The 140,611-nt window shown below is 35.5% G+C and overlaps 16 protein-coding genes and 2 pseudogenes across 18 annotated transcripts; 7 read left to right on the top strand and 11 right to left on the bottom strand.

Moving 5' to 3' along the window:
• Positions 1-3,000: 3,000 nt before the first annotated feature.
• On the bottom strand, positions 3,001-3,783 carry BDCG_16863 (uncharacterized protein; the record flags this gene model as incomplete). Its single annotated transcript, XM_045426049.1, has 2 exons — positions 3,001-3,053; positions 3,639-3,783. 2 exons carry the CDS (start codon positions 3,781-3,783, stop codon positions 3,001-3,003), a joined length of 198 nt encoding a protein of 65 aa, XP_045280755.1.
• A 10,040-nt stretch (positions 3,784-13,823) lies between these two features.
• Positions 13,824-13,912, bottom strand: BDCG_16862 (annotated as a pseudogene). The gene has a single exon. The product of its transcript is annotated as a tRNA-OTHER (tRNA).
• A 5,659-nt stretch (positions 13,913-19,571) lies between these two features.
• Positions 19,572-21,888, bottom strand: BDCG_04131 (AMP-binding enzyme; the record flags this gene model as incomplete). Its single annotated transcript, XM_045419797.1, has 6 exons — positions 19,572-20,003; positions 20,094-21,140; positions 21,214-21,249; positions 21,322-21,469; positions 21,531-21,601; positions 21,754-21,888. 6 exons carry the CDS (start codon positions 21,886-21,888, stop codon positions 19,572-19,574), a joined length of 1,869 nt encoding a protein of 622 aa, XP_045276026.1.
• A 975-nt stretch (positions 21,889-22,863) lies between these two features.
• On the bottom strand, positions 22,864-24,433 carry BDCG_04130 (SET domain-containing protein; the record flags this gene model as incomplete). Its single annotated transcript, XM_045419796.1, has 1 exon — positions 22,864-24,433. The coding sequence occupies exon 1, from the start codon at positions 24,235-24,237 to the stop codon at positions 22,864-22,866; it is 1,374 nt and encodes a 457-aa protein (XP_045276025.1). The 5' UTR covers positions 24,238-24,433.
• Positions 24,434-25,460: 1,027 nt separating this feature from the next.
• Positions 25,461-31,320, top strand: BDCG_16861 (uncharacterized protein; the record flags this gene model as incomplete). The annotated part of the gene is made up of 11 exons (XM_045426048.1): positions 25,461-25,553; positions 25,713-25,781; positions 25,860-25,932; positions 26,023-26,166; positions 26,229-27,506; positions 27,566-28,074; positions 28,179-28,837; positions 29,299-29,452; positions 29,713-29,939; positions 30,120-30,415; positions 30,773-31,320. The coding sequence occupies 11 exons, from the start codon at positions 25,461-25,463 to the stop codon at positions 31,318-31,320; spliced, it is 4,050 nt and encodes a 1,349-aa protein (XP_045280754.1).
• A 10-nt stretch (positions 31,321-31,330) lies between these two features.
• Positions 31,331-35,716, bottom strand: BDCG_04127 (minichromosome maintenance protein 6). The gene is made up of 4 exons (XM_045419795.1): positions 33,814-35,716; positions 33,625-33,760; positions 32,540-33,553; positions 31,331-32,438 (listed from the first exon to the last, which is right to left on the bottom strand). Exons 1-4 carry the CDS (start codon positions 35,436-35,438, stop codon positions 32,316-32,318), a joined length of 2,898 nt encoding a protein of 965 aa, XP_045276024.1. The 5' UTR covers positions 35,439-35,716; the 3' UTR covers positions 31,331-32,315.
• An 18,072-nt stretch (positions 35,717-53,788) lies between these two features.
• Positions 53,789-53,878, top strand: BDCG_16860 (annotated as a pseudogene). Its single transcript has one exon. The product of its transcript is annotated as a tRNA-OTHER (tRNA).
• A 14,593-nt stretch (positions 53,879-68,471) lies between these two features.
• Positions 68,472-68,684, bottom strand: BDCG_16859 (uncharacterized protein; the record flags this gene model as incomplete). The annotated part of the gene is made up of 1 exon (XM_045426047.1): positions 68,472-68,684. The coding sequence occupies one exon, from the start codon at positions 68,682-68,684 to the stop codon at positions 68,472-68,474; it is 213 nt and encodes a 70-aa protein (XP_045280753.1).
• Positions 68,685-74,145: 5,461 nt separating this feature from the next.
• On the top strand, positions 74,146-78,798 carry BDCG_04126 (uncharacterized protein). The gene is made up of 6 exons (XM_045419794.1): positions 74,146-75,023; positions 75,138-75,597; positions 75,688-76,305; positions 76,378-76,704; positions 76,776-77,174; positions 77,240-78,798. Exons 1-6 carry the CDS (start codon positions 75,021-75,023, stop codon positions 78,058-78,060), a joined length of 2,628 nt encoding a protein of 875 aa, XP_045276023.1. The 5' UTR covers positions 74,146-75,020; the 3' UTR covers positions 78,061-78,798.
• Positions 78,799-79,838: 1,040 nt separating this feature from the next.
• Positions 79,839-81,322, bottom strand: BDCG_04125 (uncharacterized protein; the record flags this gene model as incomplete). Its single annotated transcript, XM_045419793.1, has 4 exons — positions 79,839-80,753; positions 80,863-80,931; positions 81,016-81,096; positions 81,209-81,322. The coding sequence occupies 4 exons, from the start codon at positions 81,320-81,322 to the stop codon at positions 79,839-79,841; spliced, it is 1,179 nt and encodes a 392-aa protein (XP_045276022.1).
• A 921-nt stretch (positions 81,323-82,243) lies between these two features.
• BDCG_16858 (uncharacterized protein) lies at positions 82,244-83,452 on the top strand. The gene has a single exon (XM_045426046.1). It carries the CDS (start codon positions 82,970-82,972, stop codon positions 83,285-83,287), a length of 318 nt encoding a protein of 105 aa, XP_045280752.1. The 5' UTR covers positions 82,244-82,969; the 3' UTR covers positions 83,288-83,452.
• A 251-nt stretch (positions 83,453-83,703) lies between these two features.
• BDCG_04124 (uncharacterized protein) lies at positions 83,704-85,167 on the top strand. The gene is made up of 3 exons (XM_045419792.1): positions 83,704-84,056; positions 84,119-84,511; positions 84,597-85,167. The coding sequence occupies exon 2, from the start codon at positions 84,123-84,125 to the stop codon at positions 84,504-84,506; it is 384 nt and encodes a 127-aa protein (XP_045276021.1). The 5' UTR covers positions 83,704-84,056; positions 84,119-84,122; the 3' UTR covers positions 84,507-84,511; positions 84,597-85,167.
• Positions 85,168-87,382: 2,215 nt separating this feature from the next.
• On the bottom strand, positions 87,383-88,656 carry BDCG_04122 (uncharacterized protein). The gene is made up of 2 exons (XM_045419791.1): positions 88,398-88,656; positions 87,383-88,373 (listed from the first exon to the last, which is right to left on the bottom strand). The coding sequence occupies exons 1-2, from the start codon at positions 88,606-88,608 to the stop codon at positions 87,460-87,462; spliced, it is 1,125 nt and encodes a 374-aa protein (XP_045276020.1). The 5' UTR covers positions 88,609-88,656; the 3' UTR covers positions 87,383-87,459.
• Positions 88,657-89,206: 550 nt separating this feature from the next.
• On the bottom strand, positions 89,207-90,439 carry BDCG_04121 (uncharacterized protein; the record flags this gene model as incomplete). Its single annotated transcript, XM_045419790.1, has 4 exons — positions 89,207-89,539; positions 89,685-89,998; positions 90,092-90,126; positions 90,174-90,439. 4 exons carry the CDS (start codon positions 90,437-90,439, stop codon positions 89,207-89,209), a joined length of 948 nt encoding a protein of 315 aa, XP_045276019.1.
• A 1,694-nt stretch (positions 90,440-92,133) lies between these two features.
• Positions 92,134-92,827, bottom strand: BDCG_16857 (uncharacterized protein). The gene is made up of 2 exons (XM_045426045.1): positions 92,309-92,827; positions 92,134-92,155 (listed from the first exon to the last, which is right to left on the bottom strand). The coding sequence occupies exon 1, from the start codon at positions 92,637-92,639 to the stop codon at positions 92,322-92,324; it is 318 nt and encodes a 105-aa protein (XP_045280751.1). The 5' UTR covers positions 92,640-92,827; the 3' UTR covers positions 92,134-92,155; positions 92,309-92,321.
• Positions 92,828-95,253: 2,426 nt separating this feature from the next.
• On the bottom strand, positions 95,254-98,869 carry BDCG_04120 (uncharacterized protein). Its single transcript, XM_045419789.1, has one exon. The coding sequence runs from the start codon at positions 98,186-98,188 to the stop codon at positions 97,094-97,096; it is 1,095 nt and encodes a 364-aa protein (XP_045276018.1). The 5' UTR covers positions 98,189-98,869; the 3' UTR covers positions 95,254-97,093.
• Positions 98,870-99,195: 326 nt separating this feature from the next.
• BDCG_04119 (uncharacterized protein) lies at positions 99,196-100,640 on the top strand. Its single transcript, XM_045419788.1, has 3 exons — positions 99,196-99,653; positions 99,727-100,339; positions 100,451-100,640. The coding sequence occupies exons 1-2, from the start codon at positions 99,389-99,391 to the stop codon at positions 100,257-100,259; spliced, it is 798 nt and encodes a 265-aa protein (XP_045276017.1). The 5' UTR covers positions 99,196-99,388; the 3' UTR covers positions 100,260-100,339; positions 100,451-100,640.
• Positions 100,641-101,666: 1,026 nt separating this feature from the next.
• BDCG_16856 (uncharacterized protein) lies at positions 101,667-102,239 on the top strand (the record flags this gene model as incomplete). The annotated part of the gene is made up of 2 exons (XM_045426044.1): positions 101,667-101,891; positions 102,027-102,239. The coding sequence occupies 2 exons, from the start codon at positions 101,667-101,669 to the stop codon at positions 102,237-102,239; spliced, it is 438 nt and encodes a 145-aa protein (XP_045280750.1).
• Positions 102,240-140,611: the final 38,372 nt, after the last annotated feature.

Raw genomic sequence — 140,611 nt, 5'->3', positions numbered from 1 at the left:
GGAATTCCAGTTCTATTCAGTTCATTCAGTGATTGCTTATATAATCAGAATTTGATAACAATTATTGATAACACTTATGAAACAACTAAATACATTCTTGTACAAGTTTATTCTTCACTTTCTCATGAAAACTACACTTCTCTGATATACTGTGATCAGAGATATTAAACTGTCTGATAATTTCATGTTTTATAATCATGAGTTTCTTGATTGTTTCTTCTTGTAATTGTCTCTGATGATAGTGATAAATATCTCAACTTGAGTTGAACTTTCACTTCATTCTCACCTCTGTTAATGAAATTGTCAGAATATCATGTGTTATCAGTACAACAGTTAAATATGTACTCTCAACAATTTTTCATAACTCTAGAATTGATTTAGCATGTAAATTTATCAGATCATCTTGAAGATAGCAGTCAAATTCAGTTTTACAAGCATGTAGTTTTGCCTGATTTTCAGTTGCAATCAATGTATGTAAGTTCTGTTTCAAAGTTAGTATTATAGTTCTATATAATATGAAGTGTTATCAAAGATTGTTACTTACTAGAGAATTGTATTTCACTGTCTTCACATCTTAAATATCTGCTTATTTAAATCTCTGATAGTTGGCATTGTAGTAGTCTTGAACTAATTTGACATATGAGTCTTATTCCTTCTCTGTTCAATCTTCAGAAGTGTAGATATTAACTCAACAGAAGAGATCTAGTAGAGCTGCTACAGTATAGTACTCTGTAAAAGATTGTTTCATTTTACTGTAGTAATATGCCAGTTTATCTCTTACAGTAACAATAGTCTGCACTATAGCATCATCTCAGACTGAATTTCTTTTTGAGTGATTCAACTGCTTCTTAAGATAAGTAAATAAACTGTTATACACTTATCAGGCTGACTGTAGCATTGATGTACAAGTGATTGAAACTGTCTTTGTTATCTTATAAAACTGAAACAGTAAATTAATCACATATTTCAACTGAGTTCACTTCATATCAGAAAGTTTTAATATCTGAATCTTTTCTCAATCAGAGTGTTGTACTCAATGATTAATTATCTGACACAATTGAAGAGTCTGAACAGTTATCTTATATATTGAACTTCACTGTATTCTAACATTCTGTATCATATTCAGTGATGTGACTGATTTGTTTGTTTATTAAATATCATGAAATCATTGTTATTGTTTAGAAGAGATACAAATTGCATTAACAATGTTTCAAATCTATGATATTTAAATTATTAGTCAATCTATTCAAAATTAACAGTAGCATTATCAAAAAGTGTTATCAAAAAGCAATATCAAAAAGTGTTGTCAAAAAACATTATCTTTTGTAAAGTGAATATAAAAGTTACTTGAGTAATTACTTTCATCTCATTCTCATCTCAAGAATCAGTCATCTCATTATTCTTCATCTCAATGTTAAGATTCTTTATCAGTGTTTGTATCACAAGTTGAATCACATGAGCAATGCAGAGAATATGACCTTGTTTATCATTTCAGAAATGCAAAGTCAATTTTTGCTTCAAGCTCTTCATCATAGTGTAGTTATTCACAGCATTGTCAGTTGTAATTATAAGAAGACTGGGACTAATATTTCAATAGTCATTTTTAATCATAGTCATTAATACCTCTGTCATATAATTCTCAGTATGACTACTGATCAATGATTCAAATTCAATTAATGTCTCTTAATAAGTTCAGTTCTCATCAATGTAATAACATGTAACTCTTATAAATATAAGATTGTTTGTACTAGTTCATGCATTCACTGTAAGAGACACTCTTTGATGATTCTTCAACTCTGATTCTAGATGTTGTATATTGACTTTGTAGTGTGTCTCAAGGTTGAACTGAAGACAGAATCAATGTGAAATATGAAGATTTGAATTAAGTATTTGAAGAAGTGTTCAGAATTCAGGGTTTTCAATTAATTGAAGAGAAAGATTCAGAGATATACACATGCAAAGTAATTATTCACAGAAGTTATCAGATAAGAGTTGTGAAATCAGAGTACTGATACAGAGTCATTTTCACATGATTTTCTTCAAATTAGAAAGTTAGCATTATCAAAAATTGTTATCTGATAGAGTAACTTATCAGCTCAGTAGTAATTTTCTGATTATTTTCCTTTTATTATCTGCATTCTGATGACTTCAGATATTGAGAAATTTCTTCAGAGTCATGATCAGTTTATGATGAATGTTTCTGAATGAAGTTACAGTAATTGTAGTAAAAAGATGACTCTTCAGTAATCTACAATACAACCTGTTGATAATTATTCTATAGTTCATCTCAATATTTGTGTTGAGTTTTTTATAAATTTCATGACCTGAAATCAGATGTGAAGAATGAAGTAATTATTCATCATGATTGAAAGAGAGTATTCTGTATTGAATTGTAAACAATGTAGACTTTGTGATTTACAGTGATTTCTTAAAGAGTTTGTGAATCTTCAATAGAAGTAAAAGAAGTGAAAGAAGTAGATTCAGAAGACATGATAATAATTTGAGAAAGATGATAATTTATTTTCAATAACTGATCACTGATGTGTGTAAGAAGAATTAATATAAGAGAAAATAATCTTGTTTCTTAGCTTAGTTATAATTTTAGTACTAACTCAGATTGAATATCATTGATGTATAAAAGTAAATAAACAATCTTGATTAATCTCTATCATATTTCTTGAAATATATTAATATTGTGAAAAAGAGCATTATCAAATTATGTTATCAGATGATATCATTAAAAATATATTAATATTATAAATATCAATATTGAAAAAATGTTGATACTTATATATTATAGTGATTTGTGAATCATGATAGTTAAATATATATATATATATATATCATTCCTGACTTGATTACAACTTGTACAATAATTTTTGAAAACTCAAAATCAATTTTAATTATTAATAATTAAAAACTTAAACTTACAACTAAGTAATATAAAAAGAAAAAAATCTACTTCTTCTCTTTCTCATTCTTCTTATCATTCTTCATAATTCACTTCTCATTCTTCTTCTTCTTCTTCTTCTTCTTCTTCTTCTTCTTCTCATCTGAGATGATAATCATCTCAAAATCTCTCTCTGCTGCCTTCTCAGGAAAGAGTTCTCACTGCTTCTCTTCAGTCAGATCAACCTGCACTTCAAAATCCCACATTTCCTGGTCTGCTGTCTCAGGTTTCACCTCAGCAGTAAGCAGATTGACATGCTCAGAGAGCAGAACTGTCTTCTCAATATTCTGAATCATGAAGTGTATTCAAGACCAGAACAAGGCCTCAATTCTCTTCTTCTCTGTCAGCTTCTGCTAATCAATTAGAGAATAGAAGCATTATCAAAAATCATTACCTCTCAATAAAAAACTTATCAGTTTTGACTTCTTTGTCTCTCACTTCAATATCTTCTCAATCTTCTTCTATCACTACTTATTTACAGTAACACTCTTCTTCTTTCTCTCTCTCTTCATCTTGATTTTAAATTATTCTCAGAACTTCTCCTGATCTCATCACTACTGTATAAGACTCTTCACTGTCTTCTTTTTCAATCTCTCATAAGTGACACCATTCACATTATTTCTATACTTAGTTCAGTCTAAATCTATCAGAAGTGTTACTTAAAATCATTATCATTCTACTCTCTTACAGAGCCTCTTCAAGGCATCATAACATGTCTTATAATCTGTCTTCTCATACTTAAACATCTTCTTCTTCTCTCTCTTCAATCTGTGACAGCGCTCACGCGTCTTAATAATCCACAGAACTGCAGAATATTTGAAGAGAAATGACATGATTAGTTTTAATAAGTGTTGAGAGAGAGTGAAGACAGGCAATGATATAATGATAATGATGATGATGATGATGATGATGATGATAGTGATAATAATAATAATAATGATGATGATGATGATGATAATGATGATGATAATGATCATAATAATAATGATGATGATGATGATGATGATGATGAAAGAAGAAGTGCATTGAAATATATTATTAACTTATCAAATATAAAGAGATAAAGAAACTATTAACAGCTTTCAGAGATGTACAGAAATAGCTACAGTATTGCATAGCAATATTATCTTCATTCAATGCATGCACTATTGATATTCTTTGTATGCATTTATCATATAATCTATATCAGGGATACATGCAGAAAACAGATCTTTGTTGCTAGAGAGAATGATTGCAGCAATTCTCTGTTTTCATATTATTGTGATTCAAAGGTTGCTTAAGCCAGCGTATGATTACAGGCGTACGCCGGCTTCTTATATTGTAATCTTGTACACTAAATTAATTAGCATACGCTATGGCTCCTTTACACTTGTACATGTATGCTAGTAGTTCAGAAGCGGCCATGTGATTATTCAATGATTGTATGTTCTTTCAAATCACATTCTTTCTCATTAGATTCAGTCATGCTCATGTGACCATGTCATACACCCTAGCTTCATGCAGATTAGCTTGCTACTAGTGTTTCATGATTATGTAACCTATCTCTGATTTGACTAGTATTCTGTGTACACTCTCACAAAGAAACTTCTACTATATTATATCACTCATTCACTAACTTTTCTCATTCTTCAATCATCTTCTTCATTATTATTATTATTGAATGTTATCATCTCATTCAAGATTTCTATCTCTTCTTCTATTCAACTCTTTCAATCTGTTCATCTATTACCTTGTACATGTTTCTGACAATGACTCTCTGTTTCTATAACAAGTGCCATTGTAGTGCCTATACTGAGCAGTTCATTAGCAGTAAGTGTAATGTGTTGTAAAATGTGGTCAGAACTTGTTTATCTTCTAATGATTGTCAGAATGACATATTATTATGAATGATGACACATCTTCTCTACCTTCTTGTACATCTCTGACTGTTTCTCTTCTCAGCGGGTTTCTGATTGTGTTTTCTGGCATGATTTTGCATGGATGCAGATGCTGATATGTTTGTTTTTATTTGTATAGAATTATCATGTGTTGACAGATCTGTATCTGCTGATGATAGTGAACTCAGTGTTGAATCATTGATTGAGAACTTGAAGAATGTGATAATAAAGGAATTGTCTGTGTCATGTGTGACTGAGTCTTCAGTGTTCTTTCCTGTCTCTTCTGTCACTTCTTTCTCTGCTGCTCTTTCTCAATCTTCTACACTTGTCTCTGTGTCTGATTCTCCTGCTCCCGCTATCCCTGTTCCCGCGACCTCTACTTCTGCTACTTCTGGTTTTACTGTCTCTGCCTTTCTTACTAGCTCTCCCTGTTTCAAGGAGATGTTGTGTAGGCTCAGTGAATCATGTTTCTCAGTGTGTACACTTCTGTCTTTCTTATCAATCTCTAGAATGATTTATTGTATGAAGGCAGTGTATAATATGACTATCTGAAGTTCAGTTATGAATGCTGATTATTACATTTGTTTTAAATATTTATGATGAGATAATCATCTATTCATTTCAGAGAATCATTTCTCTCTTCAATAATGTTGAGATTGTAAGTCTTTTTCTTTTTTCATCTTTTTCTTTCTAATGCTGATTTTTCTGTTCTTAGAGAAAATTGTTATGAATTTTACTGTGTACAAAGTCATGATATTCACAGACATTAAGAAACTTTTTATGATTGTAAAGTTCAATATTACAGAGACATCTGCTCTGATGAATTTCTTCAGAATGATAGATCTGTATTGACCTATTCTCTGATGTCTGTTGTCTGACTTCATAATGCAGGCAAAAGATATCTGTGTTTTCAGAAACAGAAATGCAAATGTCATACTCTTTTACATCTGCAGGTGTGAGGCTTGTATGCCTTGTCTGAGATGTTGTCATGAGAATGAGCTGTTCACATGCTGTGTTCTGCTTTCTGCATTTCCCTGTATCCCTCTCTCTCTTTCTGAGAAGCCTTGTGTGTGTTGTAATTGTGTGTACAATTCTAAGGCCAGTGAGTGTTCATTCAGTAATTGTTATCTCTGTTTTTGTGATTTTATATGCTAATAATAGTTCTTAGTTACTCTGATGTCAGAGGTCATTTTAATTGAAGATGATAACACTGCTGAGACTATCTTCTCTCACTCTCAAGCTTCTCTCATCACTTCTTCTTTCTTCTCTGCAGAGAAGGTTGTGTGCATACTGAGTTGTAAGTGTTCAGCCTCAGATGACTCTTGTCATTCATTCAGTTCTGCATCTCTCTCTTCTGTTTCTTCTGTCTTTATCTTCTCTGTCCTGGCTTCTGATCTTGTGGGTCCCGTGCTCTCCTTCAATTTCTCTATGTATATATGTATGCATTTCTATATTAGCATTCCAGTCAATCTTGTGATAAATGACATTAATGTTGTATGCAGAGCAGTAGAGGAATTGAAGACATGCACAGTGTTATTGTGAGAGTGACTTATAACTCTTGAATCTCTTGCAGATCTTGAGTTTTGAGATTTTCTTTGTTTTTGATGTTTTTCAAGTAATATGGCATTGGAAATAGATTAAATATATGATGTATAAAAATGAATGAAGTGTGTATGATAACATTTATCTTTTACAGCTGACTCTTACAGTTGATAATCAATTCATTATCTCTTTTCTTACACTTTTTCTCTATCTGCTAATCACTACTCTTACATGATCTCTATATGATACAGTGTTCAGTGACTAGGTTCAGCAGCTTTCAACTTTTTATGATTCTGTCTTGTGTATTATACTGTCTCTCTTTGCCTGCTCAGATTACTACAGTGAACAGCTCATTGAAACTAATCTCATCTGATCTCTGAGTGTCTTCAGAGATTGAGATGACTTGGTCTCATGTGTCTGTGAATGTTTCAGATAGTTTGTCCTCTGTGATCTTCATGATTGAACTAGTGTAAACAGTTAAATTCAACTCTGAATTCCTTTTTCTTCTGTGATCTGATCCACATGCAAGTCTGCTGCTTTGAGACTGCTCTTTATCATATTATGCCTGCTGTCTGCAGTGTATTATTGTATGACTGACTACAGTCTCATCACTTATTGAAGTGTGATGTTTATCTGATTTCTTCATTTCTTTCTATTCTTTTCTTGTAATTGTGAAAAGATTGGAATAAGTGAGATCATCTGATTTGTAAGTGTCTATGATTTCTCTTACTTCATGAGGCTTTTCAATTATAAGTCTCTTCTTTTTCAATGCTGATGATAGTGCTGTAGATGATTATAATTCACTCAGATCTTACATCTTTACTTTCATAAGTTATGAATTATTGATTAAGTTGTATAAGACTCATCTCTCTGATTCTTTCAATGTGTATGTTCTCAGAGAATGTGATTTGAGTATCTTATATGATTCAAACCACCTAGATTGAAACTTCTCAGAACTCTCATTGTGTATGAGAACTCATGTTCTTATCTTGAGACTTAATTTCTTAACAAGTGAGTCTTGTATTCTTTTTGATTGAATTGCTCAGTTCAGGAGTAACTTGTTAGCTTTTGTGTGTGTGTGACTGATCTCTTTCAATCTTGATTCTATGTTCACAACTGTTGCATCTGCAACTGCTGTTTCTGCTGCATCTGCAACTGTTGTTTCTGCTGCATCTGCAACTGCTTTCTTCCTCACCTTTTCTGAAGCATTCTCCGGGATGTGTGGATGCAATTCATACAACAGGTAGAATGATGAATACTTGAAGACTGCATGCTGTCAAATTCATGTGATCAACAGCACCTGCCTGAGATATTCATTTCATAGTCTTGTAGGCTTGCTCACTAGATATTTTGTCAGCATGTTGCTCAAGATTTCATTCAAGTGTTTCATCTTTCCATTCATCTGTGAATGATATGGCATTGTTCTATAATGTCTTGTCTGTAACTGACCCATGAAATGTCTCACTGCTTCTCTCACAAGGTTTGCACTGTTATCAGTTAGAATCTCACACAGCATTTCATAGTTGACATAGATCTCATTATATAGAAACTTCACTATCACCTTCTCTGTTATCTCTGAAACTGCTTTCATGACTGACCAGTCAGTAGTGTAATCAATAGCAGTGATTATTCATCAATTTTCATTTGACATTCGCAGCAATATGTCTATGAGGTTCACCTCTCATTATTTGAATAATTGTATTGTACATTTCATCTGATATTGCACTTCCTTGCATTTCAACCCTTTCTTAGATCCTTTCGCGACCTGGCAATTCGGGCACTTGTGAGTGTATGCCTGAATGTCCTCAGCCATGCTTGATCAGTATGCTCTTAATTTGAGTACACTCATAAGTTCAGAGCTTTCTAAGTGGCTGAATTCCTTGTGTATATGAGCCACTAAGTTGTGTCTAAATGAAGATTCTAGATAGAGAGCTTCTGCATATTCTAGATTGTGATAAAGCACAATGTCATTTTTCAATTTCTTCAGCTTGAAGTTCAGAAGCATCTCTTCTACTATTTTTATAAGATACTTGTCATCTGACATCTTATCATTCTTCAAGTGAGAGATTATGATATTCACTCATTCTGATTTCTTGCATTCTCTCAGTGTGTTTAATGTGAACATTTCTTGTGTCTGATTCACAGAACTCTCACTCATGAAATCAGGTCTGCAACTGATTGTGTTCAGTATCACTGCATTTGATTTCTTTCAGTATTTGATATGAAGATTGTACACTTGAAACTCTGAGATTCAACATGCTAAATATTTGAAAGATTTTATTATTAATTATAGATAGATGAGGCTTTTGTGATTCATGATCACTGTTGTTGTATGTCTGTTATTGATATATCTATCTCATAATATCAGTGTGTGCTTGATTGCTAGCAATTCCTTTTCATGCACTGAGTAATTGAGCTCAGTGCCTGATAGTTTCCTACCATTGTATATCACTGAGTGCAGCTTGCTGTCCTTACTCATCTGTAGAAGAGCATCTTCAATAGCTCATTCAGATGTGTCTGTCTCAATGTAGAAAGGTTTATCACAATCTGGTTGAATAAGCACTGAGAATGTTGTTACATATTCTCTCAGTGTGAGAAAAGCCTCTTTGCATGTGATATTTCAGATGATTGAATGAAACTTCTTCTTTCACAGATTTGCATCTATTTCTCTTAAGAGATCTGAGAGTGATGCAGATATTTGTGTGAAATTCTTGATGAACCTGCGGTAGTATGAGACTAACTCAAGAAACTGTTGTACATGGTGTACATTTCTTGACTGCAGTCAATTTGCTATGACATTCAATTTCTTCAGAATGAAGTGTATACAGTCATCACTCACTACATGTCTCATGAACTTCAACTCTTTCATTTCAAACACACACTTGATTGATTTGATGTAGAGCTTATACTCTGTTAGAGTTGTAAGTACTTCATTGAGATGCTTCAGATGTTTGTTATATGAGTTTGAAAAGACTAGAATGTCATTGAGATATACAAGATATGAGGTTTCATTCTGTTTATGAAGAATTGTATTCATCATCATTTGAAAGATGATGAGTACATTTGTCAGACTGAATGACATTGCTAGGAATTCAAACTTTTCTCATTGTATATTAAATATGATTTGTGAGACTGACAGTTCATCTACATAAATCTGTCAGTATTCTGAGAGAAGATTGATCTTCAATAGATATCAGATGTTTCTGACTGTATTCAACTGTTATTGAATTCATGACAGTGAATATTCATTCTTGATTGTTAGCTTATTGAGTGCTTGATAATTAATACACATCTGTCACTCTTCACCTGTCTTTTTTATGAATAGAACTGAAAAGCCCCACACACTTGATGAGAGTTGTATGAGACCATGTTCTAGAAGGTCTGTGATCTGACACTTCTGTTCTTTGAGATGTGTTTGTGATAGAGGGTATGCATTCTGATTGACTGGTTTTGCATCCTCTGTGTCAATCTCATATATGAATTCTCATTCTGGTGACAATTCTGATGAAAGATCTGTTCAGAAGACCTTCTCATGCTTCTTCAGAAGCTTCTTCATACACTTATTCTTCTGCATATCTTTTATCTTGGTTTTCTCTGCTTTCAGGTCCTGTATAACATACAGAATGCTTTCAGATGAGATCTTGTGAATTATTCTCTTTACTTGTTGATGTATAAGCAGATTTAACCCTTCTATATCAGGGGTGTGAAATGTCCTTCTCATATCAGTTGATAGAATTGTATGAATCATTTTCTTTCTATCAGTCAACTGTATATAGCATGTACATCATTGAATCTGTGAATTGAATCTTTGAAATCAATTGAGTCTGAGAATAAGATTGTATTCTATGTTCTGCAGCTCTCATGCTTAAATATAGCAAGATCATTCTCTGAAGTGCAAGAGAACTCTTACTTTTACAGATGATATTAAATATCAGTTATCAGATAATCTTATGTGTCAGAGATTCTTCACTTGATGAACCTCTTTCAATCTTTGAATTATATGATTATTAATATATTGCATCAAAGCTTCTGTGTCTGCTAACACTTTTGCAGCCATCTCTTAATTCTTACTCAAGTGCCTCTTATACATTAATATTTCAGACCTTAAGGCATTGAGGTAAGTGTTCACTTCATCCTCACTCACATTTCAGTCAGAAGTCTGCTTCTTCTTTACATTTGCAGAATTCAGAGAGTCATCTAATGCAGGTATCTCTTTCACTTTGAAGACTTTTCATAGAATATCAGTGAGTGTCTCTGAGCTCACTGATTCTGCTAGTTTTTTGACTGTGCATGCTGAGTGTAATCTTTTGCATCATGATTTTAACATCTATAGTTAAAACAAGCTCAATGCTTATAATATCAAGATTTCCACTCAGAGAATTCCTTTTTTGAGGAATTCAGTGCTTTAGTGATGGCATTCAGATCTAAATTCATTATATCTGAGTGTGTAGCTTGTGTTGTAGAAGTCTGATTATCTGTTCTCTACTGAGATATACTTGATTACAGTATTTTCTGTCACAATTGACTTACTTGTTTCTGTATGATGAGAATGTTGTATGCTTTCTTCACTGTGTCTGACTGTGAGATTAAGCATTTTCATTCTACTCTCAACTCAGATGTAAGATCATGAATGAAGATCTATAAACAGAAAGATGTTGAAAGCTCTTTATTCAATATGAGATAGTGTAAGCTAAAGTGTGTGAAGTATGATGTAAGATTGCTCACTTGTCTACACTCAGTGAAGTGTTCATAACACTTGTCTCATATGTTCACTTTCTCAAAGTTGTGCAAGATTCACTTGAAAAACTCATTTCATATTTATGAGAATGAATATCACTCTGAGTCTGTGAGATTTATCTTTTCATCAGTCATTTATAATGACTTCACTTTTCTGTGTAGAAACACAGCAGATCTTAAGACTTGTTAAAATTCTGTTAACTGTCTGTCTGTGAGTTCATATTTGATCTGATAATATGATTGCATCTGACTTAGCCAGCTAATTACAGTATTATTTTTTCAGTTGTTATTGAAGCTTAGTGGCTTCAGCAGATCTTCTGACTTGATATATTTCATGCTCAGATTCTCATTCCGCACAGCAGTCTCTGATGATGTGTATACTTCTGAAGAGATTGTGAATAATCATAGTGAGATCTTCAGGTTCAGTGTAGTTACCTATCTGTGTAAATATTCAATCTTCTGCTGCAGACCTAAGATCTGGTTTTCTCTATTCTTATTGATAATGATAATTGTATCAGTGAAGCTCTTCATAGTGAATGCTTGATCTGCAGTGAATGTCAATTGTTGTTTGATCTCTGTCTCAGTCTGTCACTGCATATACAAGGCCTTGATCTTGTTTAGAATTCTTATATATGTATGAAGCTTCAATTTCAGTTCAGTGATCTCAACTGCTTTTCTTACTGCTTTAAGTAATTTCTCTGAGAGATTCTGCATATCTTCTGATTCAGATAGCAGAGAAGAGTATTATTTGTATTAACTAGAGAAGATATTCATTTCAGTGATTTCTTATTGATTATATAATGTCTATCATTATCACTGTATTATTATATTGCTATATCACTGTATTGTTATATTGCTATATTGTTATATTACTATATTACTCTGTTATTATTGTATAACTCTGATAATGATCACCTTCTCTTTTATTCTTCTTTTGAGTAGAGAGTGAACTTCTTTGAATCTGATTCACTGCTCTCATTCTCTTTCTCACATCTCATCTGTTCATGTCTCATACATGGTATTTGTCTGGGTGTGGAGTTTTCCCTCAACAAGTGAAGCAGTATCAATCAGATGCTCTTTCACTCACTGTTTTTCATACACTATCTTTTGAGATGTTCTAGGATCACACTGGCATGATAACTACAAATTACTTTGTAGATGGAATTATCACACTCTGGAGAAGCCTGTGCTTCTCACTGGTTTTTAGACATGCTATCAGATGTGATTCAAAGGTTGCTTAAGCCAGCATATGATTACAGATGTACGCCGGCTTCTTATATTGTAATCTTGTACACTAAATTAATTAGCATACACTATGGCCCCTTTACACTTGTACGCGTACGCTAGTAGTTCGGAAGCGGCCGCGTGATTATCCGACGGTCGTACGTTCTTCCGAACCACATTATAAAGATAAGTTATTTTCATTTCTTTCTTCTCTCTTTTCTCTTCTTCTTCAATTCATCACTAAGTTCAAGCTGGTATGAAAACTATTAAAACACTCATAGAAATCCTCAAATTGAAGAGTATAAACTAATCAAATTTTAAATGCAGATGAATTAAATTAATTCAATAATACTAATTATTCATTTCTCTCTTAATAAAATAATAGTCATGTCTTCCCTTCTTCTCTCTTAAACAAATCATGACTTATGAAAAGTAAGTATCATGCCAGGCCATAATGATCAACACAGTCTCAGTATACAGAGCTGTATATACATAGCATGTACTGAACTGAGAGGCTGTATGAATTGCAAACTGATAGCAGTATCTCAGAGAGAGCTGTGCAGTGTGAGAAAGCTGCAACTCTCAGTTATATATACAGAGAATGAATTGCTGCAGTAAGTGTATATACATTGTATAGAAGTAATGCTTTTTAATAACACTCAGTCTCTGATATTATGAAAATAGAGTCTCTCTGTGAGATTCATTTTTATCAGAAGTCAGGGAATTTTATATTTCTCAAGATCATCTTCATGTGCCTTGTTCATGAAATTGATGAGAGAAATCATTGATTTCAGCATTCTATTCTTGATATTATTCAAGTGACAGCAGAGTTCACCCTGATCACACTTTTTAAGTGTATGTTTTCTAATTATTCACATTTATACAGATATATACTGATTATTTATTAGATAATATTAAGACAATGACTCATCACAGCTGTGTTATTCTCACTATAAGAAATACACAGTTGATAATAAATATTGTAAAGACTCTGAGAAGTAAGTATTTTAAGAGTGCTGCAGCTCTGTGATCTTGATTTTTTTTATTTTTATTTTTTATTTTTTTCTTTTTCTTTTCTTTTTTTTTTTTTTTTAATGTGATTTTTTCTTGTGTTTGTTTTGTTTTTTGTTTTTTATTTTTTTTTGTATTTTATGTTTTTTTCATAATTAAAATTATATGAATTATGATCTGTGTTCAGAAAAGTAATGATTATTATTATTATTATTATTCTTTCATTATACTCATATGCAAGCGGAGCTTATGATGAGTCCTTGCGTGATGTTAAATACAGGCCAAGTGTTGATTATACAGGAGGAAATACAGGTGTTGAGACCACGCCAAGATAACAAGAACATAGAAAATACAAAGGAGTGACAATTAGATACATGCGATAATAACTTCCCAGCCCAGGAACATAGAGCGATTTTATTGGAGCGATTTGTACACCTCTGTATTTATTAGGAACCTGAGGTGCTTGGGTTCCGGATTTAATGTATCCCCTGCGGGTTTCGAACCCACACGCCTTGGTTTCCCACGCCAAGGCGCTACCGGGTGGCCGCATTAACCATTCAGCCACCGGGGCAGAAAAGTAATGATATTTGATAACACTCTCTATTGAATTTTCAACAAATGAGCACTATGTTATGATATTATGTAAGTGAGAAGTGATTTCATAGTCTCATTTGATGCCATTCTCAATAATGAAATCAGAATGAAAATGTGACTAAGAATTCAAACATATTCTTTATTCAGAACTAGATTTTTATTTGAAAAGTGAATCTGAAATCTTTAATATTTGAAATAACATGATTTGAAATCAATGTGATGAACACAAACTATGATCAGAAGTAATGCTTTTAGACAATGTGATAACTGTAAAGTTTGATTCTGATCTCAGACACAGTCACACAGTCAGTCTATGTCATCAGCTGTCAGTTCTATGAGATCTTGAAAAATCTTCATCTTAATCAGTTAACTCTGAATAATTAAGAGTTTCTTTCAAAGCATTTGTAGACTCTTATCTCTCATGAAGCCCTGGTCTTTAAGAATGCAATTCACATTTATACAAAGAAGTGCCATGTTCATGTCTATAATAATGATGCTATTTGAAGCTGTAAACAACCTATTATTAATATTCAGGTCATAAATGTTAATATAGACACTTCTCAGTTAGATTCTGATAAGACTGATAATCTTCATCAGAATCTTTCTCTCTTTATCAGCTGCTGAATTATACTTCTACAGAATATTTGAACAGACTGTAGTCTTATTAACAGTACTCTTGAAATTCTTTATAATATTGTATGAAGTTCAGATATGAAGAATCTCTGTCAAGATTCTTCATTTATACTGTTAATTAATTTTGATAAATATGACAGCTCTGCTTATTTGAAATGAGAGAGTTATAAACTTGTGTCTATCTTTCACAGCTGTCATAACTTTTCTTATGTTAATCAAGTCTGCAGCTGTACACAGTTTTCTATTACAGTTGTATATATTATTACTGTTTATAAATCTCAAGAATTATCACTTGATCAGACTGTTCTTGATATTTCTGAGACTGAATTCCAGACTGGTCTCACATATGTTGCAGTTTTATAAGTTAAAATATATCAAGATCTTCTGTTTAAACAACTCTTTGATTATTTCAGATTTTATCAGTCTGATGATGAAGTAAGCAGAAGCATGTAGATGTATGAGATTAATTATATAAAATATCAAAATTAATAGATAACTAAGTTATATCTCTTTTCTTTTTAGAGATCTCTGCTAATCTATATTCTATATAGCTTTATTCACTCTTTATTTCATCTTTTTCATGATTTACATTTGATCTGCTTATTCACTTATTCTTTATTACTACAAGTTCTTCACTCTCTATTCTATTATTCTCTCTATCTGTTCTACTCATAGATTTACTGAATTCAATCATTGAATTTAATAAATCTATTACAGCTGATTCTATTATAATCACTGAATCTGAGAATAAGCAGTTAGCAGTCTATAGAAGATATTGAAATAATTCAGATATTAATCTATACAGCTCAGATTTAATATAATAATATCTTTGATCTGAGAGATTGAGAATCTTCTGAGGCCTGTGTTATTAAAGTCTGTGTTACATTATTATATAATAAGAGATATTGAATTCTTGCAGTTATCAACACATATATAAGAGAAAGTGAATAAATCTCAGAGTATTTTCTTTCTCTTTAAAGAATTTATCTTATCTCTCATCTTTCATCTCTGTCAGCTGTTTTTTTTTTTTTTTCAGAAATTATATCATTTATCTCTATTAATTCATCAGAAGTTCAAAAAATCATTAATACTGTTATTATAACTGAAAACAATATCTTGAAATATATTCATTATAAGTAAGATTCTTAAAATGATGAAAATTATAATTCTAACAGTCAGTATAGTTTTTAATAATCTTATTCAGTTTACTAAGCTGTTAATTATTAATCTTATTCTCAGTTCTATGTCTATATCTGTATCTGTCTCTGCTTCATCTATCAGTTCTAGATTATTAAGTCAACTATTGACTTATTTAACTGAAAGAATATTTGAGAAGCTGTCAAAGAAGCTACAGACTCTTATTAAATTATTCTATACTTATGAGTCAGTCTTACAGAAGAGTTATCAGATCAATATAAAAACTAATATAAATTATAAAACTCTTCTTCTATAATTCTGTAATACTGTTTTTACAGTTCTCTGCAGTTACTATATTAGAGAAGAAGACTCTTTTATCATCTATATCAGCACTCTGAATCAGTGTTATAAAGCTTGTATCAGTTATTATTATAATAGTACTGAAAGTTACTACTCTTATCATAGAAGTGAGTCACTTTTTAATATGAAATATATCAATTTCAATACAATTAATTAATAGTTATATATAGTCAATATCAGTAAGAAGAATAATAAAGTGAAAGAAAAGAAATAGAAGAATGAAAAGAGAAAGAAAGTTAAGAAGAAGAGTTTATTCAAGAAGTATTCTATGACTGAGAATACAGAAACTAGAGTCTTAAAAAAACAGACAGCAAGTGTTAAGTCAGTTGATGATTATGATATTAAGATTTTAACTCTTCATATTGAAAATGAGACTCTGTGCAAGAAGAATACAGCTCTGAAGATCAAATTCAGAACTATTACAAGTCTTCTTCAAATTATTCAAACTGTTCTTGAGAATGATATATGAGTCAGTGAGACAGAGCAGAGTGTTTTTTATTTTTTTTCTTGCTTAGTTAGCTGATACTTTTGCACTGAAAAATGAATCTCTATATGTTTTTACAGTTCTATCTCTTCTATTATTATTAATAATAAGCTGTAAAATCAATCTTGCAGGGCCTTCTGTTTTGAGCTTAGCTCTGCAATGTCTTTGCACACAGAGGCTCGTGTGCATTAAGATATTTTAGTTAATCGATTAGTCGATTAGATTAGCAGAGAAGATGGAGCTTTTTTTTTCCCCCTTCATCTTCCCAAAATCAATTCTTTTTCATTCTTCCGACGCCGGGAATCTTCCTATCTGCCCCCCCGTGTTTCTCTCTCTCTCTCTCGGAAAAGAAAATATCCTTGGCTGACAAGGGCCAAGGAATGCGAAATGCTTGTTTCCCGCCCTATGTCGTGGTTCCTCGTGCATTTGGGGAAAAAAAAAAGAAAAAGAAAAGAAAACATAGCCATGTCTGTGCTTGCTGCGGGCTCCTATGTTTTTGTTCCGTGGTTTTCCCTTTTTTTTTTTTTATTTCCCTTCTCATTTTTATTTTATATTTTATTGTGCGGGTCGTCTTTCCAAGCAGAGTCAAAGGTGGAAAAAGAAAAGAAGGAATTCTCATATTCCGACCGGCTCTCTATGGACTTCCTTCCCAATCTCGTCGACGGACGGACGGACAGACTACTTTCTTTTGATTCTAGGATTCATATATATATATATATATATCATGGTCGGCATGCTTGTGCTCTGTGGACGCTGAAGCAAAAGTCTCAGCAAAAGAACAGCGGGGTATATTCAAATGACACCATGCAAGTTGCAACACGCAACACGCAACACGCATCACGCATCACACAGCTGCGGTTTCGTCTGCTCTTCTGTTCTGTATTCTTTATTGCTTGCTGTCACGCCCGCAATCCCCAACCCCCTCCCCAACCCCCCAAAACTCTTGTCTCCATTTCTGCAGAATCTCCAACAGGTACCCGATGGGAAGCAAGGAGCCAGCTCTACGCCCTTCCACACCCACGGTGGGTGCTCCAGCTCCCTTCTTTTGTTCATTTTCATTTGAAACGAAAAGTTTTCATGCTGTCCCGAGCTACTTTCCGCTACTTCTCCTCTCTTATATATGTTTATGATCCCATGTGGTTTGCATGTGTTCTACTACTTAATACTACTTACTCTCTGTGTGACCTCGGATGTATGTATGTCCGTTTACCTAACTATCTTATCTGTGTATAACTTTTTTGAGTATGCACGAGCACGGTTTATAAGAAATATAAGAATGCCTATGAAATCCAAGTTAATTGACGATGGTTAGGATAGGGTAGCGTGGCTAAAATTGCTAAGAGTCTTAAGAACATGATGAAGATATATATTCACGCGAATATTCACAAAAATGGTAGCAAATCCTCTACGAAAAATATAATTATGCAACTACCCAACGACAAAGACAAGAAAAGCGTCGTTGCCCATCGAAGGTCCAACCCACTCATCGATGCCTTAGTTCGTATTCGCTTCGTTCGTCTTGCGGTGTAGGCATCCGCGGAAGAAAGAAACCCAAGCTTATCTCCGAGATCAATTGAATTGACGAATCGTAGCAAAAATCACTCCTCACAAAAAATTTCACCCCATGATCGCATCGGATCATCATTCTGTGCCCTGCAGCAGGGAAATGGCCTGCTCACGAAGCTTGAATTTCTGAATCTTGCCGGTTGCCGTCTTGGGAAACTCGGTTGCGTCGTTCAGGAGGAAAACGTGTTTTGGTACTGTATGTGCACAAAGAATGAGGGGGGGGAGGTTTGGGTTAGTTGATATTCTTTCTGATTTTTCACAGGATACTAGCACGTCTTGTCCCTCCATTTGGGAGGGGTGGTGGGTTATCGGTGCTGGCTTGCTGCTTCGTTGCCAGAGGTTCTGCCTGGAACCAGGCTGAGGGAAACAGTTCCGTTGCAAGGGGAAAAAAAAAAAAAGCTGCTCTGGGGGGATAGTAATGGAATGCAGTAATGCAATTGAGAATGGCAGGAGAAATTGAGCGGTAAGTCACGTAAGTGGATGCAAGGAGGGGGAAAGCGATGGGAAAGTGCGGTGAGAGGAGTGCAATAATGGGCCTGGCTGACTGGAACCGACTGGCTGGAGTTGAAGATGTAGAAAGGCATCGCAGGGGCGCCAAAGCGTGGGGGAGGGAGAGAGGGGACCCGGCATTTCTGCTACAAATTCCACAACAATCTGGACACGCTGTAACTGCCAACCAACGCCTGAAGATATTATGATGTTGGGAATGGGAAGGATGTGGGATATGTGGTTTTCTTTTTGGACGAGAACGAACTGACATATCCGCTGCCATAGGAAGGGAAGAGGAGAAGGAATCGAGAGCCCCTGATACGGCCGGCTTTAAAATGCTCAAAACAAGTAAGGAGCGTAAAAAGAGGGAGTCAGGCGACATCAACCGACGCCAGGTTCTCGTGATTGAAGGTGGGAGGGATAGGGAACATGGCCACTAAGCGGGCCAGAAGGAAAGAGAAGTGCAGTCAATGCATATGGGATAATTCTGGGGCGAATAGTGGCGGGGAAGCCTGTTGGTCAACAGTCAAACACAAGCTGCAGCTGATGTTATCTTGTATTGAAAATTTCGGTCTGAAAAAGTGCCGCGAAACACGAAAACCTTTTGTTAAACATACGAAAGGCGTAGCGGAGCTGGGGGACTGCAACTGAAGATGCGAGGGAGGCTTTTGTAGTGTGGAAAGCCCCAGGGCTCATGATGATAACGATTGGGTCTGAAATGGAGCTATGACCCCCTCGCTGTGGGGGAGCACCATTCTTGAAGAAGACGGTGCCGAAAAACAAGCACCACAAGCAACGGATGATCTGAAAATTGACAATCTTGGCGCATTTGGGCAGCCGGTAAAAAGACAGCAAACTGCGGGAGCAGGCCATGATATCGCACCTCATGGGTCAATTCCAGTCATTGGCAACGAAGTGGCGTGGAACGTGGAACAGAGTCATATTGTTGAAAGAGTCGTGGCCGGATTCAAGACAGCCACGGTTCATAATGGAATTGAGCCTCTAAACGAGAGTAGCAGCAGTTTCGGGACGTTATACGGGGGAGGTAGGGAAAACAAATAGAAAGAGGGGGGGTTTTCTTTTTCTTTGAAAAAAAGAATAAAAAAACAGAAAACTGACCCAGATGATGGCTTAGCTTCTTTCGAACCCAGTCTTTGACTTCATCCACTGTAATCTTCGCCTCTGCTTCTTCTCGTTGAACCACAAACGCAGCCACCACCTCTCCGTAACGGTCATCTGGAACTCCAACTACGGAAACGCTTGATATGCTGGGATGGGCAAAGAGACAGTTTTCAATTTCTAAGGGATGGATATTTTCGCCACCACGAATGATCAAGTCTTTTATCCGGCCAGTGATTGAGATGTATCCGTCCGGTGACATTGAGGCTTCGTCACCAGTCTAGATTCAGGAAGGCATTAGTTGAACGTTAAATAGCTGTGATGAAGATATCCCCATGATAATGTTAGTATTATTACGCAAAAGTCTTACATGCATCCAGACTTTCCCTTCCTCATCTTTCACCATCACCTCCGCTGTACGCTCTGGAGCACCCCAGTATTCCTTCATGACGAGATAGCCGCTTACGACAAGCTCGCCTTTGGTATCGACTGGGAGCGTTATCGTTCTATCATGAGGGTCCACCACTTTCGCTTCGACATGGGGCATGAGGCGCCCAACACTGGAGATTCTCTTTTCAATGGGATCATCCGTTGTCGTCATGGCGGAAACGGGGCTGGTTTCCGTCATGCCGTAGCAGATAGTTAGTTCCGTTAGATTAAGTGTCTTGTGGAGCTTTTTCATTAACTCTGCTGGGATACTGCTGCCAGCTGCAATTCCTGTTCGTAGGTGTTGGAATCTTTCATATGGCACCTTTCCCTCGTCCAAGAGATCCAGCTCTTCAACGAACATCGTAGGAACCCCATAGAGAGCGGTACATTTCTCTTCTTGGACTGCTTTGAGAGTAGCAATGGCATTGAAGGATTCGGCAGGAAACACGATGGCTGAGCCGTGGGTCGCTGTCGCCATGTATCCTAAAATACTTCCAAAACAATGGAATAAGGGTGGTGGGCAGCAGATGATGTCATTCGGAGTGAGCAGCATACGATCACCGATTTGGACGCCATTATTTAGAATCGATCGGTGAGTTAGGCAGGCGGCCTTTGGCATTGAAGTGGTGCCTGATGTAAATTGAATGTTCACGACGTCATGTGGAGAAAGCCCTTGCTGTGCTATGGGAAGCATATCTTGCGCGAGATCTGAAGATAGAGCAGAAAATGGAGTTGTGCATTTAAAAGATGTGGTGTCTACGCGTCCATCGTCATTGTTGACAAGAATGACCTTCTTTAGAGAAGGGATGGCTTGAGACTCGAGTTTTGAGGCAAGGAGGTTAGGAACTATTTGTTGAAGAAGGGGCAAAGTAGAGCGCGGTTCTCGTCGTGGTAGGTTTACCTCTGTGCTCATAATCAAGTGAGAGGCTTCTAGATGGCTAAGGGCAGCGACTACCTGGTCTACGTTGAACGATGGATTCAACGGAACCTAAGAGCAATTTCGAATCGTGTTAACGCGCAAAAAGGAACTGTTTGTCTTGTCGGGGTAAGATTCCTCTTACCAGCACAGCTCCAAGCTTGAACAACGCATATATAACCTATCGTGTTAAACGCAGTAAGCATTTTGACCTGTAGTCCATATACTAGGAGCTTTGACATCCGTATCATACAATTCCATATTCAGTACTATTTCCCAACGAAACAGCTACTCGATCACCCTTCAAAAGCCCACCTGCGGCCAACCCGCGGGCCAGCGCATTGCTCTTGCGGTCCAGCTCTTCATATGTTAGCCGTTGCGCCTGATGCCTCGATATGACGCTAAATAGGACCAATCAGTATAGGATGATGCGTGCCAGGGGGTCGTAGAGGGATAACGAACGCGATCCTGTCCCCGTATTTGGATACAACGTTTGCGAAATGTTCTCCAACGGTTTGCTCAAACAATGGGGGCTAATCACGAATAGAAAGGCATGCCAGAAAAACAGCCAGTGATGATGTTAGTACTGATGCTGAAAAACAATATCAAAATTAACCATAGACAAAGAGGACCAGATAGAAAGCAATGAAGCCAAATGCTAGAGCAGCTAAGCAGGCTTACTAACCTCTGAAGGTCCCCTGGCATGGCTCGTCGTCAGGAGAGATCGCCTTTGCACTTGGAGACAAGAACCTCCAACTCTAAACCCGGCTATTCTCCCCCTTGCCTTGCAAGGAAGACGCCAAACCAAGGACCCGCGCATTGTTTTTACGGATGTGAACTGCCTGTATATGCTGAACCAGATACTTGTGAATGAAATGCTATCATATCATACACCGACGTGGGAGTTCAGGGTATGTGTACGCTCCGGCGGCAGCCAAAATATGCGGGGAAAGGCAACGCGCTCGGGAAGGGAGGTTGTGGTAGTATGTTGTTGTGCAGCTCCGTTAGGCGTACTCAAGAGACCCCAGTACGAACGATCTCTGTGACAAAAGGCAGTCGTAGCGAAGGAGTATTGTTCTTGGGATATATATGCACCTTTGCTGGCGGCGCGCGGCTCGGCTCTCACGCAAGTTTGTGTGGCATGGCTGTCGCCGACCTTCATTCATGCCTCCGGTGCTCCGGCGACCCCTTGTTCTTCTGTGGACAGTGGCTCTGGTCTTTCCCCGCAGTCCAGAGCACAGCTTGGGTTATGATTAGGGGGGCATTGGTGAACGAAATGGGGGGATTGTGGAGACGCGAAGAAGACACAACCAGCGAGATAATAATATCACCGCCTGCCGCCTCGATCTCTTTTCTAAGCTTCGGTAAGTTATCTCCTACAGTATCATTTCTAGTTACGTTTTAATAGCAACAACGGGAATAAAACGCAGCACAGACAAGCTCATTAAGCTCATTATTTAACCAACACCCCGTTTATTGGTTAAAGCAGAAACACCGTATCCCGAGCCCCTTCGCCGCCATACAGTATTGCCGGCATCCAAAGAGTGTTTGCCGAGAAACCTCAAAACCTCCATTCTTCCATCCATCCATCTACATAAGTTAGTTATTTATCTATCCATCCACTTGTCTAACTTATCTAGACAAACTTTGCTCCACACACAGGACCACAACAACCAGCAAGGAAAGGGCCTTGCCTCCCTGGGAGCCCACAGCTAACTACGCTTTCTCCAATCAAAACGCCTCTCATAAATTCATAATAATAATAGTACCTAGTCATCATAAATATTTATCCCGATCAGCAGTTTTCCGTCCGATACAGTCTTTCCCACTCCGCCCACCCGTGCTCGCTCCTGAGTTCCCAATTCCGATAAGGGTTATTCGGTGGCATGGTTGGTATCGGATGCGGTTCGCCCTGAGGTATCGGTTTTTTTTTGTCTTTGCACGCCCGTGACCTGCATAGACACTGCTTTTCTCTCCAGTACCGTTTGCCGTAGTGGACCGTAATCTCCTCGAACGCTTCGATGTCTCTCAGTGCCACCATCATCATGTATATTTGTTTTCCAATCGTGCGGGAGCGGAATTCTACAGATGGTTCACAGGAGTGGTTTACGAATCGAGCCCAATTGCCGTACCATTTGGGACAGATAACTGCCCTCGCGGTATTGGAAGTCTTGGCCGCGAGCTTCAAGCAATAAACTGGATCATACTGCAACCCTTCATTCTCGGATAAAATTTCTCCAATAAAGGCACCTAACATAGTATCCTTGGTGAACTTAGCTAGGGTTCGCACTCCAACCCCCCGACCATCTGCAGTTTCAATCAGCTCGAGAAATAAGGCGGGATATCGCGGATATGTGCAGTCACAGAGTGTGTCCGATGAACAAACGTCGCACTCTCCATCGGATGGCCGGCGTAACGTTGGATCATCTTGACATGTCGGATGAATTTTGTAATTCCCGATGTTCTCTTGATAGTTGTTTTCGAAACGACGTCGTTCCAAATGTTGGCGCTCGAGGTTGACCACAATCTCGTGCGGATGCAGCGTCTCTACATCCCTCCCTCCCGTCTTTATAGGGCCTGGAATCGGGCCATCGTAGGGGAGCAAGGCTTTGGTGTCTTTGGTGTCTAGGCGCCTCGTCTGCGCAAACGCCAGGATACTGACAAAATTCTCTTCCAGAAGCTTCTCGAAGGCCTCCCACACAAGATCTGTTTCCTTCAAAGCGGCACCCCTGAACACAATTGTACGTGCACATATTGAGAACACCTCTGGATCCTTACTGAAGCTCTTCCAAACATTAACCAGGCGTTTTTGGAGTCTCATGAGTCTCTCCGGTGTGTTCGACTTCTTGCGTCTCCTGAGCCGGCGAGAAAACGCCTCTCTCTCGAAGGTTGGTGGCTCTCTTCCGCCTTTATTGAAGTTCATGATCATATCTAGAGCCTTCGCAGCATGGTTCTGATTACGCTTGGCTTTGTATATCCTTTGGTCAGTCAGTACTCTCCGACTCGAACGAGTAGACGGGCAGTTCAGCCATTGGACATTGGCACACAGATTAATCTGGCGGTATAGGGCTTGAAGCAAGATTTTTGCCCTGCTTTCCGCTTGGAATCTTTGCCGTCCATCCTCAGTGGTGGTATTGCCTATTATCCGGGGCGGGTTGTCGTTTGCCATTGATGTTGATGTGGCTGTCTTTGACTCGATATGGGTAATTCTACCCGTTGAGATTTTCCGATTTGTTGATACGATAGGCGGAATCCTTTCCAAGGTGCGGGTTTGATACTATATGATGTTGGATGGTATTGTTTATTTGGTAATGCCTCTGACGCTTCGAACTTGGGCGGTTTCGTACAAGGACTATGATGTTTTGTCGGGGTATTTTTTCTCTCTCTCCGGGGACCTTATCTTTCTTATGTATTGTTTCTCATCCATTTGCTACGACATGGGAAATCAGGTTTGATGAAACGAGAGAAACCAAGGACGGCTTTGTCAAAGCCGTCGGGGACGTGCAAAACAATCGTCAGGGGTTGGAAGGTATCAATTGCTGAAGGCGATTATCGACATAAAGGAAGATCCAAAAGAGCCCCTGGCGGCACTTGTTTGAAACAGGACCGCCCGAATTGTTATAACTGAGTTAAACTACTCCGTAGATATCTCCATATTGATACTTAATATCTACAAATTTAGCAGAAGTACCCGAAAAAGTAATGATTATTAACACCAGGATCTGTTATTGATGAAATTTCCCTGAAAGATGGAAATATAATAACGCATGCGGCCTTATCAATGCTTCTTCTTAGATGCAACATTCAAGAGAACCATCCCCTCCCTATATGAACCTTTGCCTTCAATTTACTGGTTTATAAATATTTAGATAAAGTTAGATAGTCTGAAACATGCCAAAGGCACCTTGCAAGCTGCCTGCTCATGGCTATGGGGAATATTGTTTGGTTTTGCTCTTTATTTACCGCATATCGGCTGTTTCTTGGCAGAGCTCCCCTTCCTTCCTGCAGCAAAGTCCGGACGGAGCTCATCATCACCACCTCAAACCAACATCACCACCATCAACCGTGTGCAAACAATCACCCAAACCAGTCAAGCCCAGCGCGCACTGTACAGCAAACCGACAATACTCCATGAGGAAAATAAAGCGCATGTCTGTTAGTCTTTACTAAGTTTTCTCAAACCACTGACTGCCCCGCGGCTAGCACCTAAGGGTTTGGCCTGAATGTTGGCTTTGCTTTGAACCTCTCCGCATACTTAGGCCGCCGCCGCAACAAGAACAGCAGCCCCAGCTATCTCCCCACCAAGAGCAAGCTCCAGTTCCGCCTAGTTAACCCGCAGACTGCTCCGAAAGCACCACCCTCTCAGTTACTGCGCGGAAGCCAGTGGCCGAGATGATGACCTCTGTCGATTTGCCTGAAGATGCGATCGAGAACTTTATATCTTTCACCAATGCGTCCCGCGAGAAGGCAGTAGCTTTCCTCGAGGTATGTAAAATAGGATCCCAGGATTGCCATGCCTTCTCTTCTTCGGACTTTCGTTGCCATCTTTCGTTTACGTTACACTTGCCCCAACCGTGAATTATGTTTTTCGTGGGACATCATCGCTAACGTTGTATGGTCTTTGGCGCTATATGATATGTCTAGGCAAATAACCGCGATTCCAATAGAGCTATCAATGCCTACTTCGAAAACCCTGATAGTATTCAGCCTGAAGTGAGCATCCTTCGTATACTCTGCAAGCTTCGCAGCTTGTTGGTTTAGAGATAGTTGTTGACTGATGTTTATATCAAGCCAACGGTAGCTTGGCCTATGCCACCTTCCAGCCAACAGGAGGGATATGGGTATCAGAATCAAAATATCCATTGTGAGTTCATATGGCTACGTTCCGCAAGCGATGGGATATCGTATTCCTGGCTAGGCGATCTACCAAGCGCATACTGATATATGTTACTAGCATTTAGAATCGACTCCGATCCGGTTCATCCCGTTGGATATGGAACGGCTCCTTCACGACCCCCATCCAGAATAGGCTCTCGCGAACGCACTGATGAAGCCAAGGTAGGCCAACCGATCGAAGGCCTGCCGAATAAACCTGCTGGTAAGTTGTCGAAAAGTTCGTTGTCCGTAGAATGTTGGTCAAGGTTCTGACTAGTGTTATAGCGGGGACGGGTCCAAGTCAGCATATGTCTCTTGCGGAGCAGGAGGAGCACGAACTCCAAAGGGCGGTGGCTCTGTCGCTGAATGCAGAACTCGGTGGTAATGGTGATATTTCCATCGATGGCGGCGGTCAGGAGACCGGTGTTATCAACACTAATCAAACCAAGCTAGCGCCGGCAACCCAGAATCATTATGAAGAAACTGCTTGGGCTTTGACACTTCTAGAGCCCGCTGCTCGAGAAGTGTGTATGCATCCAGATCCGGAGGAGCGGATGAGGGTCAGTAATGAACCTGTGTTCCTTCGCCCTTCAGACGAGGCAGATTACCTAGCGGGCTTCCTTACGATTCTCCATTCAATTCCGCTAGCGAGGGAAGCTCTGCTGCTTCGGGATAAGGTCATCGATGACTATGGTAGTGACCCGCAGTGGTGGAATGGACAACCTATTAATCTTCCTAGCTTGGTGACTCTCGCCGACGATGGTTATATGGATGAAAGTGGGCACGATGACGTTTTACTCGAAGTGCAGAGACTCATGACGTTTTTGGATTCTACACATCGCGCATTTGGAAGCATCGATGCCCTTGCCAATCTTAAATCTATCCAGAGCTGGAATACTGAATACAATGTTGGTCAATTTTTGGAGTCGTGGCAACGGGCTGCCGTCGCAGCAACGCCGAATAACCAGCTAGCTACAATTTTTTCATCATTGGCCTATAAACGGCCGCTTTCTGTGGATGAAGAACCGATTGATAAAGAATTCTTGGCGTTGGAACTTCCCGTTCATTCAGACCTCGTGGAAACGCTGTACGATGCTATCGATATTTCAATGTGGCAAGATTCGGCAGACTCAGAACTTGATGATATATGGCTAGATCGTATTGGGGAAGTGTTTACTCTGCAGTTGAACTCTACGGACACGCAGAAATCCGTCGATGTTAAGATCCCTGCTGTGTGGTACCCGGACAGATATATGGAAGCGTGTAGGGACATCTCGCGCGAGATTCGCAAGCGCAGAATTGAGACCAGTGTGGAGATCGATAAACTGCAGCATCTGATGCGACTATTCTCGGCATCAACGATTGACCATTCAACATCCCAGACCAGAAATACTTTTGATTTAGCCGTGAGTGCACTGCAAGTCGCGTCGCGGAACAACCTCGTAAATGGGTCTGTTGGGGATCCAGAGATGCAGGAACAAACCGTCGTGTCCCATGAGGCTGCTATGAATCTCACTAAAGAACTGAAGGCTCTCACGGAAAAGATTGATCAGAAACTACGATGTATGGAACATTTTTCACCCTTCCAAAAATGTTAACCATTTTACTAATACTAGCTACAGCGTTAGAGGAGAGGAGAGTGCAGGCCCTCGAGGAATTAAGGCGGTATTCGAAAGAGCTTACCACCGCGTCTAACGACCCAGCAAAACCACCACATAACAAATACACATTGCGGGGCGTTTGTACCCATCCTCATGTTACGTACGTATTAAGACGGCGTGAGATGAGCATTGAAGGAACCGACGAGCGCAGTTCTACGAACTCAGCGCCCGATGAGTGGCAGTGGTGGCGAATCAGTTTTTCCGTTGATGATGCCACAGCTCGGCACGCAGAATCTACGCAGACTCCTGTGGTGCCTTCGTTGCATCAATGTTCGGCTATCCCCCAGGAACTAAGGAAACCAAGGGTTCCTTTGCCTTCCAATATGGATGTGGCCGGGTATACGGTGCGGCCTGTCCGAGAAATAGAGGTGCTTCGCGCTGCGAAAGAAGAGGCTCGTTCTGTGTTGCTTGTATACGCGAACGAAAATGCGGTCAACTTTAAGGAGGGGCCTCTTCCGCCACAACTACAAGTGAGTTATCCTCTTTATTTATTTGTTATTATTTTTTTATTATTATTTTCTTTTTCATACGTAAGTGTTTATTAAAGTCTAACGCTGAACCCCAAATGATATAGGCATTTGTCGACGCGGACAATAAAGTCTTCGAAAGCGAACGAGAGGAATTTGCTCAAAAGCTCCAACAACAAGCTGAAGAAGAACTCGCAAAAGGTAGCGACAATTCGTGGCCTGACCTCGAACCCCTGGGCGGAGAGTTTGATGAGACCTCAAGTGCCCAAAAACAAACATCTGGGAAAGCTTCAGGCCTGGAACACGCACCCGCACCTTCTTCATCATCGGTGTCAGGAGAAGAGCCTACTGGAACCAGACAAGCAGGTCGCAATGCGGCTGGAAACAGCAATCACAAGAAGCACTATTCGTGGGATGACCGGATCCCCGCTAGCCTCCTCCCGGAAAGTTCTGCGTTCGACAGCAATACGATAAATGTGTTCGACTATCAAGTCTCATCATTCCCTGACACGCCACCCAGTGAGCCGGAGGACAAGGAGCCGGAGATGCAAGAAAGAGGAGTTGGTGGTGGGGGAATGGCGATTCTAAGGCAGGCTGGTAGTAGTGGAAGTGGTTCGGTGAAGCGCTCAGTCCAGCCTGCTGTTTCTATGGGGCGGATCCAGGAGGAGATTGATGATGATGGTGAAGATGACAGTAGCGGCAATAGCCGCGGCCCCGGAGATATGCGGGTGGATTACGATAACCCGGCTAGCCGTACGGCGGGGGGGTGAGTCTGTATCATGTATGAGAGCAGTGGAGATCGGATGATCCTCTATATTGCGTAGATGATGATGATGATGTTTTTATTAGGCTGAGGCCCTACGTTCGTAAAGGTTTTGAAGGGAGCCCAGGATGCCTCACGAATTTTCTTCCGCTTCATTATTTCCCTTTTCTCTATTTATTGATTATTCACATATGATGACGTATGATCAGAACAGGGAGGGGGGTTCTCACTTATATTTTCGGATTTTGTTTTTCTAAGTCTTTCTTCCCCAATCGGGTTTAACAGGGGGTAGGTATTTTTACATTCATGACATCTAGTTACTCATATTCATAGACCTACTTTAGCATAGTCATTATCAGGAGACCCTTACTTGGATTTTCTCCAGGTACCAGTAGGAGGTGACTTCTCAACACTTCGCGAGGGAGTGCCTCAAGGTACGATTGTTCGCAGAGCCTTCATCTAAGACATTCTAACGAGGCCTACTTCCAGTACCATGGCACCGAAGTCCCGTGGATTAACCAGCTGCTGCGCAAGTGCATGCTGAATCGTGGTCATGATGAAACGTTGTTCGGACATCCTATCCTCAAACTTCCAGGTGTAGAGGGCAGAGACTTGGTGGTTAATTTCACTACAACCGAACGGGAGCTCTGCTAGAGGGTTATTGTGATGTTCCTGGAAACAAATCACGGTAGTCCCTCCATCTTATTGAATGTCAACAAGCCGATATATGCTTACAAAAGACAGTGTTCTCGAAGCCCGTTAAAAACTACAGAATGGAGTGTCAAAATAAACTTACCCTATTTCCCCGGCTGCGGATGTTTACTTGCCATCTACTTTTAGCACAGATGGTGCTCAAAGACTTTCTAACCATTGATTAGGTACAGTCACTTCAATTAAGCATCCGCGAATGTTCAGAACCGGAGGATGAGCAGATGTGCAATTTGATCGAAGATCTTATTAGAGAGCAAAACTTGCTAGAAAATGAGCAAGAACAATCATCATCAGTCGATAAAGCTCAACTCTCAATACTCCGAGTTCCAGTGTCGCAAAAACTGGTCAACGATTTTGTTGATACTCTCAAGCTCCCCGGCAAAGAGCAGGATAAGTCAAAAGAATGCATCAGATGCCACTGCCCACCAATCTCAGCCCATCTCACATCGTGCCTACATATTTACTGTCAAGACTGTGCTGAGGAGACAATGATTTAGGAAGGGTATGTTTGTGATTGTGGTGCTCCTGTCGGCCAAACGATGTTCTGTGGGTCTTTGGAATCGCTCATTGCTAGGGCCACGCCCCAATCTGAAGGAAACCAAATTGTGCCGTTAAACCCTCGCAAAAGGTCAAGAGGGAAACCCAATACAAAGGGTTCTGGAAGCAGAGACCCTGAGGAAACGGTTATGGACTGGGTGGACCGTGCAGGCCATAAAATGCCAGGAACAAAATTAACAGCAATCAGCTCCTGCCTGGCGGATTGGTTCAGGAGATTCAGCCGAACAAAAGTGGTGATATTCACCCAATTTCTGGGAATGGCTTCTATTCTGAGTTCAATGTGTCAGAAAAATGGCTGGGGACAATCTGTTGGTAAGCCTATCTAAGCCCTAGTTTCTTCTGATCCTAGTAATATTTTTCTCCCAACTCACTCACTGGATCCACGAGCACGAGACAAACATATTAGGACATTTTCTAAAGATCCGGCAGCCCGCATTTTGATATGCTCTCTCAGAACAGCAGGTATTGGGGTTGACCTTACAGCTACAAATAAATGCATCTTGGTTGATCTCTGGTGGAACGAAGCCATGGAGCAACAGGCATGTACATGTACATTTCCCATTAATTACTGTACCAGTCATCTATCTTTATTCCTAACCGCATGCTAGGCATTTTCTCGGATTTTCCGCATTAGACAACAGAGGAACGTCGAGTTTGTCAGGATTGTAGTACAAAATAGCATCGATGACCGAATTCAGCTCATACAAAACGAAAAAACGGATGGAATTGAACAGGTGATTGGTTCTGAGGTCCTTACGTCACGGGATACACTCGCGAACCTTTGTACTGTTCTTGGAATTGAACAGGATGACAGTATGGAAAGAGGGTATAGATTTATTTCGGACAAGGAAGCCGAACGGAGGCATGAAGCAGCGCCAGTTACTGTGTTTGATGGCGAGACTGGCAAGGCACCCGGACAAGCTGAGGCTGATACCTGTGCCAGCGCGGCTAGCAACATTAATGGCCTCGCAGATTCCCGTAGCAATCCCCCCGGTGTTGGGAACGTTAAGGATACGGAGAGTACTGAGAGCTCTGCAGATAAGGTTGGGGATGTTGGAACCATTAATGATGGCGAAACCTGTGAGATTGCTAGCATTGGGGGTGGTACCCTTGCTAAAGGCACCAAAAGTGTTATTGCAAATGGCACTGGTGAGCCTGTCGGGCCTAGCCAAGCTACCCCCCGTGAGGTGGGTTCTGATGTGTCCAGGGACCTCTAAAGATGCTAAGTTTGCGGTAGCCAACGAGGGCAGTGACATTTTCGGCATTTAGGGGCCGTTGAATCTGGTCAGTCTGGAGCTACCTGGGTAGGGTTAGCTCTGGGATTCAATCCCGAAAGCCCTGAGGCTACCGGAGACTCCTGAAAAGCTGAATCGCAATTAGGTGAACTGACTGCCTGTGCACATGAGGCTCTAGTATTTTCATTGTGGATCGATCCCTGTTCTTTTTTCCTATTGTCTTTTCTAGTTTTGTTCTACAAGCTCAGAAATGGACGGGGCTAAGACTCTTGTTCGCTCACCAACTATTCATTCCTCTTTAAGTTGATGCTCACGCATGAAAAAGCCAATATAGTTTATGGACTCATCCGAGTCCTACTTTCTTTTTGTTCAGTTTTCTTTCTGCTTCCCTGCTGGCGATGCTGGAAGCTTTCTGTGTTTCTCTTCAAGTTGGGAAGACACTTTGTGTTCTCCTCTCGGGAGCAACATGCGCTCATTCCCTTTTGTTTGCCGATACTGCATAGTACTGGACCCCCTAGATTCTCTTCAACATTGAACTATTCCGGGACACAGTACAGACGGCAGGCGATGATTTGTTTTTAACCAACTTTGCAAGTTTTGTCTTGGTTCACGAATTTTTAGTGGAGGCGCAAGGCCCGAGTTCGCATTCGGGTTTTAATGAGCCGCAGAGAAGCGACTCCTGAATACAATTGAGCTTCGTGAAATCTTATATTATGAATTACACAATATCCGCGAAAAGCGGAGGAAAATGAATCATCAACGTTATAAGGTATGTCTGTATGCAAGCAGTAAATAATGATACTGAAAACGCGCCTCTGGTCAAATAATTCAAATCCCAGCCCTGACCGACTAACAATCCTACACCAAGCATGATCTCGTATATCAATCACAACTATCGAGGAAAGGGAAATATCGCGTGTGGTGCGTTTCGGGATTTTGATAACCGAGCATCGTTAGAAGCAATGTGACGAATAATCTTATATCTCCTCGATCGCACAGTTAGGATGCAAGACGTACACAGCTCTTTGCTCCTGTTGCAGTTGCTGTGAGTTGTCGGACTCGACCAGGCCTTCACCGCGGATGAGCATGAGGATATTGTCCTGTTGAATTGCATTGCCAAGTTAGATGTCTAGGTTCCAAATGCTTATCAACGGGGCAGAAGGCTGGATAATGCCAAACAAGACAAGTAGAAGCAGCTAACCTTAACCATCCTCTTGAGTACTTTAACGGCCAGTGACCGCTCAGCTTCCATCTCCTCCTCACTGTTCAACTCCGATTCAATCTGTTCAAGATACCAAACTATCAAATCCTCCTGCTCCACCCCTTCCCCTGCATTGGCCTCATCATCGTTAACGCGCCGGACAAGAATGTTAAGAATTCGCATATATTTGTCGTATGTAATCTTCGTTTTCTGTGTTTGAGGCTGCTGTGTTGTAGCACCAGGTCCATTCACATGATCGTCATCATCACCTGTGCGCATCGGGCTATCTCTATCCCTATCCCAGCGAGGAGTGCCATCGCGAATCTCAGAGGAGTTATTGGCAGGTTGGTCACCAGCTTCATCATCAACCTCCACGTCATCTTTTTCAACGGTAACAATGCTCTGCCTGAGAAGATCGAACGCTTCGCGGACGAAACTAGGAACGATCTCTTCAACACAGTTGGCCTTTGCAACTGCTTCAGATAATCGGATCAAACTTTCTAGCTGTCTGACTGTAATGCGATAGCTACTTCTTCCGAGTCCACCTTGAGCGTCGTTGGCACGGAGTTCCTTGTATTTCTCCACGAGCAACGCCTTGGCTTCTTCGGTGAAAACAGGTCGAAAGGTTCGGGCAAACCTGATATACCTTTGCAGCTGCTCGGTGGTGAGGTCCGGTTCGACAGCATCGTCGCGGTTCATATGGACATTGACGATGTGTTCAGCGAGGTTTCTATCCACGGCCTCATTGGGGTCATCACGGATAACAAAGAAAAGATCAAAGCGACTCATAATAGGGGCGCTGAAATTGAGATTTGCCCGAAGGGTGGCTTTGGGGTTGTATCTCCCACCGATTGGGTTTGCAGCGGCAAGAATACTTGCGCGTGCATTAAGGGTAGTGTGAATGCCGGCTTTAGCAATGGAGATAGTTTGTTGTTCCATTGCTTCGTGGATAGCGACTTGGTCGCTAATGTCCATCTTGTCAAATTCGTCGATGGCGCAAATGCCGCCTCCGTTCTAGATACTAAGTGTCAGGATCATCACACCAAACAGGCAGAGGTTGTAAAAAACAGTAGTCAGAAACTCACCGCAAGCATCAAAGCTCCAGCTTCTATGGTAAATTCGCCAGTCTCCGGGTCTTTGACGACTGAAGCAGTTAACCCAGCGGCTGAAGATGCTTTTCCACTAGTGTATACAGCTCGAGGGTTCAGTGAACAGATGTACCTTTCATAATGTTAGTCGAGTTCGGTTTATAAGGGAATTTTCAGATGCCTCACTTCAAAAATTGACTTTTACTCGTGGAAGGGTCTCCAACTATGCATATGTTAATGTCTCCACGGATTTGCATGTTTTCCTGTTGCGTGGTTTTGGATACTCCGCCAATTAATTGCAATAGTAAGCCCTTTTTAATAGCTCGGTGTCCATAAATCATGGGAGCAATCGAGTCCACTAATCGCGAATAGATGTAGTCCGAATGAACTAATTTTTTAAGATCCTGTACTTCGTAAGGCGTAAGTGTTTCGAGTAGTCGGTCCTGCGCCTCATCCTCGTAGGTTTCTAGCTGGTCGGTTTGATTCAAGGAAGCAAGGATGTTTTGTGATTGGCCATTCAGTTGCTGGGAAGTTGGGCGGCCAGGAGTGGTGAGATCAGGAGTTACCATACAGGCAAGGAACGCGAGACGATATGTGAGGTCGCGAACGCCCAGTGATTTCAAGCCGCTCACTCCACTTCCACCGACGTCACTGCCGCGAAAGTTCCCATTGTCTCTAGTAGCTTCTGGTCGGACACCAGGGAGACCTAGCTGGCTAACGTCCGGGACAACAATAAGTGTGCCAGTGAAAATACACCTCTCTCCGGCTTTGGCTCGATCGACCATCTCTCCTCGTAAAATAATGTCCATCGTGCGTGGCATGCTACCTGTTGGTATTTCATGCGACGATTCCTGCAACTTTACTTTCTGCCAGTCGACAAACGTGCTCTGACGGATATCTAGTCGCCAGCCGACACGATTCCCACATGTCAGATTTGGGCATTGTGTGGGTTCAGTATATTTGAATGTCTGTTCCACTTCTTCAACAACTGCGTTACAGCCCTCGCAAATGAAAGTGCCTAACGCAAGTTCTGGGCGAACTTCAGAAGTTCTTGTCACAGTCCCAGATATTGAAAGCAGCTTCCCTATCTGAGCAGTTCGGAGTTGTCGCAGTCTCGAGACAAGCGGCAGGTTGTAGAAAGCCAATGAAAACACCTTGTCTGTTTGCTGGTGCCTTGTCTTTCCTGCTAACGAGTCAGGCTCCGTGCTGTCGACTGCTACGGCTGACGTGGCGGCCTGGGATGACGTGCTGTTTATCTGTCTATGCTCTCTGAAGTACTGGGGTTCGTATTTGGCAATAAGATTGTGGAGAGCTTTGGTCAGGTAAGGTTGGAATCGGTAATATTGATTAGCAATAGCATCAGCCAGAATTTGGTTTGAAAGGGAGGTTAGGTGTGTAAAGTCGACGTAGAGGGTGGAAAGCTGGTATCGTTGTAAACCATGAATTTGCGCAATGTAGTATTTGTTGCTGGGTATTTCGGACGACGGAGGAACGCCTGAGGATGAGGGCTCTTCAACATGTGTCTCCAATAATTCTTCGAACGCTTGTTGCACTTTTTCGCCTGCAACATCCTGGACAGGTGGAGGTCCTCTCCCGTAGAGGGGATGTCTTGGGTGTCTAGCGAGGGAACCGCCCGGGCCAACAACTTGATCATCTGCGAATCCCTCCGCCTCACTCATTTGGCCATTGCTTTCTGATGGAGCATGATGTCGGGAGCTGGGTGGTTGATCTGAGGACGGAAACGGTCTTTCCCTGCTTCCTGGGTTAGAGCCCAGTTCGGACTGTAGAATGGCGTCAAACAGACTAGACATGGTGTGGTGGCTATCAACTCTAATATCAGGGCACTCCGTTAAGAGGTGCAAGAACAGTTCGTTAAGTGCAAATTGTCCCTCTTAAAGAAGTTCCTGGAGCTCGATCAGGAGCATAACGAAGGGCGATTGGGACAATTGGGCTCTTGCAAATGAAGCTCAAAGTAAAAGTCCAAGTGGGAGCGAAACGCGTCGGAGTCGCGAGCGCGTACAGGAATTACAACGGGCCGGACGATCACGCGTAAAGTGGTTTGTGTTGGTGATTACTAACGTAATCAACCACCTAACGCTCGTTTTCACCCCAGGAAGCAGAAAACTTGACCTCGCTAAGTGCGCCACTTGTCACCCAGGAAGCAGAAAACTTGACCTCGCTAAGTACGCCACTTGACCTCGTTATGTAAGCTGACCTTGCAAATGTGGCCCGTGCCACTACCTGACCTCGCACAATACATCTTTTCTTGTAATTTGAAATCACTTAATTATTTACCATCAATTCTACAATCAATTCAAAATCAATTTAAAATCAATTTAAAACTGAAATTATTCTTGAATTTAATAATAAAGTAAGTATTTATATAATTTACACTGAATTGATTATTAATTGATTTTCAATCAATTGTTAATTACTTAAATATATAGATTGAATTTATTTTATTACTATAATTAATTAATAATTAATTCAGAATCAATTCAAAATTAATTCAAAATCAATTTAATACTGAAATTATTCTTGAATTTAATAAATAATACTGAATTAATTATCAACTGATTTTCAATCAATTATTAATTACTTAAATATATAGATTAAATCTATTTTTATTACTATAATCAATTCAGAATCAATTCAGAATCAATTTAAAATCAATTTAAAATCAATTATTAAATATTTTTATCTTAATATATTTTAAAATTCTGTAAAATATCTCTTTATATTCTATATGAATTTATCTATTTATTTAATTGATTATGAATCAGCTATACATACTTTGATTAATTAATAAGCTAAGTGAATAAATAAATTGAAAGATTGAAAGTCAATTATTAACTGATTATTACTGTATTATATGAGGTCAGAGTCATGATTATGTAATAAGGTTAAGTAATATACTTAATAAGATCAAGTTTTCTACTTTCTGTTTTTATCACTTAGAAAGCAGAAAACTTAACCTTACTAAGTATGTCACTTAATCTTATTATGTAAGCTAATCTTATAAATGTAGCCCGTGTCACTATCTGATCTCACTTAATACATCTTTTCTTGTAATTTGAAATTACTTAATTATTTACTATCAATTCTACAATCAATTTAAAATCAATTTAAAATCAATTTAAAATTAATTTAAAATCAATTTAATACTGAAATTATTCTTGAATTTAATAGTAAACTAAGTATTTATATAATTTACACTGAATTAATTAGACTGATCATGTAATCGTATCTGAAATCAGAATCAAACTTTACAGTTATTATATTATCTAAAAGCATTACTTCTGATTATAATTTGTATTCATTACATTAATCTCAAATTCTGTTATTTCAAATATTAAAGATTTCAGATTCACTTTTCAAATAAAAATCTAGTTTTAAATAAAGAATATATTTAAATTCTTAGTTACATTTTCATTCTGATCTCATTATTGAAAATAATATTAAATGAGATTATGAAATTATTTCTCACTTACATAATATTATAACATAGTACTCATTTGTTGAAAATTCAATAGAGAGTATTATTAAATATTATTATATTTCTGAACACAGATTATAATCAATATCATTTTAATTAAAAAAAAAATGTAAAATATAAAAAATAACAAAAAAATAAAAAACAAAATAATAAGAAAAAATCATAATAAAAAAAAAAAAGAGAAAGAAAAAAAGAAGAGAAAGAAAAAAAGAGATAGAAAGAGAAAGAAAAATAAAAAAAAAAAGAAAAGAAAAATAAAAAAATAAAAAATAAAAATAAAAAAAAATCAAGATTACAGAGCTACAGTACTCTTAAAATACTTACTTCTCAGAGTCTTTATAATATTCATTATCAACTGTGTATCTCTCACAGTGAGAATAACATAGTTATAATAAGTCATTATCTTAACATTATCTAATAAATAATCAGTATATATCTATATAAATGTGAATAATTAGAAAACATATACTTAAAAAGTGTGATCAGAGTGAACTCTGCTGCCACTTGAATAACATCAAGAACAGAATACTGAAATTGATGATTTTTCTCATCAATTTCATAAATAAGATATATGAAAATAATCTTGAGAAATATAAGATTCTCTGACTTCTGATAGAAACAGATCTCACAGAGAGACTCTATTTTCATTATATCAGAGACTGAGTATTATTAAAAAGTATTACTTTAATGTATATATACTTACTGTGATGATTCACTCTCTATATATGTAACTGAGAGTTATAGCTTTCTCACACTGCATAGCTCTCTCTGAGATGCTGCTGCTGATTTGCAATTTATACAGTCTCTCAGTTCAGTATATACTATGTATATATAGCTCTGCATGCTGAGACTGTGTTAATCATTATAATCTGATGTAATACTCACTTTTTACAGGTCATGTTTCATTTAGTTGAGAAGAAAGGAAAATGCAACTACTGTTTTATTTGAGAGAGAGTGAGTAATTGAATCTGTAGAAGATAATTTAATTTCTTCTATATTTAAAATTTGATTAATCTATACTCTTTAATTTGAGAGTTTCTGAGAGTGTTTTAATAGTTTTCATACTAACTTGAAATTAGTGATTGATTGAAGAAGAGAAAAGAAAGAAGAAAGAAATAAGAATAACTTATCTTTATAATATAAAAACAAAGAATTGCTGCAATTATTTATTCTAGTAATAAAGATCTGTTTTCTGCATGTATCTCTGATACAGATTATATAATAACTGTATACAAAGAATATCAACAGTGTATGTATTGAATGAAGATAATATTACTATACAACACTGTAGCTGTTTCTGTACATCACTGAAAGCTGTTAATATTTTCTTTAAGTCTCTTTATATTTGATAAGTTAGTAATATATTTCAATGCACTTCTTCTTTCATTATTATCATTATTATTATCATTATCATCATTATTATTACTATTATTATTATTATTATTATTATTATTATCATTATTATTATTATCATTATTATTATTATTATTATTATATTATTTCTAATTATCTCTTCTATCTTCATCTCTCTTTAATACTTACTGAAATCAATTATATTATCTCTCTTTAAATATTCTGCGGTTCTGCAGATCATTAAGACGCATGAGTGCTATCATAGATTGAAGAGAAAGAAGAAGAAGATATTCAAGTGAGAGAAGACAGATTGTAAGACATATTATAATATCTTAAAGAGACTTTATAAGAGAGTAGAATAATAACAATTTTAAGTAACACTTCTGATAGATTTAGACTGAACTAAGTATATTATTATTATTATTATTCTTTCATTATACTCATATGCAAGCGGAGCTTATGATGAGTCCTTGCATGATGTTAAATACAGGTCAAGTATTGGTTATACAGGAGGAAATACAGGTGTTGAGATCACACCAAGATAATAAGAACATAGGAAAATACAAAGAAGTGATAATTAGATACATGCAATAATAACTTCTCAGTTCAGGAACATAGAGCAATTCATTGAAGCAATTTGTACACCTCTGTATTTATTAGAAACCTGAGATGCTTGAGTTTCAGATTTAATGTATCCCCTGCGGGTTTCGAACCCACATGCCTTGGTTTCCCACGCCAAGGCGCTACCAGGTGACCGCATTAATCATTCGGCCACCGGAGCACTGAACTAAGTATAGAAATAATATGAATAGCACTATCTGTGAGAGATTGAAGAAGAAGATAGTGAAGAGTCTTATACAGTAGTAGTTAGACTGACCGTGTGACCGTGTCTGAGACCAGGACCAGATTTTTTGATAGTCTTATTACCAATTTGACTGATCCCATTACATGGTTTTAACATTAGATAGTAGTCTCATACTGTCTCAGTGAGACTTAGTGTCTACTCTTGTCACATTTTCCAAATAAGACCATGATTTCCACTTCTCAATTTAAATTATTTTTATGACTTTAAATGACTTTAAATCTCATTTGAGTGTTACCAAAAAGCATTACTTTTTAAAAAATTAAAAATAGTCTAAAAAAAACCTTAAAATGTCTAAAAATAGTAACTTTATGCTAAGAATGAGACTAAATGAGATCAAATGAAACCACTTTCTCATTTTTTTCAAGTCATGATTTCATTTTAAGATCTGATATATAGTCACTTTACATGTTTTTTTGATAGCCAGTCCCAGCAGGATTCACGTCAAGAAATGTATAAGATCAGACCAAATGAGATCAAATGTGAAATTCATGGTTCTGACGGCCAGTCTAGTAGTAGTAAGATCAGAAGAAGTTCTGAGAATGATTTAAGACTAAGATAAAGAGAGAGAGAGAGAAGAAGAGTATTACTGTAAATAAGCAGTAGCAGAAGAAGATTGAGAAGATATTAAAGTAGAAGATAAAAAAGTCAAAACTGATAAGTTTTTTATTTATTAAGAGATAATAATTTTTGATAATACTTCTGTTCTCTAATTAATTAGTAGAAGCTGACAGAGAAGAAAAGAATTAAGACCTTGTTCAGATCTTAAATGCACTTTATAATTCAGAATATTAAGAAGACAGCTCTGCTCTCTGAGCATGTCAATCTGCTTATCACTGAGATGAAACCTGAGACAGCAGATCAGAAAATGCAGGATTTTAAAATACAGGTTGATCTGGCTAAGAGAGAGCAGTGAGAACTCTTCTCTAAGAAGATAGTGAAGAGAGATTTTGAGATGATTATCATCTCAGATGAGAAGAAGAAGAAGAAGAAGAAGAATAAGAAGTGAATTATAAAGAATAATAAGAAGAATGAGAAAGAGAAGAAAGATAATAAGTAGAAAAAGTTTTTTTCTTTTTATATTAGTTAGTTATAAGTTCATAATTATTAATAATTAAAATTAATTTTAAGTTTTTAAAAATTATTGTACAAGTTGTAATCAAGTCAGAAACAATATATATATATATATATATATTTAACTATCATAATTCACAAATCACTATAATGTATAAGTATTAACATTTTTTCAACATTAATATTCATAATATTAATATATTTTTAATAATATTATCTGATAATATAATTTAGTAACACTCTCTTTCACAATATTAATATATTTCAAGAAATATAACAGAGATTAATCAAGATTATTTATTTACTTTTATACATCAATGATATTTAATCTGAGTTAGTACTAAAATTATAACTAAGTTAAGAAACAAGATTATTTTCTCTTATATTAATTCTTCTTACATATATCAGTGATCAGTTATTGAAAATAAATTATTATCTTTCTTAAATTATTATTATATTTTCTGAATTCACTTCTTTCACTTCTTTTACTTCTATTGAAGATTTATAAACTCTTCAAGAAATCACTGTGAATCACAAAGTCTATATTATTTATAATTCAATACAGAATGCTCTCTTTCAATTATAATGAATAATCACTTCATTCTTCACATCTGATTTCAGGTCACAAAATTTATGAAAAACTCAATACAAATATCAAGATAAACTATGAAATAATTATTAACAGATTACATTGCAGATTACTGAAGAGTCATCTCTCTGCTATAATTACTACAACTTCATTCAGAAATATTCATTATAAACTGATTATAACTCTGAAAAAATTTTCTGACATCTGAAGTCATCAGAATGTAGATAATAAAAGAAAAATAATCAGAAAATTACTACTGAGCTGATAAGTTACTCTATCAGATAATAATTTTTAATAATACTAACTTTCTAATTTGAAGAAAATCATGTGAAAACAATCTTATATCAGTACTCTGATTTTATAACTCTCATCTGATAACTTCTGTGAATAATTACTTTACATATATATATCTCTGAATCTTTCTCTTTGATCAATTGAAAACCCCGAATTCTGAACACTTCTTTAAATGCTTAATTCAAATCTTCATATTTTACATCAATTCTGTCTTCAGTTCAATCTTCAGACACACTACAAAGTCAATATATAATATCTAAAATCAGAGTTGAAGAATCATTGAAAAGTGTCTCTCACAGTGAATGTATGAACTAGTACAAACAATCTTATATTTATAAGAGTTACATGTTATTACATTGATGAGAACTGAACTTATTAAGAGATATTAATTAAATTTGAATCATTGATCAGTAGTCATACTGAGAATTATATGATAGAGATATTAATGACTGTGATTAAAAATGACTATTGAGATATTAGTCTCAGTCTTCTTATAATTATAACTGATAATGCTGTGAATAACTACACTATGATGAAGAGTTTGAAGTAAAAATTGACTTTGCATTTCTGAAATAATAAATAAGATCATATTCTCTGTATTGCTCATATAATTTAACTTGTGATACAAACACTGATAAAGAATCTTAATATCAAGATGAAGAATAATGAGATGACTGATTCTTGAAATGAGAATGAGATGAAAGTAGTTACTCAAGTACTTTTGCATTCACTTTGTAAAAGATAATGTTTTTTGATAACACTTTTTAATATTACTTTTTAATAATGCTTTTTAATAACACTACTGTTAATTTTGAATAGATTAGCTAATAATTTAAATATCATAGATTTAAAACATTGCTAATGTAATTTATATCTCTTCTAAATAATAACAACAATTTCATGATATTCAATAAATAAACAAATCAGTCACATCACTGAATATGATATAGAATGTTAAAACACAGTGAAGTTCAATATATAAGATAACTATTCAGACTCTTCAATTGTATCAGATGATTGATCATTAAGTACAATACTCTGATCAGAAAAAGATTCAGATATTGAAACTTTCTGATATAAAGTGAACTCAGTTAAAATATGTGATTGATTTACTATTTCAGTTTTATAAGACAATAAAGACAGTCTTAATCACTTATACATCAATGCTGCAGTCAGTCTGATAAGTATATAACAGTTTATTTACTTATCTTGAGAAGTAGTTGAATCACTCAAAAAGAAATTCAGTCTGAGATAATATTATAGCACAGACTATTGTTACTGTAAGAAATAAACTAATATATTACTACAGCAAAACAGAACAATATTTTGCAGAGTACTATACTATAGCAGCTCTACTAGATCTCTCTTATCAAGTTAATATCTACACTTCTCAAGATTGAATAGAGAAGGAATAAGACTCATATGTTAAATTAGTCTGAGACTACTACAATATCAACTATCAGAGATTTGAATGAGCAGATGTTCAAGATATGAAGACAGTGAAATACAATTCTCTAGTAAGTAACAATCTTTGATAATGCTTCATATTATATAGAACTATAATACTAACTTTGAAACAGAACTTATATACATTGATTGCAACTGAAAATCAGACAAAACTACATACTTGTAAAACTGAATTTGATCACTATCTTCAAGATAATTCAACAAATTTACACATCAAATCAATTCTAGAGTTATAAAAAATTGTTAAGAGTATATATTCAACTGTTGCACTGATGATGCATGATATTTTGACAATTTCATTGACAGAGATGAGAATGAAGTGAAAGTTCAACTCAAGTCAAGATATTTATTACTATCATCAGAGACAATTATAAGAAGAAATAATCAAGAAACTTATAATTGTAAAATGTAGAATTATCAGACAGTTTAATATCTCTGATCACAGTATATCAGAGAAGTGTAGTTTTTATAAGAAAGTGAAAAATAAACTTGTATAAGAATGTATTTAGTTGTTTCATGAGCATTATCAATAATCATTATCAAATTCTGATTATATAAGCAATCACTGAATAAACTGAATGAGACTGATTTTGATCTTCAGTCTCAGTCTCATTCTGATTTTGAAAGAATGATCATCTTTCACAGTTTATTCTGAAAAATTACTCTCATTTCTCTGTTCTTGAATTAAATCTGATCATTTTTCATGTCATTTCTCTCAGAAATGATTCATTTTCAGATTTTTTTGAGGCTTGATTCTGGTGAGACTCATGTCAAGAAATGTATGAGATCAGACCAAATGAGATCAAATGTGAAATTCATAGTCTCAGCGGCCAGTCTACTCAGAGCCAGATTGAAAGAGAAGTATAATCTAAATCAATTAAATATAAGATTCTTATTCTCAACTGAGACAGGAATTAAATACTTAATAGACTTTCTATCAGAAACTCAAGCAGCTATAAGAAAATAACTAAATTCAGAATTATCTGAATATGAAGAGAAGGAAATCAATCAGATATAGTCTGTTAAAACAGTTATATACTATCTTTTAATAATTTGTTTTGTTACAGTCTCTCTTTACTTTATCTTTTTCTTTCAATTCCTGTCTATCTATCTATTTAATGTGTCTATCTTTAAGACTGTGTTCTCTTTTCCTTTGTCATGATATTGTCAAATGGTTTCAAAGTATCAGAAGATGTTAAAACACTGTAATTTATAAATAGTTTTTGTATTCTGAGCTGGAATTTTCTGATTTTGCATATCTGAAATTGATGAATATATAATAGTTAACTTTACAGATATAGGAAAAACTCTGAGAACTAAAAGTTCTCAGATAGATGTCATAGTCTCTGACTGTATACATCTATAATTGAAGAATAATAATAATAATAATAATAATAATAATAAATTTTATTTAAAAGTTCTAATCTTACTTTTACTTCTAATACTGAGAGATACTCTATTCTCTGTATCTATTTAATATTCTGACTATCTATTCTCTCTTTTAAAATATTATTCATGATATCACTAAGTAATGAAGAATTATATTTATAATAAATATAGAAAGAAGATACTTTTAAGATTATATTCTTTACATTATTATATATAAATTCAGTGATTAGAAGATGTTTAAGTCAATCATTCTAATAATATAAATAGAACACTTGAAGATACTATTTTAATGTCTAATTCTAATATTTAGTCTGATCATCTATCTGTGAATGAAATACAGTGCTGAGAAGATGTCTTATTATAAGATAATAGTAAAAAGCTGATCAGTATCTACTGATAAAGAGAAATTCTTGATCTATTATCAATGATCTCAGAGTACTGTGATTATAAATAATAATATCTAAAAACAGATCAGTTAATTCAGAGGCTTTAATCTTTTTATAAGTAGAAATATATTTAATCATCTTTATAAAGTAATTAATAATAATTAAAATTGAGTTATATTCTTTGACTCTTATTAACTTCAGCAGATCAACTATGAAATTCATTAATAGATTCTGCTATAAATTCTTCAAAACAGACAGTGATACTAACTTATTATATTGCTTATACTGCAGAATTTTTATTCTTTGATAGATATTATAAGTTTTAATATACTCTTTAATATCTGTCTAAAGCTTGTTTTAAATATATTTATATTTTAGAAGCTTCTCAGTCTTCTCTAATCTGAAGTGTCTTATATAAGAATTCTTATAATGAATTCTTAATAACTTCTGACACATTACTCTGCTATAAGAGATAAAGACTAAATTATTTAGCAGTAGAAGTTTACATTCTTCTAGTTATCAGTGACTTGATTTCTTAACAGCACTGCTTTGCTCAGAGTCTGTCTCTTTTAAGTTTAAACTGAATTCTTTCTTCTTCAACTTCTGAATTCAAGCTGTAGTAGAGATATCTCTCTTCTATAACTTATTAATGAATTTCAAAAGTAGTTAGATTGAAAGATTATAGACTATTTTATTCTTTATCAATTCAATGATAGTAAGATATAATATGAGAAGCTCATAATCTTCAGTGTCAGTTCTCTGTAAGAACTCAGATTTTCTTTTATCTTCTATACTAATTTATACAGCTGTCTTATCAGCACTGTTCTCAAGCTTCAGAGAATTTTAATTCTCTGCAGTCAGCTTCTTCTGTAGTGATAATAGAGATTCTTTTATAGAATTCTTCTCTGTATTAATGATATTATAATCAGACTATTTAGATAATATGTTAGTAAGATTAAGCTGATCTGAATAATATCAGATATAGAAATTATACTCTGAAAGCAGCTTCACTTATCTAACTTGATATTTTATCAAGCTCTTTATTATTAAGAAGTAACACAGATTTATATAATCAGTGAGAACTTATACTAAATACTTACTACTCTAAAGATAATATTATCAGATCTTAAAGAATTCAATAATTACTAATATCTTTTAATTATAAGTATTATATCTTCTCTGTATAAGTAATAACTTCTTGAAGAAGAAGATCACTGATCTTTATTTATAATATTTTATAGACTCTGTAAAAAAGTCTTCTCTCACAGACATTTTATTATCTGTATTCTCAGAGATTATTATTTTTTAATTCTTTCAATATTGAAAGATCTCTGATATCAACTGTGAAAAGATTTTACAGACTTCATTTCTGAATACATCAGTCTCACACTGACTGAATAAGTCAGAATTAAAGTAATTCAGTATTATAATATCTGTAAAAGCTTATTTCAATTCTATAAATATGTATATAATATCTTAAGTGAGAATAAACAGTTTCATTATTCTGTCTTTTACACTTTTCTTTAACAGATCTGTAAAAGAGATAGTAATCTATAAATATATATAGATGAATTATCTGTAGAAATTCATAAATTTTAGAAATATCTGCATCTTATAATATGTCTGCAGTACTGATCAGTTTTTAATAACAGAGATTCAGCTTCTGTTCATTGAAATGCTGTTTATCTTAATAATATAATCTAAGAATTTAATCTCCTGCATGTAGAATGAGCATTTTTCAGTATTTATATATAGTTAATACTGTCTTAAGTGACTTAACACTTCTTAAACATGAGTATCATGTTCTTTCTTCATTTTCAAGAAGATTAGAATATTGTCTAAGTATACTATACAGAAGATATTAACAAGGCCTCACAGTGTCTCATTTATATAGATCTGAAAGATAACTGAAGTATTACAAAGATTAAAAGATAAAACAAGATATTCAAAATTACTGTACTTGGTATAAAAAGCTGTTTTTTAAACATTGTCTTTATTAACTCTGATTCTATAATAGATATTCTGTATATTAATCTTTGAGAATATCTTTACTTCAGATAATCAATCAATTATCTCATTAATTAACAGTAATAAATAGTGATTCTTAACTATCATCTTATTAAGACCTCTGTAGTCTATGTATAGATATAGTCTATTATTCTTCTTAAGTATAAAGAGTATAGATATCTCTGCTGAACTCTTTAATAAATATATTTAGTTCTTCAATTATGCTTTCTCAAGATATTTACACAGAATATTTAATTTCTTTATAGATGTAACATGGTGGAACTGAAGTGATAACTAGTTAATAGTGTTATGTAGAGATAGTTGTTTAAGAAGCTGTATAAGTGAGCTTAACTATCTTGCTTAAATAGTGAGCTTATAGACTACAGAGTTATTATGAGAATATCACAGATATAATACTTAGTATACTAAGAAGATTGTATGAGATATACAGTAACTCTTGTATATATTTCAGTAGAAGAAAAAACAAATCACTGACTTCTTTAATGAGAAGTCAGCATCTAGCTATTCTATATAAATAATAAGTGAATACTCTTCTCTCATTTCATAAGTAAGAATAGCTAGACTGATATCTCAGCAGTATCTTACTACTAAGAAAGAGTAATCTACTGATCTTATATAGAAGTGAAGTTCTCATATTCTGTAAGAATAAGTGCTCGCAGGCGATTATTCAGGTGTTTGCAGCTTGGTGTGATATGTACTGTTAACTACTAGAAGTATTCACAGTAGAAAGATAAAATGTAGAGATTAAATGTATAATAGCATTCAAGCTGAGTTGTGAATAGTATTCATGAACTTCAGTCTATATAGTTGTATGTAGTCAAGAGCTGCTAGCTCTATTAATTATATAAGAGATAGAAATAAAGATAAAGAATTCATAAGAAGTGAGATTTCTTACATACTTTTCTCTCTCTAAGACTTCATCTGTGAAGCCTTTCACTGAGTGACTTTATAAAATCAGCTCAGTACTGCAGTAATACTCACTAAAAACTCTTCATATCTATAAAAAATCTCAGTGAGGAAAAATTCCTTTATTATTATTATTATTATTATTATTCTTCCATTATACTCATATGCAAGCGGAGCTTATGATGAGTCCTTGCGTGATGTTAAATACAGGCCAAGTGTTGGTTATACAGGAGGAAATACAGGTGTTGAGACCATGCCAAGATAACAAGAACATAGGAAATACAAAGGAGTGACAATTAGATACATGCGATAATAACTTCCCAGCCCAGGAACATAGAGCAATTTTATTGAAGCAATTTGTACACCTCTGTATTTATTAGGAACCTGAGGTGCTTGAGTTCTGGATTTAATATATCCCCTGCGGGTTTCAAACCCACGCGCCTTGGTTTCCCACGCCAAGGTGCTACCAGGTGGCTGCATTAATCATTCGGCCACCGGGGCGGAAAAATTCCTTATTACTATGAAGAGAAAAGAGTCTGTTACTCAGTTTCTTATTTTATAAGATTCTTTGTAATCTACAGATTCTTCTCTAACTATTACACAGATTCATCTCACATCTTTTATATAGAAGAGTTTCAGTTGACTCTCAATCATTTTCATAAGATTCTTGTGTAATTATTATATAGATTCATCTTACAGATGAATCACTCTCTGAGTCTCTGTGAAATCACTCTTATTAAAGAGAAGTATTTATAAGTTAACCTTTCACTTATTCTTATAAATCATTGTTCTTTGACACTGTAAAATTATGAGAAATTTTTCATTCTTTCATTAACTCTGTAGAATTGTAGAATTAAGATATTCACAGTCTGCAATCACTCTTTATAGTCATATAGAAAGATTCAGACCTGTAATTTACAATCACTCTTATTTACTAGAGTGATCTGACTGTTTTATAGAATCACTTACAGTGTAAACAAACCTCTCTAGAGTAGTATAAATATTTCAGATCTGTTTATGAAATCTTATCTTCTTTTTTCTTTTTCTGTAACAGCTCTCATTCTTATAACTGTGAGTATTCTCATTTATTCATAAAGTATTTTCACTCAGATAACAGAGAGAGAGTGTTTCTAACAATATCTGTATATTAATTCAAGAACTTCTTAAGAATAAAAATTTTTCAATTTCAATATCTTTATAAACAATGTCTGATTATCACTGAGCTTCTTATGAGTGTCTCTATAACTTCTCTGATCACTTTTTACTAACTGATGAAGTAGAGATACTGCTGCTTATAATCATGTCTTTATCTCTCTCAGTCTTATCACTGCATCTGATCTTCAGATCAGTGATTAATTCTCTGTCTTTTTCAGATCAGTTTCTGACTTTAAGCAGCACAGTTTCTCTCTTTGCTGTAAGTCTTCTTGCAAGTAATTCCTTACAGATTCTAGCTAACAGTTCTTGTAAAGCTCTCAGTGATGTCAGTGTCTTCTGCAGCTCTGTGAGTCTATAATCATTCTCTCTCTGCCTGCACAATCTCTGATCAGATATATGTAAATATGTTTAGATTTTCTATCAATGATTCTCATGCTGTGACATATTTCTACAATCTCATTGTCAATGAAAGATGAGTCTCTGAGTACCTGTAAAATCCAGGTAATTAAGGCAATGTGAATACTATGAATTTATAACAGAAGTTGATCTGAGTAGATAAGCTCTCTCTCTGTATCTCAATTATTTCTGAGCTGAATACTTCAGTATAACTAAGAGAGCAGACACAGCTTTATAAGAGATATCTGATTACATACACAGATAATCAGCTCTTAAGACTATGTTATAACTGTGTATATTCTGATGTTCAGCTTCTCTGAAGTCTGTATATTTCTGACAGTCTTCATATCAAATGCAATAATTATCTGTACTACAGATATAATACTCTCTGCTTCTTTGAAGAAGAAAATTGATAGTTATAAGAAGAATTGAGTGTTACAGATGTTAAGAATATAAGTATGAATTTTCTTTATTTTTTCTTTATTAATCTCTAAATTGTGTTTATAGTTCTATTTATTTTCTTGTTTTTTAACTTTAATGAGAATATAATTTCTTCTTTTCTTATATACACTGCAGACTGTTCATCTCAGTAGAAACTCATCATCTTATAGACTAGAGTTTATAAATGATAATGTTAATATCTTTATCACAATCAGATTCTTAGTAAAGATTATATTATTCTAGCTTATTAGAATTTATAATATAAAAGTCATGTCTCAGCTTCTACAGATATCTTATCTATCTGAATAATTCTTAAGTGAACTCATTTATCTTGTCAGAATACTCTTATCACTGAACCTTGAATCAGAGCTTGTAATCTCACTTCTCTAAGTTAATAATTTCTTTGATCTGATATTCTCTTTCACTCTCTAGTACTTTATAGATAGAGTGATGAGTCACAGAATTCTCTTCTGAGAATTCCTTATATTTATAAAGTAAAGAGACATGAAAAATATTATATATCTACAACTCAGATAGCAGTTTCAATCTATAGAACTATAAGCTAACTTTCTTCATAATCTTACAAGACTCTGTCTGTAAGAGATTTAGCTTCTTACTAGATCTCTGTATAATAATATTTTCTAGACTCAGTTAAACTCTATTATCTTTCTTGAAACTCTTTATAATATACTTGAAGTCATAGTATCTCTTCTGATACTTTCAAGTCTTTCTCAAGAATTCACAGGCTTTCTTCTGAATCTTCTGAATTCTCTCAGTCTATTCACAGATATTATCATACTCTATAGTATACTCTCACAGATTCATCAAGATCATCTGTGAATAAGTTTCAGTGAGTATCTCAAAGAGGGTTTTATCTGTGCTGACATGCTTTGAGTTGTTATATACAAACTTTATAAGTAATAATCAATACACTCAGTTATTCTGATTATAATTGACAAAGCATTACAGATACTGTTTCAATATACTTATCAGATATTCTATCTGATTATCTGTCTGTTAATGAAAAGTCATGCTTAGATCTTATAAGATCTTTAATATAGTTATCAGATCAGATCAGAACTCTTCTGTGAAGATTGATTCTCTGTCTGAGATAATGTTTACAGATAACTCATGTAACTGAATCACATTGTGAATAAAGATATAAGTTAAATTCTTTAACTTCAAGTTCTTACAGGTGAGTATAAAGCATGTTATCTTGATAAAGTGATTCACTATCATCAGCATACTGTCAAAGCAGACATTATATATGTTCTTGCTTTCAGAGAGGCTTATAAGAGTATTCATTTCTAACTGTTCTCAAGATTCTTATGAAATAAGTAGAGAAGTAAGTTCTTTATATAATCTGAATCATACTATCTGTGAACTTTGATAAATAGTATAAGAATTCACTATCTTCTTCATAAGTTCTTATATCTTCAGTTAGAAGTATTTTCTTATAAATAACTCATGAGTTCTAGTGCCTGTAAAATGATCTGCTAGAGAAGAGTCATGATGCCTTTTAATAAGTTCTATATATAGAAACTCATTCACAGACACATAAATTCAGTTCTCTCTTTATAAGAGATTATTTAAGTCTCTTCAATTCTTTATTTCTACAGAATTGATTTCTGCTGTGAGCAGTTTCTGAATATACTGAGCATATTCATTCTTCAGTTACAGTTCAGACAATCTGAATAGAAGATCTTATAAAGACTTATACTCTGTTTCTTCTTACATCAGGTCTTCTACAGTACTTCTCAAAGCTCATAAACTCTTCAGATTATAGATACTCTCTTCAAGAATTCTTGTGAAGATTCTCAGAGTGTTAACTCTCAGTGTTATAGAGAGTAGTTGTGCAGATCTCTTCTCTCTCTTTCTTCTCTTCTCTTGCAGAGAATTAAAAGACTTTTCAGTCAATCTCTTTATAATACTCAGTTTAAGCATCTTATAAAGCTTTTCTGTCTTCTCTAGTCTCTCTATGTCTATCACTCTGATCTTCTTAATATAGTCTGGTCTGTGAGAGAGTCTGTCTGCTGAGTTCTTAGTTCTCTTGATATGTTCTATCTTGAATCAGAACTCACTCAGTCTCTGAGCTCAGCAAACCTGTCACTGCAAGAGTTTCTTGATTGAAGTAAACTATTATAAGCTGTCATGATCAGTTCTAACAGTAATCACTATTACAAGGTTCTCAAAGTAGTGACATCAGTGATGAAAGAATTTTACTATTATAAGAAGCTTCTGATTATAAATATTATAGTTGATCTTCATGAGTTGCATCTTTCATAAGAAAAAGATTACTGAAACTCAGTTCTTATTTAACTGTAGTTATAAGACTATTTCTGAAATTATAAAGAAGAAGACATCTGTCTTCAATCTGATTAAGAGTAAGAGATTAAAGTGAAACAGTATTACTATATTTATAAATATCTGTTTTAATCTTGTAAAGACTCTGTAAGCTTCTGAGATAAGAAAGTTCTTACAGTTCTCTCTTCTTAATAATCTTTTCATTCTTCATTCATAGAATGACTTCTTCTTATTTTCATTCTTCAGTATGTCTGTAAGAGCTAAGAAGATTCTCATAAATATAAAGATAAATCATCTATAGAAATTCATAAAGCTTAGAAAGATCTGAATCTTATAAATACTAGTTAACTTCAGTTATGATAGAATAGTCTCAACTTACAAAGATTTCATCTGAATATTATCTATGATAATTATATATTCTAGAAAATTAATCTGATGAGTACTGAAGTTGTACTTTATAAGCTTAATATACAGTTCTGTCTCATCTAAGATCTTTAACACACTTTATACATGCTCAGTGTGTTCTTTCTTCTTCATAGAGTACATCATCACATCATTCAGATATATTATTATGAAGATATTCAGATATATACAAAGTGTTTTATTAATGAAAGACTGAAATATCATGAGAATATTAATCAGATCAAAAGACACTACTAGATATTTAAGCAATCTCAGTGCAGTTCTAAAGACAGTCTTTTATTCATTCTCAGACTGTATTCACAGCTGTGTATATATATTGATCATATTCAGTTATGTGAATATAACAGCTCTCATGAGACAGTTGATCACATTCTTAATCAGAGACAGAGAGTAGCAGCTCTTTGTTATCTTGAAGTTCAGATCACAGTAGTCTATACACAATCTGAGATCTTTATTCTTTTTCTTTACAAATATCACAGAGGCTTCTACAGAGATCTGTGAAGATTGAATAAAGTCATTCTTCAGATTCTTCTTTACATAGGTCTGCAAGACCTCTGTCTTATAATAAAAGAGCTTATAGATTAATTCTCAGAAGAATTTCTATTCTTCTATTAAATCTATTATCAGATTCTTCTTATAGTGAGAAGAAAGCTCAGCTGTCTTTACTGAGCTGAATATCTCTGTAAGATCTCAGTATTTCTCTGATATCTGAAGCTCAGTTTTCATGACTGTGAGATTCTCAGACACTTATAAAGTTATCATATAGATGAGCTTATCTTCTCTAATCAACTCTATAGTATTAACTGATTCTATCTTCATAAGTGAGTCTGTCAACACTAATCAGAAGTATAAACCTGACTTGTAGATAGCTATGTGCAGATTGTGTCTTTAAAGTTATACAAGTCTCAAGTACATATCATCTGTGATGTTCATAATAATCACAGTTTCTGTAAATCTTCTTCAGATTTCAGAGAGATCTTGCAATTCAAAGATAACTCTTATAAGTTTCTCAGTTCTCAGATCTGAGTTCTTATATTCTGCTTATTACAAGAGTAAGTTCTCAGTCTTCATCTTTCAGCTCATTCACTCTGTGAGCTTTAGAGACATTACAGTGATCTGAGATTCTGAGTTCATTAATACTTTTCATACTTACAGAGCAGCAGTACTGCAGTACAGTCTCTCTCTGTAAGTAAGTATTTTCATCAGAGAAGTAACAGATTCAGATGTCAGCTTCAAGACTCTTAAGAAGACTGTTACTGACTCTGTTCATAACTTCTCAAATTTCTATTTTGATTTATTCAGATAGTTTGCATAGAAATATTCTGATTTAGAATAGATGAAGCAGAGTTTCTTTTTCTTAATCTCTCTATTATACACTCTGTTCACAGAAGCTTGTAAAGCTCTTTCTTTCTACTTAGCAGTCAGATATGAATCTCTCTGTGTCTTATTATCTTTTTCTAATAAATCTGTTCTCTGTTATTCTGATCTTTACAGAGTCAGTCAGTGATCTGCTCTTCACAGATCTGTGACTCTCACAATGATCTGTAAGTGATGAATGAGAGTCATCAGTTTCTTCAGAGTCAAGAGCTTAGAGTCTTATCCCCGGTGGCTGAATGGTTAATGCGGCCACCTGGTAGCGCCTTGACGTGGGAAATCAAGATGTGTGAGTTCGAAACCCGCAGGGGATACATTAAATCCGGAACTCAAGCACCTCAGATTTCTAATAAATACAGAGGTGTATAAATTGCTTCAATAAAATTGCTCTATGTTCCTGGGCTGGGAAGTTATTATTGCATGTATCTAATTGTCACTTCTTTGTATTTCCTATGTTCTTGTTATCTTGGTGTGGTCTCAACACCTGTATTTCCTCCTGTATAATCAACACTTGGCCTGTATTTAACATCACGCAAGGACTCATCATAAGCTCTGCTTGTATATGAGTATAATGAAAGAATAATAATAATAATAATAAAGCTTAGAGTCTTACTCAATAAGCTTGTTCTGTATATCTTTATTCAGTCTCTTTATAAACATCATTATTCAGGTCTTGTTTCAGAGCCCTGTTTTCACAGATCTCAATTCACATCATAATTTTATAAAGTGCTGTGAGTAGTCTTCATCAGATTTCTCACCTCTTTTTCTAATATTAGTGATTACAGCTCAGATGTTCTCTATTCAGCTTGCAGAGTCTTTTAACTTATTCTCTAGATAGATCTTGAGAACAGATCAGTAGAATCTTTTATAATCATTCTCTAGATAATTCAGTCAGTTCTTGACTTCAGTGTAATAGAGGCCTGTTATTATATAGATAACAGCTTCTTCATCTTTCATATCACATAGTCAGGCTTGTGAGTCAATTTTAAATACAAACTTATAAAAGCTTTTATAGATTGTGATTCAATAGATAATCTTAAGTGATTACAGCTTAAGAAAGTTTCTTTTCAGTTTATAAGTGTCTCTGAAGATCATATCTAGAGACTCAGTTCAAGAGTGTTTACAGACAGTAAGTATTTCTTATAGAAAAATAGCTTAGTCTTATAGAAGATGCTTAAGAATGTTCTTCACTGAGATTGATTTATTCATAAGTTCAGAGAGTTTCTCTGTCACAGATGTAGAGAATAATATCTTATAAGTGATTGATAAGTTCTCTAGAACTTCTTTCACAGAAGTTATTTATAATTCAGATAACTGCTTCTGAGTACCTGCAGTAGAGTTTGCAGAAGTTAAAGTATGTAAGTTTCTAGTTCTTTCAGTTATAACAGGCAGTTGCTCACTGACTGAGCTTGAAATGTAAGAATAAGTGCTCACAGGTGATTATTCAGGTGTTTACAGCTTGATATGATATGTACTGTTAACTACTAGAAGTATTCACAGTAGAAAGATAAAATGTAGAGATTAAATGTATAATAGCATTCAAGCTAAGTTGTGAATAGTATTCATGAACTCCAGTCTATATAGTTATATATAGTCAAGGGCCGCTAGCTCTATTAATTATGCAAGAGATAGAAATAGAGGTAAAGAATCCGTGAGAAGCGGGATTTCTTACATATTCATCAATTAAATCTTTCTATAATATATTTGAATAATGTTATAGAGTGATTGAAAACCAGTTCAGATAAGATGAAATCATTTATATAAAAGTAATGAGCTGTGTGAAACTGTAACAGAGTCTTGATACAGCTAGAAGTATGATAATACTCTTCTCTTTAAAAGTATAGTCTCTATATTCTTAAGATTACTGAATTAGAAATTATCTTTGTTATATAGTAATAATTATTAACTGATTTAATAGTGTATATACTGTATATAATATAAAGAAATAGATGAGTTTTTCTACTAACTGTGTAGATCTTTCTTTTCTTATCTTTATTCAAATTAAACACATGATAAGTGAGTTTCTTATATATTGATTTAAAATATGAAAAATGTAGTTAATAAGTGACTTACAGATCTCTTAATATATTTCATTCTATATATAAAATTCTCTGTAAAAGTGATGTATTTTAGAGATAAAGTTAATAGTAGTAATAGAATTTTTTCTGAAAAGATTTCTTCTCTCTGTGATACATTTTTCTTCTCTCTCTTCATCTGTAATAGTGAGTGCATGAGAGCATCATTCTTGAGAGACAATAAGAAGCTTATTCTGACATTTTCTAGTGAGTAATAAATGTCTTTGTAATGTGACTGCTAGACTGACCGTGTGACCGTGTCTGAGATCAGAATCAGATTTTTTGATAGTCTCATTATCAATTTGACTGATCTCATTACATGGTTTTAACATTAGATAGTAGTCTCATACTGTCTCAGTGAGACTTACTGTCTACTCTTATCACATTTTTCAAATAAAACCATGATTTTCACTTCTCAATTTAAATTATTTTTATTGCTTTAAATGACTTTAAATCTCATTTGAGTATTATCAAAAAGTGTTACTTTTTAAAAAATTAAAAATAGTCTAAAAAAAACCTTAAAATGTCTAAAAATAGTAACTTTATGTCAAGAATGAGACTAAATGAGACCAAATGAGATCACTTTCTCATTTTTTTCAAGTCATGGTCTCATTTTAAAATCTGATATATAGTCACTTTGCATGTTTTTTTGATAGCCAGTCCCAGCGGGATTCACGCCAAGAAATGTATGAGATCAGATCAAATAAGATTAAACATGAAATTCATGGTCCTGGCGGCCAGTCTAGTGGCTACAGCCTCTATGGCTGTCAAGAAAGCCAGGTTGAAGGTGAAGACAGTGATGTCAATGAGCCGCGGGAGCACTGCTTTCATTGTCACATCTTCTTCTGCTTCTTCTGCAGCTGCAGCAGTAGTTGCTGTGCCTTGCAGTGAGGTGTCATTTCTTCTGCCGGTCAGTGTGTCTGCATTCAGTTCATTCTCTGCTTCTCTCACCGTCATTGTGACACCGCCCTCTCTCTCAGCTAATATAGTGATGTATGACCCTGTGTGATCATTCAGAGAGAAACTTAGAAAGAGCTTGATTTCAGAGACAGTGACTCTGAGAAGCTTAATTCATAGTTCTTCTCTCATAACACACTCAAGCTCTGCTTGAGATACTGCTGAGTTGAGTTCACAGAATTCTACAGTTTCTTTATCTTCTCTCTGTGAGAAGGTTTCAGTGCAGTCTCTGATCAGTACTGCTACTTATTTACACTGCATTAAGTAGCTGAAGAAGAGAGAGATTTTATATATCTATTTCTTCTCTTACTCTCATTATTTTTATTATATCTATAATAATAACTTCTATCTCTCTGTAAATATTATCTTATAGAAAGATGTTATATCAGCTCTGATAAAAAGTCTATTATTATTATTATTATTATTCTTTCATTATACTCATATGCAAGCGGAGCTTATGATGAGTCCTTGCGTGATGTTAAATACAGGCCAAGTGTTGATTATACAGGAGGAAATACAGGTGTTGAGATCACATCAAGATAACAAGAACATAGAAAATACAAAGGAGTGACAATTAGATACATGCAATAATAACTTCCCAGCCCAGGAACATAGAGTGATTTTATTGAAGCGATTTGTACACCTCTGTATTTATTAGAAACCTGAGGTGCTTGAGTTCCGGATTTAATGTATCCCCTGCGGGTTTCGAACCCACATGCCTTGGTTTCCCACACCAAGGCGCTACTGGGTGGCCGCATTAACCATTCGGCCACCGGGGCGATAAAAAGTCTAGATACTTAAGCAGTATAGAGTAAGAGTCTCAGAGTTTCAAGTATTAATAAATTCTATTAAGACTGAAGAGATCTCTCTTACTTATCTATAAAAGAAGATAAAAGTATGAGTTTCTGAGATGAAAAAACATCTCAGAATGACTGACTCTAAGAAGAAATCAGCTGATACTACTGTTAAAAGTACTGCAGAGATTAATTACTAATTGAAGAGAATCTTACTTCAGTTAAAGTAGATAACTGAGATATTTTATAAGTTAATAAGTTAATACTTTCAGTATCTCTTATACTTTTCTATAGTATACTTCTCTATAGCACTGCAGTGTTAACTTCTCAGCAGATAAAGATACTAGTATCAGAGACTTCAATGATAAAGAATAAGTTTGATAAAGATATAATTATTGATGAATAGACTCTGAAATTTCTTCTTTTTACTTTTTCAGTGAGCTGCAGTTCTATTAAAATAGCAGTGACTTATAGATTAATAATATTAATTCTTATTAATTTCAAATATTTCTTTCTTTTCTTATTAACTGCTTCAGGAATTTTACACTTGTATAGTCTTATTAAACTTCTAAAAAACTCTTTTAAGAGAAAATAGAAGAAGAGTGCTATAGAGTCTATAAAACATCAGCTCATTATTATGAGATTATCTCTAAAAAACTCTTTGAGAAAAATAAGAAGTTTTAAGTGATATTTCTTACTTAATATCTCTGACATGTAACAGAGTAATCTCTACTAACTGTCTCATAGCTTATAATCTCTTTCTCAGTATTTTTCAAATACTTAAGCAGTTCTTATGAATTCTCTGACAATGAATAATCTTCTTATTTAATAAGATATTAAAACTTACTGTAATATATTCACTTATTCAATATTTTCTTTATAAGATATTTAATATCACTCTTAATCTCAATATTATTCAGCTGAGATGACTCTATTCTGAGATATTACTTATAGAGCTTTAAATAGAAAATATGAAAAATAGAATGAATTAATTTCAATTCTGTGAGTAATTTCAACTTATATATCTACTTATTCATTACTCTTATTACTGAGAAAGATTCTAGTCATCACTTACTGAGCTTCTTATACAGTCTTATTATCTTGATATTCTTTGCTGAAAGTAGTACTTGATTCTCTATTAAGAACTTCATTGAAAGATGTTTTTAATTATAGTATTTTATCTACTGCTTTTACATGTAGACTGACCGTGTGACCGTGTCTGAGACCAGGACCAGATTTTTTGATAGTCTCATTACCAATTCGACTGATCTCATTACACGGTTTTAACATTAGATAGTAGTCTCATACTGTTCCAGTGAAACTTACTGTCTACTCTTGTCACATTTTCCAAATGAGACCATGATTTCCACTTCTCAATTTAAATTATTTTTATTGCTTTAAATGACTTTAAATCTTATTTGAGTGTTATCAAAAAGCGTTACTTTTTAAAAAATTAAAAATAGTCTAAAAAAAACCTTAAAATGTCTAAAAATAGTAACTTTATGCCAAGAATGGGACTAAATGGGATCAAATGGGACCACTTTCTCATTTTTTTCAAGTCATGGTTCCATTTTAAGATCTGATATATAGTCACTTTACCTGTTTTTTTGATAGCCAGTCCCAGCAGGATTCACGCCAAGAAATGTATGAGATCAGACCAAATGAAATCAAACATGAAATTCATGGTCCCGGCGGCCAGTCTATTTACATGTAGTAGATGCTTTTTACTGTCTTCTTATAAATTTTATTCAAAAGTTTCAATCTTACTTTTACTTCTAATACTGAGAGATACTTCATTCTCTGTATCTATCTGACATTCTGACTATCTATTTCTCTCTTTAAAATGTCATCTGTAATGTCACTGAGTAACAAAAAATTATATTTATAATAAGTATAGAAAGAAGATATCTTTAAGATTGCATTTTTTATATTATTATATACAAATTCAGTAGTTAGAAGATGTTTAAGTTAATTATTCTAATAATATAAATAAAACACTTAAAGATACTATTCTAGTGTCTGATTCTGATATTCAGTCTGATTATTTGTCTGCAAATGAAATGCAGTACTGAGAAGATATCTTATTATAAGATAATAGTAAAAAGGTGATCAGTATTTGCTGATGAAGAGAGATTCTCAATCTATTATCAATGATTTCAGAGCACTGTGATCATGAATGATAATATCTAAAAACAGGTCAGCTAATTCAGAGACTTTAATCTTTTTATAAATAGAAATATATCTGATCATCTTTATAAAGTAGTTAACAATGACTAAAATTAAGTTATATTCTTTAACTCTTATCAACTTTAGCAGATCAACTATGAAATTCATTGATAGATTCTATCATAAGCTCTTTGAAACAGGCAGTGATATCAACTCACTGTATTACTTATATCACAGAATCTTTATTCTTTAATAGATATTATAAGTCTTAATATACTCTTTGATATCTATCTGAAGCTTGTCTTAAATATATTTATATTTTAAAAGCTTCTCAGTCTTCTCTAATCTGAAGTACTCTGTATGAAAATTATTATAATAAATTCTTAATAACTTCTAATATATCATTCTGCTATGAGAGATGAAGACTGAATTATTCAGCAGTAGAAGTTCACATTCTTCTAATTATCAGTGACTTAGTTTCTTAGCAGTACTGCTCTGCTCAGAGTCTGTCTCTTTCAAGTTTAAATCAGATTCTTTCTTCTTCAACTTCTGAATTCAAGCTGTAGTAGAGATGTCTCTCTTCTATAACTTATTAATAAATTTCAAAAGTAGTCAGATTGAAAGATTATAGATCATTTCATTCTTTATCAATTCAATAATTATAAGATATAATATAAGAAGCTCATGATCTTCAGTGTCAGTTCTCTGCAGAGATTCAGATTTTCTTTCATCTTCTATACTAAGTTATACAGCTGTCTCTCTAATGCTGTTTCTGAGCTTTAGAGAATTTCAATCCTCTGCAGCCAGCTTCTTCTACAGTGATAATAGAGATTCTTTTATAGAATTCTTCTCTGCATTAATAATATTATAATGAGACTGTCTAGACAGTGTGTCAGTGAGATTAAGCTGATCTGAATAGTATCAGATATAGAAATCATACTCTGAAAGCAGCTTTACTCATCTGACTTGACATTCTGTCAAGCTCTTTGTTATTAAGAAGTAACATAGATTTATATAATCAGTGAGAACTTGCACTGAGTACTTACTACTCTAAAGATAATATTATCAGATTTTAAAGAATTTGACAATTACTAACATTTTCTGATCATGAGTATTATATCTTCTCTGTATAAGTGATAACTTCTTGAAGAAGAAGATTACTAATCTTCATTTATAATGTCTTATAGACTCTGTAAAAAAGTCTTCTCTCATAGATAATTCATTGTCTGTTTTCTCAGAGATAATTATCTTCTGATTCTTTTAATATTGAAAGATCTTCAGTGTTAACTGTGAAAAGATTTCACAGACTTCATTCTCAGATATATCAGTCTCACACTGACTGAGTAAGTCAGAATTAAAGTGATTCAGTATCATGATATCTGTGAAAGCTTGTTTTAATTCTACAAACACCTGTGTGATATCTTGAGTGAGAATAAACAGTTCTATTTTTCTGTCTTTTACACTTCTCTTTAACAGATCTGTAAGAGAGGCAGTAATCTGTGAATATATATAGATGAATTATCTGTAGAAATTTATAAATTCTAGAAACATCTGCATCTCACAGTATATCTACAGTATTAGTCAGTTCTCAATGATAAAGACTCAGCTTCTGTTCATTGAAATATTATTCATCTTAATAATATAATCTAAGAAATTAATCTTCTGCATGTAGAATGAGCATTTTTCAGTATTTATATAGAGTTAATGCTGTCTCAAGTGACTCAATACTTCTTAAACATGAGTATCATATTCTTTCTCTGATTTTGAGAAGATTAGAATGTTGTTCAGATATACTATATAGAAGATATTAATAAGATCTTACAGTGTCTTATTTATATAGATCTGAAAGATGACTGAAGCATTACAAAGATCAAAAGATAAAACAAGATATTCAAAATTACTGTACTTGATATGAAAAGCTGTTTTTCAAATATTGTCTTTATTAACTCTGATTCTATGATAGATATCTTATATATCAATCTTTGAAAACATCTTTGCTTCAGATAATCAATCAATTATCTCATTGATTAACAGTAATGAATAGTAATTCTTAATTATTATTTTATTGAGATCTCTGTAGTCTATGCATAGATATAGTCTATCATTCTTCTTAAGTACAAAGAGTATAGATATCTCTGTCAGACTCTTTGATAAATATATTCAGTTCTTTGATTGCACTTCTTCAAGATATTTATACAGAACATTCAATTTCTTTACAGATAAGTTGTAAAGAGGCCTGTATAGCACTGTTACACTGTCTTTAAGATGAATCTTATATTATATCTTAATATCAGAAAACTTCACTGCTTCTCTTTCTGAAAAGACATTCTTAAAATCTGTAAAGAGATATTATATACATCTGTCTTCAATAATGAATACTGCTGCTAATCTTGCAGTGAGAGTGATAACTTCTTTATCTATTCTCAAGTTTCAATTATCTGCTATACAGTATATCAACTTAATCTTTTTCTCAAGATTCTTTTAATAAAACTCTTCAGATTTCTCTATTACTGTCTCTTCATTAGTGAGATAATATCATCATATCTGAATAACTCAGTCAATGAGAGAATTGTTTTCTCTCAATCATAGAAGATCTAGAATAATGTTCTTATCTATAATATTAACTGTGTGAAGAAGCAGACTGCTCTTCTTGAAGATTTCTTCTAAGTCTGTGATCACATACTTTGCTTAAATTATGTCACAACAGTGATATTTCATTTCATTAGTAAATTTTACATGATCTGACAGATCTATCTTCTTTCAATTCTTTATTAAAGAAAAGAAATAGAATATGAAGTTGATATTTATTTCAGAGTTGAGTAGATATCTCACTAATATCTCTCTATTCAGAGTATGCATTGTGATTATAATATGAACTTGAAGATGTAAGAATTGTCAATTCTTTTCTTTCTCTTCTTTATCTTCTGCAGATATGTTTATCAGAAGAGAAGTTAACTTTAAAAAGATATTTTCTTAGTTTCTTCTCTTCTTCAGCTTCTTACAATCACTGATATAGTGTTTATCAGCTTCACAGTTAAAACAGAGATCTTTGTCAAATCTTTTTTAGCATTTCTTTGCAGTAAGTGAAGAATCAGAATACTTGAAATTCTTCTTTACTTTCTCTGCACTGAAGCTATCATGATACTGTTTAAATTCTATCATTGATTACTTAGAAGAAGTCTTATTAATCTTTTTCTCAGAGAATTGATTATTCAAATAGATTCAGAAAGTCAGGTTAACAAGCTCAGTGTAATTGATTAATAAACTCTGATATTATAATATTATTATTCACATCTTATAAGTCAGCTTTGTAAGATAAAGCTGTGTTTTTAATTAATTTAAATTATCAGTTAATTTCTCTCAATATTCTTCAAATCTTGTATTGAAATTAAAAGAATTCTTATTATTTTATTAATGTAATGAGTTGAATCACTGCACTGCTATAAAGCTGCAGTTATAGTGATCTTTGATTTGATTCAGTAGAAAGTTCTTAAATTCTTCTCAAGTTATAATAGTATTGATACACTCAAGCTCTCTCTTCTTAATAGCTTAAGTAGTTGCAGAGATGTCTTTAAGAAGATTAGCAGCATATATTACTCATATCTTATGAGTATTATACTGGCTTGAGTTAAGGTGAAATTTCTGTTCAAGAGTACAGATAAAGCTGTAAAATTCAGATAAGATATTTCTCTTATATCTCAGTGAATCTTCAATCTTAATCTCTCTATCTTCATAATAGATATAGATGTGTAGAGACTGCAGCAGTGATAGAGTAGTTGAAAGACCTATATTAAAATATGCAGCAGGTTCAGAAATCTCAGATTTCTGCTAAGATAAAGATGTACATACTCTAGAAAATGATGTAGTATTTCTCTCAGAGAGTGAGATCAGATCAGTTTCAGTGTAAGTGTATAAAGTCATATCAGTCTGTTAGAGCTTAACTGATTTAAACATGTAATCAGATTAAGTAATTTGAATTATAATATAATAAAATCAAAGCAGTGACTAGTTAATAATATTATATAGAGATAGTTATTTAAGAAGCTGTATAAATGAGCTTGACTATCTTACTTAAATAGTAAGCTTATAGACTACAGAATTATTGTGAGAATATCACAGATATAATACTTAGTATACTAAGAAAATTGTATAAGATATACAGTAACTCTTATATATATTTCAGTAGAAGAAAAAATGAATCACTGACTTCTTTAATAAGAAGTCAGTATCTAGCTATTCTATATAGACAATGAGTGAATACTCTTCTCTCATTTTATAAGTGAGAATAGCTGAACTGATATCTCAGCAGTGTCTTACTATCAAGAAAGAGTAATCTGCTAATCTTGTATAGAAGTAGAGTTCTCATATTTATCAATTGAATCTTTCTATGATATATCTGAATGATGTCATAGAGTGATTGAAAACCGGTTCAGACAGGATGAAATCATCCGCATGAAAGCAATAGGCCGTGTGGAACCGCAACAGGGCCTTGGCGCGGCCGGAAGTGTGATAATAGATAAATTATAAAGAGATCTGTACAGTGCTGTTACATCATCTTCAAGATAAATTTTATATTATATTGTAAGGGGCCTGCACCGAATAGATCAGTATAATATTATAGGTCTTATATAACAAAGATAAAAACATTAGAGAAGGAAAGAAAGAGAAAGTGTGAGAATCAGTGATTGAGATGGATATTTATATGCATATGTGATGGTGTACATGGTGGAGCTTTGAGGCAGAAGAATATACGCGTGTTCATAGCAGCCAAGGATCAGTGATCAGGAATGGCTGAGAATCAGAGTGTATGCTACGCGCGTTCATAGCGGCCGCGGATCAGTGATCAGAAGTGGCTGAGAATTGAAGCATATGCTATGTGCATTTGTAGCAGCCGCGGATCAGTGATCAGGAATGGAAGAATCTATGAAGTGTAATGGAATAGTCTATATGATTGATCAGGCGCAGCTCACCACATTAGCCCCTTCTTTCCAGAAGCAGTTTCCATCAGTCAAGGGCTGCTGTTTTGAATAATGCAGAACTCAGAGTCCAGGTCAGTTGATTGTAGTCAACCCATTTCACCAGATATTGTCAGCCGCGGCCGCGGGATCTCTCATTGAGAATATCTTCAATCTCCCACTCAAGCTCATTATCTTCTTCTATGATGCCTGGCGGCTGTCAGTCAGAAGTCAGCTGAGAAGGAAACAGATCAGTAGCAGCACAGCGGAGCAAGCTTGTGTGGAATACATCATGGATTTCTGGTGATGTGTCAAGGTGATAGTTGTGACTACCTAGAACTTCTATCACTTTATACCTGGCATGGCGGTAGTCTAGTGTACAAGATGAATGTGTGATTTGTATGTTCTTGAGATTCAATCACACAAGGTCTTCTATCTTATACTGCTCTGCAGGATCTCATTGAATGTTGGTTTGATCTTCTTAGTCTTGTTTCACAGTTGTCATGAAGATCTCTGCTCAGTCACAGATGTCTTGAAGCTTTGTTACTATATTATCAGTGATCTGAATTGAACTGTGAGAGTTCAGTGTGCACTGTGTGATCTCTAGAAGATTCAACACTTTCATATGATATCTGTGTGTAAGGAAGAACAGGCTTACATCTGTTGAAACAGCATCTCAACTGTTAATAGCAATCTCTGCATATAGAAGAAGGTCATATCAATCATCTTGTAAGTGATTGCAGAACTTACAAAGATAATTCTTTACAGTCTGAATTGTTCATTTCAATGCATCATCAGTCTCAGAGTGATAGACAGTTGACAGACAGTGTGTAATCTTGAGAACTTGACAGATTCTTGTTCAGAGAGCACTCACAAATTGACAGCTCTGATCTGATACTATCAATCTCAGCAATTCATGTATTCAATAGAATGAACTCTGTAAGAAGACTTTAGCAACTTGTTCAGTGTTCATCTTATCACAAGATTTCAATATTACACTCTTACTTAGTCAGTTAACAATGACCAGAATGTTTCTGCAGTTCTTGCTCTCAGATAGGTCAACAGTGAAGTCAATCACTACATCTCATCAGATTCTATCAGAGATATTGAGTGATTTCAGTAGATCTTTTCTACAGTTCTTTCATGAGATAACAGAAGAACAGTAATTGCAGTTTTGAATGAAGTGTCTGATGCTGTTTAATATCTCAGATCAGTAGAATTCTTGAGAGATCATTCTATACAGTTATTCACAGCCTGAATAATCAGTCATACACAAATCATGCATCTCTTGCATTATCTGAGTGCATAAGGGTTTGAAGTGAGAGACTCAGTGTTGTTCACAGAATTGTAGAGTGTTATTGTCATTGATTGAGCATTCTGAGATATCAGTTCTGATATGTAGTTCTGGAGAAAATCAGAGTGCTTCTTGATATACTGCTTCAGTGAGAGTCTGAAGAAGTTCATCAGTCTGAGCTGCTGTATGCCATAGTTCATTCAGTGTAGAAGAAGTGAAGATATCAATGTCAGTTCTAATTGAAGAAGCATGTATGATGCCATGAGCTGTTCTATCTTGATCAATTAATATCTTCAGGTTCAAGAGCTGATGCTCTCAGTTCATTCAGCAAGTATCTGTTATATCAGATGATATATCTTGCTCTCATCATGAGAGAGCATCTGCCATTGAGTTCTGGCTGCCAGGATGATAGTGTATTGTAAAATGAAAGCAGCTTAGAAACTCAGATCATCACATCTGTCATTCAGTAAGTTTACAGATAGTTGTGAAGTATTTGAGATTCTTATGATCTATGACTATCTCAAATTCAGAGACACTTCAGAGTTCAGAGTCTCATTCTTCTAAACAGCATACAATCATGAGAAGTTCCTTGTTATAGATCTCATAATTGCATTCAGCAGGACTCAGTTTCTTAGACATGAAGACACATGATCATAGAACATCTTCATCATCATATTGCAATATCACTTCTTCTATCACATAGTCAGAGAAATCAGCTTCAACAACTGTCTCACAATCAGAATTAAATATTATCAGTAGAGAAGTATTAATGAACATCTTCTTCATCTGTGTAAATGCAGCTTTGATGTCCACTGATCATTGAAATACTGAGTCTTTCTTAGTGAGGTCTGTAAGTGGTCTTGCAATATCTGAGAAGTTTCATATAAATTATCAATAGAAGTTAGCAAATCTGATGAAGCTTCATACATCTTTCACAGTACACGGAGCTTCTCATTCAAGAATGATGAAGACTTTCTCAGAATTCATTTGAATCCCCTTGCCAGCTTCTATAATAAAACTCAGATACTTGGTACTCTTGACTTCAAAATCACACTTATCAATATCTATCAGTAGTCCTGCTTCTCATAGCTGTTGTAATACCTTTTACACATGTTCTTGATATTCTTTTCTGAATTCATCAGTGAAAATGAGGATGTCATCTAGATAAGCAGATGCAAACTCATTAAGGAAATCTTGAAGTGCTCAGTTGATATACTTCTGAAATGTACTGAGGGCATTAATCAGTTCAAAGAGTGTGACTATTCATTCAAAGAGACTATAACATGTTCAGAATGCTGTAAGTCATTCATCTTCTTCAGTGATACAAATCTTATGAAACACAGCAATGACATCTAGTTTTGTAAATCATTGAGCTTGTCTGATCCATGCTAGGGTTTCATTGATGAGAGATAAGAGATATCAATCTTTCTTTGTCAATCTGTTCAGACCTCAGTAGTTCACACAGAATTGAAGTTCTTCACCTGGTTTCTTTGCAAAGAGAATAGGGGCTGCAGCAGAAGAGTTGCTAATGCATATGAATTCTTTATTCAACAGATTATTGAGTGTCTTTTGAAGAAGAAGGAGTTTATCTCAGAACATGCTATAAAGAGGGTCTCATGATGATTCAGAGTTCTTATCATTCTTTTTCTCTAACTTGATACTGTGATTCACTTCAGAACCTTGTAAGAGAGGTATGTTTATAATATTATCTTGTCAGAAGACATCTAGATATTCATGATATTGTTGAGGGAGTTTCATACAAGAATCTGTTATTGTAACACGGGATAACTTTTCTAGGGCCTTTTTGATATTGATCAGACTGGTGGAATAGATTGACACATGATCTTGCTGTCAGTGACTCTGTTGATAGTTTTGATGATAACTTCTTTTTCAGAGTATTTTGTACACATTGGCAGAGATCTGTGTCAGGTTCATGATCTTATGAATGTTATTTTCATGGACTCTATCATTGTTAGAGAATATCAAGCTTCTGTTTCAAGTATTCAACAAGATGCCTTGTTCAGATAGCCAGGCAAGTTCTAACATAAGATTATAATCAAGATTATCAACTTTATACATGTAGACATCTTTATGTTGATGTTCTTCTACATCTATGATCAGCTTCACCATGTAATGAGTATAAATGTCTTTTGAATCATCAAATCCTGTGAGAAGTCAGGGTTTTGATAGAGGGATACACTGAAGATTATAATGTCTTATGACTGAAGATTTTATCATTGCATAGTGGCATAGACCACTGTCTACCATGGCCTTCATATTATACATGTTATTAATCACAGTGAATACAAGAATCACATTCATTGTCATCTTCTCTTTAAATTGTTGTTGTCTGATCTCTTCAAGCTTCTGTTTGTGAATTTGAATAGAAGCTAATCTTTTTCCTGTTTCATCAGAGTATTCTTATAGTTATTCTCTGAATCTTCCTCTAATGCAACATGGTTGGCGCGGACAGGTGCTGATCCATTCTTCAAACAAGAAGACACAAAGATCAATTGGCAGTTGAAAGCAATGTGTTCTGATTGATTACAGTTGATATACACTCTATGTTGATGTTGATCAGCAACTTCTTCAGAAGTGATCTCAGGGACTCAGAAGCCTGTTCAGATAGCAGAGACCCTTGCTTATGTGTAGATATTCAAGTCTACTCAATTCATGGCATCTGCATCATTGTTATTCCTCAGCATGAGTGTATAAGTTGCTGGGGTGTAATATCTTCTGTCACTGTTCTGTATATTCTTAAGCTTGGTAAGACAGTCATTCATTGTCTGAAGCTGTGTGTAGAAGCCTTCATAAGTTGAGTCTTCATCTGCACTTACAAGAGTCTGTAAGAGTTTGAAAGTCAATGTCTTCTTAAGCATGCTAATCTTCATTCAATTCTCTCAAGACTGACTACCTGCTTCTAGAATCTTGATGTTGAAGTCAGGGATGAATGTTGTAAGAGAAGTGTTCCTCTGTCAGATGCTCTGTAACCAATCTAATACTTTCTGTTGTATGGCAGTGTCTTGAAACAGAATATCAAGATGTTTCATGATGTTGTCAGATGTTCACAATGCTGGTTCACATGCTTTCATTCATGAATGAAACTTCTGTTTCACATGATCCTTCAATTGTTCATTGATATATCAATCTTGATTGGTTAATGAACTGATGAAATCTTCATCTACACTTAGTTTCACGAGCATTTCCATCCTTTATGATGAGTAGAGAGTGAGATCAGAAGCATTAAAATATGCAGAGGCATCTAAGCATTCTTTCAGTGCTTTTGTATTCAATTCTGTAGATGTTGGGATCACATGAGTTCCTTGTTGTGATAATCATTGAATCTCTTCATATTGACATTGTTGAGTTGCATGCATATCAGCTATTTATTGTTATTGTAGTTTCAACATTGCTCAGAGTCACTGTGGCACTGTATCTATGTTCATGTTCAAGGGTTTCATATTATTGTTAGATATGATTATATCAATTGTTGAATGTATGATATCTGTGAGATCTGAAGAAGTGTAATTGTATTTTTATACATCTGAGTGTCAGAACTCTCAGGTCTTTCACTGATATTCTCTTGTAAGATCTTATTCTCTTCATAAGATCTTGTTGCAGGGCCAGGGCAACTGGTGAGCAAGCTTCTATCTGGGGACTATCTGAGAACTCAGTGTCTGCTTAACTGTTCAACTGTTTCTCTATTTCTTACATGTTGTTACATGTTCAGATATCTCTCAATGAATAATCATTTCTAATAAGGAGATGATGAATGTTTTTATAGTGTAAGAGGCCTGCACTGAATAGATCAGTATAATATTATAGGTCTTATATAACAAAGATAAAAATGTTAGAGAAGGAAAGAAAGAGAAAGTGTGAGAATCAGTGATTGAGATGAATATTTATACATGTATGTGGTGGTGTACATGGTGGAGCTTCAGGGTGGAAGAATATACGCGTGTTTGTAGCAGCTGAGGATTGATGATTGGAAATGGCTGAGAATCGGAGTGTACGCTACGCGCGTTCATAGCAGCCGCGGATCAGTGATCAGGAGTGGCTGAGAATCGGAGCATACACTACGCGCGTTCGTAGCGGCCGCGGATCAGCGATCGGGAATGGAAGAATCTATGAAGTGTAATGGAATAGTCTATATGATTGATCGGGCGCAGCCCGCCACATATATCTTGATATTAGAAAACTTCACTGCTTCTCTTTCTGAAAAGACATTCTTATAATCTGTAAAGAGATATTGTATATATTCATCTTTAATAACAGATATTACTGTTAATTTTATAGTGAGAGTGATAACTTCTTCATCTATCTTTAAGTCTCAGTTATCTGCTATACAGTATATTAACTCTATCTTTTTCTTAAGATTCTTTCAATAAAACTCTTCAGATTTCTCTATTACTGTCTCTTTATTAATAAGATAATACTGTTATATCTGAGTAACTCAGTTAATAAGAGAATTATTTTCTCTTAATTATAGAAGATCTAGAATAATATTCTCATCTATAATATTAACTGTATAAAGAAGTAGACTGCTTTTTTTAAAGATTTCTTCTAAGTCTGTAATTATACACTTTGCTTGAATTATGTTAAAATAGTGATATTTTATTTTATTGATAAATTTTATATAATCTGATAAGTCTATCTTCTTTCAACTCTTTATTAAAGAAAGGAAATAGAATATAAAGTTAGTATTTATCTCAGAGTTAAGTAGATATCTCACTGATATCTCTCTATTCAGAGTATTTATTGTGATTATAATATAAACTCAGAGATGTGAAAATTATTAATTCTTTATTTCTTTCTCTTCTTTATCTTTTATAAATATATTTATCAGAAGAGAAGTTAACTTTAAAAAGATATCTTCTCAGTTTCTTTTCTTCTTCAGCTTCTTATAATTACTAGTATAGTGATTATCAGCTCTGCAGTTAAAATAGAGATCTTTATCAAATCTTTTTTAATATTTCTTCACAGTGAGTGAAGAATTAGAATACTTGAAATTCTTCTTTACTTTCTCTACACTAAAGCTGTTACAGTATTATTTAGATTTCATTATTAATTATTTAGAAGAGATCTTATTAGTCTTTTTCTCAGAGTATTAATTATTTAAATAGATTTAGAAAGCTAAGTTAACAAGCTCAGTATAATTAATTAATAAACTCTGATACTGTGATATCATTGTCTGTATCTTATAAGTCAGTTTTATGAGATAAAATTATGTCTTTAATTGATTTAAATTATCAGTTAATTTCTCTTAATATTCTTTAAATCTTGTATTGAAATTGAAAGAATTCTTATTATCTTATTAACCCCGGTAGCGCCTTGGCGTGGGAAACCAAGGTGTGTGGGTTCGAAACCCGCAGGGAATACATTAAATCCGGAACTCAAGCACCTCAGATTTCTAATAAATACAGAGGTGTACAAATTGCTTCAATAAAATTACTCTATGTTTCTGAGCTGAGAAGTTATTATCACATGTATCTAATTGTCACTTCTTTGTATTTTCTATGTTCTTGTTATCTTGACATGATCTCAACATCTGTATTTCCTTCTGTATAACTAACACTTATTCTGTATTTAACATCATGCAAGGACTCATCATAAGCTTTGCTTGTATATAAGTATAATGAAATAATAATAATAATAATAATAATAATTATTATCTTATTAATATAATAAGTTGAACTGCTGTGTTACTATAAAGCTGCAGTTATAGTAATCTTTAATTTGATTCAGTAGAAAGTCTTTGAATTCTTTTCAAGTTATAATAGTATTAGTACACTCAAGCTCTCTCTTCTTAATAACTCAAGTAGTCACAGAGATGTCTTCAAGAAGATTAACAGTGTATATTACTCATATCTTATAAGTATTAAACTAGCTCAGATTAAGATGAAATTTTCATTTAAAAGTATAAGTAAAGCTGTGAAATTCAGATAATATATTTTTCTTATAATTTAAAGAATTTCTGATCTTAATCTCTCTATCTTTATAATAGATATAGATGTGTAGAGGCTGCAGCAGTAATAAAGCAGTTGAAGAGCTTATATTAAAATATATAGTAAGTTTAGAAATCTCAGATTTCTGCTAAGATAGAGATATATATACTTTAGAGAATAATGTGAAGTTTCTCTCAGAGAATGAGATCAGATCAGTCTTAGTATAAATATATAAAATTATATTAATCTGTTAATAAAGCTTAACTGATTCAAACTTATAATCAGATTAAGTGATTTGAATTGTAATATAGTAGAATTATAGTAATAACTAGTCAGTAATATTATATAGAAATAGTTGTTTAAGAAGCTGTATAAGTGAGCTTAACTATCTTACTTAAATAGTAAGCTCATAAGCTACAGAGTTATTATGAGAATATCACAGATATGATACTTAGTATACTATAAAGATTATATAAGAAATATAGTAACTCTTATATATATTTCTATAGAAGAAAAAATGAATTACTGACTTCTTTAATAAGAAGTCAGTATCTAGTTATTCTATATAGATAATGAGTGAATACTCTTCTCTTATTTCATAAGTAAGAATAGCTGAAGTGATATCTCAGTAGTATCTTACTATTAAGAAAGAGTAATCTGCTGATCTTATATAGAAGTGAGGTTCTTATATTCATCAATTGAATCTTTCTATAATATATTTAAATAATGTTATAGAGTGATTAAAAACCAGTTTGAACAGTCTGTGAAATGAATGAAATTATTCACAGAGAAGTAATGAGCTGTGTAAAACTGCAGCAGAGTCTTGATACAGTCTGAAGTATAACATCTTATCATATTATTTAAATAAGATTATGATTTTCACTTCTCAATTTAAATTATTTTTATTGCTTTAAATGACTTTAAATCTTATTTAAGTGTTATTAAAAAGCATTACTTTTTAAAAAATTAAAAATAGTCTAAAAAAACCTTAAAATGTCTAAAAATGATAAACTTTATATTAAGAATGAGACTAAATAAAATTAAATAAAACTATTTTCTTATTTTTTCTAAGTTATGATCTCATTTTAAGATCTGATATATAGTTACTTTACATGTTTTTTTAATAATTAATCTCAGTAGAATTCACACTAAGAAATGTATAAGATTAAATTAAATGAGATTAAATATGAAATTTATAATCTCAGCAGTCAGTCTATTTATAAGTACTTATTCTTACATCTGAGCTGAAATTTTCTAGTTTTACATATCTGAAATTGATAAATGTATAATAATTAGCTTTACAGATACTAGAAAAACTCTGAAAACTAAAGTTTTCAGATAAATATTATAGTTTCTAACTGAATACATTTATAATAAAAGAATAATATTAATAATAATAATAATAATAATACTAGTTTTTATAATATTAATTAACTACTTTAAAAACTTCTTCATTAATTAATAAAAATAATTAACATATTTTTATATATTTTATAATATTTAATACTAATATAAAAAATTATTTTACTATTTATTATTTTTTATTATATTTTTATTTTTATTTTTACTTTAATTCTTTATTACTTATATAATTTATATAAAATTTAATAATTTATATAAAATAACTGCTTATAAAGCTTAATTTCTTACACAGTAAAAATATAATTAATAAGCTTTATTTAATTATAAATAAAATGAATGTAATTGATATATATACATAGTAATGTAACACTAGTACATAAAACCACAAAAAAACTCATTTGACACATTTGTCACTTATGAGCTGCTGTCAGCAGAGTCTAACCACATTCAAAATCAATCAGAGCTGGAGAAACAGCGGGAAATTTTGGGGCTTTTTTAGCATCTTTTTGCCACCTCAGGTTCTATTGCTAGCCAAATCTTGTTTAGGAGCCACAGCCAGAGTGTAAGCATACGCAGTAGTTAGCTCAGTAACTACCTTTCACTGGGGGTTTTACAAATTTAGTTAAACGGCGAGAAATATATGACTGGGGCGGCTGCTCGAGGTTTTCCTTGTTTTCTGGTGGCAAGACGGCTCGAAAAACAACATTCATATGTATAATAATAATAAAAATATAAATCCCAGCCTGAAGATCATGGGTTGTCAAGAATACCCTGTGCAAGGCGCCGCTTCGTGCCAAACCCTATCCGTGCGTTTGGGTAAAAACACACCAGGCTGCTATGCAGCGCGAAACAGGGGGGTTATTTCATTATTCAGTAAGCTCGAAGTTTAAATAACGATAGTTCGCTCGCTCTCGAGCTCTCCGATCCGAACGTGGATGGCTATTGGCAGCAGAGACTCCTGCTTGAGGGTGTTGGCTCCACCTTCAGGCCTTCCTGCGCGCAGTAATTCCAGCCACACCCAACCCACCGCGATCTAAGATCTCCAAAGAGAGAGTCGGCGGTCAACTGGGTAGATAATAATAATAATAAAGATTTAACAGTGCATCCAGCTGAGTTTTTGTCCAGTCACGGGGTGGCGATTAACTCGGGGCAAAAGCCCTGCAAATCTAGGGAGAAAAACTCGCCACTCTGTGGGGTGCTTTGCTGTTGATATTGTTAAGCCGGTAATAAATAATAATATTGAGCTCGCTGGAAGAAGACACTGGGGAAGAGTAAAAACAAACCCGACAGTACAGAAAGGAATAAGTTTATATTTCGGAATCCTTGTTGTGAGCCGACTCAGCGCACGCTAGACAAAACAAAGCCGCCGCCCAGATCAATTTCCACCACGACTTTCCCAAGCTGCCGAGCCGAAAACACATCACACAACCACCCACCCACCGGATTGCTTGTTTTTCTTCTTTTTGGGGGGTAACTGGTGGCGGAACAACAAGCACGGCAATTCCTGGCTCGTGGATTCGAGCTGTGGCTTGCGATTGAACAGTTTGAGCTTGGGGCGTTTTGTCCACTTCATCTTTGTTGTCCGCCCCTTTTGCTCATTGATTTGCTCCCTACTCACTCTTTTGCGGAGGGACCTTATTGCTGATTAGTCTCTCATTCCATTTTTTTTTTTTTTTCCTCTTCCTTCTTTTCGTACTTATTTCAGCTCTGCTCCCCCTTCTCGGACCGTTTGTTTCCCTTTTGTTTTTGTTTTTCTATTCCGTTGCGCTTGAGGGGCTAGTTGATATATATCGTTACTTGAGCCTCCCTCTCCTCATTGCTGTCGTTGGCGGCTCTCCACCCACCTGTGTTGTGCAGCTTTGGCAGCGGAACTTAGCAGCAGCACGAGTAGCTGCAGAAACCGCAGCCATGGTAAGCAATAAACATCCCAGTTTCGTTCTCAATGTCTCCGCTCCTGAAGCAGAGCTGTGTTGAGCCTGCTTTGGCTTCGTCGACTAACATATATCTCTTCTCTCCGCTCGCAAGGACGAGGATCCCAAGTCCACTTCCAACTCCGCCTCCGGGCTTGTCTCGACCTTGGTCCCCACCCTCATCATCTCGGGGGCCATGGTATTGGTCTTCATCATTCTCCGTCAAAGCCAACGTCGTCAATATGCCCCGAGAACCTATATTGGCTCGCTGCGGGAGCAGGAGCGCACTCCAGCGCCAGAGCCAGGAATCTTCGGCTGGATAACTTCAATGGCCAAGTTGTCCGATGAATACGTGCTGCGACATCACTCCCTCGATGCCTATCTCCTTCTTCGTTACCTGAAGATTGCGACGACCATCTGCTTGGTCGGCTGTCTTATCACCTGGCCAATCCTCTTCCCCGTCAATGCCACTGGCGGTGGGGGAATGGAGCAATTGGATCTTCTCACTTTTGGGAATGTGAAAAACAACCTGAATAGATTCTATGCACATACTTTTGTGGCTTGGATATTCGTTGGTAGGTTCCTGTTTTTCCCAAAAATCATTGTAGTTTGTTTTGGGTGGTTAGAAAGTAAACCCAAATGCTAATATCACATATCATGCATAGGTTTTGTTTTCTTCATGATCACACGTGAAATGCTCTTTTTCATCAACTTGCGTCAGGCATACTTCTTCTCCCCTCTCTATGCTTCTCGTATCTCTTCGAAGACCGTTCTCTTCACTTCCGTCCCTCAGGAATACCTAAATGAAGAAAAAATTCGACGTATCTATGGCAATGATAAAGTGAAAAACGTTTGGATCCCAACTGACACCAAGGAATTGGCGGACTTGGTCGAAGCAAGAGACAAAACTGCGTTCCGCCTTGAGGGTGCTGAAACGAAGCTGATTAAATTGGCCAATGTCGCGCGCATCAAGTCGCTTAAGGCTAAGCCAGCTGACGAAGAAAACCATGACACAGATAATCCCACTAGCGATGAAGCTCAGGGAGAATCGGGCTCAGTGGCTTCTCGCTGGATCAAACCTTCCGATAGACCTACCCATAAACTCAAACCAGTCATCGGTAAAAAGGTCGATACCATCAACTGGTCAAGAACTGAGATCGAGCGCTTGAATCCGGAAATTGAAGCTCTCCAGGCGAAACATCGTGCTGGTGACGCTGCCAAGATATCGGCGATATTTGTTGAGTTTTACACCCAAAATGAAGCTCAGTCGGCATATCAAATGGGTATGTAAAACTTGCTCTCTATGTCCAAAAAATAGTCATTACGGGGTACACTTACTAATGCGATCACTCCAGTTGCTCATAACCAACCCCTCCACATGGCTCCACGATACATTGGTCTTAACCCTAATGATATCATCTGGTCGAATTTGAGGATTAAGTGGTGGGAGCTCATTATCAGAAATGCTGCCACCATCGGTGCCGTTGTGGCTCTGATCATCTTCTGGGCGATTCCCGTTGCCGTTGTCGGTGCGATCTCGAACATCAACTTCCTGACAGAGAAAGTTCCATTCCTCAGATTCATCAACGATTGCCCTCCGGTCATCTTGGGTCTTATCACTGCCCTCCTCCCTGCCGTGCTGCTCGCAGTTCTCATGGCTCTCCTACCCATCATCCTTCGATGTAAGTGTTGTTTTCCGAACCTAGTAAATCGCGCTCTGAGCTAATCGTTTCTACCTCTTCCCAATTTGCAGTAATGGCAAGACTTGGTGGTTGCCCAACCACAGCCGCTGCTGAGCTCAGGACCCAAAACTTTTATTTCGGATTCCAGGTTGTCCAGGTGTTCCTCGTTACGACGTTGTCTTCCGCCGCCTCCAGCGTCGTGGAGAAAATTATTCAAAATCCTCAGAGCGCAGCTACACTCCTCGCTCAGAATATCCCAAAAGCGTCTAACTTCTATATTGCGTACTTCATTCTCCAGGGTCTAACCTTCAGTGCGGGTGCTCTGCTCCAGATCGTAGGCTTGATTGTATCCAAGATCTTGGGCAAGCTCTTTGATAACACTCCCCGAAAAATGTACAAACGGTGGTCAACCCTGTCTGGACTGGGCTGGGGAACTGTCCTTCCCGTTCTGACCAATCTTTGCGTGATTGGTACGTAACACCCATTCCCCTTGCTATCAAACCATAACTCCATACTGATTTCTCCTCTCTTTCAGCCATTACTTACGGCGCGATTGCCCCCTTGGTCCTTGGCTTCGCAACTATTGGCCTGTTCCTCTTCTACGTCGCATATCGTTACAACATGCTGTACGTCACTAACAGCAACATCGACACCAAGGGCATGATTTACCCACGCGCCCTCCAACAAACAGCCGTAGGCTGCTACCTCCTCATTCTCTGCCTGATCGGGCTCTTCGCCATCAGCACCGGCAGCGACAAGAGCGCTCTCGGCCCCTTAATCCTCATGATCATCTTCCTCGTCTTCGTCGTTATCTACCACCTGTCACTTAATGCGGCCGTCACCCCATTGCTCAAGTACCTGCCCCGGAACCTCGAAGCTGAAGAACAGGATCTGCTCGCCCGAGACGGCTCCCCTCAAGATGGCAGTGAGCCAGGAGAAAAGAACGGCGTCGGGCCATCCACCAATGGTGCAGAGGGTGGAGATGCCGAAAAGGGCATATCCAACCCAGCCGACCTCCTGCCTCTGAAACCACAAGGCATCATCGGCAAATTCCTGCGCCCAGACAAATATGCCAACTACGAGACTCTACGCAAGCTCGTCCCCAAGGATTTCGGAGATATCTCATATACCCTCGAAATAGAGCAAAATGCGTATTTCCACCCTTCTGTCGGCTCGCAGCCGCCGTTGTTGTGGATTCCGCGCGACGCGGGTGGAGTGAGTAGGCAGGAGGTAGCGCATACGTCCAAGGTGATTGCGATTACCGATGAGGATGCGACGATTGACGAGAAGAATAAGATTACGTGGAATGAGGAGAAGGGGAGGCCGCCGATTTATGAGGAGCCGATTCATTATTAATTTTCTTTTTTTTTCTTCTCCTGTCGTTCTTTCTTTTCTTTTACTTGTTTCTACCATCGCCTCTAGGTTTTGGGTTCCCCTCTGTCGCTTTGGTGTGATCGCGGACGATGGGAGGTGGAAACATGCCATGCAGTGCCCTGGCAATGCGGTAGGTTTGAATGAGAAGCTCTGGTTTGTGGTAATTATAACGAGCAGCTGTGTTTGCTCATCCCACGAGGTATTATTATTTTCCGATAATACGATTTAATCATAATTGGATGAAAACTGGTGGGAGTATGTATGAAGGACGATATGATGGGTTTCTAAAAACTTATTTTGTGCCAGTTCGACGGAACAGGCAGGATATATTGGGGGAGTGCGCGGTTGGTTGGTTGGTATGAGAGGCTCGTTTTGCTGAATCGAAATACCCCTTCGCTTTATCAAACTGCTGTTTTTTTTTGGTTTTTTTTTTCATCATTTTCTTTCATTTTGTTTTAGTATTCTTCTTCAAGGGAAGGAATTTCCCCCTTCAACCTTCTTTTCGGCTTGTCGAATTTTCCCATGGTTTTGTTGAATTTTAGTTGTGTAGTTCCCTCCCCAGTGTCGAGTCGCCGTGGAGATCTAGTCCTGAATTATATTAGCAAAATGATACCAGTTCAATCAAACTCCTGTTTTTATGTATATATCTGGGGACATTTGTTTTGTGAGGGATTGATTTTTTTAAGAAAAAAAAATATATAAAAAAAATATATAAAAAAATAACCCTTATATATATATTGGACACCTCTTCCTTTTCTGTAAAAGCCTCTTTCGGGGAAACATCAGAGGGACCAGGCCCCCTTTTCGACTCAATATTCATGCAGGTACCCGAAGCACACGCACACATATATTGTCATGCATTGGACAGATAGATACTTGTGCAACTGCATTTCATTTCTCTGTTTCATTGCTCTTTTTCCTTTTTGTCATGGCCTTGACTCAATCTTTAACGAACATAACCAAATGTAAAGAAGCTGATACGCTCGATGCTTTTTTCGAAATTTTTCTTAAAGAAAAACAGAAATATAGCAAGATAAGAGGAAAGCGAGGGCGAGGTTTATTTTCATATTTTGATCCTTAGGCGTGGCTTTTAAACATTTGCGGCTGGGGAACTATGCATCGAGAAACTCGAGAGCTCCCTGGCCTGGCTCGCCCCCCCTGGCTCGCCCCTGGCCCCTGCCCGTGCAGGCAGGCAGGCAGGCAGGCAGGTTATAGTTACACATCAACTGACCGCACTAGTAGCTGACCTCATTATTTTCTCCCATCGTTGCCCTCCTAAATGAGTTTGAATGTTCAACGATTTCAACGATGGACGTTCCACTGTTTATATTGTTGTATAACTAACTATACGATAGTTAATTATTAATAATTATCTAATATTAGCATTATTCTATATTCGATCAAGCCCATAATATTCTTAACATTTTACCGAGTATTTAACTCTGCAAGGCTGCCTTGCCTGTCTTCCTCATGCTTGTCGTGATGTGAGGTGAACACGACAAGGATGATCTGCTTGCTTCCCGCTCCTGGCGCTCGATATGGTCCCCTGGGATGCGCTGATGCCGCCGCCAAGAAGCCACTGCTCTCTATTCAGGAATGATCCGGCGCGGCGTGCAGCCGAATATCCCATCGTATCAACGGTTGTTGGTTGGAAAACGAGAACTGGAAAGGGAGAGAAGTGCATACGACGAGGGGAAATTGAACGGAAAATGAAAAACGCAGGGTAACTAGTTAGTTCACCTTGCCGCTTGTTCACTTTTTCAGAAAAACAACGACGACCCTGCCCTTGGCGATCCATTCCATCTCACGGAGGGCGCGTTTCCAGCATCCCCGTCATCCAAACGGCTAGCTCTCCGTGGAGGACTAACAATAACAATGGAATTCGAGTGCGCTCGCTGAGACCGCACCGGACTCGCCTCCAATGACCCGCCAACAGCGACATTGTACTCTATCTCGGGTTCATCATCCTGCTGCGGATTGTGCTGGAGTCCATGTCCATGCCCGTACTGATGATCTAGGTCATGCCCATGCCCATACCCAGGCCCTCCCTGACTCAAGCTTAGATGTTGTGGTCTATTCCTCAACGTCCATAAATCCCACCCATCGTTCATCGCGGCAAGCTCGACGATACTCTCCGCCTCAGCAACCATATTATCCTCCACATAAGAAGCGTCGTGATCGGGTATATTCCCTTCTTCCTCATTCTCATCCATGTCCTCAGCTACATTCTCCTTGTCGTCGCTTGCCAGCAAATGAACGCGTTCACCAATTGGCCTCTTTGCTGTTGGTGGCGGGGGCGGTGACCGGTAGCCAGCTGTGGGATCCTGGTAAATGAGAAATGGCCTGGTGGTTTGTGGACCGTCCCGGGCAGGGACAGTCCAGCCCACTGGACCTAAATATGGTATTCTCAGCGTTAGTACTCGATCACCGGTGTGGATGTGCGTGTAGCTATGTTCGTGTTCGCATGGTTCGTCTTTGTCATCCGCGCAGGGCCTGAAGTCCATTTCCACCTCCGGCGCCTTTTGATTAGGCCCGCATTGTTCTTCTACGCGAATATGTTGCGGGGTTTCACTGTTTCTGTTCGTGTTTTGGTATATGGGGCATCCGAGGGGTACATCAGGGCCGTGGTACCCATCAGAGTAAACCACTGGCGGCATCTGATGACCCCCGTGTCCCTGAGGGTTCTGTCAGCATACCCTTCTCTGTGCAAGTCTCCTCTCACTTTAATTCTAATTCTCATACTCTTGAGAGTCTGCCTCAAGGTAAACTACGAGGAATAAATACCTCGCATACACCATTCCTACCTTCCCTGCATCTCCTTTCATCCCTTTCTCGCTGCGCAGACAAAGCTGCCTATTTCTCAGCCTCGCAGGAGTAGTTAGTCATCCGTCCTTATCAAGTGATATACCGCGTAATATTCGCGTATGGTCAACCTACCTGCTCCTCTATATCCAGAGACATTTCAAGATCAACTGGTTCCACATCTATCTCCAGACGAGGTCTCCCTGTATGACTCCGCTGAGAAGGATGGAGAGACGAACCTGTTAGTTTGCTCTTGTTCCAACTTTCCGCTTTCCTCCAATGAAGCATATGCAGTTTCTGGTGGAGTTTTCCTGCATTCAAAACCTACCAGGCTGCAGAACTGATGCTCATATTCTGGGCTTGCCATTGCCATCCCTGAGCAATCGGCCCCATAGGAATATGGAGCGTCGTGGACTTGGTAGGCTACATAGTTTGGTCCCATTATATTTCCCAGGGTCGCATGGTATAGATATATATACTCCCGATATCCTCCCCTTTCCACACAGGCTGGGGAGGGAAGGGAATATCAGCCTCCTAGGGCCTTTGGAGGGGAGTTTGTTGGTTTGCTGGCAAGCCTGCTACGAGGAAGTCTGAGTCCCCTGACGGAGCTTGTGTAAATGCAAATTGAAAGTGATATGGTATCTTCTGAGATATCTAGTGGGAGGAGACCGCACTGAGCAGTTCGGTATGGGGGAGAGAACGCGTAGGTGTGAGGGAACTGAATGGGTTGGGGTGTGGTAAGCATATATATAGGTGTGTGTCCTGTGCTATGAATCGGAGAAGGAAACCAAATGAGGTCATGCCACGCGCTGGAGGAATAGACGCGTCGTGGGTTTTGTTCACGCAGTCATACAAACAATATTCACCAAGGGAAGAGAGCATGTGAGGTCATTAGGTATGTCAGAATTGTCATTCAAGGTTGTATCTATCTACCTTACTGACTCGCTGGCTGAATAACAGTGAATCAGGGAGCTATATTGTACCCCTGGATTGTGAACTGCCCTATAACAGCCATATCTTCTAGAATCATACTAAATAAAAACTGAGTACAGCAAGCAACTATATCCCCTGTCCATATGCCCATCCTTCTTCGCACTTCCCCAGGTTGATTAAAAGATGGTCTGGCTTATATCGCGTATAGAGCTACATTTGCTTGTAGGAAACAAGATAGGTCGGATGATTCTCTGAAACTACCTACATATTTGTTCAGCTCACAGCTAATTAATGGGACAGAATATGGGGAGCGTACTTAGGTATGAGATGCTGCATTCTGTATTGCCCCTTAAATTATGGGCATTGAGTTCACCCAATTGAGTTCTCTGCGGGCAAATGTAATCGAACTCACTCCCCAACTGAAAGCGACAAATAGATTGCTGCCTCCCCAGGCAAGGAGAAAATTTCGCAATCCGACTACTCGCTTTTGATCATTAGGTTTGGAAGTAGGAGGTATTCTTGGACGAAATAGACATGGATACAAGTTACTGGCATGAATAATGCAAGTCCTACCAATCTAAGGGAGTCTCGTTTCTGCTTAACTTCGCTGGAGGAAATCCCCGCCGAAACGAAAGAGAAAATATTTTACCTGGATGTCAAAGTGTGTGAATCGTGACCCGGGATCAATATACTCGCAAATTGGAGCAGTGAGCATCGTGTATACCTGAAAAGGGACGAAGTTAGTTAGGTTCCGCGAGGCCACTTGCAGGTACAACATCCAGACCCACGGGCAGAATGAAGCACTCCTGGAGAAGAGTCTTCGTTGCTCTTTGCCAGGTCTGTTCCTGATAAACCGGTAATCGCACGTCAGCGGAACATAACGGTGCCTGGGAATTCCTTGCGAGTTAAAGCAGAAGGCTGCGAGGCGTCAAAGGTGCAAGGCCACGAAGTACTGTCAACCCACTAATCAATGGCAGTATATCGATGCCACTCTCTTTGCATTTCGAGAGAACGGATACTAGGGACAGCTGCTTAGGGGGGATCTGCTGTTGCACTTCTTCATGAAGAGGATCACGCACGGCGATCTGGATAAATTGAAGAGAGCATGGGCAATAGAGCGCTGCACATATCCGGACGTAGATCTTCGTGAACAAGTATGTTTAATCGTGGCAATTACAAGGAGCCAATGTTCTGCAAGGTGTCTCAACCAAGTATTGGAACACACAAAAGACAGGGCTTCGGTTTCCTTGAGCTAGCTTCCAGATGTGCGAGTGATATGAATAGGATGGACAAGAAGATGAAACATATTCCGCGAGGAATAGTGAAGACCCGTTCGTCCCTACTGTTAACATGTGCCTTTGCGATGATATCACAATTTTTGTTGTCCGAGAGGAGAATAACAAAGGCGGGCAATTTCACCATTAAATCGAGTTCATCAGCTTTCGCACGGCACTGTACTCTGTATAGGGGCTGAAGTGACTTTTTCCTTGAGGTTTATGGTTGCATTGTTGTCCTTCCTATTGTCCCTCTAATTTCTTTTCCACAATCGCCTTATATTTCAAACCATCAGAGTGACTGCTTTGAATCCCGTGGATAAGAAACAGTATGATAAACTTCATGTTTTACTTGAGATTGATATTGAGGGCTTTCAGCATCCATGGTTAACCTCAATTAATCATCTAGGATGAGACGCAGGGACAAGACAGCTGTAACACACACCCAGTACACGAAAGGCTTGGGCAGGATTCAAGATAAAAACGAAAGGGGAATATCTGTGGATATGGCCCACTCTATCGCGTGGCAAGCAAAAATCAACAATGAATAAAGGTGTGCCGCGACAAAAAGCAATTGGAGTAGCTTAACTCAAGGAGAATGCTACGATATGTTACATGCTCATCAAGTATTCAATGTGCAGAATCCTTTTAGGTTTCGGATAAAGTGTTCAATATTGAGCTCGTAGGATGAATCCATATACTGGCAATTCTTCCAGAGTAAACAAATAATCACCCAAGGAGAATGTAAGTGATGAACCTCAAACAGAAAAAGTGAACGTAGCACTCCAGCTCGAATAACACTACCGCCTAACACCCAGCCTATGGACCCTCTAAAAAGAGTAAAGATCAGTACGTCTTTCCGTGCTCTTGAACTCGCAACTGAATTCTCACGGATAATGCAACCTCTCTAACTCGCGATTCTCCTTGTGGACATCTTGCAAATACCAGTTAACTTTCCAGTCCCTATCGGTCAGTAATACAATTCAGGCCATAATGTCAAAATAGAAAAAGCGAAGCTAAAACTATAGCAGTCAAATGAAAGGAGAAAAGATGGCCGGCGAACTCCCGGAATCAAAGACGAATCAACTCAAAATTCAGGAAGAAATGCTCCAGCTGCTAGATGATTGGTATGCTAAGATGAAGGAGTTTCAAGTCCAGATTTCTCAGCTTATGGACATATCCATCGAGCTCTTTGAAGACGTCCAGCTCAATGACGCTGTCATGCAAGTTGTAGCGCAAGTGGCTGAAGGCGCTCAGGATCCGGAATTACTGCGACAAGTCGAGAGGGTCAGGCAACGGCTGGACGGTGCTTATCAAGAAATTGAGAAATTCCAAGATTGGGCGAAAATTCTGAGAGAGGAATTGGAGGACGCAAAGCTGGCTATAGAAGATTGTCGTGTCAGGGGATTTAAGAATTAAGTTTGGTGAGTGTCTGATCCAAGTTTAAATGGACTTTGATTTTAAGATCTGGACAGATTTGGGACTAACTTCGTTCTTCCCTGAGCTCAGCAATAATAAATAGGCCGCAATGGAAACGCTCTACCCCTGGACCTAACAATCACGATAGCAACATTTTTCATCAGCGAAACGCGCACGACACGATATTCGCTCCAATCATAGCTGATATTACGGAGAATGACTTTTATCCAGCCTGGCAAAGCCAAGTTTTTGCAGGAAAAACGGAGGGCGCAGGCTAGGAAGGAGAATGATCGGTTGGAAAGGTTAGCATTTGTAGATGGCGGGAAGGAGACCCCGAAGCAGTGAAAAGGGCATCGAAATTGGGATTTGATTCAAAATAAATGGAAGTGGATTGATTTTTGTATCCCAATCTCATGTAACCTTTCCTTTCCAGTAGCGTTTTTTTTCCCCAAAAGGAATATTATATCACAAGCCTGCAACAAGCTCTCTGGTAGCTCTTGGGTGACCCCATTTCCGTTGCACACATAGAATGCGATCTCGAGATGGATGGTAGGGTAGGGAGGTATGATGGCTCAGCAACTGAAAACGAAGTTGGAAGAGCTAGAGAGGTATGACTTGAGGAGCCTTGACTCGGATGGATCCAGATTACCCCCGACTTGAAACACTAGGTATTCGAGCCAGGTTCAATATCCCGACAAGTCGAGTCGAGCCGAGTCGAACATACTGCGTATACGAGAAGGAGACCGATGCCGAGTCGGGGTCTTGGCGGACCAAGTCCGAGTCAACTCGGGAAAAAACTCGGAATCGTCTGCACATTACTTTACTCTGTACTCCGTAGAGATATCTCAACTCTATTCCTTTTCCAACATCATTATGTTGGAATCGCACACAGAAAAGACGGATTACAATTCAATAGCCAGGTAGACTGGAGATGGATATGCGGCTAACCCCGGTGTGATGCCCTTTGGTGCATACATTGCAACCATCTAGTGGTAAACACGCAAGACGCCAGAGCACGATTCCGCTCATTCCCCGGACGATCGCAGGATCATTGCCCCGGAGCTCCCTGGTGTAGAAACCAGGAGAAAATACCAGGAACACGGCCACGTATCCTTGAGGCATTCGGTTCGATAGCCTGATTCTGAACTTCCTAGGATTTACGCAGTAGTTTTCTTTCATCACCCTATCTATCGGCCATTGCAGGCAGGATTCTTCTGGTCATCAATTCAAACCAGGGATTTTTCAAACAGTGTTGCAGATCGTCCATCCCTCTCTACGGCGGCCATCCCCTCCTAAACAAATCACGAACGTTGGAGAATGATGCTCAAATATCATGATCGAGAGAGGCAAGAGGATCATTGCCTTATTGGCTAGCCAGCATGCGATGGTCGATCGACTTGAGAGATGGTTCATCTCTTTGCGGGGCTCTCTAAAATTCGATAGCTGAGAATCCGTCGAAAGTTCATCGCCCCACCCCGCAGGAAGGGAAGATTCAGGTCTGGTCCTCACCACCCCCCACCCCACAATCAGCGGCCAAACTCAATGCCAGCACTAATAATTATTCGACCATCACAGATGCTGACTTGCAGCAGCCCAAGCCGGGGTGGGATCAATGGCTTGCAGTTCAATCAAAACGAGAGTGTAAGGACCGAGTAAAGTACTGTACATATATTACATATATTACCATACATACGAGGGAAACAAAGCAAGCCCGAGCGAACGTACAGCGCTATACGCGGTCATTTGCCCTTGGTGCATCTCTCCCTTGCGCTGTCATGCATTGTAACATAACTTGTCATCCTCGCGCGTTTCCCGTATTATCCTCATTCATGGATGTTCGTCTCAGGACAAGCGCGGAACAACGCACAAAAAAAAACTCATTTATGAGTATCTGAACAGCTTTAAGCTGCGGCCGCTAAGTCTCCGGAAGCAACGATAATGGCGATCATGAGGCAGAGGATTAACCTTTCTTCGGCATCTGAGAGCAAAAGGCTCTAGAAGTCAAAAATATATATAAAAAGGGTTTTCAAAAACCCGATATCCTGAAACGGCTCTTGCAGGATGAAGAGCTGCCCCCGACCTGCCATGATAATTGGCGGATGAACTCGCATCGTGTCCGAGACTAATGGCAGGGTTTTTTTTATTTATCATATACGTCGAATCGTTGTTGTCTGCGGATGGTTAGATCAATTGAAGATTGGAAAGTCAGAGCATCACCCGTGTGGTTTACGTCTCATTGTGAACGAACCCACGAGCGGCGGCAAAGGGGTGGAAGTGGGAAGGGGCAAAGTATTCGTCCATTCCAAATTCCATCCAGAAGAATTTTATCTTCAATCGCGCTCCGGCCTTGATCTTTCTCTCAGATGTCTGACATATCATCCCCCAATACGGAATCTTATATTCTCCGTGCTAAGAAGAATGATTCTTCAATATTGTTTGCATGGAAAATAGTGAAATGATAATGAACGCATTTGAATAGTTTTTGGCCTTCCATGCTTCTCATGAATCATGGATCAGGGAATTACTTGCTACCCCTTCAATAATCAATTTGAGTGCCACATTTCTAGTCTGGGACCTCCTGCCTTTTGTCTTTTTCGGGGTTTGCTTCTTTTCATTTTTCGATAGTCGGATATAACCAATTCGATAGCCAGTACCCACCGATGTAGTCAGCAATAGGAAGATATTGTTGGACGTCTGAGTGATTGTATTGTTGGTAGCTATCTAGTGAGCGATATATGCTTGGTGCGGGGCGCTAGTCCGTACTAGGAAGCCTAGGGCTCCCACACCCCCCCTCGGACTAGCTACCGTGCAGCTATCCTATCTATCTTTCTCAAATCATTCAAATCCGCAATAATAATTAATTACAAAAAGCAGCACCTAGTTTCCTCATTAGGACTAGGTCTGATACATGAAATCAAATCCATCTTATTCATCTGTCATATTCATCATATCCTTATCCATCTTGTGAATAACTTGGTTGATCCTTCATAAGTTCATAGACATCCAGGGAAACTCCTGCAAAGAATCCATGGCCTGGCTGGCTCATGAGAATATCATCTTTATCCTTATTCTTCTTATCCTTTGCTGTCTTCAATGCCTTGATACATTCCTTGTTACGCTTCTTCCATTCAGCATTCGCGAGGTTCGGGTTCTTAAACCAGCAGTATTTAATGATATGGCCAGTATTGTTGCAGTAGTGGCACTGGCGTTCATCAAATTGTTCAGTGACAGGGCTCGCAGTGGAAGGATGAGTGATAGTAGCAGGCATGTTGATGGTGGCTCGCGTGGCCAGTTGATCCATCAAATCATCAAGGTTCAGATTCTGAATAGGGCCCTGTTTAGTAGCATAGAATTCATCCAGCTTCATTCTAATGAATTCCTGTTGCCAATCCCCCAATCCTAGAATGAATAGATCATGATAGGTACACTCAGCCCAGTTTTCTCCCAGAGATACCAGCTTTGCCTTAAGATCTCGGAAATTCGCAAGATAGGTGTGGAAATCGCTGTTCTTGAGGTGTAAATCTCTCATCTTTTTAGTGGTTAGAAGGCGTTCTTCTGCGCGAGATATAGCATAGCGTCGAGCGAGATTCTTCCATATAGTGGCAGCAAGATAGGCATCTTCATCCAATGGTCCCAGAGAATTGCGTACAGTGGTGTTCAAAGATTGGAAAATCCGGGTATAGAGAAGCTCATTTTTCCAATTCCAAAGCTCAATATCCAGAGGCACTGTGGTAGGAGGCACTGTTTCTCTCTTGATAAGAACATCTTTTGCCTGAATAAGATGAGCATTCACAAGGATTGAACTCTTCCATTCCAAGTAGTTGATGGATCCGTTGAGAATGATTACATGCTTTCCTTCCAGCTTGGCTTTGGCATCCTTTCAATACTCACTAATAGGGTCCTGAGTAGTTGACAGAGAGCTTGAGTTGCTCTCTAGCTTTTGTATGAGCATTTCCATTCGTTTGTCCTGTTTCTTCATATAATCCATCATCATTCGAATCATGGCGTTTTCATTCATTTGACCTCCAGTTTGAGATCCCATTTCACCCCCCCTCGGCATGGGAGTAGGTGTATCCTGCCTGTATTCTTCATTCATATCCATGTTGCTTGCAGGTGTATCCAACAATCCTGCAGTAGCTCGCGTTCTTGGAGGCATTTGTTTACCCCCCCTTTGAATCAATCTTTTCCCGCGATCAAAGCTTTCAAAACAGTTGCTTTTTGTCAGGTTCCTTCTGCAGTTCAGCGATGCAGCTCGCGAGACGTTTTATACCTCAGATAAGAGAAAAAGTAGTGATTGCGGAAGGTTTAATGAAAAAAAAAGCTATCCGGGCTATAACCTGTTGGACGTCTGAGTGATTGTATTGTTGGTAGCTATCTAGTGAGCGATATATGCTTGGTGCGGGGCGCTAGTCCGTACTAGGAAGCCTAGGGCTCCCACAGATATCACATGAAGCGGCCAAAGGAATAAGAAGAAAGAATGAAGCAAACAAAGAGGAGAATTAGCCTTTCGAAGTGGCCATCAAAACGAAAGGAACCAAGTGATAACAATCGAATTTACTTCGCGCCTAAAGTCAAACGCACTAATCCGCATGTATTATAGTCGATAGCTATGTAGGGCAACCTGAGCTGCAACCTTGAGAAAGTCCTTTAGCAGGTCTTGATTACACACAAAGCCAGGAACTCACATTGTGCAGTTGGTTTCACGGCGCACCGGAGTAAACATGCTTTCCATCCTTCATGAAGCCAGCGACGACTACCTGACCTTCTTTACTAACCAGCCAATGCGCGAAATACTTTGCAAGCGGAGGCTCATCGCTCACTAGGAGATGAGCAGGCATAAGGAGCGGATCATCTTCCTTGTCTGGTCCCTTTTTATAGATGGTGAGGTTGTTTTGGACCTCGTGAGGGACCGAGAGAGAAGCTCCCCAGTCTGTAAGGGTGTACTCTCCCAACCTTACCGCAGTCGTCAGCGCTTGGATTGGATACTCTGCGTTCTCGTGGTACCATGGAGACTTTGTTTGAGCCCATGGAGCCTTTCATAGTCGACAGTCAGTATGTATGTGTCTATGACCTCCAATCGTTAGAGGGCTCGCCGGCGGGGACTTTACCTCGCCAATTTTAATCCACAACTCCGACTCCTTGATATTGGGGGCGGATTTACCGGCTCAGGGACTTTACATTCTTGCCAGACTCAGCTACAGAGTAAATTGATTGAAACATTTCCTCCACGCTATCACTGCTGTCGAGTTTTGCCCGGTTCGATGGTGGGCCGACTAGTAGGAAGCGCTCCCGGAAGGCATAGTAGCTGGGATTTCTAGCAAAGTTTTGGTCAATGGCTAACTGTTCTGCGGCCGCGTGATAGGTGATACACGCGTCGACGGTACCATTTTTCATATAATTGATCGACTCCGTCATATCGCTCTTGCACCAAGCTACTTTAAAAGGCGATTTCCCCTGGGAAACCTTGAACTGGGTGAAGGCGTCTGCAAGCGCTGTTACAAAGGTCACTATTCGCAAGAAAGACGTGAAGGACCAGAAGGGGCAAGAAACACCGACAAAGGCCACGGACAATAAACCATACGTACCCTTTATTAAGTGACTTTGACCGGGGCACCATTTCCTATTTTGAGCCAAATGCGCTGGGCTTCTGCGTAACCACTTTTATACTGTTCCGCAGGTTGAACCTTCTCAGTGTGCCATCCTGTCGGTGGTCGGATGATTTGCCAGGGGGTGCTATTGAAGTCTAAACGGCTGATGGTATTTTCAGTCTTCGCTCGGTGCAGGTATTTTTCTACCGCGATTTCGAAGTTGGCAATCTCTCCGCTAACTTTCTTCCATGAGGTTCCACTGACATGTTTATATATCCCACCATTTTGGCAATGCTTGAAGACTCCTTCCATGCCTGCTGCAATCTGGATGGCGTGCGAATCCATGTCGCAAATTCTGGTCCAATGAATGGTACCATGGTACTGGAAAACTTGGTCATTGTTATGGCGCATATAGAGATGTCCTCCGCCTGCAGCAATTTCGGAAAGGTGACCATTAGCATCAAGGTGGTGCCAGGTGCTATTATACCTCCAAGCAGTACCATCCATGTGAAGTTGGTATAAGCATCGCCGTCTACGGCAAGGTCCTTGAACCGGGGACTTTTGTCAATGGGCTGCCAAGTTCCACTTGTAAAAATGGTTTGAGCCAGAAGCCCAGATCTTGGCTGCGCCCTGGTTGATTAGACTCCATGAGCCACCCTCGCGAGAGTGTACATAACCATGCTGGTCGATCGCCGCAGGTAGACACCGTGGTCATTTGCCACTATTTGGGCATTTTTGGCGTTGTCATCAAGCGTCTTCCAGTAATATACTGGCCGCCCAATGTATCGCTGGACTGCGCTATTGCTGGGTAGCTGATAGCACTCATTGCCGTTGGTAGAAATCTGGACAACCGCCACGGATGGGGATTATTTAGTATAGTTAAGAAATGAGTTAAGGAATGAGTTGCAATTGTTGCCTGTTGAATAGAAATTTGTTCAAGCACGACCACATGTCTGGCAGTTGCGCAAGATATGAGCGGAGACCTACCCAAACTTATAGACACAGCCATCAGGCGCCTCGGGTTTTCACGCACGTATAGTGCGCTTCATCATGATAGATTTGTCATCACACAAGGTGTCCAACCCTGGCAATTTCTCAGCCAGCCTTCATGAGCTTGAACACGACATAGCATGGGAGGACGAAGGAAGGGGCATGCTTCTCAACCCGGTGAATGGTTCAATCCAGTAGTTCTGGCTAAACTCCTGTCCTCCTCCTCCTCTGCAAAGATACCCAATGAAGCCAGCCACTGATCAAGGACAGAAATATCTCACTTCGTTTGGCAAGGTTGGAGGGTCAAGGGCTGGCTGAATGTAGACTTTCCACACTCGAAATTCTCTATATTAGGCGCGAGACGCGCACTTCTTCAGTACTCCTCGGAGGTGTAATGTGGTTGCTTCAGGCGCTGCATCAAAATTGTTGTGGAGCTCGTAGAGTATTCGTCAAAGCATTCATGATGCTTCTCGCTGCCAGGTAATCCTCCCACATCAGGGTAGAACAACTATGTGGCCAATAGCCACTAGGTTCATAAAGAAGGAAAATTTGTTAGTTACCCGTGAAGAGTTGAAATTGGGTAAGGTGGTCTCGAACGCCCTCTTGAGGAGTCCAACCATCCCGCAAAGTAGAGAACTTTAGCGGAGCTGAGGATTTCTATCCAAGCGCAATGCCGAAAACCAATGAAAGCCAACGACGGACTCATGGAAGTCAACAATCTCATCCTTTGAAAAAAGAGTGGAAAGATGAAAGAAAAATGAATAGGGCGTTTGTGCTTGTGAGCTTGACTCGACTTTCGCATTTCCCATAACTAGCTCGCTTCCATTGAAGGATTGTGACAAATAAACATCTTCAGCACGCACGCTTGACGAACAAAATTGCGCGGAGATCAAGGGTTCTAGGGAAGAACTGATACCCGGGATAGTAACACACTGAATTGATCATATCTTTCTTGGTGGATGATGTATTGAATTGTAGCCGCTTCCCAAAGAGCCTATGACCTGAAAGCAATGAGCAACTGAGCTCATGCTGCTTTGGCCATGGAGGGGGGGGCGCTTCATCCTTTGTGTTCTGTGAACCTGCTGACATATTTCCGAGATAGTAGTTAGTTAGTTACTGCGTAGAAGGATTTCGCAACTTTCGCAACTCTTGCCGAGCAGAAAGAGAAATAAATGAAAATCAAAATTGGGAAAGTCCAGGCATCATAAAAGACAGCAGTCTGACCTCACTCCTTCCCTCAAATCACATGATCGAGAGGTTCAGCCCCTGATTTCGTGCAGCAAGGCGCGGGTACACTCCTAGTGGACGTCATCTGGAATTTCTGTCCAAACCCTCGCACGAATCTAATATTTTCTCTCCCGTCTACTCCAAATTTGCCAATGCCCCTAAAATCAAGGTTATCGCTGCGGCTGCGGGAGTAGAGTAACATATCCACAATCCGTTGATCCGATACGTGCACCATTTGGATCCATGCATTAGTTTTGCGGGATATTTTCGCCTTCTCTTCTTCCCTCCAATGATTCGGGCCATAGAGGCTCAGAATGCGAAAAAACATCCCTGGCCATCAGAATCTATTGCCAAGTCGAGATGGATCAACTCCGGGCACTTCGTTCGCGGCGGCTGATTGGCCCAGCCATCTTCTTCGCGCTCGTTCGCGCTCATGCTAGAACGCTTGTCCCAGCCGCAAAAAATTACGTGCTTCCTCACATTCTTCTTCTTATTATTATTATTATTCGTCTCTTCTTCTTCTTATTATTATTATTCGTCTCAACGGCTTTTTCCCTACAGGTCCAAAATTAGCATCGGAAGGAGGAAGAGTTAGCCCCCAAAAAGCAACAAGGGCGGATAAACGAGAAACACGTTGACTCATCACGGCATACCGGAATCAAAGTCACCGTCAACAGACTCAGTAACAACCATGCCACATATCCCTGGAGGTAGGAGATCCGTCGAGGGCACTGATACAGAGCGCGGCAACTTGCATTGCGCGTCTGCCTGGCGGGACGCTCTGCGCTCTGGCTAGATCGTTATGCGACATATCAAATTTTCTTGCAAAGAATTCATTTCTGTTGGGGACTGCGATAATTGCATGCTGGATTACAGCTACATGCTTAAGTGCCGAATAGTTGCCATTTTAAGCCCAGACCAAAAAAGATTAAACCCCAGTCTCGTGTGGTACAAATGGCCAAAAGTATCAAGGCGTGTGCACAAAGAAAAGCGTTCGATTCGCCGCCAGAACCAGTCTTTGCGACCTCCAAGAAAGCTGTGTTAGTGTGTTAGTCTTATTGGTTAACTTTGGCGCTAAATGCCGGTAGAGGCTCTCGAGTCCACACAGCTCGGAGCAACCCCGGGAAGGAGGTTGATCAATATTGGCGCTAGACGCGGGGCGGGCTGCATGATCTCTCGTATTGTTCATACGATACATACAATGATACCAGTATGTATGTATCGCCAGGACGAGCCGTTATTTCCATTCTAAGTTCATTTATACACTCTTCTAGCTGGCTTCATGTGGACGAAGAACGTTGTTGGTTGGACGGGGTTCTGGGTGCCTTGATTAAGCGCTATTAAAGAGCACTCGGGCAGCAGAAGTGATCAGGTTTATTAGCTACGGGAATAGATCTATTTTGTAGATCCTCCCTTCTACCACCAGGGTTGCGACAACTTACGATGCTTTACAACCCCAGAGACTTGAATGCCGAATCCTCGATCGCAGTGTCCAATGCAACGGTGTATGTATATCAGGGGATAAAGAGGACAATCTGTTGACGATCACTCCGCGCAAGATGGTTACTGGCAGGACCTAGCCTAGTAGTAGGTGGTGTGCCCAGTATCCAGGCATCTAATAAATATATGATCAGCGGTCAAAAATATGCGACAGGAGAAAGGGCACGGCACCCTTTGGCTGTATCTACTCCCCCACCTCACAGCGCACCTTTTATTGAATGAGTACGCATGTCTCGTTTCTTTGAGGTAACTTCGCATGACATCAAGCACGTATAGAGGGCGGTTTCCCACCAACAGGAGAAAAATATCCGTTCAAAAGAAGTTGAAATGACTAGATATATAGTCTTGCGATCCATCAAGCAATGTCCATAGCAAGGGCCGTCTTTCAAGCTGATAACTATCCCTCCTGTTCTCTCTACCAAGCCCAAGCTCTAGGGTATAGAAAATATGTATTAATCTCGATTCGCACTTCCTATATGGTAGGACCAAAACCAATGAAAAGCAGGTTACTTGTACGTGCTACCAGTTGCACTTCCCGCCAATATAATGTACATACTATACGATCTCGATCCAAGGCATGACAGCATGTAGTATGAGCGGTGGGCCCGCCCTGGTAACATCCCATATCCAGCTAGCTATATGCCAACAACATCATCGTCATCGTCAGATAGAGATAGGTCGGACATCCGCTCCAGTGGCACCCACCCTATTTACCTAGCTGTGGACGGCTCCGGTAACTATCCGTTAGGGATAGTTTTACAGAGTTATATAAACTTCTTAAAGAAAGCCGTTCGGCCCAAATACCTTTAACTACCACTCATTTGTTTCCTGTAGGTAGTTAACCAGCTTAAAAATGAAATGTGTCATTACGTTGCTTTACTTCGTGAAATCATGTCAAAGAAAGAAACGAACATTAAAAGAAGATTTCCTCAAAAGTCAGCTAGCTAGCTTGCTTGATTAAGTTAACGCCTCCCCCGCCTGTCAAAAGCTCGTCCGTCCTGCAGGAATACCCTAATGCAGGCCGCCCTCCCAAAAAATAATAAAAATGAAACAAAAATAAAATAATATTTCCGACGCAAGGACAAAAATAATAATATCTCCGACGGGACACTGTACGCTGTGTGTGTGTGTATGCATGTACCTTACCCTACAAAGAAAAGAAGAGAAAGGGAAGAAAAAGAAAAATATGACATATCACACACCTCCAACCTGAGAAAATAAATACTAGTTTAAACCTAGAAAACCAATATCCCACCTAACCAACCAACCAACCTTCCGAGGCTCTGTTACCAATTTAATTTAATTGTGGGTTGCCATGAGATTGGGAAAAGACCAATTACCTAGCTAGGTATAACTACTTCGCAGATCCAGTATTGTTCGTACACTTTTTCTTTTTGAAAGACAACACCGTCATGATTGTTCGCGTCGTTTTCCAGTCGGCAGCCTACTCGAGGGTTAAAAACAGGCGGTTTTGATTCCAAATCATTATTTATTTAATAATAATGGATCGATGCTCGTGCGTGTTGTCTGTTTCGCTTTCTCTGTCTCTGCGCTATGAGATAGGTATGATATGTGATGTTATATTCTGTTAAATAGGGGAGGATTTTTTAACCAACAAAACATTAACTGGGGAGGAAAATAAAAGGAAAAAGAAAAAAAAGAAAAGAGAAAAAAAGAAAAAAAAGAAACGCTTGAAATGCTTTCACCAAGAAATGATAGACGACGAAGCAATGAAGCAAGAAAAGCAAAAGCCATTTAAAAAAATCAAAAATCAAAAAAATCAAAATCAACATCAACATCATCAAAATCATAAACATAGCAGCACTCTCTCAAATAGGTAAAGAGGGCAAATCTCTCTCACTTTGCTTTACCCACTCATTCCATCACATTAAATCTGCCATGGTAGTTAATGTCATAATCGGTAATATATGGTTTCGGTTTGTGCAAGTTATGTAGATGTATATATATATATAAGCCCCAAGGGAGTGAGTATAGGAGTGAGGGTAGTGAGTAATGTATATCTCTGTATTTCTTCTTTGTCATTTTCTTCCCCCCCTCCTCTGTTTGTTTCAAACCAAACAGATGTCAGTATCGCAGTATTTCAGAATTTCAAAACGGGAAAAGAAAAAAGAGGGAAAAAAAAAAAAGAAAAGAAAAGAGAAAAAAGAATTACGGATATAATATGATATGATGATATGGGCATGAAACAAGAAGAATAGGAACGGGTCATCAATCTTTCCCCTGTAGAGGGAAGAACCAAAACAAATTTCAGCAAAGAGATTCGATCATTGACCAAACAAATAAATAAATGACTAAAAGATATGCCCACGCCAAACGATCTCGCAAGGTAACAAAAAGCAACGGAATTTGGACATTTGGAAATATTCAGAAAAAAAATAAAAATAAAAAAACGCCATGCTAGATTGATAGATCGATAGATCAATAAGATAGCATAAGTCAGGTATCAGGACTAAAAACGAAAAAAAACACAAGTGGGATAGAACGAGCAAATATATATATATATAAAGGAAAAACGCTATCATCATCGGGCGACGGACTGCGAAAGGATTAGGGAAAGGAAGGATGAGTATAGCTTTCTCACCCCTTCCTCTCTCCCACCTTATCCGTCGAAAAGAGAATAAAAAAACCCTCATTAGACACACGCACACAGACGGACACACACAAAATAAAAGACGAAAATCAAGAAAAACAACATGACAAAAAGGACAAAAAGGACGTGACAACGAGTGCGGAGTAGAGTAGCGCCATGTTTCAATAACGAAAGTAAGTACCTCTGCGAATCTTTGGGAGGGTTGGGTCTGGTGGAGTAGGGATATGTAAATGGGGGTGTGGATGGAAATGTCAAGGAGTGGAACTATATGTAGTAAGATATAATATGGAAATGGATATGATGTAATGTATATAGCGGAGGGACCGGTTATGTGGTGAAAACTTATTTCTTGATTTTCCTTTCACTAAATCGTTTCCGTCGTTGATGGGGATGAGTAGAATACCTCCCGCCCCGAATGCTGGGGGGTGTGGGAGGTAGATGGGGAGAAGGTATCCTGTCATGTATATGTAGATTTGGTCAAGGAGATCAGGAGGACGTTTTGTAAGCCGTGTTTATGAAATATAGATATATGCAGCGGAGAAGCTGACTTTTTCGAAGGAGTGGGTAGATGTTTTGTATATATATGTGTGTGTGCGTGTGTGCGTGTGTGTGCGGGTGGAGAATTGATATGCTTAATGGGTATGAACAAGAGCATCCCGGAAACATCTGAATCATGCCCGAAACCGGCTTGACCTGAAGGCGGTAATATCGATGGAGATAGAAGATATCGACGAGCCATCGTCGACCTCGATGGCCGCCACCAACCCATCCGGTGCCCGCTTCTCGTCTCCATTCAGCGTAGGCGCTGGCGCGAGCCTCTCCACTTCCTCCTCCTCCCCCTCTCCCACCATGAGAGCTTCCGCAGTCGCCTTCGCAGCCTGCCCCTTCTCCGCCTCTGCCTCCTTTTCTAACCGTTCAACCTCCACCATTGCCAGTTCCAGAACGGTAGCGAACCGTTCCTTTGCCTTCTCCAGTTCTAGAACACAATCTCCGCACCGCAGGAATTGATGAGCGGCCGATTCGCACAGGGACTGTGCCAATTCCAACTGTTTATCAACGAGATCAAACCCAGTTTCCTTGATGACTGGCTTACCGAGTTTCGACGGTGGATCGAGTGTATCGAGGGGATTGCGGGCGCCTTCTCCTGGTCCTCTTGTGGTTGACTTTCGCTTGGCGTGATCCAAGAACTTCAGACCGAACCCGGACTTCATCATCTGGCTCATCCGGCCTTTTCGAATATTATTCCTAGCACCTCCAATATCTCTCACCAATTTCTCTAGGGTCAATTGAGTCTCTGAGTCATAATGGACGACAACGAGCTGGCGGGGTCGGACTATTCGATCCGTCCCTGCAGATTTCGAAGTTGCTATATTCCGCTTCCGTTGGTTCAAATCATTTGGGTAGTGTTTCGACATTCTCAGCAGGGTGATAGGGTCCATGTAGTCCTCATTGATTTCTTCGACGGCCTCCTCGTGTTCATCTGCCTTCTTGGAGTCCTTCTGGGAACCTTTATTGGAGCCGCCAGCGCCTTTTATCGAGGGGTGCATGTCATCTGGTTGAATGGAGTGTTCCGAGCTATTCTTCCTCCGTCGAGGTTTTGTAGCAGCTTCACCCGAGGCCGCGAGCCTGGCATATTCCGCAGTAAACTCAGCATGTTTTGCCTTTGTGTGTACGGCCAGGTCAGTAATTCGAGTGACCCATACGGGGACGTTCTCTGAAATGAAGGTGAAGCACTGTAGCGCATCCACTGAACGGTCAGCCATCATGTGCGGGATTTAAGAAACGAGTGGTTCTAGAGGCGAATTGGAGAGACGAGGATCGGGGATGATCAGAGTCTCAGGGAGAATGTCGTGGTTCGTAAAGTCATCGAATTATATTAAGTACGTGGATATATATCTATCGTCAGGTAGGGAAGAAGAGGGGGGGATCGGGAGGGTTGAGAACCGGACTGTTCTTCTGCTTCGTCTTCTTATTCCAGGAAGCACATTGAAGGCTTTCCAGTTCGAAGTCGTAGAAGTAAGATGAATAAGTAATAATAATGGTGGTGATTTAAAAAAGGACGAGAGAAGAAACCACCGGCAGGGTGCGGCGAATATGTTTGTATGTATGTGGAGGAGAAAAGAAGATGGGAGGAGGAAGAAGAAGATGGGAGGAGATGGGAGGAACTGCAAGAAGATGGATGGAGCGATTGAACGATCCGGGGCACACAAAGAGAAACAAGACAGACAAGACAGACGGACGGTCACTACCAGACTTCTCCTCGCGGCGACAAGCACGGAGCCAAGCCCAGCGCCTGCCCTCTCGCAGCGGCAGCAGCAGCAGCAGCAGCAGCGGCTCCAATAATACTAATAAATTAGTCGGAGTGCCCAGCGCAAGCTTGTACTGTGGAGTCGGCGCTAGGCCTGGATTGCCCCCCCAGTGGTCGTCGTGCGCTGCGGTAAGCCCGGGACTAGCGCTGTCATAGCGCTGTCATAGCGCTGTAAATAGCCTAGGGGTTCGGTATACCTTGAGGTACTGTACCGGACACTTCGCTGCACACGGCGGGAAGCGAGAGTGGGCTAGGCCCGCCAGGGTTTCTACCAGGGGCATACATAGTATGATGGACGTAATGTACAGTAACATCTATACGCGGGTAACGGAGGGTATTAATGATGACAGCTAAATACACGCTACGGCACCGGGATATGGAGGCCTTCATTTAGCTCCAAGCCAAACCGCCTAAACAACCTAAGCCGGGGGGGAAGCTGCAAACCAAATCCCGAACACACCCCAGCGCCAGCCGCGGAAGCAGGACTGTTGAACCCGCTGCAGGTAAGGACGGGGGCAGGGGTCGGTAGATTAGACGACGCCTTGCCGCTTCGGGCTGTTGGTGCCCGTACAGTCTGTACTGTCTGAATATTCCCCGTAATTTATTTGCCATACTATACTTTGCCCTTCTGTCATTCTGATTGGCGCTATTCCTAACGATGATGATTTCTGTGGACTTTTTTCTTCTCGTCACGTTTTGTTCCCAAGACCCATTATGGACAGAGTGCGCCCTAATCGTGGGGGGAAAGAAAGAGTCAACTCTTTTTTTTTTTTTTGCCCCATTATTAGCTTCTATTACAGCGTATTGCTCTACCTACCTTACCAGCTTGATGGAAACGGATGGAGAGGGAGAGAAAATGGGGCAGAACCTCCCTCCCCTCATATACGCAACTCCTTCCTCCCCACAGCCAACACATACGCAGCGTAAGTTCCATAATAATAAATAGAAATAGACCTCCTCCATGACTATGGTATCGTGCTCTTACAAATGGGAAAGGGTTTGTCTGTTTGTCTGTTTGGACTGCTCAAAAATGCATCCATCGATATACCATGGCTCAAACAGGGCCCAAGATTCGCGTGGCCGGATCGCTACTCATACCACAGGACGGGACAATCAATCCACCACTTCAACAACGGGCATCAAAAATTAAGGCGGTGAATTTGGCTCTCGAAACTACCCGCATCCATCCGTCCCCAGATCGTAAAACTGTATGGAGCAGGCAAATCATCATGATCATCAGCAACAGTAGTAGCAGCAGCAGCAGCGGTGGGAAAATGACAAAAATACACTCCTCAAACCACACGGAATCTCGCATGGGCAGGGATATGAAAAAAAAATTCTCCGTCACCAGCTTCCGTGCACGCCAATGCTCATCATCATCATTAACAAATTTTAACTCTAGACAAAATACTGTACAATGCTACTGCTGCATTGTCAGAAAAGAAAAAAAGAAAAAAAAGAAAAGAAGAAAATTTACTCTCCATAATGCATGCGATTTGCCCTCTGCCTCCAATTACAGTATAGTATGAGACTAGAAGCACAGAGGGAAGAAAGAGAAGGAAAAAAAAACAAGACAAACTAAATTCCAGCTTGCATCACAGAAGTTACTGTAAGTTAACTACTCCATCCGTTCAACAACCATGAGTGGTGCTTTTGTCCGGGTACATACAAAGTGATGGATGGGGTGCTAACGGCTCGGACTCCGGCGGAGTCTCTGCAGCGACGGACTCGAGCCGGCGGTGGTGCCATTAATATTGTTCTCACAGCCAGCCAGCCTTTGAACCCAGGTGCGGGACGGACGGGTGCGGCCTGAACCAGTCTGATATAGGAGGGCTTCCGGGGATGACTCTGTGAACTGGAAAAGCTTTCAATTTTCTTTTTTTTTTTTTTTCTCTTACGTCGTCTTTTATCAATGGATGATCACCCCTCTGGAGATTCCCTCTTTTTCATTTCTTCTTGTGAACCCGCCTTCAGCACTGACTTCCGCTGCAAGGCAAACAGTTTCAGGGGGAAAAATCGCCTCAGTGTGAAGGAAAGGAGTACAGAAATTGAGACATAAAGACATTCAGACTGCATGGTCCTGCCCCGTACATCCGTAGCAGAAACTCTGACGATGTCTTGTCTAGTATGTATGCACGCAGGACGCTGAGTGTCCATTCGACGATGTACTACTGTATCTTACTAACTCTCCTAGGCATCCCCTACGACTACGACATAGTGGTATCCATACCCCTCCATGCTCCTTGCATGACTAACTACGCAGTATGCGAGGTCGTCGAGAAAATGAAGCACGTTCAAGGGTTCCTTGCTCTCTCTCTCTCTCTCTCTCTCTCCCTCTCTCCCTCTCTCTCTCATCTTCTGTCTTAACTGCCTTTTCGAAAACCGACAGGCAAAAATACCCCTCCCTTTGCTACTACTGGTGAGAAAACATCAAATGGTCGAAATGGTTTATTAAGTTACCAACCAATCAAAAAGCAAAACAGCCCGCTTTATCGATGACTTATCTTCATCATCAACATTTCATTTTATTTCTTTATTTATTTCGCCATAATATCCAATAATGATAAAACTCTATTAAAACCTGTTGGCCCTTACGGCCGTTGCGGTTAGCGATCCCACTAGATCACGTGACCCACCACTATAATATGTTCCTGTAGATAGATCTATCAATACAACCTTCAACTATTCTACAGGTTATAGCCCAGATGGCACATTTTTCTTTTTAGAATGTTGTACCAACACATTTTTGACACAGATAGTTCACCTTTTTTGGAAAGACTCTTACTCTTTATTAGAGATATTCCATTTTCCCTGAATCTGTCAGTCAGTGAATTCATATACTTTATTTTTTTTAAGAAAGTGCATTCTCCATTGTGAAGGATATCACTTTTTATTTTTTTTTTTTACACATCTAGAAGAAGCAGAGTCACCTTAATATGAGTGATACACCTGTTACTTCAGAGTTCAGCTCAAGGCTCAGGATCACACACTTCACTAGACAACTCATTGATAGAATGATCACTCATTATGAGAAAGCTTCTGACTTGCAAGATAAGGCTGAGATCAGTTTTCACCAGAGTATGGAATTTGATGATAAGACAACAGAGGAACTTCAGAACAAAGAAAAGCAGAGTCAATCTCAACATTCATCTGCAGAATCTGTTCATTTCAACTCATTGAATTCTTCACTATTCTTCATCCTTAGAATGCTGACTTTTAATGATGATCTGAATCAATCTATCTATTGCACTGCAGGCAATCTTATGAATCTTATGCAGATGATGCTATGAAATCAGATGACTGCAGCTGAAATCACTCAACATCTCACTACATCTGCACAAAGAGACATCACAAGGAATGAGTTGTGGAAATACCAGAAGGAAGTCAAATATGCACTAAACATCAAATCAGTGACCACATTTAATGACTCTAATTATGAAGCCTGGCATGTTGATATGTTGACTGATGCAGAAGTTATTGATGAAACTGACATTCTATTGAGAACTTAACAAGAATTCTCTTTTACATGTCATATCAACTCTGAGAAGTGAAGAATCCGTTTCAAGTCTCTATATAGGCATATGCTATTGAGTCTTGTTGGAAACATTTGAACTACTATTGAAACCTTGAAAGCTGACAATGCTGCAGCTCTGTGGGACAAGATCAATGTGAAATATACAATATCACTGACAGAGAAACAAGTTAATGTCTTCAAGAAATTGATAAAATTACAAGTCAAGAAGAATGATTATCTTACTTTTCAGAGATGTTTTCACTATCTTGTTGTCTGTCACAAGGAGCTCTGTCAGAGCACTGAGAATATATATCATGATCTCTTTCTCAACAATCTACAAGATTATCAAAGACTGTTTGTCAAGACACATTTGAATGAGTTTTTCTTCACTGATCAGGGACTCATTATCAACATTAATATTGATAATTTGATGAAGCAACTGATCAATTGTACATTCAAGAAGATCATTACTAAGTGGAAAAAGCAGTCTCAGGCTGATTCTGTGACTGTGAAAAAGAACAAGGACAAAGATAAGAACAAAGATAAGGACAAAAGCACATCTGTATGAAAGTGCATTCACTGCAGAAGATATGAACATACTGTTGATAGGTGTTTTATCTTACACTCTGATAAAAAGAGAAAGAAGAATGACAAGAAGAATGACAAGAAGAAAGAGAAGAAGAATGACTTAATGAGTTCTCAATCAGCAGCAAATGCAGCAATTATGAAGATTGAGTTCTATTTCTCTTTCACAGTCACTGAAAAACCATTCTCTAGATCTTGGTATTTGAACACATGTGTAAGCCTGAATATGACAGATGAGCTTCATTCTTTCTCAAATATCAAACCTTTTAATGATAACATCTCTGTCAATTCTGCCACTGAGGGAACTGGGTTTGTTAAGAAGATTGAGACTGTCACCTTGAAGATTGAGAGTGATGATGTTAACTTGCAGAATGTTCACTATATTTCTAATATTACAGTTAACCTGCTCTCATTTGTGAAGCTTGAAGATCAGAGATTTCAATTTACATTGTCTTTCACTATTCCCTCTTTTTTCATTTGCAGAGTCTTAAACAGTGTTATTTTTCATGCAGTCCGGACTGCTCAGAACAACATATATAAGATTGATGAATGAGAGTTCAATGAGAATTTCAATCATCTGAACAGGGCAGTCAAGTATATTGCAATGATGTCTCACAAGTACAATTTTGATTGAAAAGTTGATCTTTCTGTGGCTGCTGTCACTACTGTTAATAATGTTGATTCTGCAGACATGAATACAGATCTCAAGACACAGACATCAAAGATATCAAAGACTCTTTTGAATTGACATTACAATCTCAGTCACATTCACACTGATGCTATAATTGCTATAGCCAAGAATTCTCATACTGAAGTCATAATTAAGGGTTCTAAGACTAAGTTCTTTTGCAAGAAATGTGTCAAGGCTGATATGATGTGAGATTATTTGAAAACACTGATGTCTAGATCTATCTGACTCATTGAGAAGGTTCATATTGACCTTGCAGGTGGCAGATGTACATTGAAAGACCTCTCTGATCACTTCTTAGAGTTTCACCAGAGAATCAAATACTGAATGCTCATCACCTGTGATGCAACTCACTATCATTGAGTATATTTTTTAAAGTTCAAGGATGAAGCTGTTCAATACTTTGAGTTATGACTCAGATTCATAAGTAATCTCAGGTATACAGTCTCTGCTTTTCTATGAACTGATATTGATGATGTTTTCTGATCCACATGTATGCACACAGTTATAGATTCATATGATATCAAATAAGAACTAACAGCATCACATTCATCACATCAGAATGATGTTTCTGAACATGAAATCTGCACTATCATAGAACAGGTTAGAGCTGCTCTTTTGAAAGATAATCTTTCTAAGAAGTTCTGAGCAGATATTTTAGAGACAGTGATTGCAATAATCAATAATACTCTCACATCTACAGTTCTTTATAACTTGAAATTTTGGCCCTCTACTGCAGAGATCTCTGTAGTTCCAAGTTCATATAAGATTTCTTGATGTGCACTTACAAATACCTCACTGAATGTAAGGCATTTTTGCTGATTGAGTGCAGAGGTTTTTGTTCACTTGCATGAATCTCAGCAGCCCGCAGATAAGCTTTCTTCACATGCTGATTTCTATTATATCATTGAATTCAGTGGCACATCAATATATCATCTATGACATTCTGAATCTGACAAGATTATTGTCAGTAGTGATGTGAGGTTTCTGATTACTGAAAAACCAGTTATCACATCTGTGGCATTCATTAATAATGCCAGTGAACCAGAACCTGATATTCATCTGGTTGATGATGAAGATGCTCTCAACATTGATAATTCAAATTCTACATAGTTGCAGCCTGTGAAATCACTGGCTACTTACACTTCAAGCCTCATTACAGACAATCTCCTGAAGTTCTACAAGAATGCCACATCTCAGTCAGAGAGGGTAGAAGATTATTGAAAGAAGTTCATGTAATGCAAGATTACTGACCTGAAGAGACATAATACATGAAGTTTGATCCCTAGATCTGACATCTTAAGAAGTGAATCAATTGCTCCAGGCTGTTGAGTGTTTCTTGAGAAAGATAGGCCTGTGGACCCGAATACTAATCCTGATAATATTCTTAGAAAATCGTGTTGAGTGATTTGTGATAACTGACTTAAGAAGAATTCTAGAGAAGAGATCTACACTTCTGTCATCACTAATACTGCTAATTGTATTCTTTTTACAATAGCAGCACTACACAGTTGAACACTCTGTCAAGTGAATATAGTGATAGCATATCTTCATAAGTGTCTCACTAAGAAGGTCTATATGAGACAATTCACTGAATTTGAGACAGGTTCACTGAAAACACTTGTCTGCATGGTTGAGAATAGTTTATATGACCTGGACCCTGCAGCAAAGATCTGGTATGATTACTTAACAGCTCTGTTGAGTGATCTTGAATTTACAGTCAGTGCTCATGATTCAGCACTCTGGTATCATACATTCAGATATCACCTCTATATAATGATCTACATTGACAATCTCAACATCATATCTGAAGCTTCTGAGAATGCTGATTGACTAGTGAGTATGCTCAGTGAGAAATTGAAAGTTAAGAATCTACATCAGTCAACCAAGTATTTAAGTATGAAGATCAATTGTTCAGACAAGAGAATTGATTTGATATATTGTTAATATATTAAGTGTCTTGTTGAAGATTTCTATCTTAATGATGCAGCTGTTGTCAGAATATCTATGAAGAATGGATTTCACATTGATAATTTCCCTATATCTGAGAAAGAGGCTGATTTCACAATTCAGTGATATCAACATGGTGTGAGTTGCTTATAATATCTTGCAGTCAAAACACATTCTGATATCACTCATACTGCCTCACTACTCACTTAACAGAATGTTGATTCAACACCTCAATATTGAAAGGCTCTATTACATGTCATACATTATTTGAAAGAGATCATGAATCTGGGCATTTTCTACAGACATGGTCTGTATGAGAGGTTCATTTCTACTGATCTTTTCATTATCCCTGATTTCCTTGATGATTTCTACCTACTCTTCAGCTACTCGGATTCTGATTGAGCCAGCCCCTTGAATGGTGATAGGAAATCAACATCTGGCTACATTTTTAAGCTTGCAGATGGCCTGATTTCATGGCATTCAGTGAAGCAACCTTGTGTATCTCTAAGTTTCAATGAGGCTGAATATGTGGCTCTTAGTGAGGCGGTCTGCGAGGCAACATGGATCTGGAACCTCATGATTGAGCTTGGCTTCATCACTACATCTCTGATACAGATCCTCACTGATAATAAGAGTGCTATAGATCTCACAAAGGTGGCAGCCATTACAGCTCAAAGCAAACACATTGACACATGTTTCCATTTTTCATATTGACAGTTGAATCAGGGGGTCATTGATTTAGAATACATTCTCACCGCTCAGATGGTGATGGATGAACTCACTAAATCCCTAGGCAATGTGACATTTGCGCGATTCATGGTTTTGCTAGGTCTTACAGGCATAAAAGTTGAGAATGTTTAATTTTACATTTGTATTTGATTTTGACAGACTATCTTGGTGGTTTGGGTGTTTTTGTATGTGATTCTTGTTATCTTGAGGGGGGGTGTTGGCCCTTACAGCCGTTGCGGTTAGCGATCCCACTAGATCACGTGACCCACCACTATAATATGTTCCTGTAGATAGATCTATCAATACAACCTTCAACTATCCTACAAAACCTTCACCCATATTCTTCTAATATAACTATCATTTTTATTCATCGCATACATATTCTACCTATCAGCCCCCGTCGACAACCGCGCTTGATGAGGTTCGAGGGAGTGAGAGATATTATTATTAACTTCTGATGATGATTATTAGTACACTTCATCTCATCTCACCTTTTTCTCTCCTCTCTCTTCTCCCAGCCAGCAGCGTCCGAAAGAAGGAAGACAGACGAGAGCGAAGAAGAAAAAGGCCGCAGCGGGGAAGAGGAGGGGAAATAAAAATAAAAAATGAAAAGTCATTCTTATTATTGGCCCCGGGGCCACACACGGCCGCCCGGCCACATACATGCATACGCCGTACATGCACACTTGTGGACATGGGCATGGCCATGAACGTACGATGTACGGTAGTGTAGTTACAGTACATCAGAAGGAAGGGAGGGGGGGAGGGGGGGCGGCGCGCGGTGTTACAAACTACTACTATTATTATCCTTGTCCGCGATCTGACTTAACAGCCCCTTATTATATGTCTTATTGTTTGAAGCAGTGTGTGGGAAAACCAATAAATAAATATAATAAATCATAAGTAAATCATAACGGGACAGAGACAGACTACGACGCAGATGGAAGTTGCTGGGGTGCCTCGTGGAAGCCATCAGCAGCATCAGCGGGAGGGAGAGGAGTGCAAGGGGGGAAGAGACAAGGTTGAGAAGTCGAGCCCTGAACCTTGAGCCTTGAGGTGAGGCGAAGGAAGGGCACTAAGGCCTAACTGCCGGGGTTCACAGATGCGGAAAAGACGATCCATTATTGTAGTTATTGAGTGTTGAGAAGAGCTGAAGTCAAAAAGAGAAGCAGATGCTTGTTTTGGCCCCAGTTCGTCTTCCCCAAGGAGAACAACGGCATGCGTGGTTTGATTGTTGATTATTATTATTCTGTGAACCATGTCGCAAGGTATGATTTTGGAGAATCTGCCGTCAACCTATCTGTACTCTGTGCTGTCCATACCTACAACATACCTAGGTAATCGGTAATCAGTGAGTGGTTGGCATCCATTGCATTGCTATATCATCGTTACTATTTACCTGGATGGAAAGAAAAGGTATGTATTTACCCCCATCCCCGCCCGTCCCCTTGAACAAATGTCACCTCATACCAAGACAGGGTTACGAGAGCAAAATGCACGGAATGCTTGACGCATAAATTAAATGCTTGTCTGTTGCAACAACCGGTTTTTTTTTTTTTTTTTTTTTTTTTTTTTTTTTCCCTCGTTCCCTTAGTTACCCGCTCGCTCAATTTTAATTTGACAACCAAGCAAGTGACCACACCAGCATCAGCATTGCTGCTGATATGATTTATGAAAACCCCGTCTGAGAAAAGTCGAGTCTAGCGGTCGATGTCGATCCAGGATGGGTATTTCTCGTTCCGTTTGCCTCCCCTTATATTACGGGAATTTTGAGGGGTGGGGGATTTGGGGATGGGAGTTGTTAAAATCATCTATCTATATCCATCAATTTTTTCAAACCCCCTCCCTAACTATCAAGACATTATGACATTTGCATGGCAGCGCATGGCATGGTGTGCCCGTCCCAAATGCGCGGCATCGAGGCGCACGTTCTCTCTATTATATATCCAGTTAACCACAGACATGGTTTTATATATTATTTACCATGCGGGCGATGCGTGGTATTGTGATGCGGTGCGTTATTGTGGCGGACGTATTGCTTGCGAAAACAGAATTTTCCCAATGAAAATTAGTAGCAAAACACCACAAAAAAATCAAAATATCCGCATTTCTCTAGAATCATTCAACAAGCCTCAATCGCTCGCTTGCGCTTGCTTATTCAGCTTGAAAAACACGCTGTTTAATCCCTCGGGCGAATGTAATGAGATATGAACAACTGCACATGACTTGTATAGGTGAATTCCATGTAATCCACAGCTGTTAATATGTTAATAGAGAATAATCACATAGATGAAAAAAATCAATAACACTGTAGTAGTGTTATAGAGTAAATATAGAAGCTCTAAGTAAGTAGACTGGCCGCCGGGACCATGAATTTCATGTTTGGTCCCATTTGGTCTGGTCTCATACATTTCTTGGCGTGAATCCCGCTGGGACTAATCATTAAAAAAACATGCAAAGTGACTATATATCAGATTTCAAAATGAGATCATGACTTAGAAAAAATAAGAAAGTGGTCTCATTTGATCTTATTTAGTCTCATTCTTGACATAAAGTTACTATTTTTAGACATTTTAAGGTTTTTTTTAGACTATTTTTAATTTTTTAAAAAGTAACACTTTTTAATAATACTTAAATAAGATTTAAAGTTATTTAAAGTAATATAAATAATTTAAATTGAGAAGTGAAAATCATAATCTTATTTGAAAAATGTAATAAGAGTAGATAGTAAGTCTCACTGAAATAGTATAAAACTACTATTTAATGTTAAAACTATGTAATGAAATCAGTTAAATTAATAATAAAACTATTAAATATTCTTATTCTAGTCTCAGATATTATTATATAATCAGTCTATAAGTAAGATGTAATTAAATATCAGACAGCTTATATAGAGAATATAGTAATTATAATTAAATAGTAAGCATTTGAAATATCATAATTTAAATCTATCAATTCTTAAAATATTAAAGCAGATGAAATGACTGAATATAAGTAGAGAACTATTGAAAAATTAAAAAAAACAGCTCAGAAATAATGAAATTATAACTAATAATAGTATAAAGTAAGTTCAGTAAGCTCTAGAGACTTAGTAGTCTGCACTGTTTATTAATCTACTCTTACTCTACTCTCAGCAGTCTCAGTAGTCTATTAACTTATCTATACTTATCTCTTAGTAGTCATATCAGCAGTCTCTCAATGTGTGAATATCTGAATATAGACTATAACTACTGATAGAACAGATTATTAAAAATAATAGTAAGATTATTATACAGCTGTAAGAGATAAAGCTTAAGAGAGATATAATACTATATAAGAAGAATTTTAAGTCTTAGCTAAAAAGAGTAATAAATATAAAATTAGTATTTACTTATAACTGTGATATTAAAGTCACTTTATTATACAGCTTATATAAGAAGAACTATAATCTATTTATTAAGTATATTATAATGTCTGATATATTAAAGAGAGTCTATATAAATTATTATTATAATTCACTGAATAAATAGTATAGTTTGTAATTTAATAAGTAATAAATTATTTCTACAGTATATAAATTCATTAGTAAAATATATGTATAAAATATATATACTAATATATAAATAATAGAGAATTAGTAGACTACTGCTCTTATTAATATAACTACTGTAGAAGAGAATAAGAAGAAGAAGAGAAAGAAGAAGAAGTAAGCTATCAGTATAAAGTTAGATTAGACAGTTAAGCTGTTCAATTCAGTTAAAAAGAGATAATATAATATTTATAACTCTGAAGAATAAAGAGTAGAATAATAAGATAAATAATAGTAAGATTATAAAGTTAAAGTTATTATAGCTATAAGTAAAAATACATCAGTTCTATAAGATAGAGAAAGAGATGAAGTATTTATATAAAGAGTAAAGTGAGACTGTAAGTCTGTTATAAATAACTCAGTTTAATTAATAGAGTATTTTCACAGATATTACAGTTCTGATTAAAAAATTTGAAAAATAGAGAGTAATGTAAGCAGGCTGTATAAGTCTGATAAAATATTATAACTTTTTTCTTTTTTTTAATAGTTAGTATTAATTTAAAATGATAGTTTTTTATATATTCAAAGATCTCTATTTTAATATCTGAAAATAATATTCTAAAAATAATAAAGAAAAAACAGCAGTAGTAGAAGAATTAATTAAGAAACTGTAGAATCTTTAAATATATCTTATTTAATATATATCTTCTATTATTCTTATTCACTAGAATAGTCAACTGACTGATATCTATAGTTTAAGAAAGTATAATATATAGCTGATTATATAAAAATACAGAGTTTTTGAGATTAATATTAACAGTATAAAGAGACTGTCTCTGAGACTTATTAATTTTTATTATAAAGTATAAATGAACTGAAAACTAATAGTGAGTTATATTAAATAAAATCTTAATAAATTAAGTATATAGATTAATCTGCAGCAGTATATGAACTGAACTCTTATATATATTAGATATAATCTTCATCTTAAGTAAATGAGTTATTATTTACTAAATAATTATTCTTATATTATTGCAGAGCTCTTCAGATAGCTGAAGATTATACAGAAATATAATAAAAGTACTCACTTTTAATTTTAATATAAATAATAACAGAGCTGAATAGTTAATAATAGTCAGATATTTATAGAAGAACTTCTTACAGCTCAGAGTCAGATTATCTATATAAGCTATATTTATAGTATAGAATATATGAATATTCTCTGATATAATTACTATAATCTATTCATTAATATAAAATATATTCTGATTTAATACAGTGAGAATAATATAACTTTTAAAGTAATTAAAGTGAACTGCTACAGTTCTGAATTAAGCTGTAGAAAATACTTTCTTACATAGTATACTGATATTAGTGACTTAATAAATATATGATAAAAGAGTAATACAGTTAATATAGTTTGAATTATATGATATTTAATCAAGTTAATTTATAAATATTATATTATTATTATTCATAGTAAGTCTTATATTTCTTATAAAGTAGAGTATAGTTAACTGCTGTTATATATATAAACACTGTAGATAAGCTGTAATAACTATAGTATAAGTATCACATAATATAACAGACAGAGTCTGTGTAAAATCACTATTAAATATAATAGAGATATTATTAAAAAGCTTATCTAATAAATATAAATCTTAAAGAAGATAGTTAATAATTCTTATATAATAGACTGTTGCATCTACAACTGTTGTTCTCACTGCATCTACAACCGCTGTTCTCTCCTTCACCTTTTTCAAAGCATTCTCCGGGATGCGCGGATGTAATTCATACAGCAGGTAGAATGATAAACACTTGAAGACTGTATGCTGTTGAATCTGCATGACTAATAGTGCCTGTCTGAGATATTCATCTTATAGTCTTATAGGCTTGCTTACTAGATATTTTATTAGCATGTTATCTAAGATTCTATTCAAGTGTTTTATCTTCTTATTCATCTGTGAGTGATATGACATTGTTCTACAATGTCTTATCTATAACTAACTTATAAAATGCCTCATCACTTCTTCTATAAGATTCACATCATTATTAGTTAGAATCTCACACAGTAATTCATAGTTAACATAGATCTTATTATATAGAAACTTCATTATTATCTTCTCTATTATCTCTGAAACTGCTTTCACAACTGATCAGTCAGTAGCATAGTCAATAGTAGTAATTATTCAATAATTTTCATTTGATGTTTATAGTAATATGTCTATAAGATTCATCTTTCATTATTTAAACAGTTGTATTATACATTTTATCTGATATCATACTTTCTCTCATTCTAACTCTTTCTTAGATTCTTTTACAATCTGATAATTCAGATACTTATAAGTATATATCTGAATATTCTCAGCTATGCTTAACTAGTACACTCTTGATTTAAGTACATTTATAAGTTCAGAACTTTCTAAGTGACTGAATTTCTTATACATGTGAGTCATCAAGTTGCATCTAAATAAATGTTTTAGATAGAGAGCTTTCATATATTCTAGATTACAGTAAAGTATAACATTCTTTTTCAATTTTCTGAGCTTGAAGTTTGAAAGCATCTCTTCTACTACTTTTATAAAATACTTATTATCTGAAATCTTTTCATTCTTTAAGTAAGAGATTATTGTAGACTGGCCGCTGAGATCATGAATTTCATATTTGATCTCATTTGATCTGATCCCATACATTTCTTGGCGTGAATCCCGCTGGGACTAGTCATTAAAAAAACATGCAAAGTGATCATATATGAGATCTTAAAATGGAACCATGACTTGAAAAAAATGAGAAAGTGGTCTTATTTGGTCTCATTTAGTCCCATTCTTGGCATAAAGTTACTATTTTTAGACATTTTAAGGTTTTTTTTAGACTATTTTTAATTTTTTAAAAAGTAACACTTTTTGGTAATGCTCAAATGAGATTTAAAGTCATTTAAAGCAATAAAAATAATTTAAATTGAGAAGTGAAAATCATGATCTCATTTGAAAAATGTGACAAGAGTAGACAGTAAGTCCCACTGGAACAGTATGAGACTACTATTGAATGTTAAAACTGTGTAATGGGATCGGTCGAATTGGTAATGAGACTATTAAAAAATCTGGTCCTGGTTCCAGACACGGTCACACGGTCAGTCTAGATTATTGTATTTACTCATTCTAATTTCTTACATTTTCTCAGTGTGTTTAATACAAACTTCTCTTATATCTGATTCACAGAACTCTCACTTATGAAATCAGGTCTGTGACTGATTATATTAGGTATTACAGTGTCTGATCTCTTTCAGTATTTAATATGAAGATTATATACTTAGAACTCTGAGATTTAATATACTAAGTATTTGAAGAGTTTCATTATTGATTGTAAATAGATAAGGCTTTTATAATTCATGATCATTATGATTATATACTCATTATTAATATATCTATCTTATAATATCAGTGTATGCTTAATCACTAGCAATTTCTTTTCATACACTGAATAATTGAGCTCAGTGTCTGATAGTTTTCTACTATTATATACTATCAGATACAGCTTGCTATTCTTACTTATCTATAGAAGAGTGTCTTTAATAGCTCATTCAGATGCATTTATCTCAATATAGAAAGATTTATCATAATCTGATTAAATAAGCACTGAGAATATTATCATATATTCTCTCAGTGTGAGAAAGACCTCTTTATACACAGCATTTTAGATAATTAAATAAAACTTCTTCTTTCATAGATTTGCATTTATCTCTCTTAAGAGATCTGAGAGTGATGCAGCTATTCATGTGAAATCTTTGATAAATCTGCAGTAGTATAAGATCAACTTAAGAAATTATTGTATATAATGTATATTTCTCAGCTGTGGTCAATTCACTATGACATTCAATTTCTCTAAAATGAGATATATACAGTCATCACTTATCACATGTCTCACAAACTTCAACTCTTTCATTTCAAACACATACTTAATTGATTTAATATAGAGCTTATACTCTGTCAGAGTTATAAGCACTTTATCAAGATACTTGAAATATTCATTATATAAGTTTAAGAAAACTAAGATGTTATTCAGATATACAAGACACAAGGTTTTATTCTGTTTATAAAGAATTGTATTCATCATTATTTGAAAGATGACAGGCATATTTATAGACTGGCCGCTGAGACTATGAATTTCACATTTGATCTCATTTGATCTGATCTCATAGATTTCTTAGCATGAATCCCACTGAGACTAGTTATTAAAATAACATGCAAAGTGACTATATATCAGATCTTAAAATGAAATCATGACTTGAAAAAAATGAGAAAGTGGTCTCATTTAGTCCCATTTAATTCTATTCTTGGCATAAAGTTACTATTTTTAGACATTTTAAGGTTTTTTTTAGACTATTTTTAATTTTTTAAAAATTAATGCTTTTTGGTAACACTCAAATGAGATTTAAAGTCATTTAAAGCATTGAAAATAATTTAAATTGAGAAGTGGAAATCATGGTCTCATTTGAAAAATGTAATAAGAGTAGACAGTAAGTCTCACTGAGACAGTATGAAACTACTATCTAATGTTAAAACCGTGTAATGAGATCAGTCGAATTGGTAATAAGACTATCAAAAAATCTGGTCCTGGTCTCAGACACGGTCACATGATTAGTCTATATATTTATCAGACTGAATAACATTGTCAGAAATTCAAACTTCTCTCATTGTATATTAAATGTAATTTGTAATACTGACAGTTCATCTACACAGATCTACTAATATTCTGAGAGAAGATTGATCTTTAATAGATATTGAGTGTTTTCAACTGTATTCAACTATTGTTGAATTTATGACAATGAGTATTCATTCTTAATTGTAAGTTTATTAAGTTTATTATTATTATTATTATTCTTCAATTATAGATGTATGCAGTCAGAGACTATGACATCTATCTGAGAACTTTAGTTCTCAGGGTTTTTTCTATGTCTGTAAAGTTAACTATTATACATTCATCAATTTCAGATATGCAAAATCAGAAAATTCCAGCCCAGAATACAAAAACTGTTTACAAATTGCAGTGTTTTAACATCATCTCATACTTTGAAACCATTTGACAATATCATGACAAAGGAAAAGAGAACACAGTCTTAAAGATAGACACATTAAATAGATAGACAGAAAGAAATTGAAAGAAAAAGATAAAATAAAGAAAGACTGTAACAAAACAAATTATTAAAAGATAGTATATAGCTGTTTTAACAGACTATATCTGGTTGATTTCCTCCTCTTCATATTCAGATAATTCTGAATTTAGTCATTTTCTTGTAGCTGCTTGAGTTTCTGATAGAAAGTCTATTAAGTATTTAATTCCTGTCTCAGTTGAGAATAAGAATCTCATATTTAATTGATTCAGATCATACTTCTCTTTCAATCTGGCTCTGAGACTATTGTATAATGCACAGTGCATTACAATATGCTCAGGATTCTCATTTGTATTACAGAATGAGCATTCTATTGAGTCAAATCTATCATCAAATCTTTGTATATAAGATTTGAAATAGCCATGTCCTAGTTTCAGCTGTATTATAGATGAGAATATTTTCTTTTTACATTTAATTGAACAAGATTTCCACTTGGGCTTTGTTTCAAATCTTGAATAATGTATACTCTTCTTTTGTTTCTGCCAGCTTTCATTCCACTTGTGTAAACAAGATTCTTTTATTTTTCTCTTTATAAAAGACCAGGACACAATTTTTTGAATAGATCTACTTAATTCTGCACCCTTTTTTGCAGCTGAATCAGCCAATTCATTGCCATGAATATTCATATGAGCAGGAACCCAGTGCAGATGAATAATCAGCTTTGAAGTTCTTCTCTTTTGAATTTTCAAAACAGAGTTTAAGATCAGTTCGAGATTCATTTGACCATTATGAATCTGACTATTTCTAAGTCTTTTTAAAGCAGCTTGACTATCAGAGAATATTCATGCCTCTTTCAAACAATTTCCTCTTCTATGAGATTTTATTTCAATGAGTTTGAAAAGTGTATTAAGTGCTTGATAATCAATACATATTCATCACTCTTCACCTGCCTTTTTTATGAATAGAACTGAGAAGTCTCACATACTTAATAAGAGTTATATAAGATTATGTTCTAGAAGGTCTGTGATCCGATACTTCTGTTCTTCAAGATGCATTTATAAGAGAGAGTATACATTCTGATTGACTGATTTTACATCTCTTATATTAATCTTATATATGAATCCTCATTTTAGCAGCAATTTCAGTGAAAGATCTGTTTGAAAAACCTTTTCATACTTCTTCAGAAGTTTCCTTATATGCTTGTTCTTTCATATATTCTTTATCTTGATTTTCTTTACTTCTGAGTTCTATATGACATATAAAATGCTTTTGAATAAGATCTTATAAATTATTCTCTTTGCTTATTAATGTGTAAGCAGATTTAACTCTTCTATATCAGAGATGTGAAATGTTCTTCTTATATCAGTTGATAGAATTGTATAAACTGTTTTCTTTCTATCAGTTAACTGTATATAACATGTATATCATTGAATCTGCAGATTGAACCTTTGAAATCAATTAAGTCTGAGAATAAGATTGTATTTCATATTCTACAGCTCTCATACTCAGATATAGTAAGACTATTTTTCCAAGTATAAGAGAACTCTTACTCTTGCAGATGATACTAAATATCAGTTATCAGACAATCTTATATATCAGAAATTCTTCACTCAGTGAATCTCTTTTTAGTCTTCATATTATATAATTATTAATATATTATATAGAAGCTTCTGTGTCTGCTAACACTTTTACAATCATCTCTTAATTCTTACTTAAGTACTCTCTATACATTAACATTTCAGACTCTAAGATATTAAGATGAGTATCTGCTTCTTCATTCTTATTCACATTTCATTCAGAAGCCTGCTTTCTCTTGATATTCACAGAATTTAGAGAATTATCTAACATAAGCATCTCTTTCACTTTGAAGACTTTTTATAAAATATCAGTGAGTGTCTCTGAGCTCACTGATTCTGCTAGTTTTTTAACTCTCTTACTTTTCTTAACTGTGTATACTGTGTGTAATTCTTTGCATCATGATTTTAGCATCTGCAGTTAAAGCAAGCTTGATACTTATAATATCAAGATTTTCACTCAGAGAATTTCTTTTTCAGAGGATTTGATACTTTAACAATGATATTTAAATCTAAATTCATTATATTTAGATGTGTGACTTGTATCATAGAAGTCTGATTATCTGTTCTTTACTGAGACATACTTGATTACAGTATTTTCTGTTATAGTTAACTTGCTTATTTCTATATAATGAGAATATTGTATGCTTTCTTCATTATATCTGATTACAAGCTTAAGTATTTTCATTTCACTCTCAACTCAGATATAAGATTATGAATGAAGATCTATATTATTATTATTATTATTCTTCAATTATAGATGTATGCAGTCAGAGACTATGACATCTATCTGAGAACTTTTAGTTCTCAGGGTTTTTCCTATATCTGTAAAGTTAACTATTATACATCCACTAATTTCAGATATGCAAAATCAGAAAATTCCAGCTCAGAATACAAAAACTGTTTACAAATTGCAGTGTCTTAACATCTTCTGATACTTTGAAATCATTTGACAATATCATGACAAAGGAAAAGAGAACATAGTCTTAAAGATAGACACATTAAATAGATAGATAGAAAGGAATTGAAAGAAAAAGATAAAGTAAAGAGAGACTGTAACAAAATAAATTATTAAAAGATAGTATATAGCTGTTTTAACAGACTATATCTGATTGATTTCCTCCTCTTCATATTCAGATATTTCTGAATTTAGTCATTTTCTTGTAGCTGCTTGAGTTTCTGATAGAAAGTCTATTAAGTATTTAATTCCTGTCTCAGTTGAGAATAAGAATCTCATATTTAATTAATTTAGATCATACTTCTCTTTCAATCTGACTTTGAGACTATTGTATAATGCACAGTGTATTACAATATACTCAGGATTCTCATTTACATTGCAGAATGAGCATTCTATTGAATCAAATCTATAAATCAAATCTTTGTATATAAGATTTGAAATAGTCATGTCCTAGTTTCAGCTGTATTATAGATGAGAATATTTTCTTCTTACATTTAATTGAACAAGATTTTCACTTGGGTTTTATTTCAAATCTTGAATAATGTATACTCTTCTTTTATTTCTGCCAGCTTTTATTCCACTTATCTAAACAAGATTCTTTTATTTTTCTCTTTATAAAAGACCAGGACACAATTTTTTGAATAGATCTGCTTAATTCTGCACTCTTTTTTGCAGCTGAATCAGTCAATTCATTGTCATGAATATTTATATAAGCAGGAACTTAGTGTAGATGAATTATCAGCTTTAATATTCTTCTTTTTTGAATTTTCAAAACAGAGTTTAAGATCAGTTCAAGATTCATTTGATCATTATAAATCTGACTATTTCTAAGTCTTTTCAAAGCAGCTTGACTATCAGAGAATATTCATATCTCTTTCAAACTATTTTCTCTTTTATAAGATTTTATTTCAATGAGTTTGAAAGCTTTCACTATTGCAAATAGTTCAGCATCAAAGACTTCAGATTCACAGTCTAAATTTCAAAAATCTGAGATAAAATTGATATTATCTTCAGTATAAGTAATGTCTGTGTCTAATCTATTCAAATTCTCATTTTTGAAGTCATCTGAATAAATCAGAATAGAGTCTTCTATATTAATTGTGAAAATTCTCTTCAAATGCTGTTCATATTCTTTCTTCTTAGATAGTTCACTTATTTACAAGTCTATAAGAGATTCAAGCTTTTCTCTTCAGAGAAATATCTTCTCATGATCAACTTTTTCAATATTTAAAGAAGAAAATTGATCTTTAATCAGAGAGTATAGTCTATACAGTTAAGAAGATATTTTCTTTAAAGAATTATTTTCATTTCAATCAAGAAATCTATTTCAATCCAGTTCATTTCCAGAGTTAATTGATGAAAATGAAGAAGAGACTCTTTCTCTAATTTTATAATTTGAGCTCATCTTTATAACTCTCAGAGTATAGTTCATACAGGCCTTTCAAATCTAATAACAGAAGAAGGAATTGAAGCTTCAATTTTCATTGCTTTAATAGAAGATGATTTGAATGCTCTCAGAATTCTTCTCAAAGCTCTGTTTTACAGACTTTGAAAGAGTTCAGTGAAATTCCCTTGATTATTTCATCAAACTTGAACTTCATAATCAGCTACTGAGGTAATACAGGCTATATATAACTGTCTCATAGCCTGGAAGAATAGATCTCTCTCTGTATTTAATAGTCTGATTATGTTATTCAATAGTCTTTCTGCCTTGACAGTTCTTTATTGAATGTGATATTTAAAATTCAACTTGAAGTTTAACTATACTTCTAATCATTTAATATTTACACTGAGTTTAATCTCTCTATTTAAAAGAGTTAGAGATAGTTCTTTCTTATTAAATCTAGAAAAGAAATCAATTAACTCAGTTTTATTCATATTAAATTGAATTTGATTAATATCTGCTCTAATAAAGATTTTCTTTACAGCTTCTTCAATTACTTTCAAATTCTCTTTGATAGTTTTTGAGCTGTAGACTAGATCAATAACATTCATATAACTCAGAGATTATACTATTCTCATATTTCTATCTTTGAATAGATATACAGTGTATATTGCAAATAAAATAAGTGAGATTAAAGATTCTTACAGTACTTCTATTTTTATCTCAGTCTTATCTTATTTCATTCTATCAAAGAAAAGTTGTATAATTCTTTTAGATATAAAACAGTCAACTCATTTTATTAGAGAAAGTGACAGTTTTAACATTCTCAAAGTCTGAATTAACTTTGTCTTTGAAACATGATTAAATGCTTCTTTTATATCAATAAAAACTGCAGTTGAGACCAGATCTTCATACTTTACTATTTGAATATTATAAACAACTGAGAGAACAGTGTTAATTACAGAACATTATTTTCTATCTCTTATTTATTCACTGAATAAAAGAGAATTACTGATAGAGCTTATAAAAGATAGTTGAGTAGCTATTATCTTTTCTAAAATCTTTTCTAGACAGTTCAATAGAGATATAACTCTATATGACTTAGAAATTGAAGTTTTTCTATTAAATTTTGTAAGAATCACTTCAGTGACTTCTCTTCAGCATTCAGAATGATATTCATTTTTCAAGAGATTGAAAAAGAGCTCAAAATATTCATTCTTTAAGTAGAAGTATATATTTTGAATAATTAAGTGATTAATTGAATCAGGCCCTGCAGCAGTTTTAACTGAACTTGAGAAGATAGCTGACTCTAATTCATCTTGTGTAAGATCAGATTATTCTCAGTTATTTTTATCAATATAGTTAAGAAGTGATATATTCTCTTTCTCTGAATCTGAATCTGATGAGTTTTGAAAGAGAGTTCTTATAAAAGCTTAATATTTTTTCTTAAAAGAGTTTGCTGTATATAATTCATTCTGAAACTTATATTCTAAGATTGAAAGTTTTGCTATACTTCTTATTTTAGTATAGTTAAAAGCTTTAAAAACTTTCTTTTCTTACATTTCTTCAAGAAATTTATTTCAGCAGTCTGTTTTAGCTCTTTTAATATCTGAAAAATATTCATTTCTGACAGCTTTGAACTCTTTATCAGAAATTATATCATTCTTTCAATCTCTTCTAATAGTAGTCAATTGTTTTCTTTTAGATGTGATATTCTCATTTCATCAAGATTTTGAATACTCAGAAGACTTTCTCTTTGAAATATTATTTTTAACACTTATTAGAATAATAGATGTAATAAGTTTCACTCTATTCTTAAGTATTTCATTTGAGATATCTTGATCAGGATTTCAATATAGCTTACTCTGTCTTTTAGATTTTAACAGTTTTATGCTTTCTTCAACTGCCTTTCAGTCAGCTTTTTCAAAGTTAAACTGATTAGAGAGAAGAGAATTTTCACTCATTTATTTCTTACTCAGTTCAATATTAAATTGAATAATCTCATGATCTGATTCTGATATCTTATTTGAATTAATAAATCAGTTTACAAGTCTTTTTTTCATTAGATTTTGTGATATGAAGATTAGATCTATAATAGATTTCTGTTTCATATCTTTTCTAAAGAATGTTTGTTAATCAGACTTGTTAACTAAATCTATTGAATACTTAAAGATTTATTTAATCAGATTATCAGCTCTTACTGCTCTTTTACATTCTGAATTTTATCAGAGATAATGTGTATTGAAATCTTCTATAATTATAGAGTTTCTTAATAAAGTTATGTTCAGAAATTCTCTATTAATTATTCAGATATTATTATTTTTCTTCAATGATTTTTCATTATGAATATTTATAAGCTGTATAGTATCAAACTCATTCTCTTTATCTATAATATCACTCACTAGAATATCAGGGTCAGACATGATATTAAATCTTAGATTAAATTGATATCTTAATCTCTTTCTTTCATAGATCACTACTCTTGACTTTATCTCAGACTTTTGAGATAGAAAGCAGTAGTAGCTTGAATGAGAAATAACATATTTTTACTCAGCATCAAAATTCAGCTTCTGAAGCAGTATAAAATCAACTTTTTATTCAAATGTAATTTGAAGATAAGAATAAATACAATTTGAGTTTCTATTTACATTATTTTGAATAAATGTGATTTTTGAAGAGTTTTTAAACTTTTTTTATTATTTTTATTGTATATTTATACTAAAAGAGAGTAGAGTAGAATCTAATTACTATCATCAGATAGTAGATTATAACTATTCTGAAAAGTAGAAATCTCAACTGCTTATATTATATCTAGTTTATCACTAGAGTTATTTCTCAATTCTCTAATCTTAACAGAAGCTTGAGAATTCAAATTCTATTTATATTTAGCTAAAAAATTGAAGTTTGAAGATTTAGATAGTTAAGAGTTTCTTCTTTTTAAGCTTACAGTTGTGAGTTTACTGACTTGACTATTCTCTTCAGTTCTAGATTTACTTTGAGCTTCATCTTTTCTTCAGTTCTTTTGAGTTCTTGAAGTAAACATACATTCTTTTGAGCTAGATACATGTTTTTCTTTACAATTAGAGCATTTAAGCATAGTATATTAACATATTTCATCTCTTTTTGAGCATGTTTCACATTTATACTCACTAGTTTTGTGATCTCTGACACAGAATACACATTTTAAGTCTCTAAAATAGAAGATTGCAAAGTGTTCATATCTTTGACAGTTTGAACACTGTGTTTAAGCTTTGAGATTCATTCTTGAGTCTTTGTATTTATGAACTCTCATTTTCAAATCTGCTACTCTTACTTCAGAGATCTTTGACTGTTTAAGTGTCTTTATCTATACTAGAGCAGAGACATTTCTTCTGCTTTATCTGAACTCAATTGAGTTTAGTCACACAGACTCTTTTCTCAGTTGAATAGAGTTGTATTCTTCTAATTCATTTTTAAGAAGTAGCATTTCTTCTTCACAGTTAAAAATTTCAACTGAAATATTATGAAAAATGAATTTTCTTCACTTTTCATCTCTCTCAGATAGAATTATTGTGTTTAACAAAGATTCTACTGCTGATTTTCAGAGATTCTCATTCTGAATAAGGAATTCTGTACTAAATTCAGACATTGTAGTCAGAATAATGAAGTTTTTAAAGAAGAATAACTCAATTGAAGCTATAACTGATTTTTGAACTTCAATATTCATTATTAACTGAGAAAAGAACTGCTGATGAATTTCATTTCTAATTCTAAAAATGAGATTTGAGTTTAGCTTGTTCCTTTGTAAGATATTCTGATTTAAGACTTTGAGAATAAGTCTTCTATTTCTGAAGATTTGAAAGTTTTTCTTCTTTTACATTTTTTTCTTTACTTTTCTATGAATAGAAGTATGAGGATTATTCTTCTCAGTTTTCTCAGGATTTTGAGCAGATTTTGAGATAGCAGGTTTAGAGACAGCAGATTCAGCTGCTTGAGCATATATTTTCTTCTAATTCAAAGAAGAAGAAGAAGTAGAAAAAGAGAAAGAAGAGTAAGATAAGAAGTCAGTAATTATACTAGAAATTTTCAATGTTTTTTGAACTGTGTTTGAAATTCCAAGTTTGAACTTGATCATCTTCTGTAGTTGTCTAGTCTGAGTATGAAGAATTAATAGAACTTCTTCATTCATCTCACTCAGACACTGCTTTTCAAGAATCTTACTTACTTTTTCAAGTTTCTATATTTTAAGAACTTATTATTTCTCTATTTCTTCTTTCTTTCTTCTCTTCAGAATTTCAATCTCAGAAATAGCATTTGAGAAAGCATCTTTTTTCATATTAACTGAGTGTATTTTTGAACTTATTATTCTCACTCAATGAAAAGTTGGTCAGACTATTTCAATTGAGATATATATTAAACTCTTTTGAAAAGTTGATCAGACTGTTTCAGTTAAGAGATTTCTAAGTCTGTTTTCAATTGAAAAGTTGATCAGACTGTTTCAAAAGAAGAATAAAAGACTTTTATATATAAAACATCTGATTTTTTTCACACTAGTTCAGTAACTAGATTAAATTTTTGAAGAGAATCTAATAAACTAGAATTAATTTTTAAGATAAATAAATAAAATCTTTATAATCTCTTTCTTAAGATACAGTGAGAAAAAGTATAATATTAATTGATAATAAATCAAATAATATAACAGTTTTTGAGAGAAAAACTGATAAAAAATAAATCAATTTTTTACAGAGAAATTGATTAAAACTATTTAATTTTATTCTAAATTATTCAATTCTTCTCACATAATAAGTATACAACTCAAATCAGTTAATAGAGAGTGTAAAAAAGAATTAAGTATTAATGAAAGCTCTTCAGTTACTGAAAAAGTAATTCTTACTTAAAAGAATATGAAATTATGACAGAAAACAGCTCTGTTTTTAATTCTTTATAAGAATATTGTATAAAATTCAGAGAAAAACATCTTACTTTTTTAAGAGAAGTAAAAAACTATTTCTAAGATCTTTTTTTTTTACATTAACTGCTGTAGAAGAATGAGATAGAAACTACTAAGATATGTACTACTGTATACTCTCTATCAAGACTTTTCCTCTTCAGAGTCTTGATATTATAGAGAATATAAGTCTGTTTCTATATAATAATATAAATATTGTCAGCAGAATATAGAGAAACTGATTATTTATATCTTAAAATAGAAAACTTTGTTAATGATTATATCAATATAGAGTTAATTCTCAAATTCAATAGAAATCTAGTATTACTGTTCTCAATCTCTTGCAGAATCTATTGAATATTGAGATATTAAAACTAGATTTAATATATCTCACTGTGCAGGGATCAAAGGCTCAGTCAGATCTTGAAATATACTGATTTTATAGTTATTGTATCTGCTGATTATGTATTGAATACAGTTGTCAAGGTATCTTTTTGTACTTTTCTGCCGGGGATGGGCCAGATCGGAAGGGGCGGTACAAAAGTGGGACTTGGTGTAAAGATAGGGAGGGTTTTTTGTGAAGGATGCACTTCAGATGTGTCTGTTGATTATGTGCTTGATACTATTGCTGAGGTATCTTTTTGTATTTTTTTGCTGGACATGGGCCAGATTGGGAAGGGCGGTATGTGGGTGAGACTTGGTGTTGATGTTTTGGAACATCAAAGATAGACAGGGTTTTTGTGGAAGTTGCTTCTCAGATATCTCCACAATTACAGATCAGGGATCTTCCAAAATCAAGAAGATTGGTGCATATGGCTAGGTCTCTTTGCCTTACAATTTGTATGGCAATTTGGCCCGGGGTTGTGGTGTGGTAGGGGTGAATGGGGGATAATCCCACACAGGAGTTTCGAACAACGTCTGGTTCACGTTTGGCTGGATAACTCCACCACCACACGGGGTATGCGGTCGGCGATGGGGTCAAAATGCTTGTATGATCGAGGGCTTTTCGATGGGTCTATCGGCGGGTTCTTGTGTATAGTACAGTCTTCACAGGCTAAATTCAATGTATTATTATTGAAATTAATAGATATTATAGCTGTTATAACTGTTGTAATAAAGTTAGCTACGGAATCTGAACTCTGTAGATTTTTTTTTGAAGAATTAAGTTACAAGCAGATCTTCTTTATCAGAAGATGAATATTTAATACTATAGCTGTAGATTTGAAATTGTGTATCTTCTAGACTGACTGCTGAAATCATGAATTTCACATTTAGTCTCATTTAATCTGATTTTATACATTTCTTAGTATGAATTCTGCTGAAACTGATCATTAAAAAAAACATGCAAAGTGACTATATATCAGATTTCAAAATGAGATCATAACTTAGAAAAAGTAAGAAAGTGATTTTATTTAATTTTATTTAGTCTCATTCTTGACATAAAGTTACTATTTTTAAACATTTTAAGGTTTTTTTAAACTATTTTTAATTTTTTAAAAAGTAACACTTTTTAATAACACTTAAATGAGATTTAAAGTCATTTAAAGCAATAAAAATAATTTAAATTGAGAAGTGAAAATCATGATCTCATTTGAAAAATGTAATAAGAGTTGACAGTAAGTCTTACTGAGATAGTGTGAAACTACTATCTAATCTTAAAACAGTGTAATGAGATCAGTTAAATTGATAATGAGACTATTAAATATTCTGATTCTGGTCTCAGACATAGTTATACAGTTAGTCTAGTATCTTCTCTATCTTATTTTGAATATAATCTCTTCAATTGTTGAGTAGAACTGAGTAGACTGACTGATAAGACTATGAATTTCACATTTGATCTTATTTGATCTAATCTCATACATTTCTTGACATGAATCCCGCTGAAACTAAGTATTAAAAAAACATTTAAAGTGACTATGTATCGGATTTCACAATGAGACTATAATGTAGAAAAAATAAGAAAGTGATCTCATTTAATCTCATTTAATTTCATTCTTAGTATAAAGTTACTATTTTTAGATATTTTACGGGTTTTTTTAGACTATTTTTATTTTTTTAAGAAGTAACAATTTTTGATAACACTTAAATGAGATTTAAAGTTATTTAAAGCAATAAAATAAATTTAAATTGAGAAGTAGAAATCATACTATTAAATCTTAAAATTATGTAATGAAATTAATTAAATTAATAATAAAATCATCAAATATTCTGACTCTGATCTCAGACACAGTCACACAGTCAGTCTAAAACTGAGTAGAAGACATTAAATATTTATACATCTGAAGAGAAAGTATTCATCATCTTCAATTTTATAATAGTGAACTGAAACTTATTAAAGAATATATAAAGATTAATGATTTGTATATCATTGTAAGAGGCCTACGCCGAATAGATCGGTATAATATACAGGTCTTATATAACAAAGAGAAAAATGTTAGAGAAGGAAAGAAAGAGAAAGTGTAGAAATCAGTGATCAGAGTGAATATTTATACATGTATGTAATAATGTACACAGTGAAGCTTCAGGGTGGAAGAATCTATACATGTTTATAGTGGCTGAGGATCGGTGATCAAGAATAGCTGAGAATCAGAGTGTATATATTCGAGAGTGGAATGGAAGAATCTATAGAGTGTAATGAAATAGTCTATATGATTGATCAGGTGCAGCTCATCACATTAGCCTCTCTCTTTCAGAAGCAGTTTTCATCAGTCAAGAACTGCTGTTTTGAATAATGTGAAACTCAGAGTTCAGATTGATTGATTGTAGCTGACTCATTTCATGAGATATTACTGACTGCGGCCGCGGGGTCTCTCATTGAGAATATTCTCAATCTCTTACTCAAGCTCATTATCTTCTTCTATAATATCTGATAACTGTCAGTCAGAAGTCAGTTGAGAAGAGAATGAATCAGTGACAGCACAGCAGAGCAAGCTTGTGTGAAATATATCATGAATTTCTGATAATGTGTCAAGATGATAGTTGTGACTATCTAGAACTTCTATCACTTTATACCTGATGTGATGGTAATCTAGTGTATGAAATGAATGTGTGATTTGTATATTCTTAAGATTCAATCATATCAGATCTTCTATCTTATATTGTTCAGCAGAGTCTTGATGAACATTGATTTGATTCTCTTGATCTTGTTTCACAGCTGCTATGAAGACTTCTGCTCAGTTATAAATGTCTCAGAGCTTTATTACTATATTATCAGTGATCTGAATCAGACTGTGAGAATTTGATGTGAACTGTGTGATCTCTAGAAGATTTAACATCTTCATATAATAACTATGAGTAAGAAAGAATGAGCTTATATCTGTTAAAACAGCATCTCAATCATTGATAGTAATCTCTGTGTGTAGAAGAAGGTCATATTAATTATCTTATAAGTGATTACAGAACTTACAGAGATAATTCTTCACAGTCTGAATTATTCATTCTGATATATCATCAGTCTCAGAGTGATAGGCAGTTGATAGATGATATGTAATCTTGAGAACTTGACAGATTCTTGTTCAGAGAGTGCTCATGAATTGACAGCTCTGATTTAATACTATAGATTTCAGCAATTCATACATTTAATAGAATAGGCTCTGTAGAAAAGCTTCAGTGACTTGTTCAGTATTCATCTTATTACAAGATTTCAATATTATATCTTTACTCAATCAATTCATGATGATCAGAATGTTTCTACAACTCTTACTCTTAGATAGATTAACAGCAAAGTCAATTACTATATCTTATCAGATTCTATCAGAGACATTGAGTAATTTTAACAGATTTTTTCTACAGTTCTTTCATAAAATAATAGAAGAACAGTAATTGCAGTTTCAGATGAAGTGTCTGATACTGTTTAATATCTCAGATCAGTAGAACTCTCAGAAAATCATTCTATACAGTTGTTCACAGCCTGAATAATCAGTTATATATAAATCATATATCTCTTACATTATCTGAGTGTGTAAGAGTTCAGAGTGAGAAACTCAGTATTGTTTATGAAATCATAGAGTGTTATTATCATTGATTGAACATTCTGAGATATCAGTTCTTATATATAATTCTGAGGAAAATCAGAGTGCTTCTTATCATACTGCTTCAGTGAGTGCTTGAAGAAGTTCATTGATTTAAGCTGTTATATATCATAGCTCATCTAATGTAGGTTCAGAAGAAGTTGAGATATCAGTGACAGTTCTAACTGAAGAAGCATGTATAGTTCTAATTGAAGAAGTATGTATAGTGTTATAAGCTGTTTCATCTTGATTAACTAATATCTTCAGATTCAAGAGCCAGTGCTCTCAGTTCATTCAGTGAGTATCTGTTACATCAGATAACATATCTTACTCTTATTATGAGAGAGCATCTACTATTGAGTTCTGACTGCCAGAATGATAGTGTATTATAAAATGAAAGTGACTTAAGAACTCAGATCATTGCATCTGTCATTCAGTGAGTTTATAGATTGTTATAAAGTATTTGAGATTCTTATAATCTGTGATTATCTCAAATTCAGTGACACTTTGAAGTTCAGAGTTTTATTCTTCTAAACAGTGTACAATCGCGAGGAGTTTCTTATCATAGATTTCATAATTGTATTCAGCAGGACTCAGTTTCTTAGATATGAAGATATATGATTATAGAACATCTTTATCATCATATTATAATATTACTTCTTCTGTTACATAGTCAGAGAAATTGACCTTAATAACTGTCTTCTAATCAGAATTGAATGTTATCAGTAGAGAGATATTAATGAATATCTTCTTCATCTGTATAAATGCAGCTTCAGTGTCTACTGATCATTGAAATACTGAGTCTTTCTTAGTGAGATCTGTAAGTGATCTTATAATATCTGAGAAGTTTCATATAAATTGCTGATAGAAGTTAGTGAATTCAATGAAGCTTTGTACATCTTTCACAGTATATAAAGCTTCTCATTTGAGAATGACAGAGATCTTCTCAGAATTCATTTACATTTCCTTACCAGCTTCTATGATAAAACCTAAGTATTTAGTACTCTTAACTATGAAATCACACTTATCAATGTTAATTAATAGTTCTGCTTCTTGTAGTTATTGTAATACTCTTTGCACATACTCTTGATATTCTTTTCTGAATTCATCAGTGAAGATGAGAATGTTATCTAGATAAGTAGATACAAACTTATCAAGAAAATCTCAGAGTGCTCAGTTGATATACTTCTGAAATATACTGAGAGTGTTAGTCAGTTCAAAGAGTGTGACTATTCATTCAAAGAGATTATAACATGTTCAGAATGCTGTAAGTCATTTATCTTCTTCAGTGATATAAATCTTATGAAATGCAGTGATGATATCTAGCTTTATAAATCATTGAGCTCATCTGATCTGTGCTAGGGTTTCATTGATGAGAGATAAGAGATATTGATCTTTCTTTATCAATCTGTTCAGATCTTGATAATTCACACAGAATTGAAGTTCTTCATCTGACTTCTTTGCAAAAAGAATAGAAGCTGCAGTGAAAGAGTTGCTAATATATATGAATTTCTTATCTAACAGATCATTGAGTGTCTTCTGAAGGAGAAGAAGTTCATCTTGAGACATATTATAAAGAGAGTCTCACAGTGACTCAGAGTTCTTATCATTCTTCTTTTCTAACTTGATACTGTGATTCACTCCTGAGTCTTGTAAAGAAGGTATATTCATAATATTATCTTATTAAAAGATATCTAGATAATCATGATATTATTGAGGAAGTTTTGTATGAGAATCTGTTATTATAACACAGAATAACTTTTCTAGAGCCTTCTTAATATTAGTCAGACTGATGAAATAGATTGATACATGATTCTGCTGTTAATGATCTTGTCAGTGACTCTGTCAGTGGTTTTGATAATGACTTCTTTTTCAGAGTATTTTATAAGTGTTGACAGAGATCTGTGTCAGATTCATAGTCTTGTGAATATCATCTTCATGAATTCTATCATTGTTAGAGAATATCAAGCTTCTGTTTTAAGTATTTAACAAGATATCTTATTCAGATAGTCAGACAAGTCTTAATATAAGATTGTAATTGAGATTATCAACTTCATATATGTAGACATCTTCATATTAATGTTCTCTTACATCTATGTTTAGTTTCACTATATAATGAATATAAACATCTTTTGAGTCATCAAATTCTGTGAGAAGTCAGGGTTTTGATAAGAGAATACACTGAAGGTTATAATATCTTACAACTGAAGATTTTATCATTGCATAGTGACATAGACTGCTGTCTATCATGGCTTTCATATTATACATATTATTAATCACAGTAGATACAAGAATTGCATTTATTATTATTTTCTCTTCAAATTGTTGTTATCTGATCTCTTCAAGCTTCTGTTTATAAATTTGAACAGAAGCTAATCTTTTTTCTATTTCATCAGAATATTCTTATAGTTATCTTCTGAATCTTTCTTCACTGCAATGTGATTGATGTGAACAGATGCTGATTCATCTTTCAAATGAGAAGACACTGATCTTTCTCTTGATTGAGAAGATATATAGGTTAATCAGTATTTAAAAGTAATGTGCTCTGATCAGTTACAGTTGATGCACACTTCTTGTTGACATTGATCAGTGACTTCTTCAGAAGTGATCTCAGGAACTTGAAAGCCTGTTCAGATAGCAGAGACTCTTGCTTATATGTAGATATTTGAGTCTACTCAATTCATGACATCTGCATCATTGTTATTCCTCAGTGTGAGTGTATAAGTTACTGAGATGTAATGTCTTCTATCACTGTTCTATATACTCTTAAGCTTGATAAGACAGTCATTCAATGTTCAGAGCTGTGTGCAGAAGTCTTTATAAGTCTGATCTTTGTCTACACTTATAAGAGTCTGTAAGAGTTTGAAAGTCAATATCTTCTTGAGCATGCTAATCTTTATTTGATTCTCTCAAGATTGATCACCTGCTTCTAGAATCTTGATGTTGAAGTCAGAGATGAATGTTGTAAGAGAAGTATTTCTCTATTAAGTGCTCTATAATCAATCTAATACTTTCTGTTGCATGGCAGTGTCTTAGAACAGAACATCAAGATATCTTATAATATTGTCAGGTATTCACAATGCTGGTTCACATGCTTTCATTCATGAATGAAATTTCTGTTTTATGTGATTCTTCAATCATTCATTAATATATTAATCTTGATTAATTAATGAACTGATGGCATCTTCATCTATACTCAGTTTCGCGAGCATTTTCATTCTTCATAATCAGTAGAGAGTGAGATTGAAAGTATTGAAATATATGAGAGCATCTAAGTGTTCTTTCAGTGCTTTTATATTCAATTCTGTAGATGTTGAAATTGCATGAATTAATTGTTGAATCTCTTTGTATTGAAGTTGTTGAGTTGCATGCATATCAGCTATTTATTGCTGTTGTAATTTCAACATTGCTCAGAGTCACTGTGACATCATGTCTATGCTTACATTCAAGAGTTTCATATTATCATTAGACATGATTGTATTGATTGTCAGATATGTAATTGTATGAATATCTCATACATCTAAGTGTCAGAACTCTCAGGTCTTTCACTGACATTCTCTTATAAAATCTTACTCTCTTTGTAAGGTCTTGTTACAGGGCCAGAGTGACTGGTAAGCAAGCTTCTATCTGAGAACTATCTGAGAACTCAGTGTCTGCTTAACTGTTTGACTATTTCTCTATTTCTTACATGTTGTTACATGTTCAGATATCTCTCAATGAATAATTGTTTCTAATGAGGAGATGATGCATGGATAATCATTTCTAATAAGAAGATAATAAATATTTTTCTATTGTAAGAGGCCTACACCGAATAGATCAGTATAATATATAGGTCTTATATAACAAAGAGAAAAACATTAGAGAAGGAAAGAAAGAGAAAGTGTAGAAATCAGTGATCAGAGTGAATATTTATACATGTATGTAGTGGTGTATGCAGTGGAGCTTCGGGGCGGAAGAATCTATATAGGTTCATGGCGGCCGAGGATCGGCGATCGAGAATGGCCGAGAATCGGAGTGTACGTGTTCGAGAGTGAAACAGAAGAATCTATGGAGTGTAACGGAATAGTCTATATAATTGATCAGGCGCAGCCCGCCATAATCATTAAGTAATATAAATTTCAGAACTGTCTCACAGTGTAACTGTGTTTTTAAGACAGAGTATTTCTCTTCAATTACATTTCAGAGAGTATAAGTGCTTTAATTTTCATTATATTTAAAAGAATTTGCCCTGACATCTGCACTTAATAAGTTTGAAATAAATGTATAAAGTCATCAGTTTCTGATGTCTTAGAAGAGTGCTTATTCAGCATCTCTTTATAAAGAGTTCTGAGTCTGCTGTTTTTCTATTATATTTTAACACTGTATATTAATCAGTTTCAATTTTGTGAAGATACTTCATATAATGTAATTAAATGTATCAGTTAGACTGTTTAATCTCATAGTATTCTTAACATCTTTTTTAAATTGAGAGATTGTCTTGTCAATATAACTATCTGAATTATAGAGATTGTATTTCAATCTTTGACTAAGATTAGAATTTCATATGAGTGTACAGACTGTTGAAGTGATAATAGAATAATTGTTAACATTCTGAGGTTAATCTGTAAAGGTTGAGAATCTCTATTGACAGAGTTTTTTCAGTTATAATTTAAGCTCTAGAGCTCTACATCTCTTCTTCTTTCTTTTAAATATTATTATAAGATATTGCATCTGCTGATCTGATATAATCTCATCTGAATAATAGACATCTGAGTGTTCATTATTCTTATCATAAGAATTAGCTTCATTAAGCTGTCAGATAGATCAGAGCGCCGGCCTGACTGTGTTAAAAGTTGTATTTAAACTAGCTTTGAATTGAGAGAGTGTTTCAGAAGATTTATTAATAAAGCTTTTAAATACTTCAAAAGAATGTTCACTGACAGAGTATAAGTATAAAGAATTATTATCATCAACTGACTCAGTTAGTAGAATTAGACTAGCCGCTGAAACTATAAATTTCATGTTTAATTTCATTTGATCTGAGCTTATACATTTCTTGGTGTGAATCCCGCTGAGACTAGTCATTAAAAAAACATGTAAAGTGACTATATATCAGATCTTAAAATGAAATCATAACTTGAAAAAAATGAGAAAGTAATCTCATTTGATCTCATTTAATTTCATTCTTAGCATAAAGTTACTATTTTTAGACATTTTAAGGTTTTTTTTAGACTATTTTTAATTTTTTAAAAAGTAATGCTTTTTGATAACACTCAAATGAGATTTAAAGTCATTTAAAGCAATAAAAATAATTTAAATTGAGAAGTGGAAATCATGGTCTCATTTGAAAAATGTGATAAGAGTAGACAGTAAGTCTCACTGAGACAGTATGAGACTACTATCTAATGTTAAAACCATGTAATGGGATCAGTCGAATTGGTAATAAGACTATCAAAAAATCTGATCCTGGTTCCAGAGTTCAGACACGGTCACACGGACAGTCTAAGTAGAATGTAAGATTGTGAATATATATGTAAGTGAGATTATGATAAATTCATCATTTTAATATTTACTTATTAAATTCTTATTAATATTATTCTCTTTTTCTTACTTTTTTTTTTTGCAATGTGATGTGTTTTCTGCAAGCCTTTTTTTAAGTGAGTAATAGTATTATTGATTAACAAGATCTCAAACATGTTAATACTGATAAAATAAGATAATTTTAACACCTGATAGACGTATTTAGACTAATTACTGAAATTATAAATTTCATATTTAATCTTATTTAATCTGATCTTATACATTTCTTGATATTAATTCCGCTGAAACTAATCATTAAAAAAACATGCAAAGTAACTATATATCAGATCTTAAAATGAGATCATGACTTAGAAAAAATAAGAAAGTGATCTCATTTGATCTCATTTAGTCTCATTCTTAGCATAAAGTTACTATTTTTAGACATTTTAAGGTTTTTTTTAGACTATTTTTAATTTTTTAAAAAGTAACACTTTTTGATAACACTCAAATGAGATTTAAAGTCATTTAAAGCAATAAAAATAATTTAAATTGAGAAGTGAAAATCATGATCTCATTTGAAAAATGTGATAAGAGTAGACAGTAAGTTTCACTGAGACAGTATAAGACTACTATCTAATGTTAAAACTGTGTAATGAGATCAGTTGAATTGATAATGAGATCATCAAATATTCTGGTCCTGGTTCCAGACACGGTCACACGGTCAGTCTAGGCGTATTGAATGAAGTAGTAGTTAAAATAATATATATTAACAAGAAATCCTGAATTGACAGTGTTTTTTATACAAAATGAGTCTCATAACCTATGAAAGATGTAAAGCTTACTTAATTAAAAGATTGCTAACTTGTGAGAAATTATATGATGAAAGAATTAGTAAGCCAGATCACGTGACCTGATATATATATTTTTATTAAATAAGAACAGATTCAGATATTAACTTTAAAACTCTTAAGAAAATAGTTACTGCCTCTATTTAAAATCTTTTAAATTTCTATTTTAGTTTGTTAAAATAGTTTATACAGAGATGTTCTGATTTGAAATAAATGAAATAAAAACTCTTTTTCTTAATTTCTCTGTTACGTATTTTATTTACAGAAGCTTGTAAAACTTTTTCTTTCTACTTAGCAGTCAGATACAAATCTCTCTATCTTCTATCATTTTTCTATAAATACTCTGTTCTCTGTTATTCTGATCTGTAAAGAGTTAATTAGTAATTTACTCTCTATAAATCTGTGACTTTCACAGTGATTTGTAAGTGATAAATAAAAATTATTAATTTCTTTAAAATTAAGAGTTTAAAGTCTTACTCAATGAGCTTATTCTGCATATTTTTATTCAATTTTTTTATAAATATAATTATTTAAATCTTATTTCAGAGCTCTGTTTTCATAGATTTCAATTCACATCATAATTTTATAAAATACTATAAATAATCTTTATCAGATTTCTCATCTCTTTTTTTAATATTGATAATTATAATTCAGATATTCTTTTATTTAACTTACAGAATTTTTTAACTTATTTTATAAATAAGTTTTGAAAACTAATCAGTAAAATCTCTTATAATTATTCTTTAAATAATTCAGTCAATTCTTAACTTCAATGTAATAAAAATCTGTTATTATATAAATAATAGTTTCTTTATTTTTCATATCACACAGTCAGACTTATGAGTTAATTTCAAAGATAAATTTACAGAAGCTTTTATAAATTGTAATTCAATAAATAATTTTAAATAGTTACAGCTTAAAAGAGTATATTTTCAATTCACAGATATTTTTAAAGATTATGTTTAAAAACTCAGTTCAAGAGTGTTTATAAACAGTAAGTATTTCTTATAGAAAAATGACTTAGTTTTACAGAAAATACTCAAGAATATTCTTATATAGCGGGCTACGCCTGATTAGTAGATCATTTCATTACATCAGTTATTAATTCTCATAAGATTTCTACTGAAAGCTCTGATTCTTGATCACTGATTCTCAGCTGAAGAACTCATGAAGTTTCTATTCTTTCACTCTGAAGCTTTACCTTGTACATGTATAAATATCTGCCCCGGTGGCCGAATGGTTAATAGGGCCACCCGGTAGCGCCTTGATATGAGAAATCAAGGCATGTGAGTTTGAAACCTGCAGAGAATACATTAAATTCAGAACTCAAGCATCTCAGGTTTCTAATAAATACAGAGATGTATAAATTGCTTTAATAAAATTACTCTATGTTTCTGAACTGAGAAGTTATTATTATATATATCTAATTATCACTTCTTTATATTTTCTATGTTCTTGTTATCTTGATATGATCTTAACATCTGTATTTTCTTCTGTATAATTAACACTTAACCTGTATTTAACATCACGCAAGAACTCATTATAAGCTCTGCTTGTATATAAGTATAATGAAAGAATAATAATAATAATAATAATAATAATGTATAAATATCTGCTCTAATCACTAATTCTTATACTTTCTCTTTTTAATTTTCTTCTCTAAGGTTTTTCACTTTTGTTATATAGAATCTATATATTAATACTGATCTTTTCAGTGTAGATCTCTTACACTTGAAAAATATTCATTATCTTCTTATTAGAAATGATTACTTATTAAAAAAGATATAGAAACATGTATTATTATTATTATTATTATACTTATATGCAAGCGGAGCTTATGATGAGTTCTTGTATGATATTAAATACAGATTAAGTATTAGTTATACAGAAGGAAATACAGGTGTTAAAATCATATCAAGATAACAAGAACATAGAAAAATACAAAGAAGTGACAATTAGATACATGTGATAATAATCTTTCAGCTCAGAAACATAGAGTGATTCATTGAAGTGATTTGTACACCTCTGTATTTATTAGAAACCTAAGATGCTTGAGTTCTGAATTTAATGTATTCCCTGCGGGTTTCGAACTCACGCGCCTTGATTTTCCATGCCAAGGTGCTACTGAGTGGCCGCATTAACCATTCAGTTATCAGGCCTATATAAACATGTAACAATGTGTAAGAAATAGAGAAATAAACAATCAGTTAAGCAGATACTGAGTCTCTAAATAGAAGCTTACTTATTAGTTACTCCGACTCTGTAACAAGATCTTATAAAGAGAATATTAGTAAAAGATCTGAGAGTTCTGATATCTTAGATGTATAAGATATTTATATAATTACACTTCTTTCAATTTTGCAGATATTATATATCTGATAAATGATATAGCTATATCTACTGATAATATGAGAGAACTCTTAAATATGAGTATAGACACAGTACTGCAATGACTCTAAGCAATGTTGAAATTATAACAATAATAGATAGCTAATATACATATAACTTAACAACATCAATATAAAGAAATTCAATAATTATTTCAATAAGAAACCTCTGCACAGATAATTTCAACACTGACTAAATCAGATATAAATATAATTCAAGTACTGAAGAAGTATTAAGACACTTTTATATATTTTAATACTTCTGATCTTACTCTCTATTCATTATAAAAATTGAACATGCTTATAAAACTAAGTGTAAATGAAGATGTAATTAGTTCATTAACTAATCAAGATTGATATATCAATAATCAATTAAAAGATCATGTGAAACAGAAGTTTTATTCATGAATAAAGACATGTAAATCAGTGTTATATACATCTGATAATATTATCAAACATCTCAATGTTCTGTTCAGAGACACTGCTATATAACAGAAGATATTAGATTAATTACAGAGTGTTTAACAGAGAAATACATCTCTTATAACATTTATCTCTGACTTTAATATCAGGATTCTAGAAGCAGGTGATCAATCTGAATAGAATTAAATGAAGATTAGCATGCTTAAGAAAGTACTAACTTTTAAACTTCTACAGGCTTATATAAGTGTAGATGAAGACTTAACTTATAAAGACTTCTGCATATAACTCTGAATATTAAATAACTATCTTATCAAGCTTAAGAACATATAGAATAGCAGTAGAAGATATTACACTTCAGCTACTTATACACCTGTGTTAAAGAATAATAATGATGCAGATGTCATGAATTGAGTAGACTTGAATATCTATTTATAAACAAGAATTTCTGCTATTTGAACAAGCTTCTGAGTTTCTGAAGTTGCTTTTGAAGAAGCCGCTGATCAATATCAATAAGAGATGTGTATTAATTGTAACTGACTAGAACATATTACTTTTAACTGCTAATCAGTCTATCTATCTTCTCATTCAAAAGAAAGATTAATACTGACAGTCTATGTCAACTATATTATATTAGAGAAAGATTTGAAAGATAGCTATAAAAACACTCTGATATAACAGGGAAAAGATTAGCTTCTACTCTCACTCACAAGCAGAAGCTTGAAGAGATTGAATGATAATAATTTAAAGAAGAAATGATAACAAATGTAATTCTTATATCTACTATAGTAGATAATATATATAATATGAAAGTCATGATAGATAGCAGTCTATATTACTATGCAATGATTAAATCTTCAGTTGTAAGATATTATAATCTTCAGTGTATTCTGTAAGAGGCCTACGCCGAATAGATCGGTATGATATTAATAGGTCTTATATAACAAAGAGAATAATGTTAGAGAAGGAAAGAAAGAGAAAGTGTGAGAATCAGCAATTGAAGTGAATATTTATACGCGTACATGGTGGCGTACACGGTGGAGCTTCAAGGTGGAAGAATAGAAATTCTGTAGGTTTTTGACTGAGGATCGGTGACTGAGAGTCAGAATGTTAGAAATCTGTGAAGCAATCTGTGAAGCAACTGAGAATCAGAACAGTAGAAATCTGTGAAGTGTAACAGAATAGTCTGTATAATTGATCAGGCGCAGCCTGTCACATTAGTCCTCTCTTTTCAGAAGTGATATAGAATTGCGGGTGTGTAGTTCTCATCAGTCAAGAGCTGCTGTCTCAGATAACATAGAGCTCAGAGTTCAGATTAGGTGATCATAGCTAACTCATTTCATAAAATATTATCAGCTGCAGTCATGAGGTCTTTTATCAAGAATATTCTCAATCTCTCACTCAAGCTCATTATCTTCTTCTATAATGCCTGGTGACTGCTAGTTAAAAGTCAGTTGAGAAGAGAACAGATTGATGATAGTGCAGTGAAGCAAGCTTGTATGAAAGATATCATGAATTTCTGATAATGTATCAAGATAATAGTTGTGACTATCTAGAACTTCTATCACTTTATACTTGATATAATGATAATTCAGTGTACAAGATGAATGTATAATCTGTATATTCTTAAGATTTAATCATATCAAGTCTTCTATCTTATATTGTTCAGCAGAGTCTTGATAAACATTGATTTGATTCTCTTGATCTTGTTTTACAGTTATCATGAAGATCTCTGCTCAGTCACAGATATTTCAGAGCTTTATTACTATATTATCAGTGATCTGAATTGAACTGCAGAGATTTGATATGAACTGTGTGATCTCTAGAAGATTTAACACTTTTATATAATAATCATATGTAAGGAAGAATGAGCTTATATCTGTTGAGACAGTATCTCAATCATTGATAGTATTCTCTGTGTATAGAAGAAGATTATGCTAATCATCTTATAAGTGATTATAAAACTTATAAAGATAATTCTTTATAGTCTGAATTATTTATTCTGATGCATTATTAGTCTCAGAGTGATAGATAGTTAATAAACAGTGTATAATCTTAAGAACTTGACAGATTCTTGTTTAGAGAGTACTTATGAATTGACAGTCTCAATCTGATACTATAGACCTCAGTAATTCATGTATCTAATAGAATAAGCTTCTTAGAAAAGCTTCAGTAACTTATTCAGTATTTATCTTATTACAGAGTTTTAATATAATATTCTTACTCAATCAGTTCACAATGATCAGAATGTTTCTACAGCTCTTACTCTTAAAGAGATTAATAGCAAAGTCAATTATCATATCTTACTAGATTCTATTAGAGATATTAAGTGATTTCAGCAGGTCTTTTCTACAGTTCTTTTATAAAATGATGAAGAAACAATGATTACAGTTTCAGACAAAATGTCTGATACTGTTTAATATCTTAAGTCAGTAGAACTTTTAAGAGATTATTTAATACAGTTATTTATAATCTGAATAATCAGTTATATACAAATCATACATCTCTTACATTATCTGAGTGTATAAGAGTTTGAAGTGAGAGACTCAATGTCACTCACAGAACTATAGAGTGTTATTATCATTGATTAAGCATTCTGAGATATCAGTTCTTATACATAGTTCTGAGAGAAATCAGAGTACTTCTTGATATACTGCTTTAGTAAGTGCTTGAAGAAGTTCATCAGTTTGAGCTGTTACATATTATAATTCATCTAGTATAGGTTTGAGAGAAGTTGAGATATCAGTGTCAGTATCAGTTTGAAGAGAGAGTGTTCTAATCAGAGAAGTGTGTATAGTATCATAAGTTATTTCATCTTGATTAACTAATATCTTCAGATCTAGAAGCTGATGTTCTCAGTTCATTCAATGAGTATCTATTATATCAGAAGACATATTTTACTCTTATTATAAGAGAGCATCTATCATTGAGTTCTGACTGTCAGAACAGTAGTGTATTGTAAAATAAAAGTAATTTAAGAACTCAGATTATTATATCTGTTGTTTAGTGAGTTTACAGATAGTTATAAAGTATTTAAGATTCTTATAATCTATAATTATCTTAAATTCAGAGACACTTCAGAGTTCAGAGTCTTATTCTTCTAAACAGTGTATAATTATAAGAAGTTTCTTATTGTAGATCTTATAATTGCATTCAGTGAGACTCAGTTTCTTAGATATGAAGACATATGATTATAGAACATCTTTATTATTATATTATAATATCACTTCTTCTATCACATAGTCAGAGAAATCAGCTTCAATAACTATCTCATAAAAAGAATTGAATATTATCAGTAGAGAGATATTAATGAACATCTTCTTCATCTGTATAAATGCAGCTTCAGTATCTGCTGATCATTGAAATACTGAGTCTTTCTTAGTGAGGTCTGTAAGTGATCTTGTAATATCTGAGAAGTTTCATATAAATCATTAATAGAAGTTAGTGAATTCAATGAAGCTTTGTACATCTTTCAGCATATAAAGCTTCTCATTTGAGAATAACAGAGATCTTCTCAGAATTCATTTGAATATTCTTACCAGCTTCTATGATAAAATCTAAGTATTTAGTACTCTTAACTTTAAAATCATACTTATTAATATCAATTGATAGTTCTGCTTCTTATAGTCATTGTAATACTCTTTATACATACTCTTAATACTCTTTTCTGAATTCATTGATGAAGATGAGAATATCATCTAGATAAGCAGATGTAAACTTATTAAGAAAATCTCAGAGTGCTCAGTTAATATACTTCTGAAATATACTGAGAATGTTAGTCAGTTCAAAG

This window comes from Blastomyces dermatitidis (assembly GCF_000003525.1).
Source record: "Blastomyces dermatitidis ER-3 genomic scaffold supercont1.4, whole genome shotgun sequence".
Taxonomy (NCBI): domain Eukaryota; kingdom Fungi; phylum Ascomycota; class Eurotiomycetes; order Onygenales; family Ajellomycetaceae; genus Blastomyces; species Blastomyces dermatitidis.
Note: the sequence above shows the minus strand (reverse complement) of the source record. Positions and strands in the feature narration are given on the sequence as shown.

Bases quoted from the DNA above. Each gene is read 5' to 3' on its own strand.
- BDCG_04124 (XM_045419792.1), top strand. From the start codon at position 84,123: ATGAAAGGAGAAAAGATGGCCGGCGAACTCCCGGAATCAAAGACGAAT.
- BDCG_04119 (XM_045419788.1), top strand. From the start codon at position 99,389: ATGATGATTTCTGTGGACTTTTTTCTTCTCGTCACGTTTTGTTCCCAA. The intron at 99,654-99,726 runs GTAAGTTCCATA...CAAATGGGAAAG, and splicing joins ACAGCCAACACATACGCAGC to GGTTTGTCTGTTTGTCTGTT.
- BDCG_04120 (XM_045419789.1), bottom strand. From the start codon at position 98,188: ATGATGGCTGACCGTTCAGTGGATGCGCTACAGTGCTTCACCTTCATT.
- BDCG_04127 (XM_045419795.1), bottom strand. From the start codon at position 35,438: ATGTCTAGTCTGTTTGACGCCATTCTACAGTCCGAACTGGGCTCTAAC. The intron at 33,761-33,813 runs GTGAGGCATCTG...ACATTATGAAAG, and splicing joins AGTAAAAGTCAATTTTTGAA to GTACATCTGTTCACTGAACC. The intron at 33,554-33,624 runs GTGAGTTTCTGA...CTTAGTATCTAG, and splicing joins CTGGAGCTTTGATGCTTGCG to AACGGAGGCGGCATTTGCGC.
- BDCG_04122 (XM_045419791.1), bottom strand. From the start codon at position 88,608: ATGGATATGAATGAAGAATACAGGCAGGATACACCTACTCCCATGCCG. The intron at 88,374-88,397 runs GTGAGTATTGAA...AGGATGCCAAAG, and splicing joins AACTACTCAGGACCCTATTA to CCAAGCTGGAAGGAAAGCAT.
- BDCG_04126 (XM_045419794.1), top strand. The intron at 76,306-76,377 runs GTATGTAAAACT...CGATCACTCCAG, and splicing joins TCAGTCGGCATATCAAATGG to TTGCTCATAACCAACCCCTC. The intron at 77,175-77,239 runs GTACGTAACACC...CCTCTCTTTCAG, and splicing joins GACCAATCTTTGCGTGATTG to CCATTACTTACGGCGCGATT.
- BDCG_16858 (XM_045426046.1), top strand. From the start codon at position 82,970: ATGTTTAATCGTGGCAATTACAAGGAGCCAATGTTCTGCAAGGTGTCT.
- BDCG_16857 (XM_045426045.1), bottom strand. From the start codon at position 92,639: ATGTTTTTTCGCATTCTGAGCCTCTATGGCCCGAATCATTGGAGGGAA.